This window comes from Tachypleus tridentatus, chromosome 10, assembly GCF_004210375.1.
Source record: "Tachypleus tridentatus isolate NWPU-2018 chromosome 10, ASM421037v1, whole genome shotgun sequence".
In the NCBI taxonomy this organism is placed as follows: Eukaryota; Metazoa; Arthropoda; class Merostomata; order Xiphosura; family Limulidae; genus Tachypleus; species Tachypleus tridentatus.
The window spans coordinates 65,977,142-66,113,748 of record NC_134834.1 but is presented as its reverse complement, the minus strand read 5'-3'; the positions used below and the strand labels follow the sequence as shown (position 1 = coordinate 66,113,748).

The window sequence follows — 136,607 nt, the reverse complement described above, 5'->3', positions numbered from 1 at the left end:
GGCGTTATGCATTCAGGCAGACAGCATTCTTCTGGCATCCGCCAAATCCAGACTCGTTCGTCAGACTGCCCAATAGTGAAGCGTGATTCATTACTCCAGAGAACGCATTTCTACTGCTCCAGAGTCCAATGGCGGTATGTTTCACACCACGTCAGCCGGCGATTGGCATTGCGCATGATGATTTTAGGTTTGTGTGCGGCTGCTCGACCATGGAAACCCATTTTATGAAGCTTCCGACGAACAGTTGTTGAACTGACGTTGTTTCCGGAAGTAGTTTGAAACACGGTAGTGAGTGTTGAAACTGTGGACAGACGATTTTTACTTGCTACGGCTGTCCCGTTCTGTGAGCTTCTGTGACCTACCACATCGTAGCTGAGATGTTGTTGCTCATAGACATTTCCACTTTACAATAACAGCACTTACAGTTAACAGGGCAGCTTTATCAGGGCAGACATTTCACGAACTGACCTGATGAAAAAGTGGCATCTTAGGACAGAACCACGTTGGAAGTCACTGAGCTCTTCAGTATGACCCATTCTACTATCTACTACCAGTGTTTGTCTATGGATATTGCATGGCTGTATACTTGAGTTTATGCACCTGTTAGCAATATGTATGGCTGAAATAGCTGAACCCACTAATTAGAAGGGGTGTCCACATACATTTGACCATGTAGTGTAGAAGGAAATGAAGCAGCATATGTCCGAGATGAATTTGAGAACAACAACTTCTGAGTCTTGGGATAAGAAATATTTCAGCCAGTATGTAAACGTTGCTTCTGCTTCACTCACTTGGGGCCAGATCAGTAGTAAATTGGGGTGTGAACTACCACAACTAACCGATTAAGGGTCCATTTGACGAGAACACGTCAAATAAACCCGACTAGATGCCTTTGAATGTCCGAACCACTAACACTGGAAACATTAGAGAGAGTTAGGAATGTACGGCCATACCTTAGAGTTCAGATAACGTGTCTTGACAGCAAGCCCCTCTGATCCATTTTCAAAGGATTTGTCAGATAAAGAATGAAGGATTAAAAGTCATGGTAGAGGATCTGACAGAAGTAATGACTGTGTAACTAAGTCGTCTATGCAAGGTCATTTACTAATAAGCTGTTGTTTTGCTTTTTGTTTTAGAATTAGGAGATCCATGATAAATAGAGAATAATTCAGTGCTCACTGACTCCATCCATTATCAAATCATACGAGGGGACGCACTACAGGACAAATCAAGGACACTACAACAATGCAAGAGTTTTGAAAGCGCAATATTCAAACATCACGATCAGACACAATGGATACAACACCCGTTGAGGACACCTAATAGGACAAGCCAACTGATATTCGGGGGATGGGCAAAGCCACACTTCTACAGGATTTCGAGGACAAAGTGGTATATTGGGGTTGGATTCCTCAACCACCATGATCTTTTCCTTCTCTCCACGAGTCGCCACGCACAGTGACCACGTTGGTGGATGTTCAGATTCCAGAAGAACTAAACTGAAGATACAGAATCTTTCCTGTGAGTCCTCCTCATCACGCACAGGAATCCACATCGAGGGGCGCTTTTACATATTTACCAAAGTTTAAAGTTATTTGGTGTAACATAAATTAAATTATACGCTGGTGCAGCGTTTTTCAAACTGTGAATTGCGATCACGAATTGGATTGCAAGTGCTTATAAAGGGAGTCATGAATACTTGTGTAATTTATAAATGTACATTACTTTTGATCGCCTAAATATTAGCCTTCTTGATACTGCCTTGTAATGTATGTTTGATTTGTTTCTAATAAAACTATTTTTTAAATAACACAAACAGCGTGGCTCTGAACTCAAGGTTGTGTTAAAAGGAGGCCACAGCGCTATGAAGTTTGAGAACCACTATCACAAGAAAATTATAGTACAGCTTTGAAAAGTAGAGGTAGAAATTTTCTAATACATTTTTTGGGAGGGAGGGGATACATAACCATTTCAAATAAACACACACACATGCACGCAAAGTTTTTGTCTTATAGATGTAAATATAATATTACTTTTTGTTTATAGTATTGGATTAATAAAAAGAGATATTAACACTGATTGTTTTCTAGATGTAATACACTTTACCAAATGATATGTCTATGCATTTTTTCTCAACAATTTTAACGCCTGCCTAATTTTTAGTGTAATACTTTCTAATCATCCATGTAAAGGTTAATTTTTAGTTCGTCTACTGTAAAGCGTGGCCCTTGGATGGACTATGTACCCATGAGGTAGCAATTTTTACTTTATTTGTGGACATGACATTGTCTATCGTTTATGTAATTTCCTTCTATCGCTTAGTTCAGATATACTTTATTTGTGTTAAGCTCTATCTCAACTATATCCTCATACATATTAAATATTATATAAGTGAATTTTATATTCAACACCAAAAGCAGGTTCCCCTAGCGGTGATAAATGAAAAATATATCCATGATTAATTATACAAAACAAATACGATATGTGATTTCCTGATCTATCAAGACAAGAAAAAAAGTCTTAAGAGTTGACATTAGATTGTTGATGACATATGGAACTTTAATAAGGAAAGTATTTGATTTATTGAAAAATATTACTGTTTTGATATTTTATTTATTTCTTAAAATTTTCGTAGAGAAATGATAAATATAGACTGAGTAATCTTACGAATTATTTTTTTTTAATCTTTCGTTTTTCATGATTTGTTATTACTGCTTTCAACAGTATCATTACTTTGTGTGGTGGGTTATTATTAACAACGGTCCTTTCTTTTGTATGTCAGTTTGATTTTAAAAATCTGTTATTTCTTTTCAATTCTCAGGCTAGACACTGATTCAATAGTTATTGACTGTATTCTATAATTCTTGTATTGTATTCAATAACGTCACTACTTTTTCATATCTTGATATTTACGTGGTTAATGATACCTTTCCAATTTGTTATTTGATACGTTACAAATCTTAGTGGAAATTCATATATGTTCAGAATTTTTACTTCACTGTAAAAAGGAAACCAACAACAAAGGATATTAAATGTAAATTCTCTATAGAATATTGATCGTAAAACAATTATTTCCTGTTACAGTTAAAAACTATAAACGGTATAGCTAGTTAGAAATCACAATATAGCATAAACAGTGTCTCATTTTGTATAAATTGTCTAACTTCTGAAATAATGTTTTTTCGGATGCTTGTTTTACCATAAATGGAAAAAAATAGTTTGATCATTATCGCCTCTTTTTCTAAATGTTTCATCTGTTTTCTTTGCCAATGATCTTTTGCTGCTAGAAGACAAGAACCATTTTGCATGAAAAATTAGGCAGCATTTATAAACTGTGGCTATGTCGTTTACTAAATATTACGTCTTCAACTCGGACGACCTCACAAAATGTTTTGTAGTACTGGAATGTATACAAAGGTACTATGTTCTGTTGAATCGTGTACCATTTTGTCTAATACTGTACGATAGTTCATGTATCTTTAATAATTGTATTATTCTAAGTTTCATATAAAAGCGAGAGAAGACCATTATATTTTTAGCAGGTGTCATTATACTAGATTAAGGGGCTTTCTTAGTTTGTTTATACATGAATTAACGTTTGTTTTATTTGTAGTTAAGCACAAATCGGCACATTGGGATATTCTATCTATTCTCTATCCACCACAGGTATCAAAACCTAGTTCCTAGCGCTGTATATCCGCAGACATATCACTGCGCTAGAGATAGCGAATTACCATTACTTAGCATGACTTTATAAATGATGTTTTGAGAGAGAAAAAATTACGTGTAAAGCTGACACAAAGATTTCTATGGAAAAATTATGTTCTTTGTACTAAAGAAAATTAATACGACAGCGTTTTAGTGTTAACAATATTCTTTCACATTCTTTATTAATTATCTTTTAAATGTAATTATTAACGTTCTATAATCCCAACATAAACTTTTATTTTCCAGATGTTTTGTTATAATAAATACATGATGTGGAAGAAAGGTTGAAAGAAAGCACGTTGTTTCTCTTACTTTTAACTTTTCCTTACTTACGTCTGATCATGTATGTGAATTGTCTGAAGTCTCATCACTGTTAAATTTGTTATATGTACAATTTTAGTATGTTGAGTAAATTTGGATAATACCATTTTTGTATATCATCAAAAACCTTTTTTTTTTTTTTCAAACTAGGGGGTGATTATTTAGAAAGACTATTGCGTTAGATTTGCTCGCAATTTCCTAACACAACACTCGAGTAAGAGACAAAGAAGTAAACAAATATTTTTACATATGACCTGTACTTAGACGAGTACTGACAAGTCCAAGTCTCATCAAATAAAGTAGAAAATTTGTATGCATAAGTTATGGCAAAAATGTTTCTAGAGCACTATACCTAAACAACAATGTTCAGTTCACAACAACCGTTAAGAACGCCCAACGCTGGTACTCGATTGACCCTAGCCTATCAGGACCAGTCGACTGATCCTGTGAGGGGGGGATTCCTCTACAAGGGATCCAAGGCCAAAGTGATGTGTTGGAGTTGGACACCTCAACCACTACAGGATTCTCTCCTCTTCGTTAGTCGCCACGCACGGCAAACACGTAGATGGCTGTTCAGATCAAAGAAGAAGCAAACTGAAAATACAGAACCTTCCCTGCAAGGTCTTCTCACCACGTATAGAAATTCACCTCGACAGGAATTATTGAATAAATAATATAAATAGATAAGCTAGTTCAGTTACGTTCCTGTAAAAATTACGGTTAAATATTATTTTACGGTTTTACGATAAACAGAATTTACATCTCTTTTAGTAAAATAGTGTCACTTATAGTTTAGTTTATTAGTCGGTTATAATACTTGAGCACCGTTTTTACATCTTACGGCGGGCTGTAAAATTCAGAGTAAAATACTGGAAATTATTTGTACATTGTTATATGTACAATTTTAGTATGTTGAGTAAATTTGGATAATACCATTTTTGTATATCATCAAAAATCTTTTTTTTTTTTTTTCAAACTGTTACAGTTCTTTTGTAAATTATTGTTATTAAGTAATTGAGTTACCAGTATTTTACCGTAATTTTTACATAATTTTGACACTGTTGCTACGTTATATTAATAATAATGTGCTTCCAGTACTGTCATTTTATTGTTTTTATAACTTGTTTAGTTGTTGTTTTGAATTAATCACAAAGCGGCAAAATGGGCTCTTTTGTCTTCTGCTCACCACGTGTATTGAAACGCGTTTTCTAGCACTATGAGTCTGCAGACATACCACTGTGCCACTGGGTGGCTGCTTGCTTATTAAAAATAAATATAAGGTTAATTAGCTCACAATTTTGTATCTTAAGCATACTGCCCAAATTACGCTATTATATTTTCAATACACGAGAAACATATTTCTATCTAAAACATACATATTGCTATGAAACTTTTAACTTTCCTATGAGTTGAAATATATATATACACACATGTAACATTTAACATTTAATTCAGTGTCACTTATAATGTGCGCAGTAGAAACCTTTTGTTCAACACCTGTTAACGCACTACACGCAGGTTTGTTTTGGAATTTCGCACAAAGCTACTCGAGGGCTATCTGTGCTAGCCGTCCCTAATTTAGCAGTGTAAGACTAGAGGGAAGGTAGCTAGTCATCACCACCCACCGCCAACTCTTGGGCTACTCTTTTACCAACGAATAGTGGGATTGACCGTCACATTATACACCCCCACGGCTGGGAGGGCGAGCATGTTTAGCGCGACGCGGGCGCGAACCCGCGACCCTCGGATTACGAGTCGCACGCCTTACGCGCTTGGCCATGCCAGGCCAACACTACACGCAGGAGAAATTCGAGTAGGGAAAATCACTACTCGTTGTCTTGTGTCAGGGTAAAATTGCCGAATAACAAAAAATTATTAAGTGTTTTGTCCTTTAATAATGCGCCCGCGTCGCGCTAAACATGCTCGCCCTCCCAGCCGTGGGGGTGTATAATGTGACGGTCAATCCCACTATTCGTTGGTAAAAGAGTAGCCCAAGAGTTGGCGGTGGGTGGTGATGACTAGCTGCCTTCCCTCTAGTCTTACACTGCTAAATTAGGGACGGCTAGCACAGATAGCCCTTGAGTAGCTTTGTGCGAAATTCCAAAACAAACAAAAACAAACCTTTAATAATGTCTGGTTTTAATCTAGGCTATTTATAGTTTGTCAAATTTAGCCTCAAAATCCATGTTTAAAAGTTATAAAATCTACTTCTGTCATAAGAAATTCCCTATTTACTTTTGCAGTTCTTAACTCGCTTATTATAAATAGTTACTTTAAAATTGTTTTGTTTGTTTGTTTGTTTTAATTTCGCTCAAAGCTACACGAGGGATATCTGCGCTAGTCGTCTCTAATTTAGTAGTGTAAAAGTAGAGAGAAGGCAGCTATTCATCACCACCCACCGCCAACACTTGGGCCACTCTTTTACCAAAAAAGATTGACCGTCATGAAACCTATTAAGTTTTTCTAAGTCTTTAAGATGAACCTTAAGAACTTTGTAAATATTTCACAAGTTATTGCTCAAAGCTGTTATAAAAGTGTCTAGGGGAACAAAGACTGAAAAAAAGTATCTTAAAAAGGTAATGTATCAGGAATATATGAATATTTTAAATAATCAATTCTGTTAAACGGAATTTGTACAAAATGCCCTGAATTCTTACAAATTGCACTTTTATGTTGTCACACATGCAATCAACCGTTTTTTTGTATCTTATTTTTCAGTTAATTTAAGAAAGTAATAACCAAAACACTAGAACACAGCATTATTTCTCAGACACTTTCTCTGTTATATATGTATAAACTTATTCTTATTGTAACGGATTTACCTTTATACTTTTATTTTAATACCTACTCTTGTTTCAGTATAGTTTTCTGTTTTGCATGTGGCGTATATTATTGGCTATGTATTGCCAAGTCCTGCCTATTCTCTAAATTTGTCGAAGATTATTGAAGGAAAGAATCGATAATATTTGTGTTACGAAAACGCTAGCGCGTTTTCGAACATTGTTGAAACTTCAGGAAACTCTCGTGATTCGTAAAAAAGCAGTTAGCCGAGAGACAGCAATAGAAGAATATTATTAGTCAGCTACAATCAATGTGCTATAGGCCTTGGAAGTTATACGTGCGATTAACGCCTATTAGTAGGAAAACTACAAAACTGGACCACGAACGTATACAGATTTCTAACATTAGAAACCGTTCATCTTCAGTGAATTACTTTGGACGTTCTCATTTCTACGAGGATCCAAAATATCCTCCTTGGTAAGAACTAAGTTTGTAACTTAGATTGACCGTCACATTATAACGCCTCCACGGCTGAAAGGGCAAGCATGTTTGGCGCCACGGGGATGCGAACCCGAGTCGCACGCCTTAACACACTTGGCCATGCCGGGCCGCACTTGTAGAGAAAAAACATAGAAAGCACTCAAATACTAAATAAAGAAACAAACGTAAACAAACGCAAAATTAAAGAAGTTTTACTTATACAACAACTCGAGCCAAAAATAAACCAATGCAAAGGAACACCTTTATACCTATATTAATAAATATATCCAAAATCTAAGCACGCCCTCTACGTTCCTACACTCAATTACACAACCGTCTTCAAACCTGTGGTCAGCTCCCGGTCAGTAACCCTTTCTTTTTTTGTGAACCTGATGATGATCGTAGAAGATCGAAACGTTGTTTGCTCTTCTATTAGTGCTTTCTTTACCCATACCAGCCGTTTTTAAATATATAAAGTTTGTTTGTTTTTGAATTTCGCGCATAGCTATTCAAGGGCTATCTGCACTAGCTGTTCCTAATATAACAGTATAAGACTTGAGGGAAGGCAGCTAGTCATCACCACCCACCGCCAACTCTTTGGCTACTCTTCTACCAACGAATAGTGGGATTCACCGTCACATTGTAATGTCCCTACGGCTGAAAGGACGAGCATGTTTGTTGCGACAGGGATTCAAACCTGCGACCCTCAGATTACGAGTCGAACGCCTTAATTCACCTGGCCAAGGCGGGCTTTAAATATATAAAGAACTCAAAAGTTGTTAACCTAAAGATGAATTAAAGAGATCAAACGTTGTTCTCTACTTTATTTTAATAAAAGTTTTAATACCCTTACCAGCCGTCTTAAGATATATTTTTACTTCAAGTGTGCTTTTCGTCATCAACAACTCAGAATTAATTTGCTCGTCGTGGATCTGGATCGATGATAAAATATTTAGTTTCAGACCAGATATACGACTCAGTGTTGTCTGTAAGTTTGTAAAACTGTTTTATATAAATAAATATTTGTAATAACTACTCCCAATAACCATTATTATAAATTTTATTGCTTTTATATTAAAATATTTTTGAGTTAAAAAAGAAAATTGTGTGGCTCAACTTGTTGGAAATACCATAAATTCGATATACGCTAACATTTTATTATATTTTAAATTCAAATTTACCGTTATTTGAAATGGTAATGCATTTACATACATAACATAATAAATCTGAAATTCGTCAGAAATGGTTCAGCATGGCCAGGTGGATTAAGGCGTTCGACTCATAATCTGAGATCGCGGGTTCGAATCCCCGTCGCACTAAAAATGCTCGCCCTTTCAGCCGTGGTGGCATCATAATGTGCGGTCAATCCCACTATTCGTTGGTAAAAGAGTAGCCCAAGAATTGGTGGTGAGTGGTGATGATTAGCTGTCTTCCCTCTAGCTTTACACTGCTAAATTAGAGACTGGTAGCGCAGATAGCCATTGTGTAGCTTTGCGCGAAATTCAAAATCAAACATTATTCGGAATTGAAATTAATTTTTGACTTTATATACCAACAGTGTGCTGTTACTTCTTATAATAATGTGCCTTCAGTATTCGTATTTTATTCTTTTTATGACGTCTTTTGTACCCTCGCTGGTACAGCGGTAACTCTACGGATCTAGAACGCTGCAATCACGTGGTTCGATTCCCCTCGATGGATTTAACAGATAGCCCAATATGGCTTTGCTATGAGCAAACACACATACGTATTACTTCTTTTGTATTAATAGTTTCTTAAAAATTAACATAACGTTAGTTAGCTAACAATTTTGTATCTTATGAATACTGACTAAATTATGTTGCTATATTTTGAATACACGAAAATAAAATTGTATATAATGCGTAGGTGTTACTTTGGTACGATTAAGTTTCTTATAAGTTGGAATATATACACACATATATATATATATAATATTTAACACTTAAATTAAGCGTCACTTTTTATGTGTGCATAAGAAACCTTTTGTTCAACACCTGTCAACACACAACAAATGCGTATGGTAAGAACATATAACAAAAATAACGTCATAAAACATTATTTGGAATTGAAATTAATACTTGACTTTCTTAACTGTTACGTTTAGCAAATATTATAGTTATACATTTGCGGTTTGATGTAGTTATTATATTTTTACTGTAATATTTTTACAGTGTAATAAACTGAAGAAAATTATTAAATGCGTTCTTTAAATATTGTTATCTTTGCCAGTGCTAGTGTTTTTTTTTCTTAAAGATATGTGTGTGTTGTGTTTCAAAGTGATGAATCAAAAAGTGCTCTTTTGAAAAAGAAACACGCGAACCAGAGGTGAATAAAATAATTAATTACTTATCTTCATTCAAGATTTGAAAATAATCCTTTCGTTCCTCGGTAAGAAATTGAGACGATCTTATAACTCAAACCAAGATCAAAAGAAAGCTGGAATTGACAATACTTATCAAATGCCTGGAATTACAATATATCAGATTCAAGCGTGAAAACGTGTATATTCCATTTTTGCCTTTGAGGTGTTATAGAAGATACGTAATATATAAGAATATACATCCATAAACTCATAATATGCTGCCTCAAGCTGTTTATTCTTTTTCACCAGTCGCAAGACAAATATGATATATCTAAATGAACATAAGTCAGCATTTCCCGAATTTATTAGGGTAACATAAACAATGCTGTGATCGTTTTGCATTTATGCTGTAAAAATAAAAAAATAAATAAAATTATCATGTTTTGATCTTTCTACTTTTGTTCCTTAAAAAGGAGCGAAGTTCTGTTAATTTTATGATTTATTAAACTCATATTTTAAAGAGCCTCGATCATTTCAGGTTTGTTCTGTTTGTATAGCAAATATATAATAAAAGTAAACAAAGGGTTTAAGAAATATTGAATTTAGAATGATTTACTTCAGGTTGCTAACAGAATGTACATCTTTCAACAATTTCAACGTAATAAAGACGTTTTTTGGAAACAGTGTTTACTAAAATGCTATCTTAAATATTTTAATTCGTAGAAGTGGAAGTTTGTGACATGCGTATTTTCACTGCATTGCACAATTTATTTAGTAACGTCTGTCTAACATGTATTTATTATTATATACCTTGTATAATGTACTTGATGATTCTATAAACTATAATAACTGCCGTTACTCAAATTCTGTCAAAACGTATTGTGTTAATTTATGATTTGTTTCACTATAAAAACCTACGATTATCTGATAACTTCTGACATAGAAGAGTAAAGTTAAAAGCGTTCACTTTCACATTTATTTTGAAACTTTTATTTGAACCTCCCTTGTTTTTTCTTGTAAATTAAATCTTAACATTAATATTATCGTGAGCTATATTTTATTATTTTAAACATTTTTTTATGGTTTGCTGGAGGAAGTTGTAATATTGTATATGATGATGTATGATGGATAGACATTTTCTGAGTGTCTAGATTGTACATGATGTCTCGGATTTTCCAGATACATGGAAGAAAATATTATAATAATATAACAACAAAGAGGGTTTGTCGATTAATAAGTCTATTATAGTATTGTAGATCTATTACTGTGTAAGTGAAAGAGTTGTTCAGGTAGTTTTGAATTTATTGCGTAGATTTAAAAATGAAGAACTGTTTAGTTTCACTTGTGGGTTAGGCCTAGCACTAGATGAACTTGTAGAAATTTTGGTAGAAGGAAAAAACATTTTCGTTTAGTTAAGTGGAATGGATTTTGCGTTATATCTAAATAGAGAACCAAAGAGAGGATGTCCAACGATAGAAACTGTTATAACATTATAATTAAAACTTCTAGTAACTGAATAGGCCAAAATTTTACAATTTATTAATAAGTGCCTGAATAATATCTATATTGCGATATGTGACTATAGTAATTGTGTATCAAGTTTGTTTTATATTAATATATTTAAACCTTTTTTCATATTTTCAGTTATTCAATAATACAAACAACAATTTAAACGTCTCACAACAAATACCCTTCCTTGACAGTGGTTAATAAATAAAATACCACAAGTACTATGAACATGGTGAACAATAAGAAAATCGTGTCATTTCCAAACTTGATATTTTTATTTCCGAAATAATAAAAAATCATAACTTTGTAGTTTGATACCGAATTGATCTCTTGAAGAAATATTAAAGAGTAAAGAAGTTATAGCAGTGTTTTTGTGACCAACAACGGACGTTTTGTGTATCTTACCAACGTCCATTTCTGATTTCAAATACTTTGATGTTTCTCTCTTCTGATACTAATTAAATTAGAATTCCAAATTTTCTATCTTATTGATCGACTTTACGATTGTTGTTGTCGCGAATTAAGCGCAAAACTACACAATGGGCTATCTGTGCTCTGCCCACCCCGGTTTTTAGTATTGTAAGTCGTAAGTCCGCAGACATACCGCTGAGCCACCGGGGAGCACCCGATTTTACTACGAAGTTAGTACTAAGTTTACACTACTGTTTAACGCGGATATTATGAGTTGGGTGGTTTAAGTATAGCGAAAGTGTAAAAGCTGCTTAGTTTTAAAAGTGATAGTTTATTTTAGTTGTATTACGTAACTGTTTACAAATCAAACGTTGTGCAGTTCAGTTGTTGTGTATTAGCGATTATTGTAGTATTGAGTTACTTTATCAGAGCCTTCTATGTTTCATCGTTATTTTAACCGAGTATTATTACAAGGTTTCTAGTTCTGAGTAGAACGCTCTTAGTCTCGGTCGGGCTATAAATACACATCCAAAATAAATGTAGTTCAAGTTAAAGAGATAGGTAGAGATCTAGACAACATGGTTGCGAGTTTGGTGATAAAGAGCGTATAGTGGCGAGCAGAAAAGAATAATTCGTCTTGTTTAATGTGTTCTAAGGCAATTGAACCAGCCTGTGTGAACTTTGACGAAAAAAAGTCAATTACTCAAGCCTTTTTTAGCGACTTGTGTAAATCAACCTACTACTTCATGTGCAGTGATTCGCGAATTTTTTTGTGGAGGGCAACTCAAAATGTTGTTCGCAAAATACTTACATTATACGATGTCAACTGCACTTGAAGTGTTAAGGCTCTGGATATAACGGTGTTAACTAACAGTGCAATGGATATTTGTAAATACGTGATTTGTTATTACTTTAAACAAATGAACTGTGCTTACTTTGTGCTCTTTCTTAATTGTTGAAATTTAGGGAAACCAACTCATAGACACCTATTGTAGAGAATCCAGTCCATACATTAAACCTGACATTCAATATATATTGATTATGCTATTTATTGTTCCCCCCTAGTTGCACAGCGTCATATCTGCGGACTTACATCGCTAGAAATTGGGTTACAGATAGCCCATTGTGTAACTTTTTACTTAACTTCGAATAAAAACAAGCGATTTATTTATTACATTTTTGTCTCTTCTTTAGTAGCTAAGTGTCCAAAACACCCAAGATGTTTTTGTCTAGACTGTACATGAGAATTATCCTGCTTTTGTTTGTTAAACTAACTTATCTACAGTCTCAGTAAAGTAGTCTTTAAAAATTTAAAGTAAAGAACAAAACAAAGTGAATATCTACGGTAGAATGAACAAGTAAAATACAATAATATTTAATATAGTAAACTTTGCAATGAATTAACAGTCAAAAACAAACTATAATTATAATGTTGAAAAGTTTGAATATTTGCTTTAGATGAAAGTACTCAATACGCTTTTTATTAATTACGTTTAATGTCTACGTTTATTGCATTTTAATATCTTATTAGTTACTTTGATATACGTATTTATTTTATATTTTGTCAATTATTTGTAGTGCAAATATTTAAAATTGTCAACATTTTAATTATAGTTTGTTTTTGACTGTTAATTCATTGCACTAAGGTAGAAAAGATATTTACTTAACGGTCTTCTCCTAGTTTTCTCTGAAGTATTTTAATCTTTTTACCCACCTCAAAAATATAGTTGCTTTGGCTAGCCTTTTCAAGTAAATTAGGCACAGCTATAAACGTACATTTCGGAGTTATTTCAACCGTACCAGGGGAACCATTGAAGTAACGCCCATTTACAGGTCTATCTTATCATCTTGAAACCTACCAGCTCTCCTTCTACTTCTGTATACATCCTGTACCTTGTTATTCCTTTCAGAGGCAACTCATTTTCCATCTGGGACCACTGTCGAGAAGTTGACGCATGAAAAGACGACAAATTCTTGATTTCTCAGTGCTAAGCCTTTAATGTATTATACATGGTCGTTAATGATATGTTGTAAGACGCGATTTTTCTTTCCTATTTTCAGCCAGAATCTCCTTACCGAGAAGCCTCTTTGGACACTGGCTCAATGGTGTTAAAGGACAAGGAGTATCTGCATGACATTCCACGAAGTTCTAGAAGTAGCATTCCTTCTGATATAGTTACTAATACAACAAGAAGAGGCATGTGTACAACATTCAGTTTCGTCATTTCAATAACATCAATGTCCTTCATACAGGAAATTAGATTGAAATATCTCTAGAAAGCAGTCTCAGAATTATTCATTTTACTATTTACTGTGAGTCCAGAGAGTTGAGACTTCTGTTGAAAATAAGGCTAGAATTTTATTTGAAAGGTCTTATGGAATGACAATTAATCTGTATTTCCTGGCTTTCTAATGTGACGTGTCCAACAATACATATGTATATATGTATGCATGTATGAATATGGAGATGGCATAAAAAATGTTGACATTAATAAGTTGATACTTGGATACTTTAATACCGCAACAAAACAAATGCTTTCAGCTGAAAATTTGATATCGCTGGTATTGTAATTGACATAGTAAGTTAACGTCATTCGACAAGACCATTTTGAGATACACTACGTTACGGATAATTTGATTTAATAAACCATGGCGTTTGATTTCTGATCAACTTTTCTAGCTTCTCACACAGGAAAAGAATAAATGGTTTAACTTTCTTTTTTCTTACGTATCAGGAACGTAGATTTGCACTGCCACAATTTCGAAAAATTATATCTTTGCTGCCACAGCTTATATGTTTTTTTATTTAAAGACTGTAACTAACTTGTGCTGCCACAACTTGTTTGTTCTTTACCTATCTGATTCGATAGATGGCTCAGCATGTTTTTTTTGAAAATGTCCACTAAGAATGGTTTTCACGTATTTCATTACGTCCTTTATATGACTTAATGATTTACTCCAAGTAGTGAAAACATCGATTAACTTATCTTATCGGGTATTCCCGTACTGTCGGAATCATAAAGAACAAGCTGTACAATTTGTGTTTCTTCTTCGTTAACAGTCAATCCGATAATGAAAGCTGTGTTGTTTTCGCGATAAAGACTAATCCAATAATACATTCGGAGAGACACTCGGATAATACAATACACGAACAGAGGGAAGACGCAAAAAGTTTAACACACACATAAATAAGGGAAATAGACAGAATATATATTTTTCCTTTTTAACAGTGTATTTAAATAACAGTACTATACGAAAATTTAGATAGAATATATATATATATTAAAGTACAACTACAAATATACCTCTATATTAATCATTCTAACTGAACAAAAATATAATAATAATTGCACTAAATTTATAGATACTTTATCTTATTCCTTTAAATAAAACATTACATTATCTAACAACCGAAACAACCTGTTAAAACATATGCAACCGTAACTTAAAGTCTGTTAGGCTAAATAGAAAGTACTCTTACTAAATAGGCATCTATATCAAGATGTTGAGTTTCGTAACTGTTTGTTTGTCTTTTTGGTTTTTTTAATTTCGCACAAAGCTACTCGAGGGCCATCTGCGCTAGCTGTCGCTAATTTAGCAGTGTAAGACTAGAGGGAAGGTAGCTAGTCATCACCACCCACCGCCAACTCTTGGGCTACTCTTTTATCAACGAGTAGTGGGATTGACCGTCACATAACGCCCACACGGCTGAAAGAGCGAACATGTTTGGTGCGACGGGGGTTTCATAACATGATCTGGATTTAAAACTCAGAAACTTGTTGCATCACGTGATAAGATTATTAAAGAGTGACTCTCTTCGTTAATAAAAGTTTTAATGGATCAATTTGTTAAATATTATCGTACCCATATGGTCATAACCGCACTTGTTCATTCATAGACGTGATAATTTCATTCCAAAGTTCAAATAACTTCAAACCTAAATGATTGGTTAATTAATAAAAAATCTGATATTACATGCTTACAAGATTTTTGTTTAACACAGCTTTATATGTAATAATTTGAGAAAAAATGGATTATTAATAGTTCCCAGAGGTTATACATGTATTAAGAATGTCAAAAGCTAATGTTGATGAAACAAAGCAATTTTCCTAATGTTTCGGTTTATGATAAAATTTGAAGTCATAAGAATAACAAAGGATGATTTGTTTATTGTTTCGAGGACTATCTTTACTAGTTAGTAATCTAGTTAGTAAAATTCATAAACCGACAACTATTTGGTAACTCTTTACCAATAAAAGTGGTATTGACCGTCACATAATAACAATCCTACGGTTGAAAGAGCGAAACGTTCGATGATGAAATTTAATCCCACAAGCTGCAGACTGTGAGTTGAATACCATAGCCACCAGGCCATGCTAGGCTTTGATAATAATGATAGAGATAGAACTGTATTTTATATTTAAAAAAGTACAAGTTGTTTGTAGATTCATGAGTGTATTACGTGATAATTAATTATACATAAAACGACGACAGTCGGTGCAGTAGCTCACCAATTATAAACAGAGCAACACGGAGAAATATACAGCTCTAAAATTGCCATATTAGTGTCAGATTTGAGTATCTCCCTTTAACCTATGCCATTTTTCAGATCCTAGGAATACACGCCATGTATGGAGGCAATCACTGTAGTGGTTTGCCAGTTATAAGAACACACATATACACACACAAACGTTTTTTCAAATAATGATTTGGATTACCGGCCAGGAGGACAGCTAGTTAACACCACCTACCGCCAGGCCCAGCGTGATCATGTGGTTAGGGAGCTCGACTCGTAATTTAAGGGCAGCAGGTTCGAATCTCCGTCACACCAAATATGCTCGTCCTTTCAGTCGTGGGAGCGTTACAATGTGTAAATCAATCCCACTATTCGTTGGTAAAAGTGTAGTCCAAGAGTTGGCGATGGGTGGTGATGACTAGTTACCGTCCCTCTAGTCTTACACTTCTAAATTAGGGACGACTAGTGCAGATCGCATTTGTATTGCTTTGCGCGAAATTCACAAAACAAAAACAAACCTATAGCCAACTCATAAGCTATTCTCGTCAAGTAATGAGATTGTGTAGCCCATTGTGTAGTTTTTTACTTCATTCCAGTAAAAAAAAAGAAAAAAAGAAAGAAGGACATTTAATTTTCCCATCCTTGGTCTGCCCACAATATTACGTATTTACTGATATGATACTAAAAAGCGTAAAAAAGATTTTTGACTGTTTATAATAAGAGTATATCATTTTTGGATAATATTATATTACTAATAAATAAACCAAAATAAAATGGTTGCAAATACTGGCAAATAAAAAAGTTTTTTTTTTAAATAGGATTATATAATCAGTTTTAAATATAGTTCTAAGTAAGTATTTAACGAGGAAAAAACATATTTCTCACTCGAGGCAGTTGGCTACCTTTAATAGTTAACGTTAAAATTTATTCAGTGTTGCAGAAACTGGAAAGACTTCGAATATCTAGTCTTCTTTAAGCTTCCCCTTGCTATATTTCAATAATATATAAATTACCTACAACACTTAACGAAGGTTTTTAGTTCCTTTAAGTATAAAATGTGTTATTTTAAGATATTGTAGAAAATGTCATTTTCAGAAATTGAGAGAAACTTGTAGTTGAATTTTTATAGTGGCTTCTATTCTACTGTAGGAATTTTTAGAACTTCTGAAGGCGGAGGATTGTAGATAAAGTCTAGTAAAAGCGTGTACTGCGTCCACCGAGAGTAATCGAACCCTTGATTTTAGCGTTGTAAATCCGTAAGACGAACTTCTGTACCAGCGGGGAACAAGATGTATCTATCTGTCATCAATGCTATTAGTCAGTATTAGGCAAACGTATGTTGCCATGCAAACCTGACGGTGACGTCACAAACAAAGTTTATTCTCTGTTGCAACATCAGCAATGGCTAGCTTGTTGTAAACAGTCTTATCTGTTTATTTTTATGTTACATGTCTTAGTCGTTCAGTTTATCACAGAGTAAGTTCTAGTTAAAAAAAACTGCTATATTTTGACCCCTCATAAGTACAAAATAAATCTTTTATTCGAGTATATTCATGTATAATTGTAAACATTTCTGTGCACATTTTCTAAGCGTAATGTCTGATGTTAAAATGAAAAGAACGTGAAATATTGTATCTTGCCTTTATTTACTAATTTATACCAAAGTTAGGAGCCAAACTGTCATCCTATAAAGTTTTATTCTTGCCTGATCCTGTTTTTTTTTTCTCTTATTTTCCCCATTAGGTGATCAAGAATGTACAAGTTAATACGTGTTGAGAAACTAATTTCCATGATCAAGACACCCGGTAGTGTGTCGTGCGTCCAGAAGAACTTGCAGGACACACACTGTGTTATAAATACGAGTGATAGTTCAGCAATTTTCCAGTTTCTGTCACGGGGTGTAATACAAAAGTGTCTCATATTTTCAGTGGTTGTACTGCATTAGGCTCTTGTTTTTACGTATCGGATTTCAAGACAGACCTTTGAGAAGTACATGAGATATGATATCTCCAACTTTGATTGATTTTTTTTTTCCTTGTTTCCAAGTTCGCCTCGAAAGTATGGAACTTTATTTGACAGAAAAACATACGTAATCTTTAGGAATTTTTTATTTAAAATAAGTATAATATTGGTTTAAACTTGATCCACATGTGCAAAAGTTACTCAACAAAAGCAGTTCAATTTTGACAAACATTTACGCACGCATAAGAGAAAAGTCACGTGTGGTATCGATCTAAAATTTCTACCAAAGCTTTACCTAAGACTAAGGGTGGACCGTTTTTAGTTTATAATTGGGATTAATGACTCAGAGCATAAAACTATAGAATGAGAGCACGAGTATCGGATAGGCCAAGCAAACTAGATTAGCAGATTCGTGCTCTAGTTTTCAAAAGAATCATACGAATACAGGGTTATCATTCATTATTCATTGCCAATGTTTGAACAAAAATTTGTTAAATTTTATAGAATTAGCCTGATTAAAGAGCGTTTAGCGTCACGCAGTATTAACTTAACTAATTACCGTAAAGAATGATGCTTACTAACGCTGTACCGAGAATATGTGGATGATGATAAAGACTGTTAATCTAGTTTCCATGGAATTAGCATAAACAAAGTTATTATCACTGTTTAAAAGGAATAATTACAATCACGTGATTTTTTAAAATAATCTGGTTGGTTTTATTATCACGTGATTTTTTAAAATAATATGGTTGGTTTTATTAAGTACAGGTCTGTTCCGATTAATAGAGTTACAATCCTAAAGTTGATGTTAATTACTATCGAGTGTCACTTTACTTGTTGTAGTTTGTTGGTGTGTATTGACAAAGTCATAATATATAGTCACAACTTCCTTAGGTGTGTAAACAAGTACAGCCAAAAAAATTGGCAGCCAAACTGGTAGCTACACTTTTAGTACTGATAATAATTTTGGAGCAAATATTCATTCATTAATTAGCTAGGCGGCGTATGTTGTTTTATCCACCACTGTACCTCATGTTGAACAAAAACATGACCTGGAATATTTGTAGTAAAATTAAGAAGATTTGATTGTCAGTCCACCTAACTGTTAAAAAAGAACACCTAAGTACTAATGAAGAAAGATACTTTATATCTGGCAAAATTTAAATTAATTTATTGTAGCTGCATTAAAATAATGTTAACATCATTTACTTTGTACTACAAGTGTTAATTTTTATAGTTTTTGTTAAAACAACCATTCATACTTAAAATTATAAGCAGAAAATTAAAACAATGGTTTAAACGATTTAAAAACCGCTAGATGTGTAATTATGTCATATTTAAAAGCAAATAAATACCTATTAACAGTGTGTGTTTGTGAGGCGTTTATTTAAATATAAGAAGGAGCTACAGTGATAATTAAACTGATCGCAATGGAAATGATACCAAAAGTTTAACAGATAGTGCGATTTTACAATGTGAAGATTTACAATATTACGCTTTGCTATCTGATATAGATTTACTGGTCCTTTTTACTGCATGGCTCATCTTGAGCTTGTGGGTATAACTGATAATCCAATAATAAGAATTTGTAGAAAAGAAGGAAATGCTCAGATTGCTGTTGTTATCCAATAACTTAAGAGATTTATGGTATGTACAGGGTGGCCCGTAAGTCCCTACCCATCCATATGTTATTAAATTATATTCAATTACGCATGTATTATAAATTTGTTTCTTTTTTATTTCAGAGAAATATGGCCGATGTAAGCCCATTTACACCTGAAGAGCGTAGTGTGACAAATAGGTGGGTATATGAGCGCAAGAATACTGGTGACAGCACACAGATACACTGGATACATAAGATATATGGATGGGTAGGGACTTACGGGCCACCCTGTATAATACTGATAGCTGAATACGCCCGAAAGAGACCAGTTACTCACATTATTACAAATATGAGATATTGTTCTAGAAAACTTCATTAGCATGTGCACAACTTTGTTTTAATGGCTTATATAAGATAACTTCCATGTTTCTGATAATGCAATAGTAACTTTCAGAGGACCAGAATAACAGAAAACGAAGGCCCGTTAATAATTGAAGGTTTTCAGATTTCAAGCTTGGAATTTCTTAAGTTGCGGCAGTTGAGCCACAGAAAGAGACAAGACAGATATATTCACGGGACACATGTTTAATGACAAACACAGTTCACAGTAAGGTAAGTTATTTTGTCTGTGTGAAAAAGGGCTGTAAGACTAGTAAGAGATGAACACTTGCACAGGCGAATTAGCACTTGCTAGTACTGGTTCCTCCTCTAGAAGTTATGTTAAAATATAAATGAAAAATAATAACACAAACTGTTCCCAAATTGAAATGTAAAAAATAAAAATAAATAGTTAACACCCGCTTTAACCTCTGCAATAATTGTAGTTTCCATTTGGAGTTTGCTACAGCAATAATAAATTATACTTGAAATTTAAACCTAGGTGCTGCTATTCCATGATGCAATTTATATAAAGCTTCCACATGATGAAGGTGAACAACATACAAAAACTATATGTGAAAGAAGTGTTCGTGGAGAGAAAAACGCCAGACAAAGTACACTAATCTAGTACCAGATATCAGAAGCGATGACTTTTTGTGTTCTCTCATGAAGGTTAAAGTTATAAAAATGCTGCAAACATTTTTAATCTTGTGTTAAAACCCTCGATAAGACAGAGTTGGGGTTCGGGAGATCAGGTTTGACACAAGAAAGATCAGCTGCTCAAAGGGGAGTGAAAATCAAGGACCAGTCCACTCTCAACTATTATATGAATCGTTGATGAAGATAACTCAACTTACTAATTCAAAACACGTTATCCATAACTCAACTTACTAATTAAAAACACGTTATCCACAAGAATAACTCAACTTACTAATTAAAAACACGTTATCCGCAACAATAACTCAACTTGCTAACTAAAAACACGTTATCCACAAAAATAATTCAACTTGTTAATTAAAAAGCACGCTATCTACAAGAATAACTCAACTTACTAATTAAAAACGCGTTATCCACAAGAATAACTCAACTTGTTAATTAAAAACACGTTATCTACAAGAATAACTGAACTTGTTAATTAAAAACACGTTATCCACAAGAATAACTCACCTTGTTAATTAAAAACACGCTATCCACAAGAATAACTCAACTTACTAATTATAAACACGTTATCCACAAGAATAACTCAACTTCTTAATTAAAAACACGTCATCCATGTAATAGAGTAGCCTAACATTATTTCCAATCTTCACTTCATTCGTCTGTTTAAAAGAAAGTTACATTTAGGAACTGAATTAAACACCAAAGTGATCCATTTTATGGCCTACTAAAACTATATAATTTTTAAAAAATATAAAAACGTAAAAAGATGTTGTACGCCTCTGTATTACACAACTTTCGATAAATTTAAAGTTATAATTTTCCACTTTGCAATCTTCCTGTGATGCAAGTGTTTGAGTTGTATTATGTTGTTGTTCAAAACAGGCAGAATAGTATTATATAATAAAGTTAGGCAGAATAGTATTATATAATAAAGTTAGGCAGAATAATATTATATAATAAAGTTAGGCAGAATATTATTATATAATAAAGTTATGCAATTGATATGGTTACGGGAAACGGACTACTTGATGGAAACTATATAGAATTATTGCCCTACAGTGACAAAATGTTCACATAAACCAGATTGTCTGAGAACAGTTTTACCAATTGACTTACGTGCGGAAAAATAGTAATGTTATTCCTAATTTATTAAAATATAATTCTCCATCAATAGTACAGCGGTAACTCTACGAACTTACAACGCTAAAATCAGCAGTTTGATTCCTCTCGGTGGACCCAGCAAATAACCCGATGTGGCTTTACTATACAAACACACACAAACACGCTCAAAATATAACTATCTTTCTTGTCCTTTTGTGTAAAATCATTCTTTCGTCAATAAAATAATCCTTTTAATTATGCACAGTAAGGAATGAACAAAAGGACAGAGAAAAATTCGCTAAAATTAAGAAAATTGGTAGTTATTTCTGTATTAGTATTAGATCAGATACAAAAAGTTTGTAGGAGGACTTAGTTTGCTTAAAAGCATTCTCCTTTACGAACTAGAAGTTAACATTAAAGGCTTTATAAAATTAAAGTAGACACTTTATTCTCTATTCTCTCAAATGTTATAAGAAATATTTATTTAATGATATTGAATACAATGAGTGATTTAAATTTGAAAGAGCCGAAATGTTCTCGGTAGTTGCTAGTTAAATAGTGTAATGATGTCATACGTGATTTCTGTAGAACACTAGTCTTCGAAAATATTTTAACGTTTAATTAAACGTTAAACTTTCCAAGAACATTGGTAAATCGCTTCCATAGTGTAAGCAGTTGTTACTTGCTTTCATTATAATAGGAATTAGTACATAAATGTGTGTGTGTATTTTGTATGTATATATATCTAGGGTACATGTTACATCCCACGTTATAGCTTGCACTCTGGGATTCTTTCAATTAGTGCAGCGTTTTTTTATTTTATTTTTATTTCAGCTTATTTTTTGGTTATAACAAACAAATATAATTAGTCATGGGTGTGGATTTTTGGTTTTTGACGCAATTCTTCCTTCTGATTTTCTTTTTATTTTCTTAACTCTATCGGTATTAATATTCTATAAAAATATATGTATGTTCGTATTTGCAAAGCTGTTATCAACTTCTGGTCATCCAAGCTGTGGTTATAAGCTCTTATAACGCTAAAATCGGGTTTCCATAACCGAGATTAAGAAAACACACTGAATTTGTAGTTAACAATAAAAAAACAATCTTGCTTTTGGCTAAAAAAGTCTGCCTTTGTAGATAATAACTAAAAATTTACGATTGAATTCATGTAGATAATTAAGACTTCCAGTCACGAAAAATTGACCCCTATAGGCGTTGCGCCAAATTTTGAAATATATCCCAGAAGACACTGATTGGTAGAAATAAACAACTCGAATATACTATTCAGAATCTTTTTAAGATTTCAAATCCACGAAGTATAAAAATGGTACAGCTGTATATAACAGTAATGGTTTTAGAGGCTTCAGCGTTTCTACATTCTACAGAATCAATATCATTCACCTTGCTCTCTTCTAATCTTATTCCATTTTGACCTCTCAGAACGGCTCGGCATGGCTGAACGGCTTCGTAAGCTGAAGGTCGAGAGTTCAAATCCCTGTCACACCAAACATGCTCGCCTTTTCAGCCGTGGGAGCGTTATAATGTGACGGTCAATCCCACTATTCGTTGGTAAAAAGTAGCCCAACAGTTGGCGGTGGGTGGTGATGACTAGCTGCCTTCCTTCTTGTCTTATATTGCTACATTATTGCTGGCTAGCGCAGATAGCTCTCGTGTAGTTTGAGCTATTCAAAAACAAACATACAAACAAACTTCTCAGAATACTTGTCCTTCCGATTACTCTTTTTTCTCCACCTTCAGCATAATTTCTTCGCTTCCAATTAATACGATTTTATTTACTGAAGTGAAACCAAAGGTTCGCAGCATCTACAAATACCACAGGCAAAGCAATCTCCTTTCTTTCTATGTTTATGTTCCTGACAGGTCATTTCATAGATTTTACTTATGAGTATAGTTTTTTACGCAGAAGAAGCTTTTTTATATATTGTATTAGTGGATTATGGTTATATAGTCTTGTACTTCTAATCCGTTTTTCGACTTTGACGTTTTTCTCGCCTTAAATTTGGGACAGTTTTTCGCAAGCAGAGGCTTAAATGTATTGTTTTTACGTTCTCGCTTACAATGATTAGAAGGCATTGTTTCATCACTTGGGTAGTCTATTAGTGATATGACCGGTCATAATCCCAGTAATAATTTCATAAATTTCAGACAACTTAGGGGACTTGAGTAAGTCCTAATTCCCTATACTAAAAAAAAGCTAATCATTAAAAAATTAAAACAATTTAAAATAATCAAAAGTACATGTATAAAAATTTGTAACCAATATCATTCTTGAAGGTGACATTAACGGAGGAATAGTCACAAAACATTTTGACACTAATTGTGTTAGTAGTGTCTTCTAGCACATATTTTCGTAAATACACAGACAATAATTAATTATCTTTTCGAGAAAATTAATTGGAGGTATTTTTTCAATTCTTTCTGAATGCACAATTTTCACGTTCGTCCTCATGATTATGCCTTACAAGTCCAGCTTTAGATAAACAATTATTGTTAACGTTTCTGTTTACTAGTATAAAAACTGTAATAATCTTTATTTCGCTACAATTTCTGCAAGAAAATATACAAAAAACTTTCGTACTCGTCAATAATAAGTGTTGTACAAGTGTGTTCTTTCTAATAATTACAGAAAATAATGAATTTTATAAAAAAATAATTCTGAGGTAGAATGTTTGTATATATTTTTACTTAAACAGTTATCGTTTTAGTATCATGAAAGCTATTCTTATACCATTAACTTAATTTGTTAGTTATTGGATAAACGTGCCTTTCTTTCAGGCATCTTTATACGGGCTCGGCATGGCCAAGCGTGTTAAGGCGTTCGACTCGTAATCCAAGGGTCGCGGGTTCGAATCCCGGTTGCAGCAAACATGCTCGCCCTCCCAGTTGTGGGGGCGTTATGATGTGACGGTCAATCCAACTATTCGTTGGTAAAAGAGTAGCACAAGCGTTGGCGGTGGGTGGTGATGACTAGCTGCCTTCCCTCTAGTCTTACAGTGCTAAATTAGGGACAGCTGGTGCAGATAGCCCTTGAACAGGTATGCGCGAAATTCAAAAACAAACAAAATCTTTATGCGTGCAAACCATTAACTTTTAATGACTTACTTCGTGCGATTGGCTGAATCTTATGTCAGAGGTATGATATGTGTGTGTTTTCTTATAGCAACGCCACATTGGGCTATTTGCTGAGCCCACCGAGGGGAATCGAACCCCTGATTTTAGCATTGTAAATCCGTAGACATACCGTTGTACTAGCGGAGAGGTATGATATAAAACAGCGTTAATCCAGGAACTAAAACAGATTATTGATGGGTTGAATAAGAATTTATTGTTAATTTTGTACTTATTTATTTTGTTGTATATTACGTGCTCAAGTGACTTGCTTTGAAATAAAAAATGGAGTCTCTCTATGTATGTATATTTAATAAACAAATTTTACGGTTATAGAAGTTTATAAGATGTACGAATCTTAGGATTTTAGATGAAGAGAGAGAGTTTGCAGTACTTGTCATTTTATTTGTAGCTTGCGAATCAGAACATGCGCTATTTACGGAGAAAGAGAAATCGCTGTTTCTACCTAGCCAATCAAAATAAAGACACGCCTTTACAATCTCCTGTGGAAAAGACTAAATGTTCAGATGGACATAACTTCCACTGTAACCATTCTAGAAAGAAGATAAAGTCTGTAAAGAAGCCTAGCGAAAGTGTCCCTTTTATCTGGGAAGTTTATATTGTTTAACACTTTTTACTTTGTTAGTTGTACCGAAACCTTCAACGTGAAATTAAAATCGCATGGTAATCTGTCCTATCGGTAAGGTAAAACAAAATATTTATAACGTCTGAATTTATTTAATGCAAAACAATATTTACGAATGAAATATACCTAATCAGGAAGGCTGCGTTTTACTGAGATCGGAGACATCAGTAATAAAATTGTACAACTTAAGAGAAACAGTGACAATGAAATTTAACGCAACACAGTTGTTGAATATTTTAGAAAACCTTTACGGAAATTTTAGCTACAAAAGCGACTTTGAAGATAAAGTGGACTCAGCCTTCGAATACAACTTTACACGCAATCAGCTGATGGTTCTCAAAAATATATTTGATTGTATGGAATCATGGAATAAAGAAGTGAATGGAACAGGTGAAAATATAACAACACGGGACGGAATTGAGCTTCTCAGTTTGTGTTCAGAAAATTTTTCTTCCCTTGAGCCCGCGACCCGACCTTTCGTTCTTCTTTGGTGGCAGCAGATGCTATGGGGAATTGTGTTTGGTTTGATGATTGTCATTGCCCTGATTGGGAATGCTATATCTGTATGGGTAGTTCTGGCTCATAGAGGAATGAGAACAGTCACAAATTATTTCATATTGAACCTGTCGTCAGCTGATTTTACAATGACTTTATTCAATACCACGTTTAACTTTGTGTTTATGTTGGACAGCCACTGGCCTTTTGGTCGCACGTATTGCCTTATAAACAACTTCGTGGCAAACCTCACGGTGTCGTCATCTGTCTTCACCATAATGGCAATGAGTTTAGAGAGGTAAGTGAAATAAAGTATTGTACCACATTTTATCAATCAGATAAAAGGTTTGGAAATTGTGACCAGATATGTGTAAAAGTAATCTTATTGAACCAAAAATGAGTAAAAGATGTATTGAAATTGGTGTCACAACATCATTATTAGGTGGTTATTTTGCGCCTTCTAGCACTTGAACTTTTTATTCTCAAACACGAGACTGTCTTTTATACAAATTATAAAAATAGTTTTTTATTAATTTGTCAAGTAAATGATAAAATATCGTGTCACAGTCCCCAATTTATTGTCTGCCTATTTCGGGAAAAGTTGGTATTGTCTGCATTATTTAAAAGGTTAAGAGGTGTTTAGAAGAACGACATAGAAAAATTTCGTGACGAAGTATACATAAATATTTCATTTGGGGTATTTCTTAACAATCAACAGTTTTAGTAATGATGCATTCATAAGATAAGGTTGTCAATTCTAAGAAAAAAGGTAAATAAATAGCGCCTATTTTAAATACCCTTCTAGTGTTTCAATGTTGTTAGTTTTTTTATTATTTTTCTTTTCTGTACTTGTAATGGGCCAGTTGTCGCTTACTTTTTATGGTGTGTAACAGTGAATCCAAGGATTCGTATCTCAACATATCCAGAAAAAGCAGTTAGAAAACATGCTATATCTATATGGGTAGTTCTGGCTCATTGACGAATGAGAACAGTCACAATTTATTTCATATTGAACTTGTCGTCAGCTTATTTTACAATGACTTTATTCAATACCACGTTCAACTCTGTGTTTATGTTGGACAGCCACTGGCTTTTTGGTCGCACGTACTGCCTTATGAACAACTTTGTGGCAAATCTTACGGTGTCGTCATCTGTTTTCTCCATAATGGCAATGAGTTTAGAGAGGTAAGTATGTATTATGAGAGGTCACTATGGCAACCCGATGCTAGAGACGCTGTGTTACGAAAGAGCAATACGCTGTATGGATACTGTACCTTGCATTACATTTATGTGTACACACGGCAATTTGTTTCTATATCTAGTCCGGTCTATGGCACTCACACTGTGATGAGAATTTATATATTCTACTGACTTATTTTAAGACTTGAAATCAGAGACTGGTATAATATTCTTGAGATTTTTATAAACAAAGAAGAAAAACCGACGTTTTACTAAATTTGGTTAATTTCTCACTAATTCTTCAATGGTAAGTCTACGAATTTATAACGCTAAAATCAGGGGCTCTATTCCCCCTTGGTAGACTAACCAGATAGCCCAATGTGGCTTTGTTATTAATTCTAATAAAGGATTATGTCTGAGAAACTCAAACGTGTCAATCGTTCTATTGGATAGTGTTTACCCAATTGGGCTGAAATTTGTTTACATAAATTTATAAATACAGTTGATAATCTATTTCACTTTTCGAGCCTCTCTATATAGCATAGATAGTTCAGTTAACAACTAAACAGCCCATTTCAGGAATAGGCTGTGAAAAATAAATTTGTATCCTTCTAGAAGAAGCATATCAGCTGTTACAAATGCTGTTTGTTTGTTTGCTTTTAAATTTCGCACAAAGCTACAAGATGGTTATCTGCGCCAGCTATCCCTAAGTTAGCAGTGTAAAATTAGAAGGAAGGCATATAGTCATCACCATTCACCTCCAACTCTTGGGCTACTCTATTACTAAAAAGTATTGGTATTAACCATTACATTAAAATGTCCCACGGCTGAAAAAGCGGCCATGTTTGGTGTGATTGGGATTCGAATCCACAACCCTCAGATTACGAGTTGAGCGCTCCTAACCGTATGGCCATGCCGGACCTTTTTCAAACGCTATATATACATTCTTGAGGTTTTAAACATCTTATATTACTTCCAGTTGATCTTGCATCAGTATAAGAATTCAGCATATTTTCGATAGATAGAAGAATCAGTTTCGTATACTATAGGCCAACCACATGCATATGTTCTAAGATACATTTTCAGTATAACATAAAACCTTATTTTTCATTGCATATTACATAAATATTTTATATTTCTGTAGTATGTAACCCTGTCTGCCAATTAAAATTATGTCGTCGTCGTGGCAATTCCTCGAGGTCGAGAATGATGGTCCTCCAAGTTCATACATGTGTTCGGAGATGGCCAATGAAGGCTATCGTTGCTTCTGGCAGTAAGGGATGGTCAGTTCAGAGGGAAGGAGAGGTTTCAGTAGTAGCTGGCGTTGTATCCTCTTCTCTCTCTTCTTTTCAAAATGTTGTCTTCTTGATGAATCAAATAATTCTGCTATCTGATGGATAAGGGATCTCCATGTGGTTCGGTCGTGAGCGAGAGTTTCTCAGTTGCTAATATCAATGTTGCAGCTCTTGAATGTTGTCTTCAGGCCATCCTTGAACTGCTTCTTCTGTCCTCCTCTCATTCGTTTCCAATTTTTCAATTGACCATGTAAGAGTTGTTTCGGGAGTCGGCGGAAGACGCTTGTGCGTGAGTTGATTTAACGTGTGAATAATGTTGCACACCAGAAGATACACGGTCCTTGACAGTCGACAAATTGAGTCCAATGTCAAGGAAACCAAGACGATTGGAACTTGATGAACTGCTACAAACCTCGTCTGCCTTTTCTGCCGTTGAGGATTCCACGTATGGTCCTTCTTTTGTCAGGATTGGCCGTTGGGGACTTGGGGTTGGATCGTTCTTTGTCAGGAACGTCACCCTCGACCTTGACGTCAGGGGTGACCCTACAAGGAGCGCAAGGCTCCCGACGACATCGCTCTTAGGATCACTGCCACGCGCAAGCCCTCTCTCACCATAAGCAAGTGATGATCCGACGAGAGAGATGAAATTAACATTTCCTTATTTTTATATATTTCTTTATGAGAACAAGAACTTAACACCTGTATATCATTAATATTTCATTTATTAATTATGTTCTGACATCACATTTTCTTGTGTACGTTGATAATACAGTAAATGAATTAAATTTTTAACACATAACTCTGTAAAGGATTGTGAAATGTACACGTTGACCTACATGATACAAAAGTAGATATTTTAATACAACACAAAAATACTAAAGTGATAAGTTTTATTTTGAAATCACTCGTGCAATATAACAAAATAACGTCTTCGTTTGTTATATAATGAGACAACAGTTAAGTATCTTAACAAACAAACATGTCGATGGTATTAAAACCCATTTATGTAATACTACACGTTTATTTTTATTAGAAGAAAAAAGAAACAGAAAATAATAATCTGCAAAATATTAAATTTCGAACTGTGGGTTAACTCATCTGTAATAATAAAATGGCGTGTGTATCAGTCAGTGTCTGTGACTGCCGTAGCTTCAAGAGAAAATAATCTAGAAACCTAAAATTTTGCACTCATACTAAGTGAACCCTTAGGGTATGCACCTGGGTTTTATTACTTATGCATGTGAGTGCATGAATGAGCGTGTGCATCTTTTTAATGAGGCAAACTAGCGAAACATCACATAAAAAAAGAGACGATTCCTTATAAAACAACTTCTAAACATTTGCGTTGCAATATGTCATGTTGCTGTGCATCAAAAGTTTATAGGTTCTCACTTTTTGCTAGAATGTGTTCACAATACGAGCGCGCACGCACACACACATCACGTTACAAAAATTCTCTAAACCTGAACCTCAATTATTCTTGGAACATTTTTGATAACCAAGCAATAAAAGCCTTTTATGTAGGTGAATTATCGAACACTTAACACTTTTGCTAGATAGCAATAAGCTCTAAGCATTGTAGATCTTAAGTTGCAAGAAAAGAATTTAGTTCTTTTAAAATAATATTTGTTTTGAACACATTTTTCCACTATTAACATATTACATTCATCTATTAACCTAAAAGAGTAGCTGCAGTATCACTGGAATGGGTAAGGATAGTCTATTTATAGCTCAAATAAATGGATTTGTATTCATATATATTAGAATTATTTAGTGTACAGGTTCTGTTCAATCGATCTAAATTATTTTTTCTTTCTTTCCCCACTGATGATAAAACAAAAGTAATTATGTTCCAGTTGACATTTTTTACGGACCAATTTACCTTATAAGGAGATTACTACGAGTGACCAGAAAGGCTGGCCTTTGACATTTTTAGCTTGACATATGGCTTATGCATAGTCATATCTAATTAATAACTGCTTATCAGAGGATAATTAGCCAGGTAGTAGTATCCGATCTCTAATCAGCTACTCTCAACCAAGTAGCCATGTCTGACTGTCACAGGTGAACGTGTTGAATACAAGGTTCAAGCTGAGATATGTTTTCTTCTGATAGCCAGCCTGGCACATCAACCTCCACCTCACGCTGAACTCTGAAAGACTTGAAATAAGCTTGAGATATGCAGAGTTTATTTTACTTATGCTATCGTGGTTGTTTAAAGTTATAGGTAAAAACGACAACATTTTTGGTGATCTTGTTCTTTATGATTTTTAAGTTTATGATTATAAAATATTTGTCTTAGATTTATGTCGTCAAAGCTTGAAGATTTTCTTAATAGTAAAAAACGAATCTTGCAATTTAAAGTGGGAAGTGAAAAATATTCCAGATCCTAGTGTGAGCCTATTAATAGTTTTTATGAAAAGAGAAAGAGAGAGAGAGTCGTTGGATTTGAATCATGAAAAAGAGAAGGAACTGGGAATATATTGGATTTTAATCAGAGGAAGAAAGCGTGAGTGGGAGATATGAGATTCTAATCAGATGCATATGAAGAGAGGGAGCTGTAAATGAGATTTTTATTAAAGAGATAGAGAAAGCTGGAGATGTGAAATATTAATCAAAAATAGCGAAAAAAATAAAAAGATAAAATTACAAATGTTGGATTTTAATTAAAGAGACAGAAAAGAGCTACGAATGTTAGATATTAATAAAAGAGATAGAAGGGAGCTACGTATGTTGGATTTTAATCAAATATGGAAAGAGCTACGAATGTTGGATTTTAATCAAAGACATAGATAGAGCTAGCAAATATTTTCCTTTGGAAGAACGACGCTTTCTGCCGTTTATTACTAAATATTATAATGATTATTTGTTCTTTTTAAGATGGTTTGTTTAATGCCAACCTACGCAGTGGGTTGTCTGCGCTTTCTCTATCTCAGATTTTAAGCGTTGTAACTCTGTGAACTTACCACTGAACCACCTTTTATTGATTGTTTAGAAGCTATGTTAGGTTTAATGAGATTTAAATTTTAAATATGTTTTATTTATTTAGAAAAAGTAGCTTAATCTAAAATTTTATTTCGCGAGTCGTAGTTTTGTAAATCGGAAATCGTAGCTGAGCTACCGTATCGAAAAACGAATTCATTGGTGCTGTTTCTTCGCCTGATTTAAAAATTCAAAATATCAAAGTTGTTTACGCAGCGATTTCCAATAACCGTTTCAGCAAACATTTCACTTATTAGCAGGAAAACAGTGTGTTAAGAAGTAGTTAGTAATAAGTTGTGTGGATACCTCAGAAACAAATTTATTTCCTCTAGTGATTTATAATCGAGCACTTTACATTCGTGGTTGCGCTTTTTTTTTCAAAAGTTTTACTATTATGAACCTTATTTTCATTTTATTACATTAATTAAAAGTTAATAATGATTAAAGAAAATATTTGTGTCTATTTTACAAAATATTTATTCCATTATAAGTTTCGTGATGTGTATTAGGAAAACCAAGGGTTGAATTATTTAATAAAGAGATTCAAGTGAAGAACATCAATTGTTAAATCTATAAAAAATCAAAACAACAATTATACCAAAAATATGTTTTGCCAATATGGACTCAGTATCAGTATAAAGTGACTTTCAGATCGAAATCATGGCAAACAATTAAAATGTATTAATGTAAACTACGAGAAGTAAGACTTTTTTTGTATTGTATATAGTAGTCATGACAAACAAAATGCATCAGTAAGTTACTGAGTCAAAAAAATTGAGAACTATCAGACAGTGATGAGGGTAAAAAATTGAAGATAATATCACAGATCGCTGAAAAGTAAAAGTGGTTTAGTTTGAAGATTTAACACAGTTCAGGTTATATCAAGGCAATAAGAGCAAATTTCAAAATTTAGTAAAATCATTGAAACAATTGCAGACAAGAGAATACAAAATGTTACTGTTTTGCCAGAAATGTTGCAGGTTATTTTTGTGAAATAAATTGCTAAATTTGATATGTTTATGCTTTTTGATTTCTTTATAATGAACTGGTGTGAAGACTTTTGCTTCGGCGTTCCGAAACGTTGTTTCTAAATTCCCTTAGGCGGAAGAAGCTCGTTACACAATCCTGAATGATGAGTCATTCTTTTTATTATAAAGGTTTCGATCATTATTGAACAAGCTGCTACACTGATAACGACCATGCCTCCAAGCTTTGATCTTTAATATGTATGTGTTAGTGACAACGTAGCAAGCCACCTGATATCTCGAAAAACACCTCCTCTTTGTTACTTTACTTCGAATTATAGACTTCATACCAATTTTCAGGTATAAAAAAGAACAATGTTTCATTTGATACAAAAGTGTAATGTAGCCATAACGATAAAAAACAAGCCATATTCACTGCAATTTAATGTTTGTTTTCTTACCTGTACATGTTTTATAAACTAAGTTGGCTTCTAATTGTATTTGTTAATCTTTACAGTTTTGTATCTGTTTGGATATCTCACAAAAACTGGACCCTTTTCCTTTACTATTCTTTTTTTTCTGTTTCTATACGCACTAAAAGATTTTCGCTTTAGAATATTTTTTAAAAAGTAGTATAAATTTTTTCATACCTTTGTTAACCGTTTTACCAGAAATATATTTCACATTCCTTTACGTTTTCAGAAGAATATCTTTTGAACAGAAACCAATCGTTTCATAACATGCTTAACATTGAATAATTTAAACAAGGATCATTAACTTTAGAAGCGGCAGCACCCTCTGACTTCAGGTGGGGAGTTGTCGTGCATCTGCTGGTGTTATTAACATGTTTTAAGTATTCAGTGGTATATCGTGGCTCGAACTTTGAACTTTTCAACCTTTCAATACACTCTTCGACACATTAATCACTAAATCAGGCCTATCCTTTAATTAAAGATTACATTTTATAGATTAAGACGATAGAGGGTCTCCCTTCTGCAGCACTGCCTGTCAAGTTAGAATTTAATTATCAAATATAAAACATATTACATAAGTTAAAAACACACTTTTGTTTTGGCTAATTTCATATGATAAACTAACTCAGTAACAATAATTATTCCGATATTATTTGCACAATTTTGGCTACCAAGGGAAGTAGATAATATGTCCATGATGTTTTTCAATTGTTTGTCACAGTAGGTTTCATCAAATAAGACATTGTTTTGGCAGAGTATTCATGACGAAACTTTGTAGAATGGGCAGCAACTGTCTATTGTGAAGATCAAGCATAGAAAATGAAGTTTTAAAAGCCTTCCGCCTTTCATCTTCAGGTCAGTGTGTATACAACTGTTGTTGATTTTTTACAATGTCCTGGTGCATTATGGAGAGCGTGTTATGATTGGTTGGATAATCACTGTTTCTGACTGGAGGAGAGATTTCCTGTAGATTCAACCAATGGCAGCCACAGGTTACTCACCTCTAATCCGGAATCTCTGTTTACTGAAGGTTTAATGATATTAATATAAAATGATTCTTTGATTTTTCTTGTCTTCCAGAATTTGTCTGTGCCGATTATTCTAGTTTTCTTCCAGTTTATTCTATGTACGTTTGACGTGGCGTACTTTGCAATTTTGTGTTTTCGCGAGTTTTGTACTATCTTTATGTTCTTTCACTCTTGTCGCGAGTTTTCTTCCTGTTTCTCCAATGTATGTATCGTTGCAGGAACATGGAATTTCATAGATGATGTGTTTGAGATTATCTTTGGTAGATAGGTTTTTGTTTTTAGCAGAATTGACCTTAAGGTATTGTAGGATTTCCACCAAACTTCTATGTTTAGTTTCTTGGCTGTGCGTTTGGGTTTTTTTACAGACGTTATGTTGACGACACCTTCGTTATTTGGCAAAGTATTTGGTCAGGAAAACTTAACGCCTTCTTAGAACATCTCAATTCCGTAGACAAAAAAAAATCCACTTCACTACGGAAATAAGAGGAACAAAACAGTCTCTCGTTTCTTGAAATACACATCAGATAACAAGCAAGACAAATTACCACTAATATATACAGAAAACCCACCCACACGGACAGAATATGAGGATTGACCATAGCATTATAACACTCCACAACTGAAAAGGCGAGTACATTTGGTATAAGGTGGATTTGAACCCGCGACATTCAAAGTTAGATTAGAGGACCATACCAACCTAGCCATGCTGGGTCGAGCGTAAAATTAATTTCTTATGTAGTTAAAATGTTATTACATTGAAGATCAGCAGTCAGCAGTATGTATCAGATTAACACGTTAAAATCGGATTTTCGATAAACGTGGTAAGAAAACACAGACAGCTCATTGTGTAGCTTTGTACTTAACAAGAAACAAACCAAATATATTATTTTCACAACGTAAAACAATTGCTAATTCAATTTTTTTTGTGTTAAACATATTAAATCAACAGTAAAATACGATTCTAGATATTTAATTCTTATTCTGAACGAATTACACCAAAAACGAAACAGAATTTTTGGTAACGGTTTTATGCTTTGTTGCTTTCATTTCTTAGTGTATCTTTGTCTAGGTAGATTCCTGTATTACCGTCTCCCAGTGGATAAGCACTAAGTTTACGTGCTTACAATACTAACATTCGAGGTTCATATTCTTGCCTTGGACAAATTGCAAATAAACTATAGTTTTGTTGTTGTTGTTTTTTTTACTGAGTAAAATAACAACCAAATGTTGTTTGCTTTGCATTCCACTGTTTTAAAAATCATTTATTGTAATTTTAAAAAGTCGTTTTCCCTGATGTTGTAACAGCCTTTTGTCATCTATGAACCAATTCGTGAAAGTCTTCAGTTTGAATCAGTTTAGTAAAGGATATTTTATAGTAAAATCTAAAGTTTCTTATTTGTCACAAATATGTTTACAAATAACTAACCCCTCCGCTAGTACAGCGGTATGTCTATGGGTTTACAACTCTAAAATCAGGGGTTCTATTCCCCTTGATGAGCTCTGCAGATAGTCAGATGTGGCTTTGCTATAAAAAGCACACACATGAATAACTAATGTACAATTTTTAAAATCATAAGTTTCGTATACCTTCTTACAGGTTCGTACCAGGTTGTTTTAGAGCCATATGACTCATTTATATAAACAATAGTTATTTTTCTAACTCAGACAAGAGGTATGGTGTTTAATTTGTATATCTACAGATATTGTTAATGATATTGATAACGATGCTGATTATGAAACCCATAATAAGACTTTTCATCAGTATTTGGTTTAAGTATTCCTTAGAATTAGTTTTTTGCTTAATTTCTGAGCTTCCGACTTTCTAAGCGGACTATAACGTTGTAAGTCCCTAATTTTAACGCTGACGAAATAGAGGACAAATTCTAATACTGAAGAATAACTTGTATTTTTATCCATTTATCTTTAACTTCGAATAAACAAAGTGATACAGCTGGATTGTGAATTCGGTTTCCATTGGTGATTCGCTTTTATTTGGGAGAGTTATCTAGGGATATCCTTTTATTGGCAATACAGTTGTTGTTGTTTTTTTGCAACATATAACAGAATATCGGCAGGTTTTGGTTTATTTTATTTTTAATCTCTGTTTTATAACCCCTCTTAATTTTCGTTGATTAAATATATGAACATTTATAAGCATATCCTGTTTCGTATAATGGTAGGCTTTTTGTCTATTTTGAGGCTTAACGATTAAAAATTTTTATGTGTATTTTAAGTAGTGATAGGTTCCTATATTTGTCATAAGATAAAACCTTTGTGGGTCTTAATAGTAAAAACGTGGTGTTTACATAAGGTTTTTAAAAAAATCTATTCTGTTTTCTTATTTAATTACATTGTATACTTTTAATTATAATGTTCACAAAAATGTTTGAATAACTTAAGTTTGTATTATATTTATAAGTATTTTCTTGCAAACTAAGTACAGTAAATTTATTAAGGACTAAATTAAATCTCCTAAGGTGGTTGAATGTCGTGTGGAAATCAGGAATTGTGGTTGAAAATAAACTTTAACAGTAGGGACGCTAAATTAATGATTTAATACTTTTTAATATGTGATTTTTCTTATATGCTGACTTATACCACTAAATATATGTAGGTGTTTAATAGTTTCCTCGTCATTAAAGTATGTGTTTTCTTTGAATTATTGGAGTTTTGACCCAGGTAGCCTATTATCGACCAGAAATTTATAATAATCAATCGTATGAGTGTGTGCATCTACATAAAATGCATTAGCTGAAATACAATGCTTATTGCATAGGTTTCAATTAATTTATTATCTTATTTTTACTGAAGTTATTTTAAGATTAGATATTTACGCGCTTCTTCTAGGAATGCTATCGCAGTAGGAAAGCATTCTTTGAATGTTTTGCACACATGAGGTACCTATAGTACAAAAACCGGTTCCGAGATGATAGAATTATTCATGTCTTACTCACCACAAACTGGTAAAAATTCTTTTCCGATTGTATTTTTGCATCAAAAACTGTACAGTTTTTGTTTTTTTTATACAACTCTAGAGAAGAAAAGTTGTGTTTAAAGTCCAAGTGGTAAATTGCCTGAAATGGAATGCATAAAGATATTTTCATCATGATATAGTTTTATATGTTTGAAACTATTCCAAACTTTGGATATCCATTACGTGAGCAAATAGTTTTATACATTCACTCGATATTTTAAAAGACGAAGTAACTAGGAGTGAGTTTTGTACAATATTATGAATGTTCTGGAAGTGAAATAATTATCGAATCAATCTTTCACGGAGATAAATGATTACGAAAATACATCAGTGAGAAATAAAAGTGGACTCTAACTATCATATACAAGTGTGACATTACACACTGAAATAAAGGAAAGACAAATCGCTAAAAATAAAGATTATAGAAAGTTTTTGGAATTAATTTTTTTATAATGGACCAATTAATATTATTTCTAAGTTCTTATAAGTATCTTAATATTGACTTATTGCGAGATCACAATACTTAACATATTTAACATTTTATTTAAATTGTACGTATTTTTATAGTAAATACACATTAAAACCAAACTAGGCGTAGTTTACTTTGATATATTGCTGTAATGCAGAGTTAAAATCTTAACATCATTATTTGCAAAATAAATCAGTCAATTTTTCAAAAACTATAAATTAATTAATTGTATATAGGCATTATTTTAATCAGCACTATCAATCAGTAATGATGAAATTAACGTAAATAAAAAAACACATTACAAAGACATTCAAAACCCGAAATTGCTTTTTCCGTTACATTGTTGTCATCATTTAAAATGTATAACGGATAATGTCTGAGGTCTTGGGGGCATTCGATCTATCAGATGATATGCATAAGCTGATATCAAACTAGCCAGCATCTAAAGAACATTAGTTAAGGATTAGGAGTTGAGTACTTGAACCTACAATGTTTCAATTCCTACTGCCTTTTGCTTTTTGCAGTCTCAGCCATTTATGTATAACAAGGTGCCTTTAATATAAAAAAAAAATGAGCCATGCAAAGCTGGATTCCATATTAACCATTCTAAATATGTGACTTTTAAGGTGTTTGGTGTATGCAGGACACGAATGTTTGTGACTTGCATGTTGCCATGCCATGAAGCGTTGCCAAAGTGAGGTCTCAGGAGGTGTATTAGCTGTGCTGTTTTTTCTTTATTACTGATCACAAACTTCAAAGTACTTCTCTTCGGAGATTTAACTGATAAACATTTTACATTTATTTTCTATGTCTCACTGTCAACAACGAATGTAGAAATCCGCTGGGCCTGGCATGGCCAAGCGCGTAAGGCGTGCGACTCGTAATCCGAGGGTCGCGGGTTCGCGCCCGCGTCGCGCTAAACATGCTCGCCCTCCCAGCCGTGGGGGCGTATAATGTGACGGTCAATCCCACTATTCGTTGGTAAAAGAGTAGCCCAAGAGTTGGCGGTGGGTGGTGATGACTAGCTGCCTTCCCTCTAGTCTTACACTGCTAAATTAGGGACGGCTAGCACAGATAGCCCTCGAGTAGCTTTGTGCGAAATTCAAAAAAAAAAAAAAAAAAAAAAAAAAATCCGCTGTAAATAAAGCAACAAATCACCGCTTGTGTCAGTTTAGACTCTTTATATGACATGGTGATACGATATTCTCGAGAACATAAAAGCATGCGCACAGATATAACTAATTTGACTCGTACTCGGCGAACACGATGTGTAATCTATCAGTTTAAGTATTCTACAGTATTTAGAAAGAAAATTCCCCAGAGTTATAATATTTCACTTTGAATATGTGAAATCGTTTATTACAGTATATGGTTCGGAGCTGATCCAATAAACATCACAAATGTTTAAATATTGGTCATCCTTCTGGTGGGATATTTTGAATTTAATGGTATACCATACAGGCATACAAAGATAAATGCCCGATTTATCGAGTGCATCTTTTAGAAATGAGACTAAAGACACTGCTTTTAATCCGGAGTATCGAAGTGCCCATTATTGTAAAATTTAGTTGGTTACAAAGAGTAGTATTTGCTGATAAAGAGAAGCCCAAGAGATGGAAGTGGGTATTGACTAGCTGTCTTCTCTTCAGTTTTTCTCTTCACAGTTGAAGACTATTAAAGCAGATAGTCTTGCTGAGAGTTTGTGCACACTTTAAAATAAATAAGCAAAATTTTCCTTGATAGCAATAGATCATATTATAAAGCAAAACAACGTTGATGTGAATGGAGAAGTACAATTGGTTTAACTGAAAATATCACTACTTTACATAGATGAAGAAAATCCATTCCTGAAATTCGCAAACGTCAGAAGGTCTGCATGGTTATATTATAAGTTTGAAAACTCCGAATAGTTTTATACTATTCAAAAGAAGTTAACATAACTTCTTAAAAATGTGGTGTCAGTAATTAAGGATATACGTAATCCTTATATAGAGCATGAGGGTCATATAGAGGTCAAAAGTAATGACTGCCTTCATTCAAGATCGGAAGAGAACTTAAATGGTAGTTTCTGTGAGACATTTATGGTCGGACTGAATTAACATATATATCCACAAATTACTCTGGAGCATACTACCTCCTGCTTAACTGGGGGGATCAATGTGTGTTCAGTATTCTACCCCCAAAGACATTTATGGAATGAAGCAGAAGATAAACGGATATTAATGTGAAACACTACAACTTTCATTGTAAATTGCCTGGAACAAAGGACTCGGTTTCTTTATGCATCCATTTTCAAACCCAACTTGTTATTCACAAGTTATAAATATGCAGCGAAATGTTTTTTGGTTTTTTTTAATTATCATTGCCATTTTGCCCACCAAGGAATAACTGTATACTGTTTCCTAAGTTTTACATTGAGTGTCGAGCCCGGAATGGAAATTAGTCTTACCTCCATTTAACACCTGATTGTGGTGATTTTTAAAAACGTACAAAGTCAAAGATTCTTAGATGATTTGAAATCAAGAATTATAGTTAATATGTTAAGATGATCACTGACAAGATGAACTACATTTTAAATTTTGAAACTCATAGAAACAAAAGCACTTGAACAATATGCGGCAGAAATACTTGAGTGATGTATTTATTTGTATTATGAGAGGATAGTCCGGAATGATCGTGTAACAGCCACTTATTAAATACTTAGAATGCAGGGACAAGGACAATATGTGATACACAGACACATCAGATAGTTGTTTCTTTTGTGTTCTTGTCGTGTAGATCACAACAAGAAGGACCTTGTTTGTTTCCGATTCAGCATGTCATTGAGTTATCTACTCCTGTAAAGAAATGACAATAGCAATTGGTAAAAATGAGTTACTTTATCTATCTGCAGTGGTACGTCACTCTCACTTGAATGATTGTTCATACTTTAGATGTTGTTAAACAATGCATCACAAATGTAATGACTCACAATTACAAAAATATTGTTTTAGTTGTCTGTTTTCAATCAAGTAAATTTTTTAAATTCTATTCAAAAAAGAATTTGGAGTTGGGAAGAACAAGAAATTTTTTGTCTCTTTATGCAATTACAAACACCCCTTGTCCATCATTCTCTAGAATATTACAATTTTTCATGTTCTTTCTATATGAGACTGATTTATTTTCGTAGTCGTGGAAAAAAGAAAGTTTTGATGATATGACATTTATAACCATCAATTATCGACATATTTCAAAGCTATCACAGGCTCATAATAATATGACAGATAAATGTATTTATGAACTTAAGGGTTAGTTGTCGTGATATGCTGGAAAATACATATATGTGAACATAACTTAATCTTGTACGAAAAAAGGACAATTTATGAAGAGATTATCCTACTCTAAAGATGTATTTGTTTCACCCATGTTTTTTTTGCTTTATACCAAGGTGATCATGTATGAGGTTATGCTTTATATCCTAAACCAGCTTGATAAATTTAGTAAACTGGCATTATAAAGGTGAAATGAATCATGTCAGCCAATTTGAACTGAACACAAATTAACCAAATGTTTAAATGTGAAGGGAAAAATCGTTGTGGAAGGTGATAAAATTGTATACATTTAGTATTTCCATGTACCTCATTGAGCTTTTGTTATACAAATTGCACGCAAGCATAAACCTTTGGCTTTTAAAACTGAAAAAGAACAAATCTGTACCTGTGAAGTACTTCAGGGTTTGCCAAGTTTATTACATCTCTTATTATATTTTCGTACTAAAAGAGACGCATGTGGGTTGCCTTTCTTGTACTTATACCACTGAAACGTTTTTTTTTAGTACAGGCACAGATAATCGATATTTTGATGGAGCTACGCTGAGAGGATTTGGGGCTCAAAATATTAAACATGAAAATGTTTACTGTCAGAATAATCTCTTTCTCCAACGTACATAAAGCATACGTAAGTTATTGCCTCACGTTTGCTAACATTTTAGAATGATGAGTGTGTGCAAAATGGTAATTATTTGTATTTATTAATACATAAAAATATTTGAAACTCATTTCACTAAGTGTTATACGTTTGACATTACTCGAACAAATGCATCTTTGTTTATGCATAATTCAAGTTTTACCTTTTTTTAAAAAAATGTAATAACATTTGTGTCATCAGCACATATGCAAATGATCTAAACAGTTGTATCATCACTTATAAAATATATAAATACATCAAATACTACAATGGTAACAAAATATGATTTTATGTAACATAAAGAAAGACATGCATATATATATCTGATTAATATATATACACAAAATATTGAATACTGAGCCACCACTTATGTGTGCAAATGCCTCAAAATAAGATGTTTCCATAAATGAAATTAACCACTATACTAGGTACTACTCCACAATAATTCCATCAGTTTTCAGCTATTTCCCTGGCTCTGACAGAGAGAAACATCAAATGCATGAGAGTAGCCATAAGTAAAGAAAGACAATAAGGTAAGTAAAAGGGATAGGGTAAATAGAAAAAGTAGTTAAACATTACCTTGTAACAACTGTAGTCACAGAATGAAAAATGTGATACTTCTGACCATTAAAAGTAGAGGAAACTGCAAAATAGAATTTCATCCTTGTAGATTCAACAATGAATGCTGCTAAATATATTTTCGTAGAAACACAGTGGGAGCAGATACTTTCAGAAACAGCTTTAATACCACTGATTGGGAATTTGTCATGGTAAATTTGTATAATCTTAGTGACATGATTACATAGGAACAAAAAAGAAATCGTTTTTTTAACCGTTTTATGAACGTCACGGAATACTTTAATGCTTGGAACTCTATTGGACTAGATATTGACCAAAATGCGAATGGAAGTTTATTGGAGAGGGAATTAAAAACAGCAAATGTATTCTAGCCAATAGTGACAATTCACAAGAACAGCAGAGCATGAATGAAACTGACTTAGCCACACACTCACTTTTGCTATACCTACTGTATTTCTAAAGTTAAAGTGGACGCTATTGCCTTTAACCCTATGTGCGCGGGTGAAGGCAAAAATATGCATGCCACAATCTTTTTCATAATGTCATTGAACATAGTATTATGTACTTGATGTCAGAGTCGTCAAATATTGGTTTTATCTTACATTGGTGATCTAAGGATACTTTGTTGTTCATTTGTTTGCTTGTAATTAAGCACAAAGCTGCACAATGGGGTACCTGTGCTCTACCCCACGGATAACGAAATTTGGTTTTAGCATTGTTAGTTCCTGTGGTTGATAAAAGAAATAAAGGAACAATATACCACAATGCTGTGAAAACTGAGTATATGAGTTTTAGAGGTTATAAAGGTTGGACAAATGTAATATGCAAACTGCCCAACGGACTAAAGTAATTTTATTCTTCAAATGAACATTATTTTTACTTCAAATTGAAAGATTACGATTCAAACTGACATTCTTGTTTCATAGACATACAAATACCTTCATAACATATTCAATGTTTTATGTACAAAAGACTTGTACATGTTATTAAGTTTGCCACATTCCGTGTAGATACATAGATACATTTAGTAAGTTTGGAATAATAGTCAATTTTTTATCTTCAATACAGGTTCAGTTTAATAGACTCACTCCATTCACATTCAGTTAACAGTAAATCACAAGCCCGTAGACATATAAATAGTGAAAAAAGAGAGAAAATTAAAAATAACTCATTCACGTTAATACAACTAGGTTTCAAAATAAGAAGAGTATTCGGAAAAATAATTAATTAATTACAATATTATATTTATTACTCACAATAAACTCATATGGAACACAGCAGAGGTTGAACGAATCTGGAAAAAGAGAACCGAGAACAGTAAAGCATACATAGATATCAAAAAGTGTAATAATGTAAAAGAGAGCGGACGTCAATAAGGTTACCCCAGAATTCCAGCAAACGGCAAAGAGAAGCAAACAAGTAGGATGGGACAATTTCTGACAGCAATGTGATCCAGCAAATCGAAATATATCAAATCAATTTTGGAAACTGTTGAAATATAGTCTATATCAAGCATGTGAATAGTATGGTCGTAAAATAATGAAGAGTTGAATAGTGAATGTCTTGAAGCTGAGGTAAAAAACGGTAATACTCTTTTATATGAGCTGACTACAGTAAAACAGGCTGGTTTCTGTAGCACAGACACAGCAAAAACTGACTGATAGTATTTAACAGAAAGCTGATCAGTATTCAGAAATGCTACTGACACTGGATCAGTTTGAGATAATTATTTGAGCAAGAAGGAGGGATTCTTATGGTTTGCCATTCCTTTATGCTTCGATCAATCTAGACACTGCCGGATTATCGCAAGAACTAACTGGGTTCTAACCCAGAGACCCATTAGCGCTACCTCGGATGTGTAATATCCAAATAAATACTTGTATAAATATAAATACCTTTGTGCAAATTAATTAAAACAAATGGCCATTTTACAATATTTTCAGCGTGGTGGCCGGTGTAGGCTCGCTGGACCCGCTGATTTCCTTTAATTGTCATTTTTTCGCACAGACGACATCATTAGCTGTGTTTTGCAGTACGGTCGATCTATTTTTGGGAAAAATGACGAAATTTTGAGGAATATTACCTCATTCGAAATTGCGTTAAAAGGGCAAGGAGACCAGTCAAAAAACAACTTCTTACTTACTCAATGAAGAAAAAACGGTATCAATGGGGTCTGAAATACAAGAACTGGACGCAAGAACAATGGAGAAAGGTGTTATTCAGTGACGAGACTCACTTCTTCGTACAGGGTCAAAGAAGCCTGCATGTTCGCAGATCTCCGGGTGAGAAACTTCGAGAATCTCACATCAATCAGTTCGTAAAACATCCCTTGAAGAAGATGTTTGGGGGCTTTTTCAGCTACTATGGCGTCGGAGGCTTACATATTGTAGAAGGGATGATGCGAGGTCCACAGTACATCGAAGTTTTGCAGAGAAGAGTCGTTTCAGAATTTAAAAAGACATTTCCAGATAGATCTGGCATTTTTCAGCAACATCTGGCTCCGTGCCACACATCGAAACTTGTGAAGAATTTTATGACTGGTGCTGGACTGGCCTGGAAACTCTCCGGACTTAAATCCTATTGAAAATCTTTGGGCGATTTGTAAAGAAAGGCTTCGGGAAAAAGACTGTACTACGAAAGATAAGCTGATTGAGGCCATAATTGAGGTATGGTACCACGATCCAAAAATTAGTAAAGATTGCAGTCAACTCGTGGACTTGATGCTAAAGCGGTTTATTGAAATTCTGAAAAATAAAGGCGTTCATATCATGTATTAATTTGTGAGTAATTTTTGAATTACCAGAAATAAAACGCAAAAAATTGAAAAAAATCATAATTTTCCGTCTTTGTTAATTAATTTGCACAAGGGTGTAGTTAATATTCTTTTATGCGTTTGCAATTTATGTTATGCAGTAAAGTATATTCTATTAAAAGGCCAATGCTTTTTAATAAATGTTCTTAGTAAAACTAAGAATGCTTTTATGATAAAGTATTTGAATATTTTTTGTAATATATTAATTTTTCCAGGATAAAAATATTTTTTTTATTTTGGCATTTGCGATATTAAAATTTAAGACAAATTATTTCAACAATGGACACCAGCATTTTAAGTTATTTTTTAAAAATAAAGGACTTAATTAATAATAAATAAAAATAAAATAAATGCAATCAATATATTACATAAAATATTTGAATATATTTGTAATATATTAATTTTTTCAGGATAAAAATATTTTATTTTTATTTTGGCATTTGTGATATTAAAATTTAAGACAAATTATTTGAACAATGGACACCAACATTTTAAATTATTTATTAAAAATAAATATTCCATTTTTATTTCCTTTTAATTTTAATTTGTGTGTGTTTATGTTACTTCTATAAAATATGTTTTTAAGTAAAACTTTTTAAATTCCAAATATACTCAACAATTAAACATTTCGATGTTTTTAAAGTTTTTTTAATTGTTACTATTTTCTGCTTCTATTGTATATTTTAAGACGTATTTTTATTTATTAAGCATTTTTTCGGCATGTTAACAGATATTTAATTACGGAAACTTCTGCTGAAAAAATAAATAAAAAAATTTAAAATAGTATTTTCGTTTTAGACCTATGATAGAGAGCGTTAATAACGGTACTAATGAAATGGACGGAAAGCAAGAAACGATATATAAATAGTACTGTGAAACGTAATAAGGTCGAAGAAAGAAAGCGAATCTATGAAAAACAAGTCGCACAGATGCTTATTTTGTAGATCCACTTCTGCTCCGTTAACATGAAAACATGAAATTGATTTTTATCTGCTTACACCAAGAGATAATAATGTTGATGTTCCTTGTGAGCTTTAAAACGAACAATTAATGAATCTGAGACTATCGATGTGAATGTTATTGATGATGCAAGCAAATCCACTGATGGTGGAAAATGAAAATATATAACAATAAATCTGTGTATACTTGTATACTAGATTCAGATGAACCAGAACAATGTTGACATCATGATCGTGGTTTTAATAAATCTAAAAGAGACTCTTCTGACCAGTATAGAAAAATTGGCAGGAATTTCTGTATGTAAAGAAGAATTAAAACAAAAATGGCTCCTACATTCTTCATTGAAATATTTTATATTCTGCTTTGCATGCAAATTTTTCGGTAGTATAAAAAGTCATTGAGGATTCATTGACTGGAAATATTGAATTTCTCGCATAAAAAAAGCATGAAAGTAGTTTAGATCACCGAGAATCTGTGTGTCTGGACTTCAAGGAGTTTACTCAAAGGACAAATAGAAACCGATATGGATACACACATTCAAAATGAAAACGAATATTGGCAGAATGTTTTAAAGCGTATTTTGTCAAAGGTAACATTTCTAGCAGTTAGAGGATTAGCTTTTAGTGAAGGAATTGACGGACTCAATTCACGTGATAATGGTAATTACCTGGATATTTTAGAACTTATATCTAAATTTCATCCTTTTTTTAGCTGTCATTTTACTCAGAAAATAAATAAAAAAAGAAAAAGCTTTATATTTATTGAATACAGTTTGTGACGAAGTGACAGAAATATTGGGAGATAAACTCTTATCAGTGAAGTGAAGAAAACTGGGTCTTTTTTTATTGAGGTTGATTCTGCCTTAGATTTATGTTATATTGATCAACTCGCTATAATTCCTTGGTATATTCCAAAAAAAACCCTCAAGTTATAGAAACATTCAACAATTTATCCTTATAGACAGTCATACAGGGAAGTTTGAGGCTAGTCAAGTTTTGAATTTTTGAAATGTTCTCTGCACTTCTTTAAAAACGGCCCACTTGGTTGTTGTTCTTTATTTATCATATTTACTCTAAAATTCTGTTAGTGAGAATTTACTGTCCATACATCGTAACGCGAGAGCAGAGTGTATACCTAGCCTGGCATGGTCAGGTGGTTAGAGCGCTTGACTCACAGTTTGAGGATCGCGGTCTCAAATCTCCGTCCCACGAAACATGTTCATCCTTTCAGCCTAAGGAGCATTATAAAATGACGATCAATCTCTCTATTCGTTAGGAAAAGACTAGCTGGCTTCATTGTAGTCTTTCACTGCTAAATTAGGGACGCCTAGCGCAAATAGGCCTCGTACAGCTTTGCGCCAAAATGAAAATATTTTAGTTTTTGATTCAATTCTTTAACTATGTCGAAAATTTAAAATAATATGAACCAACAATTTGTGTTAATGAAATGGAGTGAAAATTCGTCTGAGAGACTATTTAAGTTTCCAGCACAGGGCCTTATAAATACTTAATCTGAGAATGAATTTTTATTTATTGTCTAGATAACACTTCGCATAATAATACCTGACGAAGACTTCCAGACTGAAGAATAAACATTGAGATATGCCTTTCTTTTGGTTTTACACCGACCAAATATAAAAATAAATTTACAATGTATATAATAACGAGTTCTGAACCGAGAAACGTTTTCTGAATTCGTAAACATTACAACGAGTTGCTCTTAAGTTTTTGATTAATACAGAGCATGAAATTGTGTATACTATTTTGAATAATATGCTTTATTCATTCAAATACTTCTTTTGAAGTTTTGCCTTTTTGTTATTGTGAATAAATGTATTTACGTAGCCAACGTATTATAATGTCTAAAACTTCTATACTTCATTAGATCTTTCTCACAAAGAACTCTGAGGTTCAGTTATGTCCCTGAGGTTGATACTGTAAAGTATGTTTCCTTGTAACGTAATTTATGCTCTATTTTCTGTTTTAAGTGGTTCAGGAGACATATTATCAAGTGATCCCTTAAGTAATGTCCGTTTTCAGGTTCAGAAAAAAGAAAGGATTTCAAACGCTTTTAATGTTATTTAATGAATAATGTATGTTCCATTATTATTAATTACTTCCTGCCAAATTTTAAAAGGTTATGAATGCCACTTCTATAATATTCTGAGGGTTTGGAGAAAAAAAATGAAGAAAAAGTAGTTTTGACATCTTCATGTGTTCCAAGCTCTTTTCCATTAAGATAGTTCTGCAAATTTCAGAATAGATGATAATCAGATGGGGCAAGGTCTGGAGAATAAGGAAGATGTGGAAGTTTTTCCCAGTCTAGCTCTTCAATTTTTGCAGATGTGTTCCTTGTTGTATGTGGCCGTGCATTATCCTGGTGTAATACAACACTTTTACGATTGATCAAAGCAGTGTAACATTAAAGCGCTCTAACTATTGACAATAGAATTATGATGTAATTATTATATTGATTGGCAGCAAATCAAAGTGGCTCACACGAACAATACCCCATCAAACGCTTAACAAGACTTTTCTAGGTTGGAAATCCATTTTTGGCTGTGCTTTAGCCAGTTTACCTGCACTTAGCCATTTTCTACGGCGCTTAACATTTTTATAACATTTTATCCATTTTTTATCTCCAGTCACTAACCTGTCCAAAAAAAAAGTGAGTTACGCTCACGTGAGTGCAAAGAAGCTCAAATGTCCACAATTGTTCTCAGGTTGGCTTCTGTCAAATCATGGGGGACCCATTTTCCAAGTTTTTACACCTTTCCAAGATGTTGCAGGTGACGGTGAACTGTTGAATGGGTTAAATTAAGCTTCTGTGCTAGTTCTTTAACTGTCACAGCGCAATCTTCAAGTGCTGCCAGCAACAAGTCATCATTAAACTCAACAGGACGACCTGAACGTGGCGCATCACTAATACTGTAGTCAACTAATCTGAACTTTTGAAACCACCTTCGACATCTTCTTTCATTGAGAGATTCCGCACCGTAAACAACTTGAATGTTTCCTGTAGTTTCTGCTGCACTATTGTCTGTTGTAAATTAATAAAGCATTGTATGCATAATGTGCTCCTCAGACACATCCATCTTCATAAGGGTTTATTTGATTAATGATCTGAAAAAGTGGAATTGGGTTAGTTTCTTTTATTTGTCTAAACATTTTTATACACGTCATACTATATATTTTAGTCATTAAAGCCTTCTGCAAAGACAAAAATGATAATGCACTTTCTGTATTAAATTTTTAAACATTACTTATGGGATGATGACCTTATATATACATTCGCTTGCGAATGACCTCATTTCTGCTTTATTACTTCCGAAAGTTTATTATTTAATCGTAATTGTAAACCTGAACCTCAGCTCTGTCATTTGGTTATTATTATTTTAAGAGTAATTTCTTAATTTTTATGTATAATCTGTATACTATAATTTATGTTTTTACTTGTAGTTTCTCACGTCATGCGTAATTAAGTGTTTTTCACGTATAAAGGAATTGCATTTGTATCTGCTCTCAGGACGAATTCTCAATTAAGAATAAAAAAGAAAAACAAAATTGTCACTTTTTCAAACACACGTAACATGACACTCTTTTGTGTTACCTTGTGCTTCACTCTCTTCAGATCTACTCGCGGGTTCGCATCCTCGTCGCGCCAAACATGCTTGCCCTTTCAGCGGTGGGGGGCGTTATAATGTAACGGTAAATCCCACTATTCGTTGGTAAAAGAGTAGCCCAAGAGTTGGCGGTGGGTGGTGATGACTAGCTGCCTTCCCTTTAGTCTTACACTGCTAAATTAGGGACTGCTAGCACAGATAGCCCTCGAGTAGCTTTGTGCGAAATTCAAAAAACAAACAAACAAACAAACTTCAGATCTAACTCCGTTGGAGTTTGGGCTGTGTCTACTGATGTTTTCAGATCACGTTCAGCTATTAGAGACAGATGTAGTTCCAGTACACGTAATTGTCAAAGCGTTTAAGTAATGGCGAAAACAAGGTGCTCTGAAATCGGGAGAGGTTTTATAGAATGGTATAAAACATGACACTATAAAAACATCCACGTGCTTTACAACATGGTTCTATCCTCATTTTCTTAATCCTAAATTAATAGTTGGATTTTATACTACTTACTACTGATGATGTGGTTCTCATATTTCATAATATCAAGTAATATTTGATTTTGGTATATTATAATTTTTCAATATACATAACTTCCTGAAAACATTAAATTAAATCATTGGTTATCTAATTCAAAATGCATAGAAGATCCAAGTAATCAGTAATAATATAATTACAATGTATATGGTATTTGTGCTTTATAATTTGAATGTTTGTTGTGTTATTAGAGACTTTGTAGCAAACAGTCTCTCCTTACAGCTTGAAAAGAGATATATAAAAATGTTTAAAACGCTGATGAGATCAGACTAATTGTACTAGCTATAGGTTTAAATGTTATGTTCGGAAATATACAAAACTATCTGTACACATCGTGTATTGTATTTCAAGCTAAATAACATCACCAAAAGAACTAGGTTTGAAGATAAGTAGAGAGCTACAATAAATCAAAAACTTAACAAATCAAAAGCTACTTCCAAAGAAACTTTACTTAAAGACATTTGGTTTAAGATCGGAAAGGACACTTTTATTAAATGTGTTGCAATAATGGCAGAAAGATTCTTTGCAGTTATTAAAGCAAAGGAGTGACATAAAGTATTAACTATTTGAACTTAAGCACTTCCAATGAGCTTCTGTTGTACTAGATATGAGAATTAATAAAAGGATTTATGTTCCACCTGTGATTTACATTCCGTTGTTCTTTGAAAGTAGCCTGAAACCTGATTTTTTTTTGTTTTGTCCCAACACTTGCACAGCAGTGTATACAACGTGATAACTATTAAAGCTTCAAAAATGATATATGTGAATTTTTAGTCAGAGAAAAATGCACTTATGTAAATATTTCATGTATATTAAATAAAGTTTAGAGACCAAGAAAGCTTAGCAAAACAGTTTATCAATATTAAAACTGAAGTGTTTTTATCGAACTTTATTGTGTTGAACCATAAAAAACCAAGAGAATTTGTAGCTCACATAAAAGGAAAGTAAAACATATATTTCTTTTACAGAACGGGATATTCAACTGCCTGTTAAGGTAAATGAAAGAGCCATCACGATTAGATGTAATGTAGTTTTTCTTATAGCTAAAGCTTTGTTTAACGGTATAAAGTGTAACAGACAGCCGAAGGATCATCACACGCAAAGCTAACGTTCTTTCTGTTACAGAAGGAACGTTGTTTATAGCTGCAAAATGTAAGATAATACCATTGAAGCTTTCTAAAATATTAGCAATGTGAAACTATTCTCGCTAAGCTTACAAAAGCTTCTCGAGTAGTTAACTCTCTCGATATCCTCGTTATTTACTAAATGAAAAGTCAATTTCAATAGCAGTAAAGAGGTGATAAAAAGGAGTATTATCTAAGAATTTAAGATAATAATGATTGACTCTCCATATCAACTACATTATAGCTGTGACAAGAAAGTTTTAAAACATGAAATTACAAGTTTCAATGTTCATGCTGTTGTCAATTATGAACATTTTCTAATGCCCTTTTTTAGGGAAATAAACTGCGATTGAAATGATTATATATTCAAAAAGAAAAATGGAAAATATTCTTATCTTCACTTTATTTTATTATTCAGTGTGGTTCACATGTCTCAACCCTAAACATTTACTTTATATACTAAACATTTACGTTATTCAACCACAATGATTTATAAGCACTACTGTAAATTATTACACATTTTCATGTAACACAGTATTTATTTAACAAAGAGTAAATTTAAATTGTTATCTTTAGCTTTATTTCATGTCAGTTTTTTAAAGTACCATTTCAACAGAGACGGACTAGCCCACCGGTAAATCGGTACATTTAACGCATTCTTAGAAATTTAAGTTTTAATTGTTATGTAAGTATGTAACATGTGACGTTGCCTGGGCCAATCCACCCTTGAATTTCAAGCATAGAGTACATCGAAACATTACTGTAAAAGCTCGAATAAATGTTCTTACAAAGTTGAGTTGTTTTAAATAAAATTATAATACAAGTACACTGAATTGAATTTGAAGAATCCATACAGTGTTTAGGTACATCGTTTTGCAGATCGTTGCGAGTTTGAAAACATTATCACATAGACTTGGAAGCTCAAGTTTGTTTGTTTGTTTTTTGAATTTCGCACAAAGTTACTCGAGGGCTATCTGTGGTAGCCATCCCTAATTTAGCAGTGTAAGACTAGAGGGAAGGCAGCTAGTCATCACCACCCACCGCCAACTCTTGGACTACTCTTTTACCAACGAATAGTGGGATTGACCGATACATTATAACGCCCCTACGGCTGAAAGGGTGAGCATGTTTGGAGCGACGGGGATGCGAACCCGCGACCCTCAGATTGTGAGTCGCACGGCTTAACACGCTTGGCCATGCCAGCCCTTAAATCTGACCGAGACATCATACAGAAGCTCAAGATTACTGCCTTAACAGGTCGTAAAAATGATTTAATATACAAGATAAACAAAAAATTGGAATTTATAAACTTGTAAATAAGAATCATAAAGTAAGATATTGCAGACATTATTCTTTCAAACTATAAATCCATACTTTTACTCTAATCTAGAATCATATATGATGAAGTCAAAATATGGATTTGTGGTTTGAGTAAATGACTTCTGCAGTATATTCGGCCCTGTTTGCTTTGTTTTTGTTGTTATGATCCCTAGTTGCGTGTTTTTTATCTTGTTTACTGGCTTTCGTATGCTTAACTATGGGCAAAAATTACTTGATATGTTAGCTAAATTTATACATAAAAATGATAATGAACGTAGCTAGCAACTAGCTGATACGGTTCATGATGATTCACTGTAGCTATTGACTATTTGACCGCATTACTTCTAGAGTTAAAATATGAGGTTGCAACTAGAGACTGTCATGGAAATTTATTTGAAAAATATAGTGATTATTTATAGTTTCCGTGTAACTAAATCCTCTCTCTATATCAAACGTGGCAATTAGTAAATATCTGCCTAACCCCCACTAAGCGCGTATAAAATTTTACGAGAAGTAAGGAAAACCTTTTCAAATAACACGTACGTCTTAAGCATCGTTTTAATTAAACATTCGTGTGTTTTAAAGTAAATATTGTATGAATATCTGTATTGATTTATTTTATTCCTTATTGCAGTTGTATGATGTTCATGTATTATTGGCGGGTAATTCCTGTTATCACCCTTTACTTAATCTTTTTAAAGAAACAAAAATGATTGTTAAAAATCTCACCTCAAGGGGTAATAATAAAAATAGAATTATCATGTTTTTTTACCTTGTTTACAAGAAATAAAATCAAGATTATAATACCATTACAACTTACGAAGTTCCTTATTTAATATTCTATATAGAGTTTGGGTACAATAAACCAAATTGTTTTTGTTGTAGTCCAGCAAAAGAGTAACAACAACAATAATGAACAAAAGTAAAAACTGGACTTTTTGATCGGATTTTATTTTCCTTGTAAGTCTAACGTGCGTGCTTTAATGTGTATGTTTGTACATGCACAGCCTTAATAGTAAATAGTAAAGGCTTTAAAGAGTTGTTTGAACAGAATCGTTATTATTTAAGGTGTACTTTGCCCAAACGTTCTATTAGTGGTTGTGCAATTCCTTGCGATTTCTGTTAGTGCGTCAGATGCAAGTTGGAAGTCCGAATGTTTAGCTGATGATATGCCATTAAACACGCGTTTTACACTCACTAGTCAGTGTTAACTGTGATTTTCACTCTAACTATTCGACTAAGATTAGCAATGTAGTCGGCGAACTATGGATAAAACAGTCTTAAAGTACGGTCGTCTATGTCAAAGACTTGAAATCTCTGACCTGACTCTTGAGCCATTCAGGTTCAAGGATAATAACTGTACTAAACCTAAGCATTTATCTTATTACTAAGAGGAATAAAAATATTCTAAAAGAAAAAATAGGTGGCTTTTTAAACAAGTTTAACACGTTCCTCAGAAGACTAGGGGTATTTTAACACTACAATTTGTTAAATATTAAAAGTAAGTTCAATCCGAAAACCTCCAAAGAGTAAATAAAGCCACATTCTCCAAATCATTTATTAAGCAACTGCCAACCTCTTATACTTTTTCTCTTACCTTTTCATGTTTAGCTTTCAGCTGAGATACAAACGATTTCACCTGCGATTTGATAGGAAAGGTTGAATCATAACGATAGTCAGCAGTAGGATGAGCAGATGGCAGCACTTTGAATACAGCTGCAGGTATAATATTTCACTCAGTCTGTTGCACAATCTTTACCAAAATGGTTTTAAACGGTTCTAAATAGTTCTACGCATCATTTGGAGACTTCCATGCTCTTTGTGCTTGGCTTTTAAGCTCGTTACGCACTGACAGATTTCAATCACCTTGCCACCTTCAAATCACTTTTCGCAGCTCCAACATTAAAAGAATGTAGGAAACGTCTTATTTCTACCCAATAAAAATGTCCAATAAATATCAGTTCAAACCAAGAAACCCAGATTGGGAAGTTTTTGTGTTTCTTTCTATAAAAATGTTTTTCCACTGGCTCGTGAGGTGTCTGAAACAATTTTTTTCAGCGATGTGCTTACAATATTCGTGTGAATCTTCATGTATTATTTTGATATTATTTATTTAAAAATACTTCTGTTTCTGTGATATTTTTTCTAATTTGTAAGACTCAAACAAAAACATATTTAAGTTCCTATCCGTACTTCATAAATTTATTTGTAATCATTTATCATAGTCTGTAACCTTTCGAGTGAGGTATCTAAAACACTTTAGACACGCACACGTGTACATAACACGGCTTTTTTTTTCTTGTTACTTTCACTCCTTTTTTTTACTGATAATACCCAATCGTGATTGTGTTATGAAAAAAATGGTAAATTTCCACTACTTGTTTAGAGTAGCTCACAAACTGGTGGTTGGTGATCTCAACTAGTTATTTTCCTTCTAGTCTATAACTTCTAAATTGGAGGCGGTTAAAGCAGATAGCAGTCGAGTAGTTTTGGGCAAAGTCATACACACGAAAGCAACAAAACTAACTTATAAAATATTAAACTAAGGGGAAGTTTGTTTGAGCAAAACATTGCATTATAGGCCATTTTTACTAAGTTACTGTCATGTATTATACAAATATTATAACATGATTATCCTATCAGAAAACAGTATGTAGTAGATGGTGTTGAAGATTAATACAACACGTTTTGTTGTATTAAATTTATTATATATATAATAATAGCAAGAATTGCAGCAAAGCACACAGTTAGCAAACAATTGGGAACAGATTAAACAACATTAACCCAGAAAACTAAAATATGCGAATAAGTTGCGCAATGCACTTCTATTTTATATGTTAGCCCCTCTGCTTCGATTGTTTCATTACTCCCAAAATTCAAGTCAGCTTTTGACCTCAGTTCTTACATAAAGCAATATAACTTTAAAAACTGATGTCGGGACTTTGTGAATGCCAAGTTATGAATAAGTTTTAATCAGCATACTTACCGTCAAGTTAACTTTATCACTACATAAGACTTTATGATTAAACTTCCTGTCTTACTGGAAGCCAAATCTTTACCCGGTGAGTAGTATTCCTAAAGAAACCCTATAGTGGTTTTGCACGTGTCTGTACTTGTCAGCAGACAGGTTGACATCAGTTTTGTGTACATCTTCAACACTGTTAGGTGAGCTGCAGCTCCCAGCCTATACTAATTCCCCACTACCATGCTTCATTACGGATGTTGTACACTGACCATGATTAGTTTCATCTCCAACTTTGGTCATAACAGTTTGTAATCCAATATCAATCTTTAGGTTTGGTTGCCTCTTCTCTGTAGCTGTTTCAGAGCAGCCACTTTTCCACTCTGATAATTTTCTGATAATATATAATTTACTCTTATCAAAGTATATTTCACTCTTGTATTTTCAGTAAGGTTGTTGAAAGATTTATTCATAAGCATTGTCTATCTCATAAAAAACAGGCTCGGCATGACCAGGTGGGTTAAGGAGTTCGACTCGTAACCTGAGGGTCTCGAGTTTGAATCCCTGTCGCACCAAACATGTTCGCCCTTTCAACCGTGGGGGCGTTATAATGTGACGGTCAACTCCACTATTCGTTGATAAAAGAGTTGCCCAAGAGTTGGCGGTGGGTGGTGAAGACTAGCTCTAGTCTTATACTGCTAAATTAGGGACGGCTAGCGCAAATAGCCCTCGTGTATATTTGCGCGAAATTCAAAACAAACAAACGAAACAAACATAAAGAATATATATTGTGGTAGTTAACATCACCTTTGAAGATTTTCAGTTTTCATCTCAATTATTTCCACTAGTGACAGTGTCATTTTCACGCACACTCTTCAAGGCTTATAACACAGCTTGAACATGAATTTGATGCAGTTTTCATGGAATGTCCTTGACTACCTGAGCCTTTGGTTCTTGCATACAAGTCGTTCGAAAATGTTCGTGAAATCCATAACTGAACTTACTCACACTAGTATTAATATGTATTGTATAACTTCCTGCACACTATATAGGTTTTATATTGTAAAGTTGAATAACGACCAGTCACTGTCTAATCTATTAACACATGACTGCACTCTGGTGATGCTTATTTTCGCGCGATAAAGGGGTAACATTCTATGGTATTTATCTTTTATACCCCACTTCCTCACCGTTTCCATAATTATTTGAAATACTGTATTTCTATATATCTACATTAAAAATGACATATTTCAATAGGTATTTTAGAATGTTATTGTAACAACAAAAACATTACATTACTCAATATGAAGTCGTATGTGAAGCCTAAAAATAAAAAAAAAGTTATAAAAAAGAAAGATAATTTAAGGGTTAAGGAAATGAACTAAAAATATAGGATAGAAAAGAACACACATTGTTCGATGTAACACTGAAGAATCACAAGGAACAATTACAGTTTTGAAATATTTCCCAAGACGAAACCTAAAACTAGTTCTCCAAATAACTGGATTATTAAGGAAATGAACTGAAAATATAGGATATAAAAGAACACACATTGTTCGATGTAACACTGAAGAATTACATGGAACAATTACAGTTTTGAAATATTTCCTAAGGCGAAACCTAAAACTAGTTCTCCAAATGAAGTGGATTATTAACATCCTTGATTTCAACTCCGTTCAAAAGAACTGTAAAGTTATATCATCAGCCTTAGTCTTGTCTGATATTTCTACTGAACAACCAAATTTGTATAATACTTAGCACAACAAAAGAATGCAAAGTAAATAAGTTAGAATTACATCTTTTTCATTTTACATAGTAAAATGAAGAGTAATTTCTTATGTTGGTAGGTATGTTATCAAAAGTTCATTATGAACAAGTCATTCTGGCAGACAAGACTTAGGCTTGTCTGTTTTCTGTCTTTGTTTGCATGGTTTTACATACAAATTAAGACAGATTAGTTTGTCTGAATATAACGTAAGTAGAAGAGAAATAACACCGATACTATTGCTTAAAAAGCTAAACTAACGAGGCATTGAAAAGGCGTATGAATTAATTTTTTTCTACTTAGGGACTTTAAACTCCGATGAAATGACTTAAGAAGATATAAAAGGACACTGCAGTGTAACTTGGTATATTATTATATTTTCTTAGACTTTAGCAAAATTGAATCAAGCATATGGCATCGAAGATTTCTTTAGAGAACACCATCGTAGACTACTTCTTATAGTATTGACTTCCAAGTATGTTGTTTTTGCTAGACAATTTTCTTGTCATTCGCAGTTCACTGCTTTATTACTAGTTCTAAATAAACGAGTGAATAACGGTCGAGTACGTGTGTAACAAAACACATTATGATAATAGGTAGGCAAAAAATAGACCAATGTTCTATCGAAACATGTAGTACGTTCCACTATCAACAAAACTTTTTCTTACGTTTATAAATCGCTGTATGCCTACCTATTATTAAGAGAATAATACTTTTTTACGAACGTAATTTTGCTTATTAATTAAGGTGCTAAATAAATATCCTCAAATTATTTATAATTTTAAAGTTTAATAGCTTCTTACCTAAACGTAATAGGAAACGTAATAAGAGCTTAAAAGTCTTTGCGTTTGTTACGGTATACTAAATTAGTTTCAGTTATTCAGTAAGAAAATTACCAAGGGACTTAACTTGGAATGGACTTGTTATCAAGTAGATATATATATCCACACCATCGTGTAATGAGACTCAAGTGGAGAGAAGTAAATAACTAGGTACTTAGCTTAGAATCTTTCATTCTTAGTTAATATGCATGTGGTCATTTAGAGACTTTAATTTTTGGATTTCAGTCGATTTTTTTTTCAACAAACAAATGTCTTGCGACTTTTGTTAAACTAATTGTTGTAATTACGTGCGTGTTTGCTATTACTTTTTTACATTGGAAAACTGCCTTTCCTTGACCTTCAAAGAAACATTTTACTGACTACATAAGCTAAATATTTCGATAATTAAAGAACCTAAGCGAGGCGCCAATGGTTAGTGTATGGACTAGGGTTCCAAATGCCACGAGCTCAACATCTCTTGCTACTAAACACGCTACGCACTTGCAGCTGTGGTTCCGTAATAAGAGCAACAGTCGATATTGCTGTTGGGTTAAGAGCTGTCAAATTCCCTTACCTCTGGTTGCCAGTTTGACATCAGAGAATTGTGTGTTTCTGCCTCTGGTTTACGAGGTTTATTCTGTGTTACATATTATAATTTACCTCAGATGAGCTTCAAATTTATTGTGTTATGTATTATAATTTCAAATAGCCTGAAACTGAGTTATATATTTTACATTTTGTTTTGGAATTTCGCACAAAGCTACTCGAGGGCTATCTGTGCTAGCCGTCCCTAATTTAGCAGTGTAAGACTAGAGGGAAGGCAGCTAGTCATCACCACCCACCGCCGACTCTTGGGCTACTCTTTTACCAACGAATAGTGGGATTAACCGTAACATTATAACGCCCCCACGGCTGGGAGGGCGAGCATGTTTGGCGCGACGCGGGCGCGAACCCGCGACCCTCGGATTACGAGCCGCACACCTTAACGCGCTTGGCCATGCCGGGCCATATATTTTAAATGATGATTTGGGTGATTCAAACGCAGCAATAATTTTAAACTGCAGTTATTATGACTTAGGTGAGAATCACCTTACTTTGTCTTTTATATCCGTTTTATCCAACCTTATAGGAAAAATGACACTGCACCCAATGTTAAGATGAATGTCTAATCCCATTTTCTTTTAAACGTTTTTCACAGAGACGTAAATCTTGCTCCCAAAACACAATAAGCGCATAAACTGAAAATGATATCAAATTCAAAGCGAATAAGAGAGAATGGAAATTTAAAGCTAAGCTAACTTCCAGAAATATAATATCTTAGTGAAAGTAGAGAAGATTAAAAATGTACAATCTTTAATTGTTTTAAAGAACTTAAAGAAACAGAAATTTATAACAAAATAACTATATTTATTTAGTTTTGTAAATCTGAATTTTAATGTGTTTCTTATCTTTTCCTTGCAGATACGTTGTAACGCTACATCCTTTATTACCGAGGATGACAAAAAAGACAGCTATTTTTGCCATCGTTATGGTTTGGCTAAGCAGTGCACTCTTGTCCTTACCGACTCTGCTATACTCTACAACTGTTAGCTATACTTATCAAGACGGGACATTCAGGACACTCTGTCTTCTTATCTGGCCCGACGGCCCCACAGGAAATTCTGATTCAGACTACATGTAAGTGTATAAATATATATATATTTATATATGTATACAATTATTTAAAAAGGGATTCATTTATAACTAGCTGAAATTTTTAGTTCAAAGGCACTTTTACTACGTGACTAATATACGGACTTAGGTTCCTTTCAGAAAATACATAAATGACGCTAGATGTAACTGGAGGGGAATGAATTTATTTATTATTTTCTGAGTTGTTCTTGTTTACAAAATTACGTTCATAACATTGATAACATAGACCTGCGAATTAAATTTTAATAACAGCTATTTTGATTTCAATAACAAATTTCGAAAATAATATTCATTTTTTATATCACGTAAGGATTTGTTTCACCAATCAGGAAGAAAAAACACTCTACTTGAATTAAATTTACAATGAATGAACACAAATATAACAGAGTATATGTTTGGGTCATTTAATCAATTCCTTGTTGCCATGGTGACTAATAACTAATATTGAAAGGAGAAAAAATAATGTCACATTTCACCCACATTTTAAGTATAACAAACTATGGCCTAACTTCAATGAAAATGATTCAATTATGTAAAAGTACATATGACGTTTTGTGAAAAATGTGACCGTGATGAAGAAAAAATTATTATTTTTTGGATTCAGAATACAAGAAGTACTGTAGAATATGTAAAAATGTTAAGGCAGTAAAACCATTAAAGACCAATGCAATTGTCCATAGTGTGTTAAAGTATGACATTCTTTGCTTTCAATTAACTTTCTTCGATGAGCGGCAAATTTATAGGGTTTCTCGTGGTATATGCAGGGAAAAGCTCAATTTTGGTTTGCTGTACAAATAAAACAAATAATATGTTTTAATTAATTAAAGATACTAGCTAAGGTACCCCTACCCTCGAAGGAAATTATGTAAGTTCATGATTAATGAAATGTTATCTTAGAACACATAAAGTTGTTTCCTTTATATATATAAATTCTAAAAAATCAAAATATCTATAAAAACAGCAAAACACAAAAGGTGAAACCATAACTTTGAATGTATCTCCTAATGAACAAACCCTTATATTAAATTTGGTGAAGATCCATCGCGACTCTCAAATTACGAGTCCAGTGCCGTAAACACCTGGCCATGCCAGGCCGAAATTTTGAGTGTATTTCTCTATATACCTAATGAGCCTCCGTACCAATGTTGAAGAAAATCCGTTCTCGCAAAGTATTTAATTTTTGGAAGTGTTATTGTATAGTGCAATTTATCTATTTATTACTTGAAATCACTATATTTTACTGTTGTAATCACATTTCAAAGTGTAATGAATATTTAATGTTTTTATTAATAGTTGTATCTACAAGCTGCTATTCAATAATCTCAAAATATCAATAATTGTGAATATAAAGCACTGCTAAAAGATTCTAGTAATTTAACCAGACTGACCTCCATCTAAAAGATGTTAGAAAAAATGAAAGTCAAATGCTACTGCCAAGTGGGGCCTTTCTTTTAGATCGAGAGTTCCACGTGACGTTATTGTTCTACAAAGTAGAGGCAAACATTAGATAGTTCAAAAGTGCACCACTGGAGTTTGTTTGTTTAGAATTAAGTACAAAGCTACACAATGAGTTATCTGCGCTCTTCCCCTTATTGCACTTTGTCACGTTATTCGCTCTCTAGTGGCACGCTCCCCAAAGACACAGCGGGATGTCTGCGGACGGACTTACACCCGTAGAAACCGAGTTTTGATACTTATGATAAACTTGCTTAATCGTGAATACTAACCTGCGACACATTATACAATAAAAAATCTTATACAATAAGAATATTCGATTCTCTCTAGTTCTTAACACGATATTACGTTCTACTTCATCGATAACAGTCAATTTTATAATTTCGCTTCAGTAAAAATGAAAAACAAAATTTCTGAAAAGTTAAACTTAATATTTAATTCAAAAGAGTTTAAGTATTTGTACAGCGTATGAGTAAAACTGTTATCTTGTTTCACCGTATTTCGTTATTTTTATGTAATTGAACTTATTGTAAAGAATACCGTATAAACTGTTAACGAGTGGAACCAAAAGCAAATAGTTCAAAAGTGTGCCGCCAGAGAACAAATTGTTCTACAAGTTTGAGCCAGGTGAGAGTAATTGTGACTTACAGCTATTAAACTCCACAGGAAACATATTGCTGCAATAAATACACTAACACTAACATAACATTTTGTAAAACGGTTTTCTAAAGATCGGTGGAGTGTCGTCTTATGTAGCATGTCACATAGAATAAGATTAATAAACCATTTTCGAAATGAACATAAAACCATTGAAACTTCAGGTATCTTTTATTATAATCATGTTTATAAGCAGTTTTTCAACTATAAAACTACGTTTTCTACCTCCCACTAACACAGCTACATGTCTGGGGACTTAAAACGCTAGAATTCGGATTTCTATATTTGTGATGGACACATGACAGATATCTCATTGTATTGTTTTGTGATTAAATTTAAACAAAACTATGTTTTCCTTAAAAGAACTGTTTGTGTCGCTTTATACATAACTATGTTTAAATTATTTCACTTAGCATATTACCTTACTGTTTTGCAGTTTGACGTTGTATTTTGTATATATAACTATACATAGATTAGACTGTCTTACAATTAAACTGCTTTGATCATATTCGGCTTTTAAAAAATATGTCCATGTGTTCGGGCCCGGCATGGTTAGATGGTTAAGGCACTTGACTCGTAATCTTAGGTCGCGGCTTCGAATCCCCGTTACACTAAACATGCTCGTCTTTTCAGTCGTCAATCCGTTATAATGTAACGATCAGTTCCACTATTCGTTGGTAAAAGAGAAGCCCAAACGTTGGTAGAGGGCGGTGATGACTAGCTGCTTTCCCTCTAATTTTTTCGCTGTTAAACTACGGACGAGTAGCGCAGATAGCTCTCGTGTACGAAATTCAAAACAAAACAATCATTCTGTGAGGGACGAAGAGGACGTGATTGTTATTTTCTTTTATATTCAATACTTATATCAGCTTTGCAAGCCACATTATAAATTTAAAATGCAACGTCTTTATGACAAGAGATTTTTAATAGGTGTGGTTTATTTTATGTTGTGGTAGGAACCCGCGACCCTTAGATTATAAGTCAAGAACCCTAACCACCTGGCTATGCCGGGCCAGTTATACAGTCTCCCTTCGCGTTACACGTGTGTAAGTATAATCAATTTTTTAATATAATCGGCAAAAAAGAAAATGTTCAAAAATTTTTAAATCTTTTTCTTAAAGAAATGCAGAGCTCGTTTTCAAACGTCAGTGACGTAGGTGGCGTGCTTTGTTAATGTCAGCGAACTCTTCTGTTACGATCGTCACATGGTCATGCAGTTGTTCTTTGTATAATTTTTCAACACTCACAGTGTATTACTTTTATTCAAAATGTCTGGAAAGATGTCATTAAATGCAAGTAGTACATTCAAGACAGTATTGAAAGGAATTACTTTGTACACAAAGTTGATGTTTTGAGGAAGTTTGATGCCTGTGGCAAACTTTGTTCTGTTACTAAAACTTAGTTCTACAGTGAGAACAATACGCAATAATAAAGAAAACTAAATGCTAGTGCTAAAGTAGCTACATCTCTAAGTGCTCAAACATTGTATTTTCATAGAAGTGAGATAATGCTTAATATGGAAAGACTTTTGAGTGTATGGATTAAGAACCAGATTCAACGTAATGTGTCGTTAAACAAGATGATAAAACAGGCTAATAAAAAAAATTTGTATGATGACTTGATGACTGAACAAGGTGCTAATTCGGAAAATAAATCATTCTTGGGAAGTAGAGGGTATATAGGTTCAGGAGGCTAATTAACCTCCACAACATAAAACTGAGTGGTGAGGCTGCCAGTTCTGATGTAAAAGATGCAAGAAGATACCACAGCAAACTCTGTAAAATGATTGATGAAAGACTTACAGTACAGTACAAACAAAGTATTTAAAGTGGGTAAAATTGGACTGTTCTGGAAGCGCATGTCAGATAAAGCATTTATTTTTAGGTAAGAGAAGTCTGCATCAGGGTTCAAGGCTTCAAAAGATAGTATGATTCTACTTGTGCGTAGCGATGGTGTTGGAGTTTTTAAATAGCAAACAACTCTCAAAGTATTCTTCGTCAAAAGAGTTAAGCCTACATCATATCAAGGTGATAATGCTTTCCATGTTCATGAATCACAGGATGAGGCAGATATCAGTACCAATATTCAGTTTCCATCTCATTCTCTGTATAAAATTTAATTATTTTTGAGTACACACGGTTACTTTGGTGAATAAAACTACTAAACTATGTTAATTGCATTTAATATATGTTTATCAATGTTTTATTACATTTATATGTTTGTTTTTATTAGTTTTGTAGAAGAAAAACACATACATTTATAACATGGGAATCAATGTGAAAATAACATTCGAGATATGAAATTTCGCACTATAGAAGCTTTTTTTAAGCATACATCCGTAACGCGAGAGTTAAATGTACAAGTTTTTTTTTCTATAGAAAGTGAGTCAGCGATAACGCATGAAACAAATAGTTATATCCATTGTTTCTTGTAATTAAGCTTCATTAACTGTATTGGCTAAAATGTTTCATACATATGTATTGTTATTTCAATTTACCACTTATATATACATATCTATTTATTTACTCTTTTATATATATGTCTCTATATAATTAGGCCTAAATGAATCTCTTAAATTAGCCGAATTTCATTACACATTATTGTTTGTTTGTTTTTTATTTCGCGCAAAGCTACACAAAGCCTATCTGCGGTAGCCGACCCTAATTTAGCAGTGTAAGACTAGAGGGAAGGCAGTTAGTCATCACTGCCAACTCTTGGGCTACTCTTTTACCAATGAAAAGTGGGACTGACCGTCCCACGGCTGAAAGGGCGAGTATGTTTGGTGCAACGGTGATTTAAACCCTCGACTCTCATGTTACGAGTCGAACGCCTTAACCCACCTGGCCATGCCGGGCCAACATTATTGAAATTCCTGTTAAACATATCGATATCAACCATTGGTTTGGTTTGTTATGAATTTTGTGCAAAGCTACGGGAGGGATATCTGCGCTAGTCGTCCCTAATTTTGCAGTTAAGACTAAAGGGAAGGCAGCTAGTCATCACCACCCACCCCAAGCTCTTGGTCTACTCTTTTACCAATGAATAGTGGGATTGACTGTTGCATTATAACGTCCGTACGGCTGAAAGGGTGAGCATGTTTGGTGTGACGAGGATTCGAACCCGCAACCTTCAAATTACGAGTCGAATTTATCCACCTGTCCATTCCAAGCCCGATAACAACGAAGCTACCCATATGATGAATCAGTGCATTTCTAACTTCGTATTTTTTGTAATGTTTTATAATCATAATTTTACTACTATATATTGTTAGCTTATTGTTCACTCGGATAACGTTTAGTTTTGACCTACGTTGTGGTTCCTTTTCATCAAAAATAATAATTGTGCAATCTAGATTTATATTTTCATAATTTTCGGATAGCAATTTATATACAGCTACAGCGAGATTATTCTTCTTTAGTAACTGTATAAAAACTTTTAATACTAAAGTTAACGTTTTCATAAATCCCATTTCACACGATTTTTTTAGTTCCATATTTTGGAGATCTTAGAAAAGTTGGTAAAACCTATAAGATTAAATGGTCCGGCATGGCCAGGTCGTTAGGATGCTTGACTCGTAATTCGAGGGTCTCGGGTTTGAATCTCCGTCACGTCAAACATGTTTGTTCTCCCAGCCGTAGAAGAGTTATAATGAGACGATCAATCCCAGTATTCGGTGATAAAGGAATATCTCAAGTGTTGGCGGTGGGTGGTGAAGACAGACTGCCTTCTCTCTAGTTTTACACTGTTAAATTAGAGATGGCTAGCGCAGATAGTCCTCGTGCAGCTTTACGCAAAATTGAAAACAAACAAACAAATAAATCAAGTTTGTAGGAAATGAAGTACCTAAAAATAATCTTGTATGTCGTAGGAAATTTTATTGTAAAATAATGTCAAATAGAAAGAAAATCGCTTATGAAACGGTTTCTAGGGGGAAATGGTAAGATATAAGTAATTCACTATTCCTTATAACTAAAAGTTTTGCAGTAATGTTTCCGAAAGGCTTTTAATCTGAATGTGTAAAACACATCATGTGTAAACACGTCCATGATATTTATTTCTTAGATAGCAGATCATATCAAACCACGGGTTCTTCTATGAACGGTTGTCACTGTATATACCGTTTTTATTCGTTTATAAGACGATTCGCTTATAAGACGGGTCCCAACTTCACCTGAGAGATTGTCGATATTCTGTTTAGACTCGTTTATAAGACGAAGGAAGGAAAGCAGGTAACGAGAGAAAAGTGAAAAAAAAATGGAAATTAATAGAAACCTAATTTTGGGTTTCGTATACGATATTTCGATTTCAGATTAGAAGGAGAAAAATAGAAGAGATAGAAAAGTGAAAATAAATGAATAAATCCAAACTCGGTGTTCAAGCGTTTAATGGAATTTCATCAACTATTTTATTTACTGTATGATAAATATTCATATTTAAAACACATAACAAAGAACAATTTAACGCACAAAACTTATCACAACATATTTCACTATCAAAGTACGTTTATGCTAACTTTTAAACCACATTTCTTCAAAGTATTAAAAGAGTTTACGCAAACTGCACTTTAATAGAACACAGCAAATCAGTATTCAAGTTATGAAATTCAAAAGCCTTCAAATTATTCGTTGTCGCTATCTCCAAACAGTTCATAAAACTGCTCCTCGGACAATCCATCATCGTAGAGGTCACATTCCTCCGTGTTCTCCACAATCACAGATCTAATAATAACAAGATAGTTCACTTCCCTATTTTCACTGTCTGAAATATCTGCACAGTTCTGAGTGAACTAAATTTATTTTCTATGTCTGTAGACCTCGCCTATAAGACGGGCCCCCCCAATTTGAGCCCGAAATCTCGAGGAAAAATCCCCGTCTTATAAGCGAGTAAACACGGTATAAGAAAAGTAAAAGAAATATCACCGAACACCCGATGTGGGGCTTATGATCGAAACGTTTATATATTAGGAAATACTTAAGGGTTTTGTAAATCACAGATCTCTTTATCTTGTAAAGAGACCAAAACTAATGTGAGGAATTAATATAAAAGTCAGTTGCTTACAAGTGGCACAGAGGCATGTCTTCAGATTTACAATGCTAAAATTAGGTTTCGATACCCCTAGTGGGCAGATAGCCCATTGTATTCCCTTCAGCTTAACTTCAAACTAACAAATATAAACAGTAACTATATATATATATAGTAGTTTTATTGGTAAGAAAAGTAGCACTCAGAAAAAATGCGATATTTAACATTTAATTTAACGGTAGAAAACATTTGTTGAATTTCTAATGACCTTTCAAGATAAGCTAATTATCATATACTAATTAAAATATAAAATACATCAGAAAAGAGCAACGAAACCGTGATACTTTTTGAAATAATTTTTGTTGTGCTTTTTGTTTGTTTTTTGAATTTCGCGCAATGCGACTCGAGGGCAATCTGCGCTAGCAGTCCCTAATTTATCAGTGTAAGACTAGAGGGAAGGCAGGTAGTCATCACCATCCACCGCAAACTCTTGGGCTACTCTTTTAACAACAAATAGTAGAATTGACCGTCACATTATAACGCCCCCACGGCTGAAATGATGAGCATGTTTAGTAAATTGGTTATTCGAACCCACGACCTTCGGATTATGAGGAACAGTATTAGTAGATTGGTAGCGTTCAAAACATCCACAAACAGTCTGTTTGTTTTATAAAATATGTTTTACTTATACCGAAACGAAAAAAAAAGTTTGTTGTATAGCAAATATATCTGTAATCCCATTTCTTTGCTGTATTTTTTAAACAGAATTGTTTATTATTAAATAATGAAGTAGATATGAAATGAGAATTTTTCAAAGGAGAGAAAAGTCGAAATACTGCTCTTTTCAACATAGATAAACTAAATTTAGGAGATTGAAACTGCCTAAAATTGTGTGTGTGTGTGTGTGTGTGTTTTGTTACAGCAAAGTCACATGGAGCTATCTGCCGAGCCAACCGAATGTAATCGAACCCCTGATTTTAGCATTGTAAATCCCTAGACTTACCGCTGTGCTAGCGTGGGTGTCTAAAAATGTATTAATTTTTATTAAATGAAGTAATAAAAAAGTGAATAAATTTGAAATAAATATAATATTAGAATTTTTTATATATTTGGGAATTATGCAATATATGAATTAGTTAGTTATCACCAGGAGATTCCATCAAAGAACACAGGGCCGCAATCGCTTGCGGATTCTTCAACAGGTATTTAAGTGAGTAGGTTGTTAGCCCACTACACCGAGCCGTCCCTCATATAGTAGTGTAAGACTAGAGGGAAGGCAGCTAGCCATCACCACCTACTACCAACTCTTGGGCTACTCTTTTACCAACGAATAGTGGGATTGACCGTCACATTATAACGCCCCCACGGCTGGGAGGGCGAGCATGTTTGGCGCGACGAGGATGCAAATCCGCGACCCTCAGATTGCGAGTCGCACGCCTTACGCGCTTGGCCATGCCAGGCCATATATGAATTACTGATCATTTATTTATTAGAGATTACAAACAACCGGATAACTGATACAGCTATCCATCTATGTCTTGGGTTTTACACTCTTTTCAAATCTTTCAGCACACTTCAATATTGGATTATGAATTGTTACTGAAACGATAAAAATAAAAACAAAATAGTATAAGTATTATTTATACAACTTAGACAGCTACACCCAGTAAGAAAATGTTACGATTAAATTTGTTTATTATACATAATAGTAATAATCTAAGTCGATTTCGTGATTAACAATTAAACTAATGGTTGAGACTATGTAGTTTTTAAAAGTACACGTATGCAACACTGCCTTCACACATAACGTTATTGGTTTGATTGTTAGAGTTTTGAATGAAAATAAGGTAATTTAAATATATTGTAATTATTTCGTGAAAATGTGACAATGCTGGTTGAGGATGAATACTTTGTCAAGAAACTGTAGACAGGTTTCTTTATCAGAAGGTAGTATCAGTTGTGAGTCATTTTGGATAGGTCTCTACCATGTTTACACAAGGGGAATGGTGTAATTGTTGCCCATCCTTCTCGGCAAAATTGTTTCAGTTCTGACAAATTCGTTGGGGATCATTGATGAACTACAATCTTCAAGTCATACCAACATTTTTTTATTGGATTAAAATCAGGACTTTGACTGTGCCAGTCCAGGATATTCATTTTCTTCTTTAGGAACCACTGCAGTATGGCTTTAATTTTGTGATTCATATCATTGTTGTCCTGCTGATTATTGGGTAACTCATGCAACTTTATCTCTATGATTTACCGGTACGTAACATCTCTCATCTTCCCCTCTATTTCGACAAGCTTCCCAGTTCTTGTCGATGAGATATATCCTCATATCATGATGCTGCCTCCATCATGCTTGACAGTTGGGTTTGTTTGTTTGTTTGTTTGGAATTTCGCACAAAGCTACTCGAGGTCTATCTGTGCTAGCCGTCCCTAATTTAGCAGTGTAAGACTAGAGGGAAGGCAGCTAGTCATCACCACCCACCGCCAACTCTTGGGCTACTCTTTTACCAACGAATAGTGGGATTGACCGTCACATTATAACGCCCCCACGGCTGGGAGGGCGAGCATGTTTAGCGCGACGCGGGAGCGAATCCGCGACCCTCAGATTACGAGTTGCGCGCCTTACGCGCTTGGCCATGCCGGGCCAACAGTTGGGATAGTGTTAATTGGGTGATGTGCTGTATTGGGCTTGGGCCAGAGGTAATGCTTTAAATTTAGAACAAAAAGCTCATTTTTTTCTCACCTGACCACAAATTCTTCTTTCACGTACCCACAGTATATGATTTGTCGTAAGCTCTAAAAGAAATCTGAAATGACTCTTTATCAGTAATGACTTCTTTCTTGCAACTCACCCATATAGGTCAGCTTTGTGTAGAAACCGGGATATTTCCGATGTATGATCGTTGACTCCCATCTCAGACATAGAACTTTACAAATCTTCTAAAGTCATTGTTGGTTTCACATTAGTAGTTCCAACCAGTTTTCTGCTTGTTCGGTTGTTTAGTTTGGAAAGACAGCTTAATTTGTTTTAGTGATTGGGTGGTATGAAGTACATTCCAACTTTTAACCATAAATTTCACCGTACTGAAGGGATAATGAGCGACTTTGAAATTTTATTGTAACCTTATTCTGATCTGTACTTCTCTACCACTTTATCTCTGACTTGTTTGGAAAGTTCCTTGGTGTCTGTAGTTGGTTTGTCGTATCACTCTGTGAATTGTGGATTTAACAAATGCATTTACTCTAAACTCAACTTAAACCACTTTGATTACATGCAGACATATCTTTACACTAATGTTTGACCTTTCAAACTAACATGTTTCCACTTGGGTTGTCGTAGCAAAGAGGTTGAATACTCATGCGATTGTGAATATTCTAATATTCTCAGTTTGGATTAGGTTGTGTAGATTCAAAATATAATGTCCCATTTGAAAATTTCATAGTTGTAAGCCCAGATGGCAAAAAATTGGAAATTTTGTAAGTGTTGAACTCTTTTGCAAGAAGCTGAACATGCATCAGAGCTAAATTTATGCACATAATTATGATCATAGATAATTAAACGTAACGTTAAAAGATATTACTTACAATGATAAAATTATATTTTTTACAATGGTTAAAATGTATTAAGTGCATGTATTAAATGAAATTTCGGCCGTAAATCCAATAGAAATTTCTGCCGTCTGAGGAGACTTAGGTTACACTAAATTCATGCTGAACTAACAATGCAGAAGAATCATTATAACTGCAAAATAAGCAAAAAGTTAAATTTGAAATAACAAACAGTAATATAGATATATTAACTATTTCAAAAAAATTGTGTTCTCACTGCAGTATAAAGTTCAGATTGTTTCGGCAGCATAGTTCCTTTTTTTGTCCTAAGACCATAAATTATCTTAACAATTTAAGATATACTGAATGTAATAATAATAATAATATTAATATTGCATTGAGTATCTTAAAGAATGATTATTATAGCTTGTCTTTGTTTGTTAGTAAGTATAAAGCTATCTAATGAGTTACCTGTACTCTTCTCACCGCGAGTATCGAAACCCGATTTTTAACGTTCTAAACTCTCTAGATTTATCGCAAAACAACACTGTGTTGTCCTAACTGGGATAAAATCATTTCTTGTTTTGAGCGTTGTGCAAGTAAAACATATTACAGTCTATTTATATTAATCCTAAATCTGTAAACGTAGCTAACAAAATTAAATAATATTTATAATAATTATAATAATAAGAGAAATTAAAATTAGTTATCATAAACACAATAATCAGTATGTTAATCAAGGTACCTTAGAGAAACGGTAGAATACAATTAAGTTATTATTGCTGGTAGCATATAAATACGTCTTGGGTCAACTTTATGTCATTCTAAATAATTCTATTACGAAATAACTGAGGAAGATTACACATGTTACGTCATGCTAGTTGTAACATTTTTGTTGACCGTTTATTCACTGTAAATTTTATGTAACTCTGACTTGGAATAGACAAGTTCGAATAATGGCCACTAGGGTCACGTAGATTCTTGGTGTTTGCAAATGGACAGACATAAAAAAACAGAGAAAACTCTAATACAGAGACAAAGTTAACAACTAGTTAAGCTTGTTTTAAAACTTATTCTGGCTAATTAATCCCTTCAATTAGTTCTTCATTGATAGAGATCAGACAGCATGATTGATACATGAAAAAGTCATTAAAAGTAAACTCTACAGCACTCGTTTAGCTATATATTTGTTCAAGCTATTGAATATGCTTTTCTTCGAGACATTAATAACAATCCATACACAGAGGAACATTTATAGCAGTCAATTTTACCAAAGGCTTGAAAAAATATTTTGAGAATATCTTCATTAACATAATCGTGTTTTATTTCTTGTTATACTAAACAATTTCAGTTCTCTTACTGTGTTTTAACGTAAAGACTACGACATGATTATTGTTTGTATGTATGATCTACCCATTTATTAAACTTTTTTATATATATAACGAAAATAAAGATACCCTGCCTACTTATGCAAAATACCCTAGGGAAATTCACATGTTTTCTAGTGATTACATTATTTGTTATACGAGTACATCCTCAGCAGGATAATTGGCTTTTCTGGAATATTTGGGATAAATCCTAGAGATTCGTCCATATTTGATGTTTACCTAAGATGAGCTTGAAAAAAAAGTTTCTGTCATGAAATCATAAATAGCCCTTTTCAATGTTACTAAAACTATTTTCTTATCATAAAATTACCAAAAATATTCCGCACGAGAAATAAGGATTAGGCCAATCCGATTATATTGTTGAAAGAAGCTTCATTCTTGGAGACATTTGAAACAACTTAACTTTCTCTTACGCTAATATGCGGTCATATTTCGTGTTTTCTATCTTCTAGAAGATATAGAAATCTTACTATGTCTTATAATGTTCATCTTTGCAAACGTTGATCTTGAGAGAAAGAACATTGGAAAGTTCGGCACCATCCGTCCAGCGAAGAGAACTGCTTTATCATCGGCGAAGTACGCGAGCTCTGTCTGTGATTTCTCATTACAATAAATATTTTAGTTGGTCTATAAATTAAAATTGTCTGGTATCTTTATTATTTAGTCCTGAGTCCCGAAGAAAAATATTGATTCAGTTATGCTATTACAACCATTTTTGATAGTTATTGGCAAATCTGCTGCTAGTGCATATTTATCTTTCTGATACAAGTAAGATTATCTAAGAACAACACTAGTGTGCAATGACTGTTCTTAGTACGGCCTTTGAACTCTAAAAGTGGGGTAAATCTGAAAAAAATCCTTACCATTTGCATTCGGTATCATAATATTACGCACTATAACATATCCAAAATCTAAGAACATCCACATTGGAGAAACATTTTTATAATCAAATGAGTAAAAGTGACTTTTGTAATTCTTCTCCAATCTACTAAACTACGAGACTGATTTTCAGCCTGAAAAAATGAAATCATAAATTGTAAACGTAAATTAAATTTCTCTGAAAAAAATTGTAAAATACAAAAATTACAAGGGACAAAAAAGTCTTTCTTGTATTTGTAGCTTCACATGTGGTTCGTTGTTGTTAAGCCCAACACAACCTGACTTGCCGCTAAATCACTAGGGACAGCTTTGTAAAAATCTATAAATTTGACAAATTAAAAGGGTAAGAGTTAGCTTTAATGTACTTTTTCATTATATAAATAACTCCAGGTGAAGCTGGTCTTGCATAAATTGAAAGGCTTCTTATTTCTCTGTAGGGTCATTTCCTGGTAACGAATCAGATAATGGAAACCACGATCAAAAGTTATAAAAACTCTTGACAGTTAAAATAGGCATTTAGATATTGAAAAACAAACAAAGGAAGAAAAACTTCTGCATTTGAAAACTCAATATTCCATAAATTATTTAATTACAAACTGCTATGAATAGAGCTATGGAATGGCTGAGGGTAAGATATATATTCAATTAGTGAACATAAATATCGTTATATCGAGTACACATTTTGATATTGTTGCCTGTAGTAAAACGTTACCCTGTGAAAAAATATTGTAAAGAAACATTGTGTAAAAGAAACAATATGATTAATTGAACTTCACTTTCAGAAGGTTAACAAACACAAAAATACATACAGGTCTAGAATGGTGTGAGATTTAATTAACAAATATGGACCAAAACAGCACTTGTCCGTAATGCAAAGTGTGATGACAAACATATTTAAAGTAGGTCTCACCAAAACGTGAAAATTAGCATCTGTATAAATTATGAAGACACACGATACAGACCCTCGTTCATTTTAGTTTTGACCCTAGAAGAATTATCATCTCAATATTATTATCCTTAAGTTGGAGAGTTATTAGTTGACTTGAAGTCACGAACCCAGATGGTTGGATGGTTGAATAAGTAAATATAAAAGTAAATACTTTTTACTACTTATAGACACAATTCTGACAGCTCAAAAATATTGCTCAAAGACAAAACCAAGATCATTCACGGGTTATAACTCAGCAGATATCTGTTATGTGCCTCTTTTGTTCTGGCGAAACAGATCATTTGCGTCAATCTAACTCTTTTTGTATCTCTTTACGGCAAAAAGATGTTGATATCGTCTTCAACTTCATGCAGGATGTTAGTTGAACGATAACCCTATGTAAGAAGAAAGTGTTAGAGTGCCTTTGATCCCCTGAACACATGAAGGAGCAGTTGAAGTTATGTTACAGAGCCATGTTTTTTTAAAGATATACCAAGATTCGATGTACAATGTAATGAAAAAAGTACATTTATCTGGTGGGAACATGGAACACTCACCAAACCCATGAATATTGTGGAAAGTAATTGATATAATGATTGGGTTTTGAAAAGTGGCAGGAATCTATTTGTGTGGATGTGTCGATCTCCATATGTTTGAAGGTGTTACTGAAATCCCGAAGCACTACGCTAAACTATATGCAAATGCAATAGATGATAAATTCCAATTAACTAAAGATAAAGTTCGTCCATACGAGCATGTGTTATCATCTAGTGACTGCAAGGTCAAATCACAGTCTATAGGAATTAACCTGCACGTTTTCATGACTTCAGTCCCACAAAACATGTTTGAGATGTTCTAAAAAGACATGTTGTCTGTTTTTGATTTGACCACTTTCAATAAGATAACACTTCAAGCTATTAAAACTCCTTGGACATGTTAATGGACTCTTTTTGCCTTCTGCTTTCGTAAGTCATCTTATAAACAGTGTGTAAAGGTGCTGTGAGTCGTGTATATTGAGTATCTTTTACTCGTTGTTTCCAATGTTTTCCTGGACATTCGTGAAACATTAACTTTAATTTCTTTTCGCTACGTGCATGTATACTCCACACTTGGTGAATAAAGCTTGTATTATTTTGCAATTATTTATATTTTAGTTTTTGTTAACTTATGGAAATTAGCGTAAATACATAAATCTGCAAAATTTACTGAAGCCGCCATGTAGTTGATATTATTGCAGTCTCGACACCTAGAAATTGATCAAAACTTTGTTTGCAAAACAAAACTGTGATTGTCTATAAACATATAAATTTCATCTTTTATTGAATATTATCTTTAATTTTTTTCCACCTTCTTCCTTGGACAGTCCCGGCTCAGTATGGCCAGGTGGTTAGGGCTTTCGACTCGCAATCTGAGGGTTGCGTATTTGAATCCCCATCACATGGGGGCGTCATAAAGTGACGGTCAATCCCACTATTCGTTGGTAAAAGAGTATCCCAAGAGTTGACAGTGGGGTGGGTGGTGATGTTTAGCTGCCTTCCCTCTAATTTTACACTGCCAAATTAGAGACGGCTGGTATAGCTCTGTTGTAGATTTGCGCGAAATTCAAAGAGAAACAAACGAGCATTCATGAGAAGTCTTACACGGGATTAATCCAGCTAAAACGTTTGTGATGTGACTGTGCTTCAAGTAAATTTGGAACTAAATTCCCATTAGACTAAAAATTGTTTCTTATTTAAAATTTTAGAAACTTTTATTGACAAAAGATTGCTGTAGCTGTATTGTTTCTGTATTCTGTATCAACTTGGAAGTTATAAGTTTATGACAAAGTTAAACATTTGGTTAATGAACAGGTGCTGATAAAAGTTATATTAAAGAAACGAAAACTTCGTAATCAATTGAAATTTTACGGGTTGTATTGTCTAAATACCAGAGAATGCACAACAATATTTTAAATTAAGTTAAAAAATGGAACATTACAATAATTTTAATAGTAATCAGCTTTTTTTTCAGTACGATTCTCAGAAAAAATTAGCCATCCATTTTTTACTTATAATGCTCTTTATTGTGGATTATTAAAATTATTCTCAAAAAAACTTTCTGGTGTTACTAACGATATTAATTTTTAGCCAAAATTAGTTTTAAATTTTTAGTAATTTTATGTATAATAATGTTATAGAATGTACAGAGTGCGTTTTATTTTTAAAAAGTCTCATTCTGAACCACATAAGCTTTAGAAATTTAATAAATGTTTTTGAGTAAATAACATCTGTCCATTATAATAACGGGTTAAAAGCATATTAAGAATGTATATGAATATTTAAAAATGCCACATTATCTAGAGATTAAAAACGTTTTCATGTTTTCTTCTGTTCTAAAACTATTTATTCTGTCATATGATAGAACATAAACGACTTTTAAAGATAGAAATTCATGGTAATATGAGAGCAGAATTGGTTACATATTTATTATAACTAAAACAACCATTATTTATATATTCTAGATACAACATCGCTTTCTTTATCTTAACCTACGTTCTTCCCATTGGATCAATGGCAGTTGCCTATATCTCGATGTCCAGAGTTCTTTGGCGTCAATCTGTTGATGGTGTCACTAACCAAATCCAGCCAGAAGCCGTCAAGTCAAAACGCAGGGTAAGAAAACTTGTTATCATTAGTGAAAATCCACTGCTATCAGGTTTGTAAGAAACTTTCGTATCACATGTTCTTATTACGATTTAAACGTCTAAAAATTAGAAAATTATTATAAAACAAGCTAACTACAGATATTCTTTCTCCACATTCCTCTTCCATATTTGGCTTTTTCTTCAGATAATTTTAGATTTTTTTATCACTATCTGATTTATTTTGTATTGTGCAGATTATTATACTATTATTCAACATTGAAATATTTTCACCTGCCATCTTAATAGGAATGTAATATTTAGTAAGAATGTATAAATATTTTTGTTTTGGAATTTCGCACAAAGCTACTCGATGGCTATCTGTGCTAGCCGTCCATAATTTAGCAGTGTAAGACTAGAGGGAAGGCAGCTAGTCATCACCACCCACCGCCAACTCTTGGGCTACTCTTTTACCAACGAATAGTGGGATTGACCGTCACATTATACGCCTCCACGGCTGGGAGGGCGAACATGTTTAGCGCGACGCGGGCGCGAACCCGCGCCCCTCGGATTACGAGTCGCACACCTTACGCGTTTGGCCATGCCAGGCCTATGTATAAATTAAAAAAAAAAATTAAAAATTTAGCTAGCTCTCATCATTGAAACATCAGATTTGTTGTTTTGTTTTTAATTTAGCGCAAAGCTACACGAGGGCTATCTGCGCTAGCCGTCCTTAATTTAGCAGTGTAAGACTAAAGTCCCTTTAGTCAGCAGCTACTCATCACCACCCACCGCCAACTCTTGGGTTACTCTTTCACAAAGGAATAGTGGGATTGACCGCCACATTATAATGCCCTCACAGCTGAAAGGGCAAGCGTGTTTGGTGTGATGGGGATTCAAATCCGCGACCCTCAAATTACGAGTCAAACGCCCCATCCCACCTGGCCACACAGGGCCCACACGTCGAAAATAGAATAATTACCACATAAAGTAGAAATATCGCGTTAAGATTTTCCATGCGTTTTGGCGTAGTGAATCTATTTCAAATTCAAGATTTTTGGTTCCAGAATATGCGATTTTTTTTATGGACAGTTTCATCTTACACAGAGCAAGAGACCAAGGATTATTTTTAAGATAAATGAATTACTTAGTATTTTAATTTCATGTAATGTCTAATTATTTTATTTTCATGAATTTTAATGATGTAGACAAACACTACGATGAATAAAATTATATATATTTCAATAAAACATTTTTTGTTAGCGACTTTCCATAAAATTGTTGATAACTGTGCTTAGCTCTGGACATTTTAGTATATTAAATAGTAATAATATTCATTATGTACGAAAGAATAAATATATATGTTGCCACGTCTTCGTGCGTTTTGTATATATATATATCATAACACTGTTAAATTAGGGACGACTAGCGCAAATAGTTCTCGTGTATCTTAAAAACAAACAAACAATATTTTTATTGCCCACCTGTTGAATCAATTTCGTCGTTTGTAGAACTCGTTAGTAAGCCAGTTATTTTGGATATTTACGAGTAAAATCTAAACGTCTTTTCACTTAGTTAGCATTTTTTGAAACTTATGTTGTATTAGAGAGTGGCTTCTCCTATATTGATCTCTTGTATGTTTTGGGCTCAGTAACTTCTCCAAAGTTCATATTTTTCTTTGTTAAGGTGGTAATTTATGAAATTCCTTCTATTCACAAAGCTTTGCTCTCAAGTTCTAGAAATTTCCAAAGAATAAACTCAACAAATACGATGAAATGCATCTAAACTTGAGTTCGGTATCAACCAGAGCCCATATTATTAATAACATTATGTAACACAAATTTTGTTCTGGATAGTATGTGTTATTTCTTACTTGCTTATGTTGTAAAAGTACAGAAAATGGCCATTATTCCCTTCAAACTTCGCTTTTGTGACCTGGATAATGAAATTTAGAAATTAGCCTATTTTTATGTAAAAACCAGCAAACATGCACATTTTTATTCATATAAGGTCTGAATAAAACAACAAATGAATCAAGATTACATAGATTTATAGTAAAGTTATACAAAAATGTTTGGAAGTGAGTAGTTTTTCCAGATTTGCGACTGCAATGTAAATCACTTTCACGTATCAGCCCCCAAATATAGTGTCTCATAGGCTGCAGGATGTCCCTGAAAGTCCATATCCTTAACGCTCATCTTGAAAAATTCAAGGGAAATATGGGAGCATACTCAGAGGAACAAGGCGAGCGCTTCCACCAAGATATACTGGGCTTTCAGAGACATCCTGCAGCCCATTTTGCCGTAGTTCTCACCAGAACCTCAACCAGTTCTACATAATTTTCGGCCTTGTGATTGCCCAAGAAGCTCCAAACGACTGCGACAAAACTGCCTCAAGGTTTTTGTCCTTCCTACTAAGCTTCTTGGGGAATTCTGTCCACTCCAGAATCTTCTTTATTTGTGGTTCAACGAATACACCAGCTTTGACCTTTGCCTCAGACAGCTTAGGGAAGAAGTCTCGAAGGTACTTGAAGGCTGGAAACTCCTAATCAAAAGCTGTGACAAATTGTTTCATAAGAACCAATTTTATGTGCAACGGTGGGAACAACACCTTTTGAAGGTTCACTAGCGGCTCACACTTGAGATTGTGTCTCCCCACAGAGAACTCGGTCCGTTGTGGCCAGTGCTTCCTGTTGTAGTGCGCTGCGGTGTCCCAAAGGCAAATGTAACAGAGGAACTTGGTAAAGCCTCCTTGGAGATCCATCAGGAATGCCACCATTTTGAAGTATCCGATAACCTTCCAGCCATATTAATCATACTTTAAGTCTCCTAGCAAGTTCTTGACGCTGTCGTATTCCTCTTCAAGGTGCACCGAATGAGCTAAGGTAACAGACGGATACTTATTCCTCTTATGGAGCAGCACAGCTTTGAGGTTTCTGGATGAGCTATCAATAAAAAGGCACCACTCTTGCGGGTTACAGGCAATTCCAATTGCCTCGCACAGACTGGATATATTGTGGCAAAAGCAGGGTCTATCTTGACAAGTGAAGAAACTTGAAAAATGTCGGTGATGCTTCCTGTGGCTTGCGACTTGCATACTTTTATCTAACAAATCCCACTCCTTAAGACTAGATGTCAAAAGCTCGGCATTCGACTTTATTAGACCAATATCTCTGATCAAGTCATTGAGGTCTCTTTGGTTGGGGTAGTATGGGTTTCTCTCACGAGCTGCATCTCTGAAATTGTAATCTGGATCTTCAACGCCTACCTCCTCTTCTGATAAGCTGCCCTCTTCTGAGGATGGCTGCTTTTTCTCTGACTCAGTGAGTAGAGGAAGCTCAGGGCAGTGTGGCGCTGGGGGAATGGATGATAAAAAGGTCGGGATACATGATAACAGATGCATTCTTGCCAGCCCGACGTTTTGAAGGGTCCACCATGTAGAAGTAGCAATTGCTTGAGTTGTCAGTGGGTTCACTCCAAATTCTTGGAATAGCGAACTCCATGGCTCTCTTTTCCCCTCTGTACCATCCTGCAAAAGAGCAAAATAAAATTGTTATTATGAAGAATAAATTTATTTCGTCTACAGCTAATGTGTAAAAGGTTCATGCAAAATATTTTATATGTGATATTTTTTTCTATACTATTGGAACTTTAGGAAAAATAAAAAGATATTTAAATTTTGACACGTCTACAATTTGTATAATATAAAATCTTACCTTTCAAGCAAGCAAAAATTGCCCGTCTTACCTTCAAGAGTTTTTTGCAGTGCTCGCAGGTAAAATGAGGTGTCCAGGGTTTGTCTTGATCCCCAACAGGCATGTCAAAATATGCCATGTAGGCTTCACACATTTTAGCAGATGCTGTCACAGAGCACTTTTTCACTCTTGTCTTGATAAATTGGCCACATACTTAGCAAAATGCGTCTGGAGAATGCTTGCAGCTTCTTGATGTCATCTCTGATAAAATAAGATAGGTCTATGAGTTCACTTAGACAGCTAGAACTAAACTGAAGTGGTGAGTGGTGAGCCCCTATATATATATATGTATATATTATATGGAAAGTTCTAGAAAATTCTGAAAGGTTTTTGAAAATTCTTATAAGTTCTACAAGATTCTAGAAAGTTCTTGAAAATTATTAAAAATTCGAGAAAGTTCTCTATCAGCTACTCAGCACTGAATTTACCTGGAATGTTTTGGAAAATGGGTATATTTGAAAATTTCATTACCCAGGTCACAAAAGCAAAGTTTGAAGAGAAAAATAGGTCTTTTCCATTTACTTTAGGCATAAGCAATTGCGAAATAATACTTTCTGCCCAGGAACAAGAAAATGTAAAAATTTTGTTACATAGTGTTATCATTTTATAAAATGTTCCTTGTGATTCAGCGGCAAATTCAAGCGCTCACACCGCTAAAAAGACTCAAAGTATGTTAGAAAAGAAAAACGCCCAGCAGTAAATGAAGATATTTATTGTGTTATTTCATTGCCTATAATTATTTTAAGTTGCACTTAGTATTTCATTTTATTTTACGTCAATTAGATTTATTTGATTAGGATCTTAATTAAAAATTCAGCGTACATTTTCGTGTGATTTATTCTATAATACACATTTTAATTTAATTTCAAGTTTTAACCTTTATTCTTAAATATTTAAGTTTCATGGATAGCAGAATAGTCGAAACTCTTGAATTATTTCACTAAAACGTACTAAAAATAAAATTAAAGAACAATAAAATGATTTTACATAATAACCCTAGAACAGAACCGTTCCGTTTTAATAATCGCAGAAAAGGAAATTATACATATCTTAATGTTATATATATCTTTATCGAACAGAGTTCTGTGGCAGTGAAAATATTTCATACAAATATTACGAACATATAACATTATAACTAGCGTCTAGTTCACCAGGTTTTGTTGTTTTTTTGCGCGAAATATGTGATATTAGTGGATTGTAAACAAAAATACCGACGAAGAAAAAATTGCTTGCGTGTCTTTCTGAGAACTCTGCTTATTAGTTCCATTTATGATCATGTGTGTTAATGTATGTTTATCGAAGCATCGCAGACAGCACTGATTCGTGTACAAGATATAAGTTGACAGACTTTCTAGCCGTGGAAAACAAAAACAGAGGAGAATAACTCATATTCCCAATAAAAGGTAAAATAAAAAATATAAGGATAAACTGGAACTCTCGGTTCTTCCAATAAAGAGTAAAGTGGAGAATATAGCAACGTATTGCAATGCTTTTATTTTGTGTATCTTTCTGAAAAACCGACCGATAGTGTCATGTGTGTTTTTTTGTTTATAACTCGTCCCAAAGTGATGACGTCAGAAAAGAACCAGCTGTGCGTTTCCATAGATGTATAACTGTTAGTGGTGGCGCTTGAGCCTTATTGGGTGGGATGTAGATTAATAAAGTCTAATCACATCAACTAGACATAGTCGTGGATAGCGAAGTTAAACTTTATTTCAACTCGTATCAACGTGATAAGGAAAAAAGTTCTTCGCAGACTTGAAATCGATTTTCAGGGGATTAAGACGGATTTACACAAAACTTTCTTCGATAATTGGTTATTTTAAAAGTTTATGACAATATTATACCATATATTATTTCTCAAACGTTAGATAGTTAGAGAATTAAAAGCTCCAGTCAGTTACTAAAATTGATATACTTATATTTTCTGAAATATTAGATAAAATGAAATGAGATAGTTTTAGTCAATTATACATTATTTCAATAAACATTATTATGATTTCTTCTTATATTATTTCTACTGATAACTTCCACAAAATTTAAGAAATTAGAGAAACTAACCAGCAAAAACAGAGCTCAATATCTGATTAAAGATGTTGACTGGCTGCTTTCCTTCCATTCTTTCTGTTACCTCTACATTAAGGATAGCTAGCACAAATAGTATTCGAACAGCTTTGCCCTAAAATTCCAAAACCAAAAATCAAAAATCTGCACAGTCTACAGCTATTACTTTGCTACATATGAAATTCACAACAAAGTATTAATTGAAAGTTTAATAACACTTTTCAACGCCAAAATACTTAATATTTCTCCATCTATAATATACATAACATATAGCTAAAGTATCTCTTAAATTTGTTTACATAAAAAAGTTTTATTCTCTATGTTACTCTAGAAAACTCGTTGTCATGTTCTTTATAACTATTGTATTGCATAATCTCGTACACCATTAAAACCTTGCGCGGATCGATTTGGAGTATTTAAGTAAAATGAATGAAGAAAAACAGAAAAACAGGCAGTTTACTTCAAAATAGATTTTTTTTTTTTCAGGCCATACACGTTGAGCTATTTTTGACTTGAGAAAAAATAATAGAAATTAACAATTAATGTAAATATAAAATAGGAAATATAAAAGATATAAATTTAAAATAAAGCAAATAGCCACTTATATTATTACTTACCATAAAGTAGATCTTTCAATACATTTGTTTCATTATGTTATTAAAAACAGCTATGTGCATCATGATTTACCATAATGTAAATTAATCATTGCAACTGGAGAGTTTAAAATTTATCATCAATGACTACCATATCGAGTAAATGTATTAGAAAGACTATCAGCAGATGTATACGTATTTATTTATTACATAGTAATTTACATAACAAAGAACAATGATAAAATAAAACGTAAATAAGTAATAAGAGAATAAGGTCCGACATGGCCATGTGGTTAAGGCATTCGACTGGTAATTTGAGGGTTTGGGGCTCGAATCCCCGTCGCACCAAACATGCTCGCCCTTTGAGGGGAAGGGACGTTATAATGTTACGGTCAATCCCCCTGTTCTTTGGTAAAAGACTAGCCCAAGAGTTGGCGGTTGGTGGTGATGACTAGCTACCTTTCCTCTCGTCTTACACTGTTAAATTAGGAATGGCTAGCGCAGATAGCACTCAAGTAGCTTTGCGCGAAATTCAAAACAAACAAATAAGAGAAAAATAAAAAAACACAATAATACAGACTTGGGGTGTTTTATCGTCTTGATTTTTTTTTTACATGTTCTACAATAACTTTTGTACGCTGAATCCGAAAACGATACCCACTTTTTTCATTGCCTGCAGAGTTTTCACAAAAAATCTTATGTATATTCACACAAGTAAACTATTTTCATCAGAATCGGAGTCACAGTCGTTATGCTTGAAATGTTACAACCAGTAGCTATAGATTTCTCTGGACAAATCGCGACGTGAATCTCAGAGATCATTCTAGAACCCACGAGAAACACCACTAGTACATAAAAGTTTAACAGACCTTATGACGTGTCATTTCTGTGAAGGTATCTTGTAAAAACGAATGCGTAATAACTGAGGCCTTACCCAAATAAAATGTTTATCAGGTTGTTTTTGTATTTACACAAGTGATGGAACGAAACCGAGAAACAGTTTTGAGTTGCCAGAGTACTTTTATTATTTAATAATGAATAATGTTTGTTATGACTGAATATTAAACTAATCACATTATAACACATGTGAAAGAACGGCAACGTTTATCTTACAGTTACTTTTAAATTAAACATATTATTTTTCATGGATCACTGTGCATCACCATTTTGATACCAGTAGTGACAATGTAAGACCTTGAAATTACCTATTTATTTGCGTTGTTGGTGAACTGATACTAATTTGCAGTACAGACTGTTAGTTTGGTTTGTTTTCAACTTCGCGCAAAGCTACTCGAGGGCTATCTGCGCTAGACGTCCCTAATTTAGCAATGTAAGACTAGAGGGGAGGCAGCTAGTCATCACCACCCACTGCCAGCTCTTGGGCTACTCTTTTAACAACGAAAACTGGGATTGATCGATCGTAACTTTATAACGCCCTTACGGCTGAAAGGAAGAGCATGTCTGGTGTGACGGGGTTTCGAACCCGCAACCCTCGAATTACGAGTCGAGTGCCTCAACCACCTGGCCATGCAGGGCCTACAGACTTTTAGCAAGTTCAAAATCAAGGCATATACATTGTTGAAAAGATTGTCTTGGAGTTTGACTGTCCTATTAAACTTTTTTTTTTCTCATTTATGTATTTGTGAGGCTTTACCTACCTTTTTTATTTAAAACACATCAAGCTTCTACGTGAGCTGGACTTACCTCATATTATTATTCTATTTATCTCAAAAGTAATCAGAAACATACACCCTAGTGGCCCAATGGTAAATAAGTGTGAGAGTTTACAACGCTAAAGATAGCGGGGCGATAACCGAAGGAGGCTCATTGCAGCTAGCTCTTTGTATAGTTTTGCCCTTAAAACAAAACAATAAACAGAAACATGCCCATACAAATACGTCCTCTTACGACAGTTGAGTGCAACTAAGCAAATGTGTCTAATGCGGTGATGTAACCAGAGATATAAATGTGTTTAGCTGTGTCAATTAAGCAGGTTCTTAGTGTTGTTAATAATGCAAAATATTACAATAGATTAAATTCATATTTCAGAAATTGCATAAACGTCAATAATATTTAATTTCTTTACCAACATATTTATTAACAATTTTAATAAAATAACACCTGTCTTTGACATAACGGTTAAAAATAAAGTAGACGAATACCATAATAACTTGTTAATGAATTTTTCTTCTTATATTCTAGAAAGTTCTCGTTGTTTTATCACTAGACGTACTGAAACTAAACATCTCTTAGATTTCCGGATAATGTAATTTTGTACTTATTTATAACAGAACGATAGCCGAACTTATCCACATTAAGTTCATTCATAATAGTCATTAGCAATACATGTGTATGTGTTACAGTAATTAAGACTGATTACTTCATAAGCGACCATAACTCGTTTTTATATTGTAACTCCACAATAAATTAATATTAACACTTTAACTGTTAGATAAACAAATGTTCAATGAATCGTACATGGTCAGGAAATATGTGCTTATATCTTTCTTCTGCATGGTTTTACTTCATTATATTTACTGACGAATTCTGTGAGTTTGCTGACTTTTTGTTCATATGTGGCAGAGGTAGGGAGACACTGGGGGTACATGGCCTCCCTCAATTTCAAATCTGTTCCGTCTCCTACGCTTTAGTTCAGCAATTCCCAATCGCCGGACTAAAGAAACATCCGATAAATGTATAGTTCTTCCCAAGTAGATATATGCAAACAGGATTAAAATATCTACAAGTGTTTAGATATTTGATAGAGTTTTCTAAATCCCGTGTGAATATATCTATAAGCCATGTAATGTAACTTAGGTCTTTATACTTTAAACTTGTTACTCTTATCCACTATAGTACGTAGGCATATCACGTGTTTGCCATCTACCATCTTGTTTATTTCTAACGAGCCTTAATAAGCTTATATTAGGTTGAGAAATAATTCGTGAGCGTTTTTAAATAATTTCATTCAAGCATTACATGCAAGACTATACAATACTTCAATGCATGAACACATTACACCCAAAACATTTATTATGATACTTTATTTCATGTAATACCTAGGTATATAGTATGCAATGTTTTAAACGAAATTGCAAGAAATTAAATGCGAAAAGCAGATGGTGTCGAAAATGCTCGATTTTGTCCACTTGACATTCCATTTAATGAGCTGAAAATGAAAGCAAAAATTAAAGACATATGAAAATCAAACACATCATCTATTGGAGCAAAAAATTATCTACCAAATGACATGAAATATTTTGCGAAAGCGTTTCATTTATGAATATATTTTTTTAACTTGAAAAAACGCTCACGAATTATTCCTCAACCCAATAGATTAAAAGTTTCGAAATCACTGAGTTAATTAATTAAAAAGATTTTAAACTGTGCTAATATACACGTAAGGTTAACTAATTGGATCGAGGGTCAGTGAACTCCGTATTAATCTTAGAAACTTAAGCTTAAAAGTTAGACATGATTTTATTATCAACTGCTGTTTAAAGTAAAATTGATTATAGTGAATATTAACTTCCAATCACAACAAGCTATTTATTCGAAGCAAAACTAAAACTCAACCTGTGAATCAAAACGATTAATTAATTATATATTTTATTACATTTTTGCATGTAAAAACTATAATGTGTTATTTTGTCAGTTGTTAATGATGTTTGTAAAAGTCGTCTGTTATATGAATCACTTTAATGAGAAACATCTTGCGAGATCGTTTACTGTTTGAGTGTGAATGCTGAGAGAAAGTGTTTAATTGTTGTTTTTGTATGTGTTATCACGTAGGAAGTGAGTTTGTCTTCTGATGTATTTACTTCAAAACTGCAGCCCATAAACAAATATAAGTTCTATTATAACAAATATTGTAAACCTAAACACTGAAAACAAATAGAAACATCAATTACTGGAAAATATATGTTCTTTGTTTTTATATAATATAATTTTAGTAAAGAAGTAAAATAAAACATTAATTTATGGCTAGCGAAAACTTTATCAACAACAGTATACAAGTTGACCAAATATAGAGATTTTCTTTAAAACCTAACAATTACAGTATACTACATTTCGAATTTGTATCATTCATTAAAGTCTCGCTAGTTTTAACCAATCAGTAGCACCAGCTATCTACGCAACTACTCTTAACTGAACACTGAGTTGACTGTTACAGTTATTACGAACCCACAGCTGAAAGTGCAGAGTGTGTTCGCGGCATATCATGATTCGAATGTTAGATCCTTAAACTGACAACTCGCCAATATATCCACTATGGTACCTAGGCATACCACGCGTCTGCCATATACCATCTTGTTTAATGTGTGCTTTTTTAAAACATTGTTCATTAACGCAGACATATATAATCTAACATAAAAAGCTGGTCGAAAAGAAGCTAAGTTATTTTCGTCATAGACTGATATTATTCTGGGTTATTTACGTAGGGACTTCTGTATTGGAAAATACTTCTGTAAAGTTGTATATACTATGTATAAATAGTCAGATGATTTCTCAACAATATGTCTTTCTTATCTTTCCTTGGAACTGATCATCAGTGAGGTGGGTAGCACAAGTGTCAAGAATAGCATTATTGTTTCGTCTATTCGCTGTAGTATTGTCTCAGCCTCGAACAGTTTTTTAACACAACTTCTTGACATCTATAGAGACAACCAGCTAACTCCAGTAAAGGTTTCGTTCGTTGTGAATAAGCTTTTCAAATTATTTCTGCGACCTAAATAAACGTTGTTTCATTTTGTTATAATTTGTTTCTATTTCCTTTTATATCTTCAAGCTCGGTTAAAGTTCAAGAGTTCAAATTCACCCCGTGTTAAATTTTCTCTCAGACCTCCTGTTATTTTCTGAAGCTTGCCTGTTAACTCTTAAGGGAAGTCAGCACACCTAATAACATCAATCACTAAACTTCATCAAGTTTGAAAATCTCAAGAGAAATGAAGGTTTTGGATTTTCGTTTGAATATATTTCTTTATCTGGCGAGGAGCTTTCTGAAATATTTCCGTGTCTTGTGAATTTCCACAGAACCAGTTATGAGAAAGAGCTTATATATTTATTCTTATTTTATACTGAGATATACAACTTTTGCGAAAATTTCGATATTAGACTTGGGTGTTTACTCAAACCTGTGAAAACACAGCACATTTTTATCTCCTGGCTTCAAAGAAATGAATAATTTTATTAATTTAGTGGAAGTCTTGATTGTTGAAAGGAATAGGAGTTCAGTCATGTAAGCCTAAATATATTCAAATAAATGCCTTAAAATTATATGTTTAAGGATATTACAGTTAATGTGCTTATTTATGTAAGAACAAACATTAAACCTGATGAATAGCCTACAAGAGAAATTTTGAAAAAAATATTCAAAAACTAAAAACAAGTTTGGTACAAGATACGAACGTTGTGTAAAATCTTTTCACTTTCGCTTAATGTATAAATGTTTGTTGAATCACCTAAGTTTATACTACCGTTAATTAGACACTTATGCGTGTGTGTGAATAATGGTTTATTGCGAAAAACAGCATACTATATATAATCGGTTTTTGTTTTTTATCATAGTTGAATTTCTACACGATCACATAAATATAATTATGTTTATAAATTGCTTTATTTCAGGGAAACCCCAAGATCGATGTATGCGACGACGAGAATCGAGATTCGAACCTTTGTTATTTTGTTAGAAAGACAGAAGTGGTATCCATTCATCTGGTCTTTCATTGTTAGGCTTTGGATGAACTATTTGAATGATTTTAAAATGCATAGCCAGATTTTATTGACTTGGGTGTTTGAACAATGGTATATAAACCGCACACGTGAAAAATAAACACCTATAAAAAAGTAACTGATAACACATTCGGTCAACTTCACCCAAACAAGTGGATAACTAACTTGGCTTTCTAATAAGATAAATTATAATCTAATCCTGTGTTTTAATAAGAAAATGGTCGTATATTAGTAGAATAAATGTAGGATGAAGCTAACTAGCGCCTAGTAATCATAAGCATAAATATAAACAATAAGTAACTAGCTAATATATAAATTTAATAGCCATGGGAACGATTGATATCTGATCTCACAACCTACCCATAACATATAATTTTTCAATTTTACTTATAATTTGTTCAGAATGAAGTTTTAAATATGAATTTATAAATGATAAACGCGTATTAAAAGTTCAAACATTAGAAACAAATTTGTATAGGTATTTAATCTTTCATTAATAAACTTGAACTAATTTGATAGTTTTAAAATATTTCCAGAAAGATTATTTTCCATATAAATAACTTTTTGTGGTAGCTCAGTAGTTAACTTGAAGACGACTAATGCGCATATTTAGTTTTTGATCCACGTGGTGGTAACAGTAAAGATGGTTCGTTGAACAGCTTTAAGCTTTACTTGAAAAAGAAAACAACACATATAAACGTCACTTATTTAATTTTATCTTTAAACATCACGTAAAAAGCTTCAATAAAAATTAGTATTATCTATTTAAATATATGCCTAGCTTTATACTCATGACCATGACATGTATAGATTATATCTTTAACGTATTGTTTTCTTCTTTATCAGGTGGTGCGAATGTTAACCGCTATTGTGGTGATATTTGGAGTTTGTTGGCTACCTTACCATATCTACTTTCTTTATACCTACCATGACAAGGAACTCGTGAAAGCCAAGTTTGTTCAACATCTGTACTTGGCTATCTACTGGTTAGCTATGGCAAATGCTATGTTTAATCCACTAATCTATTTTTGGACGAATCAGAGGTAAGACAGATACTATGTTTGACCTGCTTTTGATTGATCAAGTAGCAACAGTTTTTTTTGTTTTTTAGCAAACCATTATGGTTATTTTTATACTTGTTAGACACCCCTAAGTAAAATAATATATGTTTAATTCTCATTTATCTAACGTTGTACGATTCATAGATGTGAAAAAATATGAATCTTTGTGTCTTAATATCTACTATGAAACCAATCAAACGTAAAAAAATGCTATATTTAGCCTCGTAGACATGTCTACTGTTATATCATTTAAAGTTTCGAAAACCAGCTATAAACGTATCTTCAATCCCTCAAATACTATGTTTAGGACAGGTATTTTTGCCGCGGTATAGAAAATCATGGAATGGACCTCAGTTTGTTTGTTTGTTTCAAGTATAAACTTTCAGCTCTTAGCTTCGTCATCTCTTGACCGATTTCAGCTTTAATTACAGATTTGGACTCAGGAAGTCAAACCTTTTCGATTGACGTATCTGATCTCGCTCAAGATCTAAAGATCAATTTGTTCTAATCCTGTCTAAATGATTTAAATTTGAGGATAAGCTGGAAGAGATTATGAGGACTAATAAAACTGAATCGGATATACGCACGCTCCACGCAAGGTATTGCTGATGAACAAATATATAGCTAATAAAACATGCCTCACAGATGATTTTACTCTAATCCTACCTAAAATAATTAAATGCTGCGGCTGTTGAAGATTCCCTCTCGCTGAAGAGTTTAACCACAGAAAGTATCTTTTTCTGTCCAATTTGGTTTCAGAGATATGGTACGTTCTATTTATTACAGATGGCATTTTTCATGGCATTCACACAACCTCAGTCTTACGCAATTGATGGCATAAAACATTCATGGGTATACAAACGCTTCCCACCAAACTCGTGCACTTTATCGGAAAATGAAAAAAAAAAAAAAATCTCATCAAGCCATTGAATTTGTATGTATGCTCTTGCCATAATTCGTTTTGGCTTTAAAAAGTTTTAGTATTATTAGACGTTTCTTATTGATGATACCACTATAATAATCCATTTTGTGCAGTTATGTTCGAGTTGTTTTGACAGAGAGTGGTTGATACGAGCTAACCTAAAGCTCTGCACACGGCACACTTTTGACACAGCAGTTTCTTGTTTTGGTCGCTCTACTTGCTGCTAATACTATTTGTCAGGATCTGTCAACTTAATTTTTCGACCACTGTCATATTTGTCTTATATAATATAATTGTTTGTTGTTTCTGATGCTCATACGGATACCACTTTCTGATACTTTTCCCAGAATACATTATTAAGAATCCAAGTCGATTTGGTTTAAAATTGGGTCTTCTGAGAAACCTAAAAGAAAATATTAGAATATTTCTTTAAAAAACAAAAATTGAAGTTAAGACAAATTATATAGAGTAAGTCACTGTGTAGAAAAGATGTCACATGATTTTACTTTCTCCTCTTAGATACCAAACCTCAGAGTGAAACAGATGATTCCATTATTTTGTACAATTCTGTACCAATAAATAAAGCTATTCCGTTTTGAAATTAAAGTAAGTTATTATCATCTGGAAAAAACTCTCACTAATTTTCATCCAGCACAAGGTTACGATTTCTTATTCGATCTGGCCCGGCATGTTCAGGTGGGTTAAGGCATTCGACTCGTAATCTGAGGGTCGCGGGTTCGAATTCCCGTCGCACCAAACACGCTTGCCCTTTCAGCCGTGGGAGTGTTATAATGTGACGATCAATCCCACTATTTGTTGGTAAAAGAGTAGCCCAAGAGTTGATTGTGGGAAGTGATGACTAGCTGCCTTCCCTCTAGTCTTAAATTGCTAAATTAGGGACGGCAAGCGCAAATAGCCCTCGATTAGCTTTGTGTGAAATTCAAAAACAAACAATCTTATTCGATTTAACCAACATTTTTCTAGATAAAAAATTAATAACTATTTACTTTGTAACCAGTTAAAAATCATTAAATTTATTCATTAACTTATCAAACAATCAATAGTGTAGGTATTTAATCTAGTGTAATTCACTTTGAAAAACTGCATTAGAAACAAATTTTTAGAGAATTTTCCTTTAATCGAAAAATTTATCTTTCTATAAATGTGGCATCCATTTCGAAATGTTCTATTTTTATTATGCATTCTGCAACAAAGAAAGAAACAACAGAACTGTTCTCAGATGTTTATAAAGATTAAAATAAAAATTCAAAATAACATCTAATCCTATTTCTTGGTAATAGGAAATGTTTCTCGATTATTTTCTTTGTAGTGAATGTAACATGTTCTGAAATGTACGGATATCTTGGGCTTTACAAAATGGGCGGCATTTCTGAGTTTATTTTATACGTTGTTCACCGACAATATATATTCACCTTAGAAGAATCATCCTAGTGAGAAAAACAGACAAGGTTTAATTAAACACGTAAAAAAATAAAAACGCTGTGAAGAAAATACTTTCGAAACCCATTTAATTAAATATTTAACTTAACAAACGCAGTAAAGTTTCCACTGTGTGACCGTTATAATAACATAAGAAAGCCTCTACTATAACACATGATATTCTTAACATACCTAAGGCTAAACTACAAAACTGAATTTAAAAAGAGCTTATATATACATATATTAAAATTTTGTGCTATCTTTCCTTATTCAATTATTCATGAAAGACCTAATATATTGGAAACTTTAAATATTTTAAAACTTTCTGTTATATAACAGTGATATTAAGTAATTCATATTACAACTGACTGAAGAACATTCTGCTCATATTATTTGTGTTTTTGTAGTTAAGCACAAAAACTAGACAACGGGCTACCTGTACGGGTGTCCACCATGAGTATCTAAAGCAGTATTTTAACTGTATAATGCTACAGAGTTAACGCTGTGCCACTTGGTTTTCTCAACGAACTTCACTACCTAATCAGTTCCGTAACGTGTGAATCTGATATTATAGATCCAACTGCTTATATATCATTGAGTTATTTAGAGATTCAAGAATAATAAACTACCAAAATATTAAACAAGGACTAATAAGGAATTAACAAGGACTGCTCTTTTAAAATTCTAAATTGCAGACATTGTAACATACTTTGTAATGTCGCTCGCAATTTTTATTTTGTTGTTGGTTTGCGTGGTAACTATTGAAGAAATACATAATTTAAAACAGCGTTAGTTCTGGACAAATATTAATCTTAATATGGATATTTATATAGACTTAAAAACTACTGGTGTTCCACTTTAAGTTAGCTGTGCTCAGAAACCTAATTTAAGCTCTTGCGAGCAAACAGTTTTATTATGAAAAAACAAGAATGTTTACAAGTGAGTTTTTGTAGAGAATGAACGAGTTCTATTTGATTCATAGTCTATTTGTTTTTAAAATATACATTACAATATTGTTTAGAGGCAGTAGGAGTGTTTTTATGTTCGTTTGTTAATTTCGCGCAAAGCTACACGAGGGCTATCTTCGCTAACCGTCCCTAATTTAGCAGTGTAAGACTAGAGAGAAGGCAGCTAGTTATAAATACCCACCGCCAACTCTTTTACCAACTAAAAGTGGGATTGATCGTCACATTATAACGCCCCCACGGCTGAAAGAGCGAGCATGTTTGGTATCACAGGAATTCGAACCTGCGACACTCGGATTACGAGTCGAGTGCCTTAACCACCAGGCCATGTAGGGTTTAACAAAACATAATGTTTTCATGCAAAGTGTAATTTTAACATGAATAAAGTACGCACAAAGGTTACTGAGAAAATGTGTGAAAAGCATCAGCTAATGTGGTAACATTGATCGTTACACAGTAAATAGCTATCCGCAGTTTCTCTTGAACATGATCCGAGTTTCGTGGAGATAATTTCCAATTTACTTCAGTAAGGTAATAAATGGGAGTCTGTTAAATAAAGAAAATGTAAACAAAATGTTGAAAAAGCAACAATTTCACCAGCAATAAAAATGCAGTTTCTAGCCTTTGCATCTTTGTTTAGAAACTGGGTAAACGTTTTGGGATATGTTATTTCATAAGTTGGTAATATTTGTGGATCTTAATTTACCAGTTAAAGGTTTGTATATCATAAGAAATGTTACACTAATTATTACAAGGGAACCATTGTACATTGCTTAAGAAACAATTCTCAAACACAGTGCAAAAAGTGTCTGTAGTTTGCAAGAAGCAAGAATTACATAAACAATGCAAAATGTCAACAGGATTTCAGTAATAACATTTCAGTATTAACTCTAAGTTGTATAATATCTCTCTATGAGGCTTAAAAATGTAAGGGTTTAACTTACTTTTCAAAAATATGTTAAAACACTTGTCGTAAGTAAATTAAGTTCTACAAAAAACTTGTTTTTTAAACTGAGTGCCTGGGTGTATCATCAGTTATTTACGAACTTCCAAAGCTAAAAGTCAGAATTCGATTCCTCACAGTAGACAGAAAGTAAATAGCCGATTGTTTAACCTTGTGTTAAACCAAACAAACAAACCGCCCATTAGTTTAACCTCTTACGATATAGGTGGTGCTGATGATTCATTAATTTTGCACAAAGCTACTGGAAAGATATCTATAGTACCCGTTCATAATTTAAAAAAAAAAGTTTTATCGGTTCTATAAAGAAAAACATTTGTTTATTTTGTATCCAACATTTCACCTGGTTTACCTAATATCATTAGAGGGAAGGCAACTAGTCAATCCCAACACTTGGGTTACTCTAATCGAATAGTGGATTTTGACTGTCATTCTTATAATGCACCCAGGGCTTCAAAGTGCAAAGAGAGAATTTTTATCTTTCTTTATGGCGATAACATGGTACAAATCATGAAACCTAGGATCCACAGTCCAGCACGCCAACTACTAGGCTGCGCCCAGTCCTATAAATAATTTGGTTTGTATACCAGTTCCTTTTGTAGTAAAACACTGTCATCATTTTCGATACATTAATTTTTGTCCATCTTGAGAGTTTTTATATTTTCATTGTTTAATTTTTATTATAATTATAATGTTTTTTGTACTTTAATCTCTTTTACACATCTTTACTTAACTTCATCACTTCTGGTTGTCCACTCTGTACATTGGTCATGTCTATAATATTGTTAAACACAGATCACAGTTCAGTTACAGTTCTTCTTTTTCAGATCCCGATCTCTTAATTTAGCGCCAGGTATGGCCAGGTGGGTTAAGGCGTTTGACTCATAATCTGAGGGTTGCGGGTTCGAATCCCGGTCGCACTAAAGATGCTCGTCCTTTCAGCCGTGGGGTGTTATAATGTCACGGTCAATCCCACTACTCGTTGGTAAAAGAGTAGCCCAAGAGTCGGCGGTGGGTGGTGATGACTAGCTTCCTTCCCTCTAGTCTTACACTGTTAAATTAGGGACAGCTAGCGCAGATAGCCCTCGAATAGCTTTGCGCGAAATGTAAACAAACAATCTTTAATTTAAGATTTTTTTTTAGCTTATTTTGTTCGTTATGTCCAGTATAATGGGAGAAAAAAACAACGATATATTAAACTACTGACTTGTAGATGAAGTTCATTATGATCAGAAAATAAGATAAGAAAACTTAAAAAGCTCTTTTATAAAAAAAAGAGGTTTTACTCGTGAAAAATGTCAGAGTTAAGGCGCTTGCTTTGAAGTAGTTTCTAAAGACTGCAACGAACAAAACGAAATATACTTAATAAGTAAAAAACAAAAACAATAATTTTATTGAATAAAAACTACAACTCAAAATATATGAGCACAAAAACTTGGGCCCATTACATCTACCACGTATTTCACCTGTACCGCAATGTCGTTCTTCAGCCGTCGTCTTACAGATCCTGATCATAAATTTTGTTTGTAGTTAAGCACAGTGCTTATCGGTATACCACCAGAGGGCTGATAATTAATTAAAGCATGAAACTACTATTACAGCTGTGAGGTAATAATAAAAATTACATTTATATCAACTTTATTTCAGATAAATATTAATGTATCAACTCAATGCTGGGTCGAAGGTAAAAAAAAAAGTAGTTTTTCTGTTACATAAAAAAAACATTTCTCAACTATTTCAACCATTGTTTTGAAATACATGCAAGAAGCTATTAAATATTCTATTATTTTCTGTGATAATAATATTTCTTTTTTTCATTTATGCTTTACGTAAGGTAGATTTGATTTAGAGTACATGGAAAACATGTTGATTATTGTCAAATTTCACAGAATCGTGAAAAAGTAGATAATTATAGAGAAAATAAATCTAACAGCTCTACGGGTCTTGAAATATTTTGTTAGTATATCCCATAAGGGTTTCAAATTTATTGCCTCGTTTTTCGCGTAGCGACCAGGTTTTCTAATATTACAGTGACATATATCGGAAAGCTTGAGTACATACGTGTGTGTGAAATAAATTGGATTAGTAACAAAACGATTAACGTTTAGCAAGTTAGCAGGTGTGTGTATGTTATACATAGTACTGACAAAAAATAGTTCCCTTCAAACGACAAGAAAGAAAATTAGATAATAATATATATTTATTTTGGTTATTTAAAACTTCTGAATAACAATACAATTAAAGACCTAGTGTTAGAGGATATCCTATTGAACACATGTACACATACACATAATGAGAGAGAACTGAGAACAATCTAGAACGTAGAAATGCACAAACATGTACACGCACACTCTTCAAGGGATAAATAATTGACTATTACGTATTATGGACACGTAATGGTTATATTGCAGAACTATACAATATACGAAATGTACTCAACTACGTGCGTGATTCTCGCTTTTACATATTAGAGGAATACGACAGTAGAATAATTGACTTTAACGATTACAGGAGTCGCTTCGACAGAGTTCAAGCACGAGGAATACGTAAAGAGACTGGAACATAGAAGCACTGAACCAAGTTTCTTGGATAGAGTTTGAAATATATGTTCCTCTTAACATAATAAATTCACAGCTGAACAATATTTAATTCGTTACTAAGTAACGCTAGGCATCCAAAAGCCAACTATTTATCTCAAACACGGCTCCGATATTGTCAGTGAAACTTTAGGCCCATCCACTGTACTGTATATTACATTATTGTTTTACTTCACTTTATATACATTAGCATATGTTCATTGAACGTGTTCTATTTCTTAACTCCCCAAAATTATATTCTTATGTCGTGGCTTAACATATGCTACTATTTCTGATATTTCAAACTAACATTGAAAAACTACTAAAAATTATAAACTTTCTGAAACGCGCATTCAACAGAAACTGACCACTTTCTAATTCCAGCATAGCTTATCTATATATAAATGTATGTTTAGCAATATATACTGTACAGATAGATACCATATTTAAACTAATTAATCTTCAGTTAAACTTCCAAAACAAGGTTCATGAAAAACTGACAAAATTTATCATGATAAATATATAGGTCACTTACGTTATGCCATATCTGTTGCACCTTTCCAGTGGCATAGTTATATGTCTGCGGACTTATATTGCAAGAAACCGGATTTCGATATTTATAGTTGGCAGAGCAGAAATATCCTTTTGTGTAGCTTTGTGCTTAATAACAAAAAAACGTTTCAGTTAGCTGTATGTCATTAAGTAAAAAAGATAATTTCCAACTTGAACACATCCTTATGATCTGAATGTATGAAGATTTGACGTCGAAAAATACTGCTTCATACATTTCCATTTCCATATAAAGCGACCAATTCTCAGTGGTATCACAGTACCCACGAAATGGTAAAATATATTATGCTGTTAAAAATAATGTCGTTTACTTTCTGATGGTAATAATTTAGTTTCAATCAACATGGTAAAGCACTATTCCCAAGACATTTGTTAAAGAAAACTAAATGGTTACTTTCCACGTTTTGGATATTTATTACAGCTATTAATAATTCGAGTTCAGTAATGAAGGTATCAGAAGATAAAGGTTGAAGAAACGCTATCATACTTCTGTAGATAAACAAGTACAGTTAGCACGTACAGGTACGGTTTATAAGGAAGGCAGGAAAACAACACAAGACATGCAAGATATTTAGAATAGTTATTGAAGAAGGTAAACGGAACACGAATAAAGGAAAACTTTATTTTACATTCTATATTAAGTATACATTTCGTTCTTTACATTTTTATTATTATGACTTCGTTTTAATATTTATATCTTCTTCACGATATTGTTGTTTAGTTTACTGTTATTTTAATATGTTCTATTTTGTACACTATGGTTTTCCTTTATAAGAATTAAATACTTCAACACGGTACTTTAAAGCAGCAATGTCTTGCTTCAGATAACTTACTTTTGACTTACTTATCTTGTGTGCATTTCATCTGTTCTCTTCTTTTCTCATTTACATTTGATAACCCATCAGTGGCTCAGCGGTAAGTCTATAACACCAAAACACAGGTTTTGTTACCCGCGATGGACACAGTACAGGTAGCTGAATGTGTGTATGCACTGACAACAAACAAACGTGTGTAGACGTAGTTTAAAACATTCTTTACACTGCTTTTAAGCCTGACAGAAAGCATATGATCTAAATGCAACACACGTGAACGAAGTTTTATATAACATCTTTCGTAACTCCTTTTATATTCTAGCTATGATAAGGTACAATTAGTTTTATTAAAAAAAATCAATAGCATCCAATTCCAAAACAATAAATAGATAACCAGTAATGTGATGTGTTTGCAGTATCATTGGAGCCTAAAGCATGTTCGTTAACACTTGCTAGTAAGTCGTATGACCACTCATACAAGTCGTACCTTGTGCGGCAATCTCAAAAAGAGTTAATAAATGAATTATCAGATCTTCTATCATCTCGTTAACACTACTTGAAAGTGAACCGCAAGCTGTCCTCATCTTTCTCAAACTAGAGCATTCTGTACACGTTTAATTAATTGTTTTCGGATTCAGTAAGCGTGTTTGATCTTTTGTGAGCTAATCTGTAGCATAGTTGCTGCTCTGAATTATTGGTGAGTTTGGTAAGCTGACGCCTAGCGGTTACATTAAATCTATATAATCTAACAGTAGTCGCCTTACAAATCTTATACAATGGTCTATCCTATCCACGTGTCCAGTCAACAGTATTGATAGTCTAAAGGTCTTGTGGTAACAACGCTTTGTGTAATAACTTAGTTCGCTTCCCCATTTTTTTAGTTAACGTGTTACTAGCTCTGTACGTCATGAAAACAACCCAACGCCTTTGTTTGGCTATAGCATGATATCCCATTTGATTCACTTTGTTTTTAAGAGAGTTTAAGTATTTCTTTATTTATTTCAATAGCCACATTCAGACATTTCCAGAAAACTTAGGATTGCACGAATGACTTAATCTCAAGTTCTGCTTAATAAACCTTTACTGGAAAAATAGTAAACATACAAGTAGTCTCAAGAATGAATTTTTGTCTTGGACCTCATTTTGTGAAGTGAATTCTGGTTAGCGAGAGGAATTTTGTCAATCATCTTATGATATTTTGATTTTAGTGTTGTTGTTTGTCAGATATGTAAACAAATTTTCACCACCTGCCTTTAAACATCTGTTTGAAATGTGACAACAGGGTCGTTTCTGCAAGCTCTTTAAAGATTAATAATTCATCAAACAAATTTATAAGCAAAGCAAAAAAGGCAGATGATGAAATACAAACATGAATTATAAAACTTATATTAGAAGCAAAACTTAAGATATCACAACATTAGACGACTTTTACATCCTGTATAAATAGGAAATAAATTTAGTCACAATTCATTTGACTTTTTTTTGCAAGTACATGTTTGTGTCAGCATGACTACATTTTCAAGAAGTCTAGGCACCTACGTGATACACTCAGTATTGTTTTGTTATAATTTAATTTAAAAATAGAATTAAAATGCTTGGTGTTATTAAAACATTCCATAAAAGTCTACAAGTCATTATCGTTTATCTACGTGATTATTTTTATAGATCAATTTTGTTCAATATTTACTTTGAAATTACTTTGAAATTTACTTTGAAAATACTACACTTTAAGTAAAGAAATAATTTTCACTCTAACTTATATACATGTTTTGCACGTGTAAACCTACAAAACAACATAAGATTTTCTTCATTAAAAGCAATAAAATTTTGGCTGCCTTGAAACGAAGAATTTTGATAAAGAATTGTTCTTGTGTTTATGTCGGAACTTAATATTCGTTATTTCTTCAACTGTAGGAATGAAAAGTATTTTATTTATACTATACTTGTGTTGGCCCTTGAATTCTACTACAGTAGGTGCCTGTGATTTGTTGGTGATAAACTTAATAATGGATGAACAGCACGGACGTCACTAATTTTCAAAATAATGTATATTCGGAACAAGTCAGACCTATATACAATCATTATTTTACACTATAGAGATTATACGTATAAATACTACACATAAAGTTCTCTTCCTTTTGTCAAAAGTCCATTTAGTCCTAATCAATTACTTTTCAGTTGACAAGCCAAACTATATTCTTTTATAACTATCGACAAACTATTAAAATATAGTTCACTTACTTCCTCGTCGAGTTGCTCTTAAATTTGTCTGTTCCTTTTCTTTTTTTGACAAACAGAGAGAGAATTATCAGAAATACAAAGTTCAGCAAGTCTAGGTCAATTAGTTTAGAACTATTTTTAGCGAAATAAACTATTCTTTATAGTTTTTATAACTATAATTATATAAACTATATTATATATAACTAAAACTACCATTATTAGTTTTTCTCCGTTTTTCTCACATTTACCGTTTGGCCTTTCTCTCCAGTTAACTTTACTTTGGCCGAGCTCCTTCTTGTAATTTTACTTTCTCGTCTGCTGTTTTCCGCTTATCTCAAACTATATATATATATATAAATACACATGTATTTTCAACATCAATGGTTTACAAGCACAACTTCAGATATTCGTCTACTTTTAACTTTCTTATAGTAAAAATAGAAAACTAAACACTCATAAAATATTCATTCATAAAATAAACAAAATTAACAGTATCTGAATTAAACACTCTTTCATATCACGACAGTTAGTGATAAACTCAATCACTTGAAATGTGTATAACTATTTTCTGTTAATATTCTCAGTTTCTTACCTTTTTTCTTTTTCACTTTTTTTTTTCATTTAGAGGCTGGTTTGAACACTTTCAACCAAAAACAGGAAATATTTTTAATTCGAGCAATTTCTGACAAAATATTGAAGATGGCAATCGGAATGTCTATTTCCACTACACAAAATAATAATGTAATAATAATAAGAGGAAAAATAACAATAAGGTTATATACCAGAAATTATAATGAACATGTTCGTGTAGTGTAAATATGTTTAATTTTCTAAATTTTTATTTCCATATTCCATATGAATCTTCTTGTTATTAACATAATATAGTGGCCTAAGAACTAATAAATATTTATCTGAGATTTTACTGACAAAGAACGTGAGACGTTTTGCAAGCAAGAGCTGACAACTGAATAGTGATAACAAAAAAATCGTAGTCAATCGAAGCTAAATAAATACTAACTGTCAGTATCATTTATATATATATATATCCAAGATACACCGTTGTTGTCCGACACGGCCAGGTGGTTAAGGCGCTCGACTCGTGATCTGAGGGTCGCGGGTTCGAATCCCCGTTGCACCAAACATGCTCGGTCATTCAACCGTGGAACGCTATAATGTTACAGTCAATTTCACTATTTGTTTATAGAAGAGTAGCCCAAGAGTTCGCAATGGGTGGTGATGACTAGGTTCCTTTCCTCTAGTCTTACATTGCTAAATTAAGGACGGCTAGCACAGATAGCCCTCTTGTAATTTTACGCGAAATTCAAAAAACAAACAAACAAGCATAGATTTACCTACAGTTTCGTTCTAACTCATGTTAAATTCAGTCGAATACAAAGTAAAATAGAAGCAATCTCTTTCATGGTCTGGCAGAATGGGCATTCAATTTAAAGCTTTTATCTGATTTATTTATCTAAGACACAAACACAATATTTATCGGAATTTAATCAATCTAGAACTACACTTTAAACGCAGTTTTAGCTAACTGCCTAACGAATACGGGTAAATACAAAACAAAAGTTCATACAAAACGTTGAATTGAATCACATTAGTTAAAAAGAAACACTTTAAAATAGAAACCCCTATGTTGATTTTATATGCATCTCTTGAGTTAACAGGGCACGTGACAAGGATATACGTAAGTTTATTAAATCAGTATTTGATATTTCAAAATGAGCGGAATTTTATATGATATATGGGCTACATAGCTAGGTAAGAGATCCCTAAGGTTCAGCCATAGCCATCCTTAATTTAGAACTATTGATAAGAGGGAGGAAACCCAATCAGCAGCACTGGCCGTATAATATGCAACTATTATTAACCTAAGGATGGAATTGACTGTCACATTTATAACGCTTTAGCAACTAAATATGTGGAATGGATTCAGCAGTTTTTTCGGCTCGAATTTAGAGCCTTTTGAGATTCAACCATGAACGGTTTTGAATCAAAACTGCTAAGACTCATTTTATAAGTTTCACTTTAGTTAATCAAAGATAAAATTAAAGTATTGTAATTAACTTTAAAATTAGCCCAACGGCAAAAAAATTTATAAGCTTCACTTTAGTTAATCAAAGATAAAATTAAAGTATTGTAATTAACTTTAAAATTAGCCCAACGGCAAAAAATGATTTTACTTGTTTTTCTTAAATTTAACAAGCAAGATAAATATGGACATGTTACATATTCCTCAAAGCATCACGATGTAAAAGCAAGAAAACCTAATTAAAATTACAACCAGGAAATATTAAAACAGAATACTTTAGATTGTACTTGAATTATTACCGGTCTTTTTTTTTGTTCAACAGATTCAGACGCAATGTTGAAATAATTCTGTGCAGATGTTGTGACAAGCATTCCATCCCACAGAGTCCGCTCCCACCACGAAGGCAACTGGAACCACGACGGGAAGTCATGCGATTAAACAATCTGATTCCAAACAACGGGTACATGCTGGCAGTAAAAAGAAATTCTTCAGCTTAATTTTAATAATAAATTAAAACAGTCAATCCTACGACAACCTATGGTTACTGTTGAAACAAACTGATGTATGAGATAAATTAATTTTTGACCTATTGGTACAACTAATTTCAGTTTAAGAAATAGTTGAAAAAGGAAACTAATTTCTATTCATGTTGTTTCTTAAAAAGAAATTTCTCAGACAATTCTTATTATAAGTATAATTAGGCATGTTTTAAAATATTAATAACAATATTGTGTAATCAAAAGATGGTTTATGTATCAATACTTGTTAATAAAAGTGTCAGTGTAAGTAAACGTGAAATGGACATTCAATGAATCAAGATGGCTGACATTTGCAGCTAATATTCGTGCATTTACCTGATATCTCATTCTATTTTCAGAATACTGACCAGTGTCAATAAAGATTAGGAGCTTACATATTAAGAGTTTTCTGTGTTAGATTTTGTGTGAAAATATTTTCTCTTCCGATTTAAATGTTAATAAATTTCGAGCCCTGAACTTAGTCTTCGAAAGTTTATTATAAACATGATTTTATTTATACGTAGTATGATATCAATTTTTATATTTATCACTCTTATTAGCAAAATGAAATCAGAAGATAAAGATAAACAAAATTCCTCAACTCTGGCGCACACTTCTTTTTGATAAGTAAACTGGTGTGTGATAAAACATAAGTTTAAGGTGTGACGTGCTTACTATCACATCATAATATTATTGATATTATGTATTCTTACGTCATGCTGTTGTTTTGTATATGACTAATTTGTTTTTTATAACTTTGCTGTCAGTGTAATTTTTGTGTTTAATAAAATTCGTTGTAATTTTTCTGATGACTTTTTAAAAATGTATATTTTATAAGTGAATTAATCATAACTAAAAAATAGTATACAGGCTTATTTATTAAACTTTATATGTTTGTTAATGTCAGTATACCTCATATACTGCTATAACTAACAAGTTGTTTATTAAAGTTAATTTATTTGCAATCACAAATAATAAATTAATGCTACTTATTAAAATAACCACAGAATTAAGTAAAATTGTTTATTCTTAGACTGCACAATGTAAAACCAGAAATAATTTATTTCAATATCCACAAAAATAATCCACAATAATATTAAAATCATATTAGAAACGAGAGAAAAAAAAACAACATTACTGAAAAGGTTTAGAATATCTTCACTCAAAGAACAATGTAATCATTGTAATACTACTTTCCTATTGCAAGAATGTTATTGAAGACAATTCTGATTATTTTATTTATACTATGACTAATGATTTTTACTAGGAATCTTGAGTGAGTAAATTCTTCCAGCGATTAGCAGTGAGATCTTAAAATATATTCAAATAAACTGCAAAATGTGGCAAAACCTCCACCAAGATAGAACAAGGAATGTCTTATTAGGAGTCTCAAGGTCTTCAAAGTTGTACTAATTACTGAGAATTACGTAGAACACTCTAACCCTATGTCAGTCTCGCGGATAATGTATGTATTTTTGTTTTATTTTAACGTAAGAGCAGTCTGAAGAAATAAGATAACGTTGTTTAGAAAGAAGGTTTATGACAGGCTCATCTAGCACTATAGGACTGTTTGTTAGAAGAAAAAATCATTCTAGAATATTGAATTATCTAATATATTCATTGTGACTTATTTACTATAACTCTTCCCTAGCTTACAATGGTAAAACAAGTATAACTTCACTTGATCTGTAGACATGTCGTTGCTAGTTTGCAATGAAGACACTTGAAAATTAATATCTGTTTAACAAGAGTGAAGTTATTTAATACACTTTATTTCAACTACTATTCAAATACATTTATTTATTAACTCACTGGTGGGCCAGGTGTCTTTGTTCAAAATTCGAAACCTGAAGCACCAATATTCTTATTTCCAAAATCAGGATTTATGTTTTCTCAGATCTGAAAGGGTCAGATTTGACCTGTTTGGTGGACTTGACACTTGTTTGAATGTCACGCAAAGCTACTCGAAGTATATCTGTTCTACGAGGGAAGACCTTACCAACAAATTTTAGGATTAACTATCCCATTTTAAAGACTTGTATCAAATTATTATTATTATTATTATTATTTTAAAAGACCGGTTTAATGTAGCTTGAACAACTGTATGATTGATGTTATGTAAAATGTAAAAAAATCTAAATTCTGGTGTTCATGTTATTTTTTAACAAATGAAAAACTAACTAACTAATGTTTCATTTAACATTTTCATGTTAAGCTGTATTTATGGAATAGTTTCTAAAGTAATCTGCTCTCATTTCTATCCTGTCAGCACTTTTTCACGTAGTATCCATTTTAAGGTATTTCCTGTCACTCTTGTAACGCCCCAAGAACTTAAAGTATGGAGAATAGTTTGTTTGTTTGATTTTGAATTTCGCTCAAAGCTACACGAGGGATATCTGTACTATCCGTCCCTAATTTAGCAGTGTAAGACTAGAGAGAAGGCAGCTAGTCATCATCACCCACCGCCAACTCTTGGGCTATTCGTTTACCAACAAATTAGTGGGATTGACCGTACTTTATAACCGCCCCGCGGATGAAAGGGTGAGAATGTTTTGTGAGACGGGGAGTCGAACCCGTGACTCTCAGAGTACGAGTCGATCGCCGTATCCACCTGACCATGACGGGCCGAGAATAGTTTGTATTATCGCATGGATTTGAGCCAGGGACACCATCTTAGTATTCCGAACTTCTAGAACGCGGCAAACCAACCCCTCTTTTACTACGGTAAAACAGGTATACAAAGTGTAAAATCAATAGCTATAAAAGGATTATTCATTTTGTCGCTCTGTTGAGAACGCTTTCATTCTCTTTTTGTTGGTAATACTCTGCGATAAATATCGTCGCTAAGCAACAAAATTATTACATGATTGTCCATAGGTAAACTATGGTTTTTATGCTGAATGCTCAATATTCACGTTGACTTGTTAAAATGCTTTTTATAATCCTTATGTCTTTGATAACTTCGGTGATATAACAGCAAACTACTTTAATTCGGAACTTTTGTGACATTAAGTTGTAGCTAAAAGCAAAATAAAATTTGCCAAATAGTGTTTCAGCTAAGCTTTACGTTACTTTTATGTATTAAGACTAATGCTTTAATTAGATTACAAATAGGGCTGGTTACAGAGCCTGTGCTTGAAAACGTTTGAAGTGGTGTATAAATGATAATTAAAAAACATTCCTTATTTTGTATTTTAACACGTATAGTATCTACCTGGCAGGCTCCGCATGGCCAGGTGGGTTAAGGCGTTCAACTCGTAATCTGAGGGTCGCGGGTTCAAATTCCCGTCGCACCAAACATGTTTGCTCTTTCGGTCATGGGGCGTTATAATGTACGGCCAATCCAACTATTCGTTGGTAAAAGAGTAGTCTAAGAGTTGGCGGTGGGTGGCGATGACTAGCTGCCTTCCCTTGTCTTACACTGTTAAACTAAGGACGGCTACCGCAGATAGCCCTCGTGTTGCTTTGCGCGAAAATCAAACCAAATCTTTCATACTAGAGAAACAAGGCTAGTTCAAATATTTCTGTAATTAGGACTGCGTTGTAGTGGATTAGCCTCATTGATAAATACAAATTTAATATCTAATTACAAAAGTTTAAGATATTTTAAGTTGGTCTGTATCCTATTATCATCACAAACAATTCATAGATGAGAAACGACACGAGTGTGCAACAAAAAGATCTCCGGCTGTCTAACATGATCTTGACAATGTGATTTCTTTGTTTATAGGTAAAAAATTACTTTTCACAAACCTTTTTCATTCTAATTCTATCAATATTGTAGGTTTCCATGTTAGTCGTTATGCACAGGAGTTCTCAGTTAATATTATCATTACACGTAGAGCACAAAACAGTTATTTCCATACTATAAATGGTACCTTATTTACTGTTTTCACAATCTATAAAGTGAAAGTTTTTTTTTTATGTACAGTGTTAGTAAATGAAGCATCAATAATGCTATCATATGTATAAAGTGGAAACGAGATCTTTTCATAAATTCTATAAACGCTAGCTCGATTAAAATTTCCAGAATGTATATCGTTATAAATTTGCATTACAACTAAAATATTCCGTAGCCTATTTATGAGTAAATATCTACAGATACTTTACAAAGGGCACTTATTGTTTTTGCCCAGCACTACGTTAAATTACAGTGTACCAATATGCTAATTCTAAGAAAATAAATATTATTCACGCAATAGATCTTGTAAATATTGTATTAATGGCCGTTTCTTTTCACGAATGCCATTTTTTCAATAGCTTAAAATTATTTTTATTTTATAAACTTTTCTCAGTATTTTTCAAGAAATAAATATGCCAAGACTGATTCTAAGTTAAATCCTGTGATTTATCCAAGAGAGTGTAAATGAAAGATGATTCGATAAATTTTATAAAACGAACAATAAGAGTTTTGTCTAGAAACAGTTTCTTTAAACTTTTGAAAGACTTATGACTAGATTGTAAAATATTAAAGCCACACAAACACACTCATTCTTTTTGCGACCTGGCATAGGCAGGTGGTTAAGGCATTGGACTCGTAATCCGAAGGTCGCGGGTTCGAATTATCGTCACGCCATACATGCTAACCCGTTCAGCTGTGGGGACGTTATAAATTTACGATCAATCCCATTATTCATTGGTAAAAGAGTAGCCCAAGAGTTGGTGATGGGTGGTGATGACTAACTGCCTCCCCTCTAGTCTTAAACTGCTAAATTAGGGACAGCGAGCACAAAGAGTCCTCTAGTAGTTTTGCGCGAAATTCAAAACAAACCCAACGAACTGATGCTTCTTGTGTGTGTGTTAACAATAAAAAACTCTAAGAAAGCCGTTAAGATCCCAAAAAATTCGGAGCACGTAACGATGAAGTATCTATTTTGTGTTTGTTTTCTGACAGCAAAGCCACATCGGGCTATCTGCTGAGCCCACCGAGGAGAATCGAATCCCTGATTTTAGCGTTGTAAATCCGTAGACATACCGCTGTACTAGGGGGAGGGCAGTATCTATTTTAGTTTTATACTTGTGTACTGTAATACGACATTGCAGTCAATGGATTTCTGAAAGAATCGTTCTTCCAATGTTAATACTGCTGGATGAACGTCGCTACAGTAACAACTCGTAAATAACAATGTGTGATATGTGAACAAAGTTCCAAGTTTTATAGTAGGAACTCTTCGACTTTACAACGCTATGTTCGGGGTTCGATTCCCTTCATTAGACACAGTAGATAGCCCCATGTGCCTTTGCTATAACAAGACATACAACTTCAAATAAAACGCTTTTAGCTACCCGCATATAGGGCATAGATAATATTTTATATTTTAATCGGATCTTATTTGTGCAACTTAGAAAACCTCTACATTGTTATGCTTTAAACAGAAACATTTATTGTTGAACAAAATGTCATGGTACACATTGCTCAACATGTATCTATAAATGCATGTAATGTATACTATTAAACGTGTATTGCGAAATTCCCTTTTATTCACAACATATGTAGAAGATTCTCTAGAGCTAGAATAGAAAATGCACATATTTTTGTAAATACTAGTATTGTTGCTTTTGCTGAAATTGCTTGAAACTCTCTTTTAAAACTTACAAAAGGTAAGCAACGCAACACGAAAAGACAATCTATAGTTTTGGTTTGCAACAATTGGTATACTATATACCTTGGAAACAATAACTTTGATTTATGCTTATTAATTGGTAAACTACAAATACTTGACCAGGGACATGCATAGATTTCGAACATTACAAACTGTATAACTTCAGGGAATTAACTTCGGACGTTAGTGTTTCTACGAAAACATTAGATAACTTTAGGAGGTGAAAAACTCATGTGCGATCAGTGAAAACCTAGCTAGCTACTTGTTAAGTGAACTGTACTGACGTTAACTTAAAATGTTCGTGATGACGAGAAACCTATTTGAAGTAAAAATTATCCAAGGACCTTCTTAGGTCATCTTCATGTTAGCAAAACGTTGTTCTCTGCTTTAATTTGGTGAAAGTGGTAACACCTATATCAGCCGTCCTAAGATACACTTTAACTCGAAACTAATTCTCTCATTGTGAACCGTCGATAAAATATTTAGTTCCAGGCCAGCTAGAGAACTCAGTATCGTTTGCAACTCTGTAAAAGTTTTGTATATAAATAATTGTTCATAATAACTATCTCCAATAACTGTTAGCTTATTAAAATATATTTGTGTTAAATCTGTGTATATCAATCTTTTTGGCAAACATTATAAATGTGATGCATTTCTACATTCATTTAACTTTTAAATCTAAATTAGAGTGGAATTCAGTTTCATGCTATATGAAATTGTAATACGTAACATAAATAAATTGGAGGTTCATCCCAGATAATTTGTAATGGGTAGCAAGAAACACTATGAAATTTAGTTTAACCATTTTTTGCCATCACTGCATGCATTATTTTCAGACAGCCGTATAAAACATCTTTATTTATGCTACTTGCTTCAGCTAATATCTTGTGACGTTAAATGTTCTTTAGTTAGAATAATTTCATAAAATTTAGGAAATCTCTGCTAAACGAGTGACAATGAATAATCAGCAATAACCGTCCATCCGTAAGATTCTTTTGAAAATTTGATCTAGAAACTGCTGATCCAGTTTTCATGGCTTAACCAATACTTATATACCTGCACGTTCTTTTACCTTATATTTTTGCTGCTGTAAATTAGCCGTCGTTAATCCGAATGGCAAAAAAAAAAAAACGTAAAACGGTGTACGTTTACTTTTAGGTAAAGCTATAATAAAAAATGTTAAATAGATAGCTCGGGTGACTTTTTTGAAAGTATGTGTAAAATTTTTTGTCAAATATTAGCGGTTCTTGTTGAATAACTCTGCACATGTAGTTTATATTTACACCATATAAGGTTCCTAATTTTAGGTTATAAAGATCTATCAATGTATTAAATTTAAAAGTATTCATAAAAGTTAAGTATGTTTTTCTATCAAATAATATTTCCACACTTTTAGTGTGAAAAAACACACACACCAAGAAACTCGATTAAAAGTGAAGGTGTTATATCTCAGGTATTTCTAAATAGATTGTCTTGAAATACAGTATGTGAAGTAAGAATGCAATATAGCAGATCCACCAATAATACATGTTATTTTAGAGTACCACAGTCTAAACAACAGAAAGTGGAAAATCGCTAAACTGTCTCTCTTATCAATAACACACAGTGGGTATTGATGCAGTTTGTTTGAGCGGCATGGTAGACCACGTTTTCTTTGGTTTTCTGCATTACAACGTATTCAAACAACGTGCTTTCTAAAACTGTCAACCGCAGACATATTATGCTGTAGTTAAATATCCAGTAAATCGAAATGCTTCAAATTGAATTAAAATGTATATGTGCAATCGAAAACAAACTCCCCATTTGCTGGTGTATAAAGATTGTTCATCTGCGCTGTGCTGAAGTAGACAAATAAAATTATTTGCTCAGAACAACTGAGCGAAATCACTATGCATTACATAGCACTGCCTAATAAATTTTGAATGTTCGTTATATATATTCGTAGTACGTACGGCATTAAGTAGTTCAAATATTTATTACATATTCTTCTCACTCACTATCTCTGCTTCTACAAGATTACCAAAAACTAATATATATCAAGTACATATATGTTACCATTAGAGTTGTTTTACGTGTTTTCAAGACTGCAATAAACTTCGCAAGACTAAACAAGGATAATGTCTACTACGTGGAAAACACAAACTGAATGACAAAAAACAAAGAAATTCATGATGACGAGAAACCCGCTTGGGGTAAAAATATGTCCTGAAGACAACTAGTAGGGATATTAAAACTTTGAATAAAATAATATACAAAACAACGTTTTGACCTTCTTAGGTCATCATCAGGTTAAATATGATGTAATAAAGTCGAAACTTTATTATGTACTTTATTTTAATTAAAGTTTTAATACCCATATCAGTCGTCTTTAAAAAACAAAACAATTATTTATGTAAGTGACATGAATCCCACAAACAATGTTTTTTTTTTATTGTTGGTCTAGAAGAGTGGAAATAGTTTTAGGTATTTACTATGTTACCAAATATAACATGTGAGTCTTACTTAGCTCACACTAGAATATCAAATTCGCATAATTAGACAAATCTGTTTAACAGCTTTTTTGCGTCAGTTAATATTAATTGTATATATTGTATATAATACAATTCATCAGAAATCATTCGCGATCCCTAAAACATAAGGTAATTTTGTCACTATTGTGTAGAGTTGTATATTGTAATTTACGTATAACTAAAGTCATAAAGATGTATATATTGCAAAATGACGTTTGAAATAAAACCTTTTATTTATTTAAGTAAATGGTAATTTTTTTTTCTTCTTCAACACAGCGGCTATTAACTTGGTGCAATTGCATTATGATGTGCATGTTTCTGAGAATAATAATATGAAATGTAATGAACAAAACACTTGGATAGAAACTGGGAGTACTTTGGATTTTACGAAAAATTTAAGGATTTCTATTGTTTTATGAAACGCTATTTTTGGTTTGTTTGTTTCTCAAGTTTCTCTCTAACCTGCACAAAAGGTATCTGAGGAAATATGTACTTAATTATGAATTAACAGACTAGAGCAAAATAATCTAGTCAACAGTACCATTCGCCAACTTTTGGAATACTCTTCCCTGAGAGAATAGTAGGATTTGACTGTCGCTCGTATAATCCATTCAAATACTCACGGACTGAGAACTGTAAATTCTTGGATTCATAGTCAGGACACGTTAACCTCTAGATATACTCGAGGTCACAAGTATTTTATTTAAGAGTACTTAGAAATCCTGAAATTCTAGATGTGAATTTTTCATTCATTGGGAAAACATTCATATTTATTAAATACTCTTGTAATTATTATTTTTTTTTTCTGAGATTCTGCATGCCACAGAACATAGATTTTAACAACTTAGTTAGAGAAAAGCACTTGTTTTTTTTTCTGAAGATATTATTTCTGTATGAATTAATTTCTAAGTTACAAACCTTGCAATCCTTTAATTTCTAAGTATACAAAAATCAACAAACGATCACCCGGAGCGACTGAGAATCCTCACAAGTTAGTCATCACCACTCACCGCCAACTCTCGGGCTACTCTCCTACCAACGAATAGTGGGATTGATCGTCACGTAACACACCTACGGCTGAAAGGGCGAGCATGATTTGTATGACGGGAATTCGAACCCGCGACCCTCGGATTACGAGTTGAGTATTTTACCAATTTATCTATGCCGGGCCAAAGATGAAGGAATGGTTGTCGATTAGAAAGTGATTAAAAGGGAAAGAAACAAAACAACATCTCTCTGCGGAGACGTAATTACTATGTTTAAGTTGTTCATCGATTTTAGTCTATAGTGTAAGCTACATTTTTAGAAGAAATACCCTTTTTTAAAAAAACTTATGTTATTTCTATGAATGATAAGAAAAGGTGTTTCTATTTCATAAAATTACGTCAAGCTTAAAATATATATATTTAACTAAATAAAAAAACGAAAAAATCAGCATATTTCAATCGTTCCGTTTTATTTTCAAAAACTGACTAAAAAACCAGTATTGGTCGCGTTACAAGGCAGTTGACAAATAAAAAAAGCCCAGTAGTAGTATAAATTTCCCTTGGCAACGGCACTCAACTGTATGGCAACCTTCACAACCACGAGTGGTGATGACATTACCTGAAAAATTGCTCGAAACATACACATCTTCTTTAATAAAACTGTCATGTTCTGCACACCAAGTCGTGTGGATGTTATTTACTGTTTCTTCTTGGTAAATACCATTGTTGCCATTTGTAGTTCCAGCAGCTTCTAACACTTCCAGTCACTTCTTTAGCAGATAGTGATGAGTTAATATTTAACATTTAACCTGTATAACGCTTTCACCTATTTCATGTTGTTCTGGTGTTAATTTTTCCTAAAAGGTTCTTTGTACAACTAAAAATAGCATAGAATAAGATATTAAAGTGATAACTTAAAGTATCTTTTGCAGAATTCTTTTGACGTTTGATAGATGGAAGTTTTATTGTTTCTTTGCATTCCTGCGTATCACAAGTTTGTACTTTGGAAAACTTTATAAATGATATTTTCCAGATTGTACAAGGAAAAAAATGTTGACACTGAGGAAAATCTTGAAAAAGATTCTTGTAAAATTACAACAGCCACGTATTTCCCACCCCATAGCAAAACAAGTGATAAAAAAATTCATTGGTTTTGTATCATATTGCTATCACCTCATGTACAATTTTTTCAAGATCATTACGGTAAAAAAACACACTTTATCATACCAATCTCATTTTTATGGTTTTGTAGACTATGTAATACAAACTATTATTGTATTACACTGTATACACTGAGCGCTTGCACAGTGTGTTGATTTTCATTGAACTGTTACAGTACATATATCACCTCATAAATATTACTTGTGAAATATAACCCTTCCCTGACTTAAATGTATATCGATTTTGTACATAAAAAAGTCTTGCTTACTTATAGTTTAATGAATCTATTTCGAATATAATTTTTATAATGATATAAAATACTGATAACAAGAATATGTGTCTATAATTTACATATTATTAGTTTTAGCCTCTCTGAAAGTGTACCTGTAATAAAAGACAAATTGAAATACAAATCAATGTGATGTAGTTTACAATTCTGTTTACAATATCCACGGATATTCCATCTTCCATCAAAAAATGGATTTTCTCATTGTAAGTAAGGATTAAAAGTATAATAACTATTATAAAGTGTTTGTTTGGAATTAAGCAAAATAAGGTATCTGTGCTGTGCCCACCAGGGGTATCGAAACCCGATTTCTAGCAACGTAAGAGTGCAGACATGCCGCTCTGTCGTGAGGGAGCCGTTATAATGTGATGGTTAATCCCACTGTTCGTTGGTAAAAGAGTAGCCCAAGAGTTGGCGGTCGGTAGTGGTGACTAACTGCCTTTCCTCTAGTCTTACACTGCTAAATTAGGGCCTACTGGTGAACATAGCCCTCGTGTAGCTTTGCGCGAAATTCAAAACAAACAAGCAAAGCTATCTTATTATCGTTTTGCTTTACAATATTTTTGTCACATTTATAAAATAATTAATAATAATTAATCTTATTTTAATTTTTTTATCACAATATCTATAGAATCAGGTAACATTTGTTTCCTGATAACAGTAACCACAATGTGCTTAATATTTTGTGCCAACCACAAGTTTTGAAACCTCGTTTTTAGCGTTTTAAGTCTTCCCTTTGAGTTACTATGGGTGTGAGGTAACATCATAGTCGTATTTTGTTATCAATTTTTGTTTATTAGCTGAATTTTGCGCAAAGCTACCCAAGATCTGCGCTACCCGTCTCTAGTTTAGAAGTGATACAAGGAAGATAACTAGTCAATACCACCAACTGCCAACTTTATGGCTACTGTAATTGATCATCAAACACACCTGCATCTGAAAGAGCGAGCATATCTGTTAAGGAGATTTAAATCTTTAACCACAGGATTGTGAGGGCTATACCAAATCTATTTAGAATACTATTATTTTCTTATATCCTCACCAAAATTTAAAAAAAAATATTTTCAACTTTTATCAGCTTTGTTCCTATATTTTTAAATGTTTTCAAAATACTAATTAAATATATAACTTATACTTTTTACATTATAGGACTAGCTTTTATTAAATGAGCATTAGAATGACAATGTGCATCTAATGTGGTATGCTGACCACTTCTCAGACAATTGCATCCTTGAAACCAGGAACTGTCCGAGTCTTCTCACGGTAATGGTGTGACTTCATGTACCCTTTAGCTAGTGGTAGGTTCCGCGAATAGTGGTCATTCACAAGGAAAGTGACGTGAAATAATGATGTCCTGAAATGCTTCCACAAGACGTGTTTAACCTGAATCACCAATCAATAGAGAAGAACAGTCATTTATGAAAGTCGTTTAATTGCTGCAGCAGGGAATCACATTGGTTATGAGCACTGGATGGTATAGTTCCATACAACGTCGACTGAGCAGTACTACAGCCCATGTGTTTATGGTCTTACAAAAACATAAGTTGTATATAATGAGAAAGCAGCTCTGATAACTAAACCACACTTTCGCCTTAAGGTCATACAAAAATGTAGGAAATCTTACACTTGAATTAGTTTGCAACCACCACCAACTCTTTGATTAATTAAGTGTTAAATAAAATCTAACTTTCTTTTTCTTTTTTTTCCACATTATCTTACGTTTTTAATTTGTAAGTGAGTAACTGTATTCGTGAATGTTGTATGAGCAGTTGTGGATCTAGAAATGTCATACATAAATTCAGAAATTAATAACTGTATTATTTAATACTGTGTAAGTAGGAGCAGATCTTAGGAGTCCAAAACACTAAAAAACTAATAAAAACAGCCAGTACTTTTATAAATACCATGTAATATCATAAGGAAGCATCAGATGTCAATTTCTTTTTATTTGATTGAGCCAGTAATTATTGAAAAGTAACACAGCTAGAATCTGCAGTAATTCAGTTAAAGCCTCAGTCAATGACTGGTCATTTCTGAGCTAATAAAACGATATGAACGTCATATAGCCAATTTACTAATATATATGTATTTCAGTATCTATGTTTGTTACAGTTAAATATCTGTTTATAGATCTACATAACATGCATTGTTAAATATTTATTGCGAAATTCCTGCCTATCTCCCATATTTGAAGAAGATTCTCGAGTGTAAGAATCAACAATGTACTATGTACGTAAAATACTAGTAATTGCCAGTGTTGTTGCCAGGTGAATTTATATAACCTTGCCTGACGTTTATAAACCAACAAGCCAGAAGACAGTATATACTGTTGGTTTGTTAAAGATGGTATGCTATAAAATCTCGTAAATTGTTATTGCGATTAATGCTTATTAATCGGGAAACTGCAGACGTTTGACCAGGAACGTTTATAGATTTCGAAGATAACAAAACATTCAACTTCAGTGAATTCACATCGGATTTCAGTGGCGAAAAATCAGCTTGTAAACGTCGTGAGACCATCGAAGAACACAGAGCTAACTAGTTCCCTTTAAGTGAATTGTATCTATGCTAATTCAGAATCAATTCGCTCATCGTGAACCCTCGATAAGATACCAAGGAAGTTCCAGCATGGAAAAAAGACTTAACATTACTTGTAAATTTGTAAACACTTTTTATGTAAATCATTATTTGTGTTACCCATTTATAATAAACATTATTATAAATTGTATTATTATTTGTATGTTAAAATATATCTATGTTATGAAAGAAAACTGTGTGTATCAATCTTGTTGGCCGATATCATAAGTGTAATACATATCGATATTTAATTAATTTCTACATCCAAATTACAATTGAATTTAGTTTCAGGCTATTTAAACTCGTAACACATGACATAATAAATTGATGGCACGGCAGGGATAAATTATGATATGTGACAGTCAATTACATCTTGTTATGGTGTGTATAACTTTTACAAATTGGAGAATGAGAATTACAAATTTAAATTTTGAATGTTTCTTTTCTCTTCCACCAAAAGATAAACTGGAAAGAGAATCTGTGACGTAAAAACCTAATGCATTCTTTGATTGGCTTGCTCTGTGCCGGAGACTGCAGTTTCACCTAATCAAGTCTCATAACCACAGCCTTGGTTAACAAACCAAAGAAATGCAATTAGGCCTCTTTCAACGGTAGTGTGTATGTAATATGTATAGAATATAATAAAATTAAATCTGTGATCATTCTTCGCTGACTCGTGAAAGATATACACACCATAATAGTTATTGTATTAAATGGATTATGTTCCAATCACTACTGTGTTTCTTGTATCTCAAATGAGTCGTCTACAGTAGATGTAAAAATATAGCATGGATGGAATATTATTATTATACACTCTTCTATTTTGAGGAATTCCCTAAGAAACTACATTAAAAAATAATATTAAAAATATAGGAGGTCTAATACTGAGTCCAATGGCAACTAAATTTGTCAGTCAAACGTTACTGTGGTAAATTCTCGTGCCTTGACTTTTTCCAGAAACTCTAACAATATGTCCACGTTTTTCTATTAAAGTTATTGTTTAGGGTACCTGTAGCTCTTATAAAATAACGTTGTTATAGAGTTACAAAAACAATGGTTCTTTGTATGAAACTTTGAATTCTCATGAGAAAGATATTTTCTTGTGTAGTTTTCTAAAACAAGTGAAAATGGAAGTATTATTAAAGTACGAATAACGAATTTAAACAAACGTCCTATTTACCAATGCTATGTGTGGTTTTTATAATGTGATTACAACTAATTAATTTTAATTCGAAAGTTTAAAATGTTTATTTCTAATTGTAGTTTCTTGTCAATCACGTTCTTAATTTTTTATTTTTTTTATAACTTAAGCTAACCATTTACAAAAAATGGTAACATCATTTTAAATCTGATATTCCAAAGAGCCGTAGTTCCGAAGGTTGTTAATGCTTGTGTTAAACAAAACGCTACACAAAAGTCTATCTGTGTCTTCAGCAGTTGAAGTCCATAGACATCTCGCTGTGCCACTAGGGGTCGGTTCTGAAGTACAGTTTTGTTTGTTTTGGAATTTCGCACAAAGCTACTCGAGGTCTATCGGTGCTAGCCGTCCCTAATTTAGCAGTGTAAGACTAGAGGGAAGGTAGCTAGTCATCACCACCCACCGCCGCCTCTTGAGCTACTCTTTTACCAACGAACAGTGGGATTGACCGTCACATTATAACGCCCCCACGGCTGGGAGGGCGAGCATGTTTGGCGCGATTCGGGCGCGAACTCGCGACCCTCAGATTACGAAGCGCACGCCTTAACGCGCTAGGCCATGCCAGGCCTTCTGAAGTACAGTTATCCAAAAATGTATTGTAAGAGTAATTATCTATGTAAGCCTAGTGTTGATTCGTGTTGTAATTTTACCCAAACAGTTGTATGCGTAAAATATTTTATTAATGACTTAAGGCAATAACATTTTGAGGTATATTTCTAATAATTTCAGAGATCTGTATTACGTTTATCCTAAATTGAAACTTTCTAATTTGTTGAGAAATTATGTCAAAAAATTCGCAATATTACCATTATATTTTTATTACAGAAACAGGATGATAAATCTGAATAACAATAAGAACAATAAAACATTCTTTATTATTACAAAAACGTTTGGAATATTAATAGTTTATTTGATGTTAAGCACAAAGCCACGCGATGGTCTATCTGCGCTTTGTCCATTACGAGAAATTCCACTGTGTTTCTTCGAGGTCGGAATATTGGCATGTTCCTATAAGTCTTACTACTTAATTACAATGGAAGTCTCTTCTTTCATGTAAAAAAATGGTGAAAAACTGGTTACATTCTTACTCAAGTAGTTTGTAAAATATCAGATGATATTATTTCGTAACTGTAAAAATGGAACTTTACTATAGCTTGTGTGAAGATTATTTCAATAGACTTTCTAATTTTATTTTTATTCATTTTCTAATAGTTTTCACACTTTGTAAGATTTCGCTGTAACTACAGAAAATTTTATTTTGCGAAACAAATTCAAATGTTTATGTTGTTTGGCTTTAAATCCAGCTTTTTACTATGGATGAGTATTCGTTTACCTAATAAGTACAATCAGTTATAATTATCATTTCTCTTTGTTTCTCATGAAGCACTTGGATAATAGCGTAGTTATATATAAAACATTTAAGGTCCTAACATAGTCGTAAACAAGAATATAAGCATACGAAATAACACTGAATTTTCTGTAATAATAGGTATGGAAAAAATGTAGACATTATTCTTGTGATAAGTGAATAAGTCTTTTATTGTTTCGAAATGAGAAATCTATTACGTGTATTATACAGTTTCATACACAAAATTTAAGATGAAAAAATAAGTAAATTCTAAAATATTTAACTAAATCCCGAAGAGAAGATTTCATCTCGCTTTTTTTTGACAGCTGATAAAAATTTTACAGCAAGTATTATATATTAAAACAAACTATATTTCAACACTTTTTAACATATTTTGCTATTTTAAGCCCTTCATTTAGTGTAATTGTTGCAGACACAAAGGTCCATATTTTCTTTTCTGTACAGCTTCTGAGTTTAGCTTACAAATAAAATAATCCACTTGTCGATTTGTTAAGAAATATTTTCTGCCAACCTCAAAAAAAACTTTGTTTTCCTTAGCTAAACAACTATCACTACTTGAGAATGTCTTATCCTTTTCTTGATATTCAAGTGTTTCCTTTAGTCTATTCAATACAGGCCTTGTGACTTGTGATGAAGAGAAACCCACTTGAAGTAAAAATATATCTCAGGACGGCTGAAGATGAAGAGTTCGAAACGTTGTTCTCTGCTTCATTAGTAAATGTGTTAACACCCACACCAGCTGTCCTCAGATATATTAATACATGCCCTAGTTGAAACTTATATCAATAACTAAAAGGATTTAGAGAAGTACTAGCGAAACGCAGTTTTGAAAACAGCCATGAAGAAAGTCTTAATATGGTTGAACAGAGCAAGAATTAATTAATCAATAGTAAATAACTGCATAGGTTTAAATACATTTTGTAATTTATGTAAATATTTCTTTCAGTTACATTTGTTTGTGAATTATGAAAGTACTTGTTTTAAATGAGAATACATCAAGTAATTTGTAATAAAGTAAGCTTATACAGTTTAGAGACGAGTTGAACTGGTACTAAAGAAAACTTAAAAGTTTAATGCAGTAACAATTGTACAATGTTTGAAAAGGTCATCATCAGGTACTAGTACTTCACTTAGATGTCATTTCTATACATTCATTATATAGGCTCTTTGGTTCTAAAATAATTAGATTTTTTATGGAGATGAAAAATGAATGGTTTATTTTCTCTTGTTCTGAGTAACCAGTTGGGAAAAACAAAAATCAGTAGCAAGTCAAAAAAAAAAAGTATCGTGTTCAGAAAACCGAGTAAGAAGTTAGTTTTCTCATTGTTTTTATTTCATTATATATCAGATTGTCGATAAAACAAACGTAATACATTTATAACTCTTTTTTTCGGGTACTTCATCGATTCTGTGAAGCAGTTACAAGTAGATAATTCAGTATATTTCTTGTGTACTGTCTCTGATTTAATACTGTTTAGATAACAATGCTTATTTTAGTCTTCATCGGAGTAGAGACTGAGGCAATGTCTAGTTGTTACACTAGAATTTCTAGATATACATTTTTGAATATGTTCAATTGATAAACCACAAGACATACATGACATTCCTATGTTATAATTATTTGTCATTTTTCCTCCTATCTCTTCAGTTCTTTTGCTTTAACATGCAAAAATCCACTTTTATTTACAGAGTCAAAACAATTCACCATATGTTAATATGATGAATTCTAATTAAAACCAATGGGCTTTAAGACTAATGGTACTTAGAAACGCTAGAATGTTTAGGACTATCGAGCATTCCCCGTTTATCAAGACACAAAAATGAAACACAAGTATTATTTAAAGCTTATTGAAGGTATCTTGTTAATGTTTGGTTCTTTTGTTTACAATAGCAGTAGTTTCACTTTTTAATTGCCACACTATGAGTTGCATTGTTTGTCAGCCTGGCACTTTTTATTATGTTCATTATATACAATAAGCTTTCGTAAAAGTAGTGTTCAGAAAGTAGGATAGGCGGTTACAAAATATTCTTTTAACTCAAATCTTTATTGAATACTATTTTTTATGGTTATCATATTCAAACAATGTATTAATACATGAATAAAATTAATCTCTATATATTTTAAATAAAAACCATTATTACCCGTATAAGTGATACCAAAACATCCATTTAACGATCAATTTATTTGTTCTATTTGTTTTGGTTTGTTTTTCACAGAATAAGGCTCGACATGGCCAGGTGATTAAGGCACTCGGCTTGTAACCCGGGGGTCGCGAATTCGAATCCCCGTCACACAAAACATACTCACTCTTTAAGCCGTGAGGGCGTCATAATGTGACGGTCAATCCCATTATTCGTTGATAAAAGAGTAGCCCAAGAGTTGAACGTGAGTGGTGATGACTAGTTTCCTTTTTTCTTGTCTTACACTGCTAAATTAGAGATGGCTAGCGCAGGTAGCCCTCGTCTAGCTTGGCGCGAAATTAAAAACAAACCTAGCCTGGCATGGCCAGGTGGATTAAGGCGTTCAGCTCGTAATCTGAGGGTCGCGGGTTTGAATCCCTGTCGCACCAAACATGCTCGCTCATTCAGTCGTGGGGACGTTATAATGTGACGGTCAATCTCACTATTCGTTGGTAAAAGAGTAGCCCAAGAGTTGGCGGGGGGGGAGGGTGATGACTAGTTGTCTTTCCTGTAGTCTTACACTGCTAAATTAGTGACGGCTAATGCAGATAGCTCTTGAGTAGCTTTGCGCGAAATTCAAAACAAACAAAACCAAATTTTACAGAATACCAGTGTGTATTTACTGCAAATTAAAAAAAAAAAAACGTAGTTGCAACCACGTGGTGGTTTTTAGTTAGCAATTTAGTGATCGATGAGTAGAAAATCTCCAAATTACTTTTTTTTAAACCTGACAAAATATTTTGTCGATATAAAATGTGTTAAAAACACATTGCACATACGGTCAGCATCGGAAATTATCGATGATATGAAAACAAAGATAATTCGAAAATTATTTAAAAAAGAAGAAAGAAAGACAGAGGGAAAATAAATATCATGCCAGATTAACGCAGTGATTGAAAAGTTATTAATGTATGACACAACCGTTTTGTTGTTATTCCTGTTTACTTTTTGGGTTCAACGGAGAGGGAGGAAGGGGACGTGTACTAGCTGCGTGCGTATGTGTTTTCTTATAGCAAAACCACATCGGACTATCTGCTGAGTCCACCGAAGGGAATCGAACCCCCTGATTTTAACGTTATAAATTTGTAAACTTTCGGCTGTACTAGCGGGGGACGTGTACTAGCTGATTAACAAATACAGTTAATTATCCATCTCTAAGTTTACCAAAAAGGCTTACGAATAATTGCAGTAGTTAAATTCAGGTACAGTGCGATATAACATGGTTGTTACATCCATACTAATGCTGGTATGGCATTTGTTGACCTCAGTGAAAGCTTTAATATATATTGGTGATTCGCTTCAAGATGTTTTTTTATAAGTGCTACACTTTGCTCCAAATTATTTTATGAGCTTCGTGTATAGCAATGATGGAACAAGTTTCTCTTTGGATGTTATACACTCTGCTATATTTCCTCCAGACTTCCTCGGTGTTGCATCCTTTGATGTAATAACATCTCTAGTTCACCTCTTTTCCCTAATTTTCACTACACATTCACTAAATTAGTAACAGTCCACTCTAATCCAATCCCGGCAGGTATTTAGATTTGAGATATTTCACGCTCCAAATAATTTGGGATCTGAAAGACTAATTATGAAATATTACGAGAATGGACTAGGTTCTGAAGAGGTAGTTTAATCGGCAGGCCAACTTATGTCCATGAAAAATACGAAAAAAAAAATAGTAGTGGCGTCTCTGGTGGTCAAGTGTGACAAGTGTGGTTTTTGAACCTCCATCATATTCTTAACATCCTTTGCAATTTCACGGTATTATTTCATAATGTTTGTGAGATATGGCTTGCTAAACTGGGACTATTTATGATCACCTTGTATACCATTATTCTCCCAAAACTTTTATAATGTCTTCATCTATGAATAAGTTAAAACCATCTAAATGATACAAAATAATATTTTTCTTATATCTCACTTAGAAATTATATACGTATGCTTTACGTACTCAGTTATACATTACTATTTCATTTTTAAGCACAAAGCTAACCAACGCTGTTTTTTAGCACAGGTATTGAAACCTTGTTTCTAGCAATATACGTTACTATATCTACTGCTATTCAACTTTATCACCGATACTTCTTAAATCTATGAGTAATGATTGTATTTTTTCTGTAAAAAAATATAAACATTTATAATTTCTGTTTCATTTCGTAAATTGAGGTCTTTATCCCAGTTTGATCAGCATGCTCAAATTCAAACTCCATTATTTTCTTTCAGTTCATTTAAATCCTCTTCGCCAGATATTCTACACATTTTATAGCTTTTTGGCTTTCTCATAAAATGTTTTATTTCTTTTACTTGCATCGTAGTTTCCATATCTATTTGCTTCCAGCCATTTCTTTATTGTGAATTCCGAATTCAATTTTACTGTTATAAGTTGCACTCTCTTTCAATTTTTATTTTTTATTAATTTAATGTACAATTTCTCTTGATTTCTTTGGTATTTTAATTACCTCCAAGTATTGAGTCCACTCACACTGAGTTAATTAACAACTCTGCTACTTAATCTATTTTAATGCTTTTCCAGATTCTCAATTTATTCCTTTTCAATTTCGTGTTTGTTTGTTTTTTGGTCAATTGCTTAACTTTCTAAGTAAGACCCGTTGGTCTCTATTTAATGTCCGAACAGCATTAAAGCACAAACAATTGAGGTGACCAAAAGGAACAGAACGGCTATTTTTAGACCTTCAAAACATTCGACCGCTTGTTAATAGAGAGAGATCAGTCGTGAAAGTCTAAAATAAAATATCACGTCGTTTTAAAATTAAATAATTCCAACCTGTGCAGTCTATGGATGCACATATCGTGATGAATAAACACAGCGGTTTACAGGGAAGATAAGATGATAAAAATAGACTTTAAAATATTTGATTTTCTTCAGTGAATGTCACACGCGTGTTGCAACAGAAAAACAAGGCACTATCGTTAATAACTGCGTCTACAAAGAAATACTTCAATAATATCTACTACGTGATGTAACATTGTCATCACACCTCGTTTTTAAACTAAAATTACAATAAAATCACTTTTCTCATGAATGGTGAATACTATTGGGTGTCGAGCATGAATACATTGTTGTAGAACTGACATATAATTCTAGAAAAGGCCACTGGCACAATAGCCTTCTTGCTGATACTGGCATTTGTAACTGCCCGGAGGGCGGGATTTTCTGCTAATGTTAGTAACTATTATTTCATGACCAGTTTAAAATCGCTAATAACCCCAGAGAGGAAGAAATCTAGTAGACATGACCATTTATGAACTGATTACGAAACGTACATATTTCAGCATTAAAAACAATAACATTTGACATATTACTGGATAGACTCTAAACTGATCACATTACTTGTAAAGCATGTCTTCTGTTATATTTTAAAATTTCGTATTTGGTCAATGTCATATACATCCAGTGACAAGGATGAATGCATTTCTTGATAACGCTTTATCTGTAACCAAGAAGTAAATATCAAGATTAGGCTGGAATGAAGGTCTTTCTCTTAAAGGGACTGGAGTTTTTACAAAGGTAATCCTTGTATTAATATAGATAAGTGGCATTATAATACAGAATTTATTTTCATACTTTGTCTCATTAATTCTTACTAACAATATAACTTGTAATAATTGAACATAAACAAGTAATACACATTGTAGAACCGATATTAGTGTTCAGTGAATATTTGTGTTTAGTTGATTAAACCAACATTTTATTTGCAAACTTGCTCTGCATGAACTGTGTAACTGTTATAGTCAGAAGTCTTAAGAAAGTAACGAGACCGTAGTCTTCACATTATACGAAGTCTTCTGGAGGTCTACTAGTGGCTCACGCTTAACATTGTGCCTCCCCACAGATAACTCGGTCAGTTGTGGCTAGTGCTCCTTGTTGTAGTGCGCTGCAGTGTCCCTGCTGTCCCAAAGGCAAAGATAACAGAGAAACTTGGTAAAGCCTCCTTGGAGACCCATTAAGAATGCCACGATTTTGAAGTCTCCGATAACCTCCCAGCCATACTCATCATACTTCAAGGCTTATAACAAGGTCTTGACGCTGCTGTATTCCTCTTTGAAGTGCACTGAAAGATATTTAAATTTTAAAAGGTTTAAGTTCATAAAATCTTACCATTCAAGCAAACAAAAATTGCTCGTCTTACCTTCCAGAGTTTTTTTTTGCAGTGCTTGCAGATAAAATGAGGCACCTAGGGTTTGTCTTGATCCCTGACAGACATGCCGAAATATGCCTTGTTGGCTTCACACATTTTAGCAGATGCTGTCACAGAGTCCTTTTTCGCTCTCGTCTTGATAAATTGGCCACATACATAGCAGAATGCATCTGGAGAATGTTTGCAGCTTCTTGATGCCATGTCTGATGAAATCAGATAGATCTATGTGTTCACTTAGGCAGCTAGAACTAAACTGAAGTGGTGAGTGGTGAGCCTCTGTGTATATATCACTATGGAAAGTTCTTAGATACACACTGTAGGTGTTTTCAATCAATAACGTGAATCTTGAAACACATATTGTAAGTGTTCAAATTACATAAAGCTAATCTTTAAACCATACTATTTAAAATCAATACAGTTAATTTTGAGACACGTGATGAAGGCCAACCAATCATTGTGGATTTTTTCTAATCGTTAACAATTTCTGTCTTCTGTAAAACTTATTTGTATTATAAAGGATACTTTTAAATTTACATTTATAGGTATAAATCTGTTCAAAGATTACAAATGTGAACAAACTCTGTTTTATTATCAAATCATATCCCACTTTCATTAAACTGAAGTAAACAAACGTTCACACAAATCTTGTGGACCAGTCATTCAAAATACAAATGTGTACATTGCTGCAGCCCCAAAATAAGTGATTTAACGCTTTCTTTCTTTTTCGTGGCCCAGCATGGCTAGGTAGTTATGGCGCTTTACTCGCAATTTGAGGGTCACGGGCTCGAATTAACGTGTCAACAAATATGCTCTTCTTTTCAGCCCTGAGGGTGTTATAAATTTCTGTCAATCCCACTATTCGTTGGTAAAAGAATAACCCAAGAGTTCATGGTGTTTGATGATGACTCCTTCTTCTAGTCTTACATTACTAAATTAGAAACGTTTAGCCCAGTGCCCCACAATGATATGTCTGCGGACTTATACTGATAAAAACTGGGTTTCGATATCCATAGTAGGCAGAGCACAGATAGCCCTTTCTGTAGCTTTATATTTAATTATAAACAAAACTATTTTAAGGAATATGTAGTGAGAATACATTCTCTTATGTCAATATTTCTGCTTTCGTAAAGGCAACAACACAAAGCGATAATTTCGTCAGAAAATAAATAACCACATTTTAAGACTGTTTATCAACGAGTACTGCTTCCCATTTCTCAAAACAAACCCTCAATACACAACATGATGACATAAACATTACGTTAACATTGAATGATTTTTGCTCTCCTAAAATTCTTGGAATTGGTTTAACATTCGCTCAAAATTTACTTACGTTAAATTTTTTTTTTCTCGGGGTAGAATACGTTAATAGACTGAAACATAAGCAAGCCATAATATTTGGTAGAATAATTAAATGATAAAATATATAAAAATTCTTAAGATTGTTTGCTCAAGTAATCAAACCTGAAATCATACGAGTTATATAGAAAATAACAATTTTCTCAGATTAATGAAGATCAGAATTTGAAAACAATTATATTTTAATATTTAACTGGCAAAAAAATCTGGTTTCTAGTTATTTAATAATTATTACAGGTAAAAGTTCTTTAGCGCTAAAATTATGAATATTTTGAACCAATAAACTTAATATAATTATTTAAACTACAATCACCAAAGATTTGGAAGCTGAGTCAATATATTTAAGTCCCTCTGATTTTAGTTTAACAATCAATTAACTTTTGTAATAAATTGTTCTTACGTTTTGAACTCAATATACTTTAAACTAGTTATCTAATAAGTATAGTTTTATTTCTGCTATTTACTTTTACTTTTGGTGAAAAAGATTTTATAGAACCTTGGCATGCTTAGTCGTTATATATCAGTTGTTTTTTTTTTACAGTGGCAAGGTAGATAAAATATCGATATTAGCTGATAAAGAACATGTTATATGTTAGTTTATGAATAACTATGGATATGGAATATTTTCAAACAATAACAAAAAGTATTTGATCCACTCAAGCACGCGCTATTTTTAGACAATAACTTTGGGCTTAAGGAAAATAATTCATATAATAACAGTTTGCATTTTAGGTGTGTTTGTTTGTTTTTGAATTTCGCACAAAGCTTCTCGAGGGCTATCTGTGCTAGCCGTCCCTAATTTAGCAGTGTAAGACTAGAGGGAAGGCAGCTAGTCATCACCACCCATCGCCAATTCTTGGGCTACTCTTTTACCAAGGAATAGTGGGATTGACCATACATTATAACGCCCTTACGGCTGGGAGGGCGAGCATGTTTGGCGCGACGCGGGCTCGAACCCGCGACCCTCGGATTACAAGTCGCACCCCTTACGCGCTTGGCCATGTCGGGCCAGGTGTGTTTTTATAGGAAGAGTTATAGTGATGTACATATATATACAATATTGCTTTGTTGTTGTTTTTCGATTTCGCGCAAAGCTATATGAGGGGTATCTGCGCTAGTCGTCCCTAATTTAGCAGTGTAAGACTAGACGGAGGGCAGGTAGTCATCACCACCTACCGTCAACTCTTAGACTACCTTTTTATCAATGAATAGTGGGATTGATCGTAATAGCATAACGCCCCTACATTGGAGAGAACGAGCATGTTTGGTGTGATGGAGATTTGAACCCGCGACCCCGACATTGCGAGTCGAGCGCATTAACCTGTGATATAGGATGCCCTGAACTTACTTTATCGACACGTAAAAAGCTTGTAAAAGCAGAAATATAAGACGATAGACAGGTGGTAAACGTTTTAGCAATCAGCCCCAACTGAGCAAATGTAGAATCTTTGGACTCATCATGATATTTAGAAACTTATATCATACACTATTGATCCATGATCACTCAGTGGTAACACCTTCACCCACATTAAAAACATTAACCGCATTTAGTATTACTAAAACGAAAACTACTTTCTTTCTGTCAAATACACACTAAAACAAAAGTGTATTTTTTCAGATAAATAATCTGAATAAGTAACCAGCCATGCATTATTAGACAACTTGTAATAATATCTTATTTAATTTTTATTAGACAGCCTGTCCCAAAAAAACGTTTTAGTATAAAATAAAGTAAATAATTGTTTTGTTTTTGAATTTCACACACAGCTACTCGAGAGCTATCTGCGCTAGCCGTCCCTAATTTAGCACTGTAAGACTAGAGGGAAGGCAGCTAGTCATCACCACCCACCCTCAACTTTTGGACTACTCTTTTACCAACGAATAGTGGGATTGACCGTCACATTATACGACCCCACGAGCATGTTTAGCGCGACGCGGGCGCGAACCCGCGACCCTCGGATTACGAGTCGCACGCCTTACGCGCTTGGCCATGCAAGTAAATAATGAGAATGGTGGTGACAATATATTGAAAATGTATCCATCTATGTGCGTGTTTGTGAGTAATAACGTTAGAGTTTAAAAGAAGGCTATCAGATGAAAGAAAACACACATCAATGGTTACTGCATTTGCTACAGGAACAACGTTAACTCAAACGGAAATTATAGTACTCAACATCACAGTCTTGGCAAGGCAAAGGAGTTTCCGGAGACCTGGAAAGTTTCTTAACTCAGAAGATTAATTTGTTTAGTGGGAAGAAGCTATTGCTAAAGTCAGTAAATATCGCATCTCTCTTTATATGTATAAATGTATGTATCACTCAGTATCCATTTATATTTTCTTTGTTAGTCCATTATGGTTTGAAATGAGGAAGACAAAGGAATAACGAAGAACTCAGTCTTTAGACTCTTAGAGATAATATAAGTTTAATTGGTAGCTTCAAACAGTATGGTTGTAGTTTTGTGTGTTACATATAATCACAGCAAAATTTCCAACATTTTAAATTATACCATTCCTTTCTGGTCCAATAAGTTAATATTAAGAAAACTGTACAGTAGCATTTCAGCTACACTTGTATGCTAATAAATAGTCTCGGATGAAAGGCTGTTAATACCAGTTGCATATCAATCTCCTGGCATACAACTTCTTAGCTGGAAAATAATGACATTTTATTAAATCTGTAATAACACACACGTGTAGTGTAGAAAGGGGGAGTGGCTAGCCACCTTCCATTTTATTTTATATTGTTTATAAAACGTGACATAAAATGTTTAAACAAGATACATAGGGACTAGATCTCTATCCCCCTAAATCTGTCACTGACATGTGTTTAGACATGAATTATTGTCGGTCACATTGTTAATAGCTAAGTCAATTTTTTATTAAACTATATCTATTACCTTAAGAACAATTGTAGTTTATTTTGTTCAGGACTCGACATTTTACTAAACTACAAAGGTCCAATGTAAAAGTAGCGTTCCCGATACAAATTAATTCCTCCGTATACGTAACATAATACTGCTATCTGCAAAAGTTGCTAAACAAGTATAATTAATAGCTGCTATATTTTACAATTCTAGGTTGTCTACGCAACGACCATACTCACTAAACAATCAAGGGAGATATTCTAACAATTCATATCAGCTTTAGTTTATCCAGTATTTTATAGAATAATCTCTAAACACAATATCAACAATTTTATGATACCCACAAAAATAAAGGTCACTATGGAATCATTCTTTAACTGAAAGTGAAACTTATAATAAAACATATTTCACTTTAATATATTTTGATTTTTCTGCCGTTCTTCTTAATTGGTGAAAACTTCTCTCAAAGTTGCGGTCGTAGCTTCACGCCTTGTTCCACTACGGCCTATATATCAGCTATTATATACAAAACTCCTACACACACTATAAAAAAATCATTAAAAAATACTTGCATGAAAGTATTTTGTTTTTTAGCTCTATATATGTCCTTTTAGGACTCTACTTTAAAAACGACACGTTATATGTATGCCCTCTTGGAACTCTACTTTAAAAACGACACATTAAAATCACCAAATTATAGCTTACACACCAAAGTGGTAACTCTTGGCAATCACTTCCTTAAGACGCCTTGAGAGTTGGTTAAAATAAAACAACAAAAGGAAATTTGTTACACATATATGCTCTAATAAGAACCTTAAAAATCATAAATATTAAATAAAACTGAAAGAAAATAGAGTTTAATACAAAATTAAGGACAAAGTCAAAAGATATTCATATAATTAATTAGTATGAAATATAAAGCACAAAATGAGAATATGAACTAATTGTGTGATAATAGCGTTACAACTGTGCTGAGGTCATAATAATGAGAAACAGCAGCTTGTTGAAAAGACTGAATAGCATATACAAAATCATGTTCAGTTAAAAACGTGCATTGTTGAAATTTTGGTAACGTTTATGTTAAGGGGAAATATGGTACATAGCGACATATAACAGATGAATTTTTTTTTAACTTTGTAACATTTTTTTAGCATATACTTCATCGACATTTTATTTTTAATGAAAGTTCAAACACTCAATCGGTTAGTATTCATCATCGTTGACTAAGACTCATGATTTTATATGGCTAAAATTAGAAATTTTCTCAACAAGTTAACACCAACTTGGAATAGGTTAAAAGTTAAGCAAGCAAACTAAAATTAAATGTCACCGCCAGTCATGTTACTTACCTACCATTTTTTTCAAAAATTGTCCATTGAAGTATGGTGTAGTGTATGTACTGGATACCATAGTGTAAATGAATAACGTTTTACACAATAAGAATGTGTCATGCTTATAACAAACCCTAATGAATGTCCATTGGTTTGAGCTTACTCCAACAGCCCCAGGCAATAGTGGTCAGGAGGTACAGACATCTCTACAATGTATTGGGTATAATGGGAAAAAGAATAAATCCGTGGACTAATAATCAAAATTTGTACTTACAAGTTGAAAGTCATCTCTACTATATATTGGGTGGGTATAGTGGGAAAAAGAATAAATCTGTAGACTAATAATCAAAATTTGTACTTACAAGTTGAATATAATGCAAATAAAGAAGGAAAGTCATGTTTGGTTAGATAAATAAATATACGATTATATTAATGTTGCCCACACAAAAGTCGTATTATAAAAGCACAAACAAAAGTAGTCCACCCACAACTGTATATAACAATAATCTGGATGGTAAATAATATTAAACACTTAGTTATCATTCGGAAATATTTCAATCAAATAAATCAAACATATTTGTAAATCAAAATATCTTGAAACATAACTTATTTGCTTCGAAATAAAACCAGTAATTGCAATGTCCCTCTCCATTGACAAATACATAAAACCTACAAATATTCCAGTTACTTTAAAGGCAAAATATTCTTTCGCCAACATCACTGAAAACAATGGGTTCACCATCTTTCTCACATTGTTTAAATTACCCTTATAAGTATGTGTTAGTTTATGTATGTGATGTAGATATTGATATATGTGTATGTTAGTACATGCATGTCTTGTCATATGTATATATAAATATAGGCCAGTTTGTATATACATATAGATATTATCACGTACTCAAATTTAATGTATAAAGAAAATATCAACATTTCAGAAACTTAATGAATTTTTGCTCAGAATATTTAGGTGTACTTCTAGAATTTGGTAAAGAGTGTATAAAGTATTTTATTCCACACTGAGGAAGAAACATGATATGTCCTGTTTACTTTAAAGAGTATATTTGGTTTGGTATTGTACTGAAATATACATATTCATATGATTTTACACTAACACATACTTATAAGGCGTGACATCACCATTTAGCAGTAAGTGTTTGTGTTTTCTTATAGCAAAGCCACATCGAGCTATCTACTGAGCCCAGCGAGGGAAATCGAACCCCTGATTTTAGCGTCGTAAATCCGTAGACATACCGTTGTACCAACGGGGGCGATTTAATAGTAAGCGAGACAACTATTACAATCAGAACCAGCGTCAGTCGTACAGGTACCATCTAGATGAATAGACTAACACTAACTCTAATGACTCAAGATATTGTAACCTGTATGACCAGAGAGCAAGGAGTGAGAATATTTTAAACATTTGTCTGTTTCCAGTTATCGTCAACAGTCCACCGTATAGCTTCCTAAGATCTTACCTAATAAAAATATAATCTGTCCTAGCTGTATATTTTTTTCAATATTGCATGTTCTGCTAACTATATAGATTGAGTAATTATTCCAAGACATCACACCAAATAGCAACCAGTAGTTCCGAATGAAAAAGTTTTTTTACTATCATATTCTTTTCTAACTATGTTGTTGTAAATTAGGCTTGACAGCTTGGTGAGTAATGAAAACCATTTCCTTTCAATTATTGCTTTTGAATTACTGTCTAAATATCTTAATTACTTGTTATTCAGATAATTTCAGCCATAACGGTTAGAAAGATGACGTCAGTACTTTGGTCAAACATTAAAGCAGAAATGTCATATTTTCGTTTTACTGCTCCGTGTATATTATCAACTGAATATTGCCATCATTTTTCTCTTCATCAGCCAAGCAGATACGATATTATATAGTGCTTCTCTAGGAAATATTGCACGGCACAGTGCTCTCGTCATAGAGTCAGCATGCGTTTTATCCCCGGTTCCTGAGGCAACCAGGTCTTAAGAGGCTTACTGGTAGCATATAATTTAAGTCTGTTTGTTCTTTTGCTTAGAGTGAACTATGCAACCGCTATTCCGATAACTCATAGTTCACATCATTAATCTGCTAATATTCAAGTTAATACAAATACAACTTCAAATTATTTATTTATATATTGTAAGCATATACTAATGAAATGCCTAGATATAGGCTTAAATAATTACTACTTGTATTATATATATATCTTGCTGTATTTCTGCTTCTTCCGTGAGCATCAGATATTTCATAATGTAGCCTCTTATCACGTTCCGTGAACCCTTCTTGTAGATCTGTAATGGGTATAAATCGATATATCGGATTTATTGAAGCTTTGCTTCTCGTCAGAACATCATAAAGTTTAGAGAACAATCAGACAATTCTTCCATTGGAGAATGTATTATCATGACATACAGTAGGTACTTATCCCAATTGATTCAGTCATGGTTTTCAAAGGTAGAAAGCATGTGCGTGGCGGTGTGTGCAGTCTGTTCATCTTAACTATCAGACTGAGGTTGATATGGTGAAATGCGTGTTTTCACTACACTTAACACGAAGCAAAACTTTGGAAAATATTGGTTATTGAAGTTGGTTACGAAATCTACGTGAATCTCTCCAAATGTTTTGAATCGTGTTATTTTTGTTAAATTCACACAGCAAAGATGCTCAAACATTTCGATCAGTAGATAGGCTTTAAGTCATTTGACTAACATATAATAACTGTCTTTCTCAGTTTCAGACAAAGAACTAGCTCAGGGTGATCCTCTCAAAAGGAAACCACACAACTCTCTGACATAATGTTTCCTAACATCGCTACCTTTTCCTCTGAACAGCACACATGGTCTAATGTTAATCAGGTTTTAATGCCCTTGTGCAATGTGGTAAGTAAAACTGCTTCTGTGTGTTTGTGCAACAGTGTAGTGATCTTGCAACATCATTATCCAACACAAAATTATATCTTTTGGATTTGTAAAGTTCATCAGCCAATTAGATGATGCGTGACCCATTCGTAATATGAAGTTCCTACCATGCACATAGTAGGAGTAATATTTTACAAATATTAGGACTATAATTAGTTACTTCTGTGTCATAGGATAAACACAAGCCTATGCAACATTTCCGCACCAGTTTGTATTTGTTAGAAAAATCACACCATTCTACAACCACTAACCTCATTATATAGGCTAATTGACAGTAATGATGAAGCTAAACCCACATTGGTGCTTCAACCAAAACATAATTCAAGACTTGAAATGTGTGCTCACATTACAGTGTCATAGAAAGTGCACATCATTCTTAGTATATACAGGAAAGTATTAAATATTTTATAGAATTGGCTATATATCACTGATAAAAAGGCAAAACCTAAAAACTTACAGTTGTCTCGTTTGGTTTAGGATAACTTAAGCCTTTCACTAATCTGATCTCTATACATCATCAATGCACACACCACCCTCACTTACTACTGAAAAACTACAATTCCATGTGCACCGAACATAAACTTTTCTGGATTCAGTTTCAAACATGCGTACTTAACTTGCTGTATTGCCTTTCTTAGATTCTCATTTGTGGTCGAAAACGTCCAGTAATAGAGCAATATGCCATCTGCATAGATGGAATGTACTTTCAATTGGAATCCTCAAAATGAAAACTCCAACGGGTTCTCAAAAGCAAAAAATACATTACATTGGCTCATTTATGTGGCACATAATCCGTACAGTCATTTTTGGCTGCTGAAACCAATCCTAAGTCTATTTTTTTATCGTCCAGTTTCATTTGTCAGGCACCAGATCTAGCATATATAAACAATAAGTACTCTCCTGCTTCTAGATACGTCTGTACAAAGTACATGCCGTCAAATGTATCTGTTAAATATCCATATAGATCCTTAGCACTACTTCCTTATTTCTCACAACTAATATAAACACTCTGTAAGGTGTTATTATCCCATTGTTTAACATCAACTTGATGCTACTGATTCCGATATCCCTAGTGTTCCAAAAAAGCCTATGCAACATTTGTTTAATTGTACTCAACTGTACAATTGGAAATGTTCTTCAAGCTAAATGGCTATTTGTTCCCAAAACACATTAATAAATTCCTTGAGCAATTCACTGGGTTTGTTTTAGCACAGTTTCAGTCAGATCCTTCACATTTTCAGTAAGTAAAAAGTTTTTTTTCAGACAAAGCACAGTAGCTGGGATTCAATCATAATCTCCATTAGAAGATGCACATACGGTTTGGATGGTTTATTAAACCCTAAATAAGATTTCAGTGCATTCATATGCTGATAAACAAATAAGGGCTAACATCATTTTAAAAAGGCGACAATTATACATATATTTTTATTCAGGTAGTAAAGATGATGGTTTGCATTTTAAAATGTCTGAAACAATTTCAGATAATCACAATCTGTCAATTGTTGTTGCTCAGAAACTAAAGTGTTATTAGATACGTTTATGTTCAATACATATTTACGATAGACATGTCCACAATATCTACAACTGTCCCGCTGGTAACTTTACAAAATTATAATATTGAAATCAAGGACTCAAAAGCTCTGCTGTGGTCAGAACTCAAATATTCCGTCGCCTTGCGACAAAAAACAAAGACAACAACCCAGAACTACCAATAGAATTAACACTCGTTAGCCTAGTTAAGCATATGTTTCTAAATTATTTATGTACCAAATTGTTTTTGGACACATGATTTTATTGGCTGCAAGGTATCTTTGGTAATGCAGGTGTAATGTAAAAATTAATTTAAATAAAAAGCCTATGGGTATTAAAATAAGTCTTAAGGTTTACTACATTGATTTCCTCTGTGTGTTTTACATGGATAATTTGTCATTTCTACCTATTATTTCGTCAGATCTTTACACTGAGTGTTGCAACAAACAAAAACATAAACGTATTTAATACAATGGAATAGGTGAATATCATCGGTAGTGAATCGTATAATATTAAAGTAAATGTAAGACATTAGAGCGAAATATCAGCTTAAATTTTTTGGTATTGACATCTTCAGTCTGAATGGTACATCATGTGACTTATGGGCTAAACGGCCAATTCAAAGACCCATGGAGTTGAGACACAGACATTCCTAATTTCGGGCCATTTTCTGCAGGGAGGCAAATATTCAGCAGAACCCATCGCCTAATTTGGGCCACTATAATCACGTTTGGGTGTTCAATCGTTTTCCATCCGACAAGACTGTCAGTATCAAGTGTGACATTGACAGGCATGTCCACAGTCATGCCGTGATTGAATGTGAGTATAATATACTCAGTATAATCTCATGACTTGTAATTTCTGTGGCTTTATCAAGTGGCTAATTATGTATGGGTTAGGTCTACTAAGTAAGAAGAATGACGAAAGTACATACAGTATTGATATGTCACATATCAAAACATATCAAGAGCAAGGGCTTTCATTTTCACCAGTGAGTACATTACCATCTCATAAAATGTGATATATTATTTTATTGCTTACAATACCAGTTAAGACTGGACAAGCTGCTAGATTAGTTGACGGTGTTGAATCATCAGTTTTCAACCTCCCATTCTATTTGCAAAGGATACTTAAAATCATTGAAATTGAAGTCATTGAATAGGTATTGTTCGTAAATATAATTTCTACGTTCACATGTTTGATTAGTATTGTATTGTAGAGTTTTTTGTATGATGTTTGACTGTTCATATGTTACATGAACATTTTAGTTGAAAACTTTGCAATATTGCAAATGTCGCAGAATATCAAACTAAGAAAAAGTAGAACAAGCCAAGATAGTCATAAATAACTTACACCACTTGAATGTAAAACTGAACCAGTGGACTATGGTGATTGTACAAATACTTAAAAGGAAAAACGAACTGTAAGTGTGACACATATGATAAATTTTAAAGTAAACATTTGCTGTCATAATAGATTATAGATCGCCTTATTGGTAGCACATGAATACTGTAATAATTAATTTCATAGACACCTCAAATACCCTTACATTATTAAGAAATAACACAGAATGTCAAAATTATCCTATAACATCAGTTTTCACACACACGCATACACAAAATTAACTAAGTTATTTAGCATTTAAGGGGTTGTACTAAAATTACAAACCGTTGTGATATTCACATTGTTTCTTATTAGTTGAATTATAAAATATAGTTATTCACTAAATGGTATCTATAGTATAGCGTGAATAGTTAACATGATTTGAATTGAGTTTCCAGGTTCATATATATGCTGCTGCCAGTAAGAAGATTATTTGTTTGTTTTTGTTTATTTTTAGGATTTCACAGAAGTTACAATAGGGTTATCTGCGCTAGCCGTCCCTAATTTAGCAGTGTATGACAAGATAGAAAGCAACAAGTCATAACCACCTACCACCAGCTCCTGAGCTACTCTTTTAGCAACTAATAGTGAGATTGACCATGACAGTATAATCCCCCCACGACTGCAAGGGCGAGCATGTTTGGTGTGACGGGGATTCAAACCTGTGATCCTCAGATTACGAGTCAAACGCCTTAACCACTTGGCCATGCCGGCCCAAGAACACAGTGAAAGCCAAATTCCCTAAACCGCAGGCCAGAAGTGAAGAGTTGGAGCGGCAATTTTGCAAACCAGAACCTCCTCAGTTTCATTAATTGATAACCTAAAAGAAAACAACCTGTTGACAGGGGAACTTTATTCAATATTTTAGTTATATAAATATGTATTATATATAGTACGTTTACAGTATTTTAGATGAGATT

The 136,607-nt window shown here is 33.2% G+C and overlaps 1 protein-coding gene across 1 annotated transcript; it reads left to right on the top strand.

The window, feature by feature from the left end:
* Positions 1-25,458: 25,458 nt before the first annotated feature.
* On the top strand, positions 25,459-103,023 carry LOC143228093 (tachykinin-like peptides receptor 86C). Its single transcript, XM_076459420.1, has 5 exons — positions 25,459-26,324; positions 59,300-59,515; positions 75,918-76,068; positions 89,028-89,224; positions 102,072-103,023. Exons 1-5 carry the CDS (start codon positions 25,735-25,737, stop codon positions 102,244-102,246), a joined length of 1,329 nt encoding a protein of 442 aa, XP_076315535.1. The 5' UTR covers positions 25,459-25,734; the 3' UTR covers positions 102,247-103,023.
* Positions 103,024-136,607: the final 33,584 nt, after the last annotated feature.

Bases quoted from the DNA above. Each gene is read 5' to 3' on its own strand.
- LOC143228093 (XM_076459420.1), top strand. From the start codon at position 25,735: ATGAAATTTAACGCAACACAGTTGTTGAATATTTTAGAAAACCTTTAC. The intron at 26,325-59,299 runs GTAAGTGAAATA...TTTTCCTTGCAG, and splicing joins ATGGCAATGAGTTTAGAGAG to ATACGTTGTAACGCTACATC. The intron at 59,516-75,917 runs GTAAGTGTATAA...TATATATTCTAG, and splicing joins AATTCTGATTCAGACTACAT to ATACAACATCGCTTTCTTTA.